Raw genomic sequence first — 128,687 nt, 5'->3', positions numbered from 1 at the left:
AAAAGCCAAGCTAAGATTGAATAATACCTTCTGCTGATACTCCTGCATACGTGCATCCCTTTCTATGGCTGGAATTATTTCACAAAATTTGGACTTGTACCGGGGATCTAATAGTGTGGCAACCCAGTAGTCATCATCACTTCTAATTTTGACAATCCGAGGGTCATGTTGTAGGTAGTGCAGCAAGAAGGCGCTCATGTGTCTTGCGCATTCATGCGGACCAAGTGCTTGCTGTGTTTGTGGCATAGAGGTGCTAACTAGAGATGAGCGAACCGGCCGTGGTTCGGCTCAAGTTCGGTTCGCCGAACGGAGGTCTCGTTCGAGTTCGGTTCGGCGAACCACTCAAACCGCATAGGAAACAATGGGAGGCAATCACAAACACATAAAAACACCTAGAAAACACCCTCAAAGGTGTCCAAAAGGTGACAAACAACTCACAACACAACACAAACACATGGGAAAGTGACAAGAACAAATTCTCATGCGAAAACAAAACAGCATTACAAGGAAAAGAGGATGAGACACACATATAGGCATGGCATGCCCTTCTAAAATCATGTAAAACACCGCAATTTTCCAAAAATTGGGCCACACACACACCCACCCCTTCAGTGGCAGCACTTGTGCCCCAGTTGTACACTTGACAGGTAGATTTGCATCAAGCACATTCTAAAATACGCCATCCTTAACCGTCCCCAGGATGACACCGGGGTAGGTAGCAAAGTCTTTACTGATCCCAGATCTGTTCATCTTGGCTCCTTTTAAAAAACACAGCAAGGGTTGCTCCAAGCGGAGTCTCCCTTTTTTCCAAAAATTGGGCCACACAGACACTCCATCAGTGGCAGCAGTTGTGCCCCAGTTGTACACTTCACAGCTAGATTTGCATCAAGCACATTCAAAATTACGCCATCCTTAACCATTCCCAGGATGACCCCGGGGTAGGTAGCTAAGTCTTTCCTGATCCCAGCTCTGTTCATCTTGGATCATTTTTAAATACAATGTAAGCAAGGGTTACTCCAAGCGGAGTCTCCCTTTTTTCCAAAAATTGGGCCACACACACACCCACCCCCTTAGTGACAGCACTTGTGCCCCAGTTGTTCACTTCACAGGTAGATTTGCATCAAGCACATTCCAAATCCACAAGCATTTACTCTCCCCAGGATGACTCAGGGGTAGTAAATTCCTTGTGGATCCATGACTTGTTCATTTTGATGAACGTTAGTCTGTCCACATTGTCACTGGACAGATGCGTGCGCTTATCTGTCAGCACACACCCAGCAGCACTGAAGACACGTTCAGAGACAACGCTGGCAGCTGGACACGACAAAATCTCCAGGGCGTAAATGGAGAGCTCTGGCCATTTTTCAAGATTTGAAGCCCAAAATGAGCAAGGCTTTATTTGCAAAGTCATGGCATCGATGTTCATTTGGAGATACTCCTGTATCATCCTCTCCAGCTGTTGACTATGTGTCAGACTTGTTGTCTCTGGTGCCCTTGCAAAGGATGGTCTAAAAAAAATTATGAAAAGATTCAATAAAATTGCTGTTACCAGCACCAGATACGGTGCTGCTGGTACGGGTATACTGTTGAAGATGACGAGACCGTCCCATGTTTGTCAAGTTACAACTGGGAGATTCACTCCCTGCACCAGGGTTGTTTGGTGGAAAAGCCGAGCTAAGATTGAGTAACAGCTTTTGCTGATACTCCTGCATACGTGCGTCCCTTTCTATGGCTGGAATTATGTCTCAAAATTTGGACTTGTACCGGGGATCTAATAGTGTGGCAAGCCAGTAGTCATCATCACTTCTAATTTTGACAATACGAGGGTCATGTTGGAGGTAGTGCAGCAAGAAGGCGCTCATGTGTCTTGCGCAGCCATGCGGACCAAGTCCGCGCTGTGTTTGTGGCATAGAGGTGCTAACCGTTCTTTCTTCCTCTGACATCTCCCCCCAACCTCTTTCAACTGAAATTTGACCAAGGTCTCCCTCATCCGCTGAGTCTTCCATGTCCATGGACAGTTCGTCCTCCATTTCTTCATGTTCTCCTGCACCTTCCTCAACATTTCGCCTGCTACCATGCGCCCTTGTTGATCCCTGTCCCCCATGGTCCCATGCCTGCCGCGTTGGTGATGATGAACGTCTGGACCTTGGTGATGTTGTTGTCTCTTGCGCATATGAATCCTCCTGTAGTTCCTCCCCTTCCTGTTGTCCCACCCCCTGACTCCGAATAGTGTTTAGCGTGTGCTCCAGCATGTAAATGACTGGAATTGTCATGCTGATAATGGCATTGTCAGCGCTAAACATATTCATCGCCATGTCGAACTGTGCAGAAGGGTGCATAGGTCCTTGATCTGAGACCACTCCATCAGGGTGATCTGCCCCACCTCTGCATCTCGTTGGCCCAGGCTATATGTCATGACGTATTGCACCAGGGCTCGACAGTGCTGCCACAGTCGCTGTAACATGTGGAGAGTCGAATTCCAGCGTGTTGCCACATCGCATTTCAGGCGATGAACCGGCAGGCCGAAAGACTTCTGAAGCGATGCAAGTCGCTCAGCAGCGATGGTTGAACGGCGGAAGTGAGCAGACAGTTTTCGTGCCCTGTTCAGAAGGCCATCTAGGCCGGGATAGTGTGTTAAAAATTGCTGGACAACAAGGTTCAACACGTGAGCCATACAAGGCACGTGTGTCACCTTGCCAAGGCGAAGGGCCGCACCCAGGTTTGCAGCATTGTCGCACACGGCCTTACCAGGCTGCAGGTTAAGTGGAGACAACCATTTACCAAACTCAGTCTCCAGAGCTGCCCACAACTCAGCCGCTGTGTGACTCTTATTTCCAAGATATTTCAAGCTAAAGACCGCCTGATGCCGTTGCGTTCTGCTGCCAGCATAGTAGTGAGGGGTGCGTGATTCCTTCTGCGCAGTTAGAACGCTGGTGGCCTGACCAGGCAGGCTTGGGGCGGAGGTGGAGGACCCAGACGAGGTGGAGGAGGCAGAAGCAGTGGTGGAATTTGGACAGACAGAGGATTGACACACAAGTCGTGGGGACGGCAAGACTTGTGCAGCAGACCCTTCACCATCTATCACCATAGTTACCCAGTGCCCAGTCAGCGACATGTAACGTCCCTGTCCATGCTTACTGGTCCAAGTATCGGTGGTGAAATGCACCCGTTCACACACAGAGTTTCTCAAGGAAGCGGTGATGTTGTGTGCGACATGCTGGTGTAGCGCAGGCACACCTTTCTTAGAGAAGTAGTGGCGACTGGGCATCTGGTACTGGGGCACAGCGACAGACATAAAGTCTCTAAAATCCTGTGTGTCCACCAGGCGGAAAGGCAGCATTTCGGTAGCCAAGAGCTTACAGAGGGATAAAGTCAACCTCTTAGCTTTGTCATGAGTCGCAGGAAATGGCCTTTTATTTGTCCACATCTGAGGGACAGAGATCTGGCTGCTGTGTGTAGATGGTGTTGAGTAGGGTGTCCCTGGAAAAATGCAGGTTTGTGAGGAAAGTGCAGGAGTAGACATGATGTTGCCTTCATCCAACGTTGGTGCTATCGATGTCTGAGAGAGCTGTACACACGCACTTGTTTCCCCTTCCAAACCAACTGACGACCTACCAAGCAAACTGCCTGTTGCGGTTACAGTGGTGGAAGTTGTGCGTGGAAAACCAGGTGTGACAGCTGTCCCCACAGTCCTAGAAGATGAAGAGCATGCGGATGCACTGGAAGGGGCAGGCAGTGAATGGTTCGCTCCGCTAGGCCGCATTGCAGCACGGTGAGCTTCCCACTGGGACATATGATATTATTCATGTGACGATTCATGGAAGATGTTGTCAAACTGCTGAGGTTTTGCCCTCTACTAACAGAATCACGACAAATTTTACATATCTGGATATATATTTACATACAGATTTGGGCGATCTTTTGCTATGTCAAGAAAGGACCAGGCTAGGCAAGGCTTAGAGGGCATGCGACCTGCTGATCCACCCCGACTAGTGCTCAGAGGCAGAGTGGTGGCTGAGGATGCAGTTGTAGACGTGCTACCAGTACTCCGACTCTGTCCAGGAAGGCGCAAGGTAACTTCGTCGTCAGTTGCATCCTCCTCCACCACCTCTGTTGACCTCCACGAGTGCCTGACTGTGGGTTGACAGTAGGTGGGATCTAGAACTTCCTCATCAATTGTTGTGTTTGCAGTCCCCTCACCCTCAGACCGAGCCTCTTCTTGCCCTGACCGAATATTTAAGTTGTCATCCCAATCTGGTATCTGCGTCTCATCGTCATCAGTATGTTCCTCATTGTCTATTACAACAGGTGTTTCAGTTTGTGAATAAGGGTCAACATTATGCTCAGAAACTTGTTCATCACGGCCTGAATCTGAGTCACAAAGGTTCTGGGCATCACTGCAGACCATTTCCTGGTCTGTACTCACTGTAGCTTGGGAGCAGACCTCTGATTCCCATAGTATATATCTAGCTATAGTGTGACTGAACAGCTCTGCAGACTCAGCCATCTCAGTTACACCATACTGTGCAGGGCGGATGGAGACTTCAGAGCTGGGAGAAAGCAAGTGTGATTGGGATGACAGCTCAGAGGACTGGTGTTTTTTGGATGCGGTAGTTGAGGTGCCGGAGAGGGCACTTGTTGGACCACTTGAGATCCATTCAAGCATTTTCTTTTTTTGGCCATCATCTACCTTTGTTCCAGTTGTTTGTGTCCGTGAAAAAGGGAGCACATCGGATTGTCCATGGTAAGTAGTAGACATCTTACTTTTGCTGGAAGATGGTCTATCTTCAGCAGATGTTAATAGCTTTGCCACCTTCCCCACGGACAAACCCTTTTTTTCCTTTTCCAACACGCCTCTTCCCCTTTCCACCAGCATCTGTCATTTTGCCACTCATTTTGATTGCGACAAGATTGTGCACTTAAAATGTGGTAGTAAAAATTGAGAGGTGATGTAGATTGCAGCGGTGGTCTAGCTTTATTAACAGCAGAATAAACAACAATAACTATCCCTGGCAATGCAACTACGGCCCTTAGACTGGCAGCATAGTTTGCTATTAGAATGGCTTAGTAACAATGAGTTTCAGTGTTCAATGCAGAGGTGCCCCAAATATCTTTGCACCAGTGGGACAATAATGAAGTCCAACAGCCACTTTTAGGATGCCACTAAGTTTCCTCAGTGTTTTCTAGTATAATAGCTTAGTAAAAATGAGTTTGAGTGTGCAATGCAGTGGTGCTGCATATAGCTTGGCACCAGTGGGGCATAAATGGAGTACAACAGCCACTTTTAGGATGCCACTAAGTTTCCTCAGTGTTTGCTAGTATAATGGCTTAGTAACAATGAGCTTGAGTGTGCAAAGGGCTGGAGGCTACAGTGGTAGGGTTGTGGGTCTGTGTAGAGGCCTACCTAGTAGTAGTAATGCAGTGACCTACCTTCTTGTAGGACTTCAAAGCTTTTGTTTTGTTATAAAGATGCAAAATTCTCGAAATCACAGACTTGGATAGTGTCACCCTTTTGGCCTTTATCTGAACAACCTGCTGCCAGAGGGTTTCAGTCATTTTGGAACAGCACACCATTTTTACAAAGTCAATGCAAACTGGAAAATTAGGCCGCCAGTTAAAAAGGTTTTTTTTTTTAGATAATTATGGAAATTAGCAGCAAAGCACCAGATTAACACCAATAACTTGCAGGTATCTGAAAGTGTTCTCTAATTTTTATCAGTCTTCCTTTTCATTTATCTCCTTTACATTTTAAGTATGTGCTATTGAATAAATTCAGTTTATGAAATAAGCTTAAATAACTGGTAGCTTCCTGATGTTCCTCAATGGTCTTAACATTTAAGAAATTATGTGTTGTTCTCTAATTTTGATTTCCAGTGTAATATATATATATTATATATATATATATATATATATATATATATATATATATATATATATATACACATACATACATATACATATACAGTGCCTACAAGTAGTACTCAACCCCGTGCAGATTTAGCAGGTTTCATAAGATGCAAATACGTTAGAGCCTGCAAACTTCAAATAAGAGCAGGATTTATTAACAGATGCATAAATCTTACAAACCAACAAGTTATGTTGCTCAGTTAAATTTTACTAAATTTTAAACATAAAAGTGTGGGTCAATTATTATTCAACCCCTAGGTTTAATATTTTGTGGAATAACCCTTGTTTGCAATTACAGCTAATAATCGTCTTTTATAAGACCTGATCAGACCGGCACAGGTCTCTGGAGTTATCTTGGCCCACTCCTCCATGCAGATCTTCTCCAAGTTATCTAGGTTCTTTGGGTGTCTCATGTGGACTTTAATCTTGAGCTCCTTCCACAAGTTTTCAATTGGGTTAAGGTCAGGAGACTTACTAGGCCACTGCAACACCTTGATTTTTTCCCTCTTGAACCAGGCCTTGGTTTTCTTGGCTGTGGGTCGTTGTCTTGTTGGAAGATGAAATGATGACCCATCTTAAGATCCTTGATGGAGGAGCGGAGGTTCTTGGCCAAAATCTCCAGGTATGCCGTGCTATCCATCTTCCCATGGATGCGGACCAGATGGCCAGGCCCCTTGGCTGAGAAACAGCCCCACAGCATGATGCTGCCACCACCATGCTTGACTGTAGGGATGGTATTCTTGGGGTCGTATGCAGTGCCATCCAGTCTCCAAATGTCACGTGTGTGGTTGGCACCAAAGATCTCGATCTTGATCTCATCAGACCAGAGAACCTTGAACCAGTCTGTCTCAGAGTCTTCCAAGTGATCATGAGCAAACTGTAGACGAGCCTTGACATGACGCTTTGAAAGTAAAGGTACCTTACGGGCTCGTCTGGAATGGAGACCATTGCGGTGGAGTACGTTACTTATGGTATTGACTGAAACCAATGTCCCCACTGCCATGAGATCTTCCCGGAGCTCCTTCCTTGTTGTCCTTGGGTTAGCCTTGACTCTTCGGACAAGCCTGGCCTCGGCACGGGTGGAAACTTTCAAAGGCTGTCCAGGACGTGGAAGGCTAACAGTAGTTCCATAAGCCTTCCACTTCCGGATGATGCTCCCAACAGTGGAGACAGGTAGGCCCAACTCCTTGGAAAGGGTTTTGTACCCCTTGCCAGCCTTGTGACCCTCCACGATCTTGTCTCTGATGGCCTTGGAATGCTCCTTTGTCTTTCCCATGTTGACCAAGTATGAGTGCTGTTCACAAGTTTGGGGAGGGTCTTAATTAGTCAAAAAAGGCTGGAAAAAGAGATAATTAATCCAAACATGTGAAGCTTATTGTTCTTTGTGCCTGAAATACTTCTTAATACTTTGGGGGAACTAAACAGAATTCTGGTGGTTTGAGGGGTTGAATAATAAATGACCCTCTTAATAAACTTTTCACCATTTAAAAAAAAATAACAAATAAAGAAATAACATTCTTTTTTGCTGCAGTGCATTTCACACTTCCAGGCTGATCTACAGTCCAAATGTCACAATGCCAAGTTAGTTCCGAATGTGTAAACCTGCTAAATCTGCAGGGGGTTGAATACTACTTGTAGGCACTGTGGAACCTCGCTTAATGAGTAACCCACTTAACAAGAATTTCGCTTAACAAGCAAAGCTTTCTGTAAATTTGTAACTCGATTTGTGAGAAAGCTTTGCTGTATGAGCAAAATCCTCACCGCACACACTTCCGGTTCCATACATCCACCACGCTCTAACCCGCTCTTGCAGTCCACACAAACACACACATGCATCCGTTCCACCGCCAACCTCCTGGGTCTTGTAGTTCGCCGGTGCATCGCGACGAGGAAGGAATCCTCATGGCGAACTACAAGACCTAGGAGGCCGGCGATGGAACGGAAGGTAAGGTGAGCATAATATGTGTACCTTCTGTTCCATCGCTGGCCTCCTGGGTCCTGTAGTTTGCCGCTCCAGGCTGTGTATTGGTAACCATCGGCGGCGAGGCAGGAACTTCCGCTGCCAGACGCTACTCAAAGGCAGCACGCTGACCAATCAGAGGCTCCTGCCTTTGATGTCAGTGCTCTGGGTGCGGAAGTTCCTCCCTCGTCGTCATGGTTACCCGATACACAGCCCGTGCTAGAGAACAGCAAGTCCCAGCAGGGCGGCGATGGAACGTAAGGTAAGGTGAGCATATAATATGTGCGTGTGTGTTTGTGCGTGTTTGTGTGTGTTTGTGCGTGTTTGTGTGAGTTTGTGTGTTTGTGCATGTGTGGAATGGCACAATAGGGGATCAGGATGGGACATTTAACAAGTTGTGGAACGAATTGTCTGCATTGCAATGATTTCCCATGTGAAATCTTGCTTTGCTGAACGAGTAACTTGGTTAACAAGCACACTTCCAGAACAAATAAATATATATATATATATATATATATATATATATATATATATATATATGCAGTGTTGTAATAAAGTGTTTGCCTCTTCCAGGTTTCTTATTCTTTTGCATGTTGGTCACACTTTAATGTTTCAGATTACCAAACAAATTTAATATTGGACAAAGATAACACAATTAAACACAAAATGCATTTTATAAATGAAGGTCTTTATTATTATTAAGGGAAACAAATCCAAACTTACAGGGTGCTGTTTGAAAAAGTGATTCCCCCCCTGCCCTTAAAACATAAGAGTTTATCACATCTATTAGAAGCTGATTTCAATTTCCCTAGCCACACCCAGTCTTCATTACTGCCACACCTGTTCTTAATCAAGAAATCACTTAAATAGGACATGCCTAACAAAGCAAAGTAGACTAAAAGGCCTTCAAAAGCTAGACATCATGATGAGATTCAAATTAATTCAGGAACAAATGAGAAATTGCCCTGGGGCAGTGGCAATTAGGGTAATATAAGGAGTTAATGACAGCTTACAGCTACTACAAAGCCCTAAATTAGTAATGGGAGGCGTCTATGAGACCCCCATTACTAATACTGTAAGTGAAAAGAAAAACACAGACAACAAAATAATTATTTTATTTAACATAAAATACAAAAAAAGCACCCTCTGTTGCCAATTTATTAACCCCAAATACTCAGTTCTGACGTAATGTACATGAGGTCCCATGATGATCTTGGCTCTGCTATATACTGAAGTCACAGCACAAGGGCACAGAACATGACCACATGCTGTGGCTTCAGACACAAATTGACTGAGCCAAAGCTGTGAATGGTGACATCACTTAGTTTATCTGCAGTCACAGCTTGAGGCTCCCACAGCACCTCATCTGTGACTGCAGGTAATCTGACCTCAGGTGAACTCATTGAACTCAGTGACCTCACCTCAGGCAAACTCATTCAGTTCTATGAGACCTGCATCTCCTGGTAGAAAACCATTTTTTTTTGCCAGGAGATACAGATTTTGGCAAATAAACACACAAAAACAGTTTTGATGCCGTTTCGTTTCAGCACAAAATTTGCATCTTCTCGCAGAAAACCAAACTGAAATGACGGCAAAATAGTTTTTGTGCATTTTTTTGCCAAGAGATACAGATGTGGTGTTGAAATTTATTCACCAAATCCTGTATCAAATCTGCATCTCCTAGCAAAAAACCCCACATCATTATAACATAAAACCGGATTGCGTTGTGATCCTTTTTTTTTGCCAGAAGATGCAAATTTGGTGCAGGAATATGGTGTAAAAATTTCAGCATCAAATCTGCATCTCTTGGCAAAAAAATGCACATGAACAGTTTTGACGCTGCTTCAGTGCGATTTTCTGCCAGGAGATGTAAATTTAGAGCAGAAATTTGGTCCAGACATTTCAGCACCAAATTTGCATCTCCTGGCAGAAATTTACATCAAAATGGTATCAAAACCGTTTTGTGTATTTTTTTTTGCCCCAAGATGCAGATTTTTTATGTGTTTTTTTCTACTAGAAAATATTGGGAACCTGGAACCAGGGGGGTTGGGTCCTGCACCCTGGGGGACAGGATGTAGTTCCCTGTAGCATCCTGTTATAGTCAGGGGCGCTATACATGTGCAATGTGGCGTTCCAGCGTCTTGTCATGTAACACACCAATCAGTGACTTGCTACTTGCAAGCGCTGCTGAAGCACTGCCAGACAAGTGACAGCTGGAACTGACTTATGAGAATGGACGCACACACGACGTACCTTCACAGGTAGCTCAGGCAAATTGGATTTGGTTTTCAGAAACCACTGAACCACTAAATTGAGCACATGGCCCAGGAATAGGTCATGTGCAAGCTTAACAAGCTTCAGAACCACCACTGGGTTACAGGCTTGTTATCATACACGACCATGGTTGGATGTTGGTTTGGATAGCAAGAGCCACAGATTTGTCTGGTCTATTAGACCTTTCAACAACTCTACTGCAGTATGTGGTTTATCATCTAAAGATAATGATTCAAGCAGAGCCTGTTCCTGCTTCAGTGAGGTAGTGCTGCAGTCGTGGTAGGACAGGGCCACCGTGGGTGACGGGGAATCACCCGGTAGGCCCCGGATACTTATTGGACTCCATGCTTCACATAGGGCCCCAGGCTGGTAATCGCAGGCTGGGCTAGAGCAGGGGGCCCCTGGCGGCTCCACCAGCGGCAGTGCTGAGGCCGCGGGGCTGCATGTTTCCATGTCGGCCAGGGCTGCACTGCACTTTCAAATTGTTCGTGTGCTGCCTTGGCAGTGTCACAGTTAACAAACGCGGCCGCGTCTGCTAACTGTGACATCACGCAGTGTGCTCTGCATTGCTGCTTCCTGCCAGAGAGGATCTGCAATGGAGCCTGCGGGACAGACTGGAGACAAGCCGGGGGAAGGTAACAGCACCCCAATGTGTGTGTATGCTTGTGTATACGCTGTTTGTATGACTTTTATTGTATAAAAGAGTATAATCTATGTGTGCTTGTGTATGAATGTCTGTTTGTACATTAGTGCATATGTTTGTCTGCAATCTTCTACATGTCTATGCATGTATGTGCCTGTGTGTCTATGTGTCTATGTATTTGTGCTTGTCTATGAGTGGGCCTGACTGCACTCTGTGTGCATATATGACATGTATGTGTCTGTGTATTAGTGCTTGTCTATGAGTGGCCCTAACTACGCTCTGTGTGCATGTACGACATGTATGTGCCTGTGTGTCTGTGTATTAGTGCTTGTTTATGAGTGGGTCTGACTGCGCTCTGTGTGCATGTATGACATGTATGTGCCTGTGTGTTAGTGCTTGTCTATGAGGGGGCCTTACTACGCTCTGTGTGCATGTACGACATGTATGTGCCTATGTGTCTGTGTATTAGTGCTTGTTCATGAGTGGGTCTGACTGCGCTCTGTGTGCATATATGACATGTATTTGCTTGTGTGTTTATGTATTAGTGCTTGTCTATGAGTGCGCTTGACTGCGCTCTGTGTGCATGTATGTGCCTGTGTGTCTATGTATTAGTGCTGGTCTATGAATGGGCCTGACTGCGTTCTGTGTGCATGTATGACATGTATGTGCCTGTGTGTCTATGTATTTGTGCTTGTCTATGAGTAGGCCTCACTGCACTCTGTGTGCATATATGGCATGTATGTGCCTGTCTGTCTATGTATTTGTGCTTGTCTATGAGTGGCCCTGACTATGCTCTGTGTGCATGTACAACAAAAAATAAAAACGTGATGAACAGCTGAAAATACCTAAACCATAATAAAAGGTGTGCTTCATGCTGGTAAGTGACCAAGTGGAGGAAAAGAAAAAAGCGCCTGCATATGTATATGTAAAGCACACCACTAATAAATGATAATGAAAAAAACGTTATTAAACACCACACATGCTACAAGTACACAAATAAAACCATTTAAAACCACAAGGTATGAAACCCCAAAAAGACCATCAGTCACCCAGCCACAAACAAACAATACAATAAGGTAAAGAGTTGCACACTAGTCACAATGTATGGGGGAAATAATGAAAAGCAGAACTGCTATGGGAATACTAGAATGCAAAAATATAATTAACTATCTGAAAGAATGAAAAAACTTGGAAATGGAATATGCATAACTGCAATGAATAATAGGAATACAAGAGATGTTTAGCCATTGTATTGATCAATGCAAAAGAGCCCCAAACCACGCCAAGGTAATCTCTATTTTTGGAGTCCCTAACTTATGTGTAACCTCACCTGCAGTTAAAAAAACTTGCTCTGTATGGGAAGCAAAGGACCAAGCTATATATGTGAAATGAAATACATGGCTATGGGTGGGGCAGGTTTCTCAGACAGAAAGTGCATACTAATTAAAGAATGGACGTCTGGAACTCCAATGGTTTGAACAAGGTGCAAAACTCAAAAACAGATAACTATACAATGAGGTAAAGAGCAGGGGCGTAACTAGTGCGGTCGCAGAGGTCGCGACTGTGACCGGGCTCGGCAGCTTAGGGGCCCACTCTGCAGATCAGCAAGCAGCTCCTTTCTGTGAGAGGAGCTGCGCTGATCTGGCGCAGACCACGTGGCCGCTGTATGACCCGGTGCCGCTGCTGCTGACACCGGGCCCCCCTGCCTGTTGTCAGCGGCATTGGGCCCCCCTCCCCAGTCATCACGCACAGCAACCCTAAAGAAGCGTGGAGCGGCCCGTGCAGCTCTATGCTTCTTCATTCTCCCTCTGTGCCTCTGTGGTGACGTCACTCCTGTGCGTCCGCTGTGCTCAGACTCAGAGCACAGAGTGCAGGGCGGGAGGACGCCGACCCCAGTTGCAGGGGAATGGAGGAGAGATGATGGAGCAGCGGGGGAACGATGACATGTGAGGACAGCAGCGGGGGAATGAGGAAAGAGGTAAAAACTTGTTTGTTTTTTTTTTAAAAAATCAGTGCATACCCGGGGGTCGGGGAAAGAAAGCATGGGGGGCTGCCAGCAGTATACATGGAGCATGGGGGGCTGCCAGCAGTATACATGGAACATGGGGGGCTGCCAGCAGTATACATGGAACATGGGGGGTTGCCGGCATTATACATGGAACATGAGGGGCTGCCAGCAGTATACATGGAGCATGGGGGGGCTGCCAGTAGTATATATGGAGCATGGGGGGGCTGCCAGCAGTATACATTGAGCATGGAGGGCTGCCAGCAGTATACATGCAGCATGGGGGGCTGCCAGCAGTATACATGCAGCATGGGGGGCTGCCAGCAGTATACATGGAGCATGGGGGGCTGCCAGTGTGACGCCCTGGACTAGCCAGGTAGTCACATACATACCAACATACACCCCCCCACCCTAGACAGTTACAACAGTCAATCAAAAACCCTTGTTGCCTCCCTCCAAGGTCTGATGTCCACACCAGGTGGGGCGGAGCCAGGCGGTTGGCCCCACCCACCGAGGAGTTCACAGGCCTGGAGGCGGGAAAAGTGTCAGATCAGTTTTGGTGGTGGAAGTGAGAGGAGTAAACACTTCAGGTGTCTGGGTAGGAGCCCAGGCACTGACAGCAAGGTTGGCAGACGGTGGTGGCCGTCTGCAGGAGTTGGTGGAACTCTGCGAAGTCGTAAGGACCGGGGTTGGGCGTTGGCCCGCCAGTACTGAACCGAGGAGCGGAGTGAAGCTAAGCACACAGGCAGGGCCATCGGACCCCGACCAGGCTTGGAGCCGCCGTCAATAGTCAAATCCGAGTGTGACAGGAACCCCAGGGGTTCCCCAACAACCAAGTCCCGACAGAAGGCAACAGTCCACACCGTGAGGATATACAGCCACCGCCACAGGCTAGAGATCCAAGGGCCAGCGCCTGCGGGCAAAACGGGCTCCTACGGCACCTATACGCCAGGGAGCGGACTACCGGTGGGCAACTACAGGAGTCAGAACATTCTAAAAGGTGCAGGGAAAGACAGCCACCATCAGCCGTCCGGGGAGAGCACAACAACAACACTGCAGCCGGCTGCGGGACCCATCCATCCGGCCCTTTTGGTTTACCAGAGACTCTGTCAGTGATTGTCTGAGTGAGTACACCAGTGCCGTCCGGCACCGCGCCGTGTAGTCCCTGCACCCCAGCCATCCAGCCTCCCCGTTACATCACCGGGCCCCGGGATCACCAACCACCTACCCACGGAGGGGACAACATCCTAGCTGCTCCCTACCATCTCTCCCAGGATCCCCGTTACCAGCAGCGGTGGTGCCATCATCACCACGTCCTGTGGGTGGCGTCACAAACAATCTCCCTAACCAAACCATCCCTTTTCACTCACGGGTGAGGAGTGCTGCTCGAGTCCCTGGGTCTGGCCCACCGCTCGAGCCACCGAGCAGCAGCAGCAGAAGCCCCGGACCCGAGCGTGGCGAGCGCGTCCCCCTCCGCCCGCGACACCAGCAGTATACATTGAGCATGGGGGGCTGCCAGCAGTATACATGGAACATGGGGGGCTGCCAGCAGTATACATGCAGCATGGGGGTCTGCCAGCAGTATACATGGAGCATGGGGGGGCTGTCAGCAGTATACATGGAGCATGGGGGGGCTGCCAGCAGTATACATGGAGCATGGGGAGGCTGCCAGCATTATACATGGAGCATGGGGGGCTGCCAGCATTATACATGGAGCATGGGGGGGGCTGCCAGCATTATGCATGGAGCATGGGGGGCTGCCAGCAGTATACATGGAGCATGGGGGGCTGCCAGCAGTATACATGGAGCATGGGGGGCTGCCAGCATTATACATGGAGCATGGGGGGCTGCCAGCATTATACATGGAGCAAGGGGGGCTGCCAACATTATACATGGAGCATGGGGGGCTGCCAGCAGTATACATGGAGCATGGGGGGGCTGCCAGCATTATACATGGAGCATGGGGGGCTGCCAGCATTATACATGGAGCATGGGGGGCTGCCAGCAGTATACATGGAGCATGGGGGGCTGCCAGCAGTATACATGGAGCATGGGGGGCTGGCAGCAGTATACATGGAACATGGGGGGCTGCCAGCAGTATACATGGAGCATGGGGGGGCTGCCAGCAGTATACATGGAGCATGGGGGGCTGCCAGCAGTATACATGGAGCATGGGGGGCTGACAGCAGTATACATGGAACATGGGGGGCTGCCAGCAGTATACATGGAGCATGGGGGGGCTGCCAGCAGTATACATGGAGCATGGGGGGCTGCCAGCAGTATACATGGAGCATGGGGGAGGGGCTGCCAGCAGTATACATGGAGCATGGAGGGCTGCCAGCAGTATACATGGAACATGGGGGTCTGCCAGCAGTATACATGGAACATGCGGGGCTGCCAGCAGTATACATGGAGCATGGGGGGGCTGCCAGCAGTATACATGGAGCATGGGGGGCTGCCAGCAGTATACATGGAGCATGGGGGAGGGGCTGCCAGCAGTATACATGGAGCATGGAGGGCTGCCAGCAGTATACATGGAGCATGGGGGGCTGCCAACAGTATACATGGAGCATGGGGGGCTGACAGTGTGACGCCCTGGGCAAGCCAGGGGTCACAGGTCATAACACCACCACACCCTACACCCCAGTTAGGAACACCAAAGCTACCAAAATCCTTGTTGCCTTCCTCCAGGGGCTGATGTTCACACCAAGGGGTGGGCCAGGCAGTTGGCTCCGCCCACCGAGGAGTTCACAGCCCTGGAGGCGGGAGAACCAGGCAGTGCAGTTTAGGGAAGTGAAGTAGAAGGAAGTGGTAGTGGAGCTTGAGAAAAGGAGTAAAAGTGACAGTAAGAGAGCCTGAAGTTGGTCCGGGTGTGTGCCCCGGACAGTGACAGCAAGGTCAGCAGACGGCGGTGATAGTCTGCAGGGGGACTGCTCGGAGGTTGCTGGAAGGACCGCGGACGGGTGGTGGCCCGGCGGTCTGGAGCAGTATACGAAGAACAGTCAGCACCAGGGCAGGGGCCTTTCGGATCCCGGCAAGGCTAGGAGTCGCCATAATTTGCCAAATCCGTCAGTGAAGTGGACGTCTGTCTCCTAACAACCAAGTCCCGATTGAAGGCAACAGTCCAACCGTAACGGAGAGACACCGCCACCGCCAGGGCACCAGTTTCTCAGAGCCAGCGCCTGCGGGCAAAGTAGGGCTCCTCCGGCCCATATCCAAGCCGGGGAGCGGGTTACCGGTGGGAACCCATCGCAATCATTATCAACTTAGGTGCAGGACAGAGGGACCGTCACCGTCACCTACTGGGGAAAGCAAGTGCAGCCATCCGTGGGAACCGTCTTTCCAGCCGTGTGTTTTACCGAGAACTGTGTCATCGTCTCAGGCTGAGTGAGTACCACAGTGCCGCAAGGCACAGCGCTGCCCCCGCGTCCCTGCGCCCACCAAGCCCTGCATCTCCCACCTCATCACTGGGCCCCGGGATCACCAACCCCTACCCACGGAGGGGCAACACAACAATTGGCTGCTCCATACCATCCCTCCCGGGATCCCCATACAGAGCAGCGGTGGTGTCAACAAATCACCACAACCCTGGGTGGCGTCACGGACAATAAACAATCCCCACACCCGAAAACCCCCTTTCACTCACGGGCGAGGAGCGCCGCTCGAGTCCCCGGGATCCGGCCCATCGCTCGAGCCACCGAGCAGCGGCAGCAGCAGGCCGCAGCAGCCGGACCCGAGCAGTGGGAGAGCGCGGCGTCCCCTCCTCCGCCCGCGACAACAGCAGTATACATGGAACATGGGGGGCTGCCAGCAGTATACATGGAGCATGGGGGGCTGCCAGCAGTATACATGGAGCATGGGGGGCTGCCAGCAGTATACATGGAGCATGGGGGAGGGGCTGCCAGCAGTATACATGGAGCATGGGGGAGGGGCTGCCAGCAGTATACATGGAGCATGGGGGGCTTCCAGCAGTATACATGGAGCATGGGGGGCTGCCAGCAGTATACATGGAGCATGGGGGGCTGCCAGCAGTATACATGGACCATGGGGGGCTGCCAGCAGTATACATGGAGCATGGGGACTGCCAGCAGTATACATGGAGCATGGGGGGCTGCCAACATTATACATGGAGCATGGGGGGCTGCCAGCAGTATACATGGAGCATGAGGGGGCTGCCAGTATTATACATGGAGCACGAGGGCTGGCTGCATTATACATGGAGCATAGGGGGGGTTGCTTGTATTTTACATGGAGTGTGGGGGCTTGCATTATACATGAATGCCTGGGGGGCGGGCTGCATTATACATGGAGCATGGGGGCTGGCTGCATTATACAAGGGGGGCTGGCTGCATCATACATGGAGGCCTAGGGTGAATTATAATATATAGAGGACTATGGGGCGCAGTATAATATATGGAGGACTATGGGGCGCAGTAAATATATGGAGTACTATGGGGTGAATTATAATACATGGAGAACTATGGGAAATGCATTATAAAACATGCAGGACTTTGGAGCTGCATTTTAATATATGAAGGGTTATGTGGGACCCTTTATACTATATGGAAGGCTATGTGGGGGCCATTAGAGTATTTGGGAAAACTATATACAAGGCGGGGGTCAAAGATACAAGCAGAGGATGGGAACATTTTGTGCTGAAGGAAAAGGGCTATTTCCCTCAGCACTCAGCTTTTCCATGCTGTGTTATACATTTCTCAGCACCCAGATTTCCCATGCTCTGATATGGGAAAGCTGGGTGCTGAGGGAAAGATGTATAGCAGAGCATGGGGAAGCTGAGTGCCGAGGACAAGATGGATATCAGAACATAGGGAAGCTAGGTGCTGAGGGAAAGAGTCAAGTGTAAGCGTCATTATCCTATACCCCAAGTGTCGGTGTACATAGAGGGGGGCCCAGGTCCGAACTTTGCACTGGGGCCCATCCAACTCGAGTTACGCCACTGGTAAAGAGTTATGTGGGCGTCACACGGTACGATCTATCGTGCAATCACATGGGCGATTGTACCCGCCCCCATCGTTTGTGCGTCACGGGCAAATCGCTGCCCGTGTCGCACAAAGTCGTTAAACCGCCGTCACACATACTTACCTGCTGAGCAACCTCGCTGTGGGCGGCGAACATCGTCTTCCTGAAGGGGGAGGGACGTTCGGCGTCACAGCGACGTCACACAGCCGCCAGCCAATAGAAGCGGAGGGGCGGAGATGAGCGGGACGTAAAAATCCCGCCCACCTAATTCCTTCCACATAGCGGGACGCAGGTAAGCTGTGTTCATCATTCCCGGGGTGTCACACAGAGCGATGTGTGCTGCCCTTGGTACAATGAACAACCTGTGCAAAGAAAATTAAACGATTTTTTAAAAATAAGCAACGTGTACACGTTCAGCGTCGCTCGGAGGTGTCACAAGAAACGACGTCCCAAACGATGCCGGATGTGCGTCATGAAAACCGTGACCCCGACGACATATCGCACAATAGATCGTCTCATGTGACGCCCGCATTACACACTAGTCACAATGTATGGGAAAATAATGAAAAGCAGAACTGCTATGGGAATACACATATAAAAAATACAATGAACTATCTGAAAAATTAAAAAATGAAAAAACCATTCCAACAGACCGTCACCCAGCCACAAAACAAACAATGTGAAAAACTGGAACCACAGAAGTCAATAATGCTGCACAATAAACAATGCAAATATAAAGGCATCAATAGTATGTAAGGCATGTACAATCAAATAATCATGACTACAAAATCAGGTCTGTTACACCCAAAATCCACATGACATGGAATATTAACTAACTGTCAGAGTTCTGGGATTTCCAGTTTTCTTCTGAAGGATCTTGCCCTTTGTTAACATGGAGTTTTCTGTTCTGTTGCCCTACTTCCTGTTCACCTGTTTAAAAGCCCGCCCCTAAGCTTAGTCTAGTTGCCTGAGTATACTGCTGCCTGAGTATACTGCTGCCTGAGTATACTGCTGCCTGAGTATACTGCTGCCTGAGTATACTGCTGCCTGAGTATACTGCTGCCTGAGTATACTGCTGCCTGAGTATACTGCTGCCTGAGTATACTGCTGCCTGAGTATACTGCTGCCTGAGTATACTGCTGCCTGAGTATACTGCTGCCTGAGTATACTGCTTCCTGAGTATACTGCTTCCTGTGTACTCCTGCCCGGCTGCTCTCAGCTCCTGATTGCTGTTTGGATCCTGTTGAAACACCCGACACCAGCTCTGGACTTCACCTGTCTCATCAAGCTGTGCTCGGACTCTGTCTGCCGTCTCTGGTCGGCACTTCTGCCCGGTCCCTTCCAGTTCATATCCACCCTAGGACTCACATCACGTACGGACATTTTTGGACTATACCTGTTGCCCCTTTGTGTCCCGGCTGCTGCGCATTTAGGCCTTCTGGTGTGATTGCCAGACAGCCCCTGTATAGGGGTTCGCTCCTGGTTGTCTCTCTGGGGGAGTCCGGTGCGCGGTCCCGGGAATTCCCCTTTGCCCCGAACCCGGCAGGTATTTAGTGTGTTTATGTTCTACTGTGTATATTCTGTTCTGTGTACATATTGTGGTTACATATCATAAAACGTCTTTGCACCAAGAACCCGTCTCTGGTTGTCATTGCCCTAACGCAATCGAAATCCTCAGTACAATAGTATTACATTATACTCAGGCCCCTAAGAGGATTTTACTGGGGCAATGACGGAGACACGAGTAGATCAGCTTTTCTCCATGATTAACTCCTTGCAGCAGGAGATGGAGGCGGTGCAAACTAAGCTTAGAGATGTGGAGGTACAGCTGGGCCATGATTACCAGGTACTGGGTCCGGCTATTCAGGATTTGCAAGCCAGAATGAAGGCTCAGGAAGCCACCCCCGCTACATCCGTATCAGCTCCCGGTATGCCTAGGTTACCTCCATTTCGTTTCAGTGGTGATCGAAGTCAGTTCCGTGGGTTTGTTAACCAGTGTATACTGTTTTTTGATGTACATGCTGATTATTACCGGTCTGACCGGTCAGAAGTGTTATGTATAATCATGTTGTTAACCTCACGAGCACTGGCTTGAGCTAATCCTATGATAGAGAATCGTGATATCCGTTTAAATAACCTGGATGACTTTTTAACAGCAATGGTGCAAATGTTTGATCCTAATCGCCGTGCTACCGCTGAATCGGCTCTGCTTTCCTTACGTCAGGGAAAGCGGTCTGTCGTCGAATACGCCACTGAGTTCAAAAGGTTAGTGGTAGACACCGACTGGGGAAATAATGCGCTGTTATCAGTGTTCAGAAAGGGTTTGTCCGGTACCATCAAGGACGAGTTAGCTCGTGCCGAATCTCCACTGGATTTTGAACTGTTTCTCCAACACTGTGCGTATCGATACTCGCTTGATGGAACACAGACAGGAAAAATGGGCAGCTGTAAACCGGGTAACCAACTTTTCATTTCCTTCTCGAGAACCCGCTCACAAGATGCCACGGGAGGCCGAGGATGTTCCTATGCAAGTGGACTCTCTACAAAGGCGAGAGACCAATGAACGTCGTGAACATCGGCTCCGTGAGCGTTTGTTTCTATTGTGGTCAATCGGACCATTTTCTGATTGACTGCCCAAATCGCCCGAATAAGGTACTGGCTGCAATGGCAGAGTGTGACAACACGGACGCAGAGTCCGATATCTCTGAGGCAAGTTTACACCTGGATGCGGTATTTCCCTCGACATTGATGTCAACTTCACCTAAGGACCCAGAAGGGAAATACACCCATTGCTCGCTTCCCATTCAGATACGGTGGGAGGGACAGTAAATTCCTACATCTGCTGTGATGGACTCTGGGGCAGGGGGAAATTTCATGGACTCTTCTTTTGCCAGGAAACACGGTATCCAGAGTCAACAAAGAGATCCTCACCGGTTACCATGGAGACGGTAGACTGTTCTCCATTAGTTTCTGGACCAGTTGATCGGGAGACAGTACCCCTTGAATGTGTGATGAAACCAGGTCAGCAGGAGACCCTTGTTTTCATGTTGATTTCTTCCCCCCTTTTTCCGATAATTTTAGGAATTCCTTGGCTGCGGTCTACAAATCCAGTCATCGATTGGGAGACTAAAGAAATATCCTTCCCACCCCAGAGTGGTCCGACCATTAGTCCAACTGTACCGGTTCCAGTAACACCGAATGCGGAGGGCACTGTACAGGTACCTGTTCTACCCCCGGTTTATAATGACTTAGCTGATATATGCGACAAAAAAAAAGCAGATCGGCTTCCCCGCATAGACCGTATGATTGTCCCATAGACTTAGGCGGGCTTTGCACACTACGACATCGCAGGCCGATGCTGCGATGCAGAGTGCGATAGTGCCCGCCCCCGTCGCAGCAGCGATATGTGGTGATAGCTGGCGTAGCGAAAATTATCGCTACGCCAGCTTCACACACACACTCACCTGCTGTGCGACGTCCCTGTGGCCGGCGACCCGCCTCCTTGTTAAGGGGGCGGGTCGTGCGGCGTCACTGCGACGTCACACGGCAGGCGGCCAATCGGAGCAGAGGGGCGGAGATTAGCAGGATGTAAACATCCCGCCCATCTCCTTCCTTCCGCATATCCTACGGAAGCCGCAGTGACGCCGGTAGATGTTCCTCACTCCTGCGGCTTCACACACAGCGATGTGTGCTGCCGCAGGAGCGAGGAACAACATCGGACCATCGCGTCGGCGTAATTATGAATTACGCCGACGCTGCACCGATGATACGATTACGACGCTTTTGCGCTCGTTAATCGTATCATCCTGGCTTTACACACTGCGATGTCGCATGCGATGCCGGATGTGCGTCACTTTCAATTTGACCCCACCGACAAAGCACCTGCGATGTCGCAGTGTGCAAAGCCCGCCTTACTCCCAGGGGCAGAGATCCCGTTTGGTCATGTCTACCCGTTGGCGGCACCTGAGTTACAAGCACTAAAAGATCACATCGATGAAAACCTAGCCAAGGGATTTATTCGACCTTCTACCTCACCAGCAGGGGCACCCATCTTTTTCATGAAAAAGAAAGAGGGGACTCTGAGACCTTGTATCGACTACCGGGAACTAAATAAGAACCATCCGGAACCGGTATCCGTTACTGCTGATTCCCGAACTATTGGAGAGAGTACAACAGGCCAAAATATTTACTAAATTGGATCTCCGTGGTGCATATAATCTACTCCGCATACGTCCTGGGGACGAGTGGAAAACAGCGTTCAGATGTCGGTATGAACATTATGAGTATCTAGTGATTCCTTTCAGACTTTGTAACGCCCCTGCGGCTTTCCAACACCTAGTCAACGATATTAGGGATATAATGGACCAGTTCATGGTGATTTACCTGGATGATATCTTGATCTTTTCTGATTCCCTACAGGAACACCAGGAGCACGTCAAGACAGTACTTACCCGTCTGAGGGATAACCACCTGTATATTAAACTGGAGAAGTGCGAATTCCATTGCTCAAAGATACAATTTTTAGGATATGTCATCTCTCCTCAGGGACTGAACATGGAGTCTGGCAAGATACGGGCAATTCTAGACTGGCCGGAACCGGGAAACATCAAGGAGGTACAACGCTTTGTCGGTTTTGCTAACTTTTACAGACGCTTTATCCGCAACTTTTCAGAGATCGTCCGTCCTATCACTCTGTTAACCAAAAAGGGGCAGAAGTTTGTGTGGTCCGCCCAGGCCCAGGAAGCTTTCAATCGTCTCAAGGTTTGTTTTACCTCAGCGCCAATACTAATACACCCGAATCCCGCACTCCTCCCTTTTATTGTGGAAGTCGATGCTCCCGATTATGCATTAGGGGCTATCCTTTCACAAAGGACTGGGGACAAGAATCTCTTGCACCCGTGTGCTTTCTTTTCTCGCCGGTTGTCCCCTGCAGAAAAGAACTATGACATTGTGGACAAGGAATTGTTTGCGATTATTTCTGCTTTTAAGGAATGGAGACACCACTTACAGGGAGCAGCGCAACAAGTGATAATTCTCACAGACCATCGTAACCTAGAATTCCTTAAATCTGCCAGGTGCCTGTCTCCACGGCAAGCCCGTTGGAGCCTGTTCCTTAACCTGTTTAATTTTATCGTTACATACCATCCAGGGTCACGTAATGGGAAAGCCGATGCCTTGTCCCGAATCCACGCCATGGACTCCGTGACTGGAACCCCGTCTCAGACCGTTTTATCAGATGCCAATTTTGTTGGCGTAATCCGGGACCAGGACTTGTGGAAGGACATCAAGCTGGCCTATGATTGTGACGTATTTCTTGCTGCCCCCCCCGAATGATGTGACTCTTGTCCTTCGGAATGGTGTGTTTGGTTGAGAGCGACGTATTTATGTCCCGGAGGCTGTAAGACTTCGGGTCCTCAAGTTGGTCCATGACTCCATGTTGGCATGTTATAGGGGAGTACAGAAGACGCAGGAATTTGAGTTGTTTTTTTTTTTTTTCTGGTGGCCTACCTGTTTAAAGGATGTGAAAGACTGTCCACTCATATGTGGTTTGTGCCCGATGCAAGGTCCCTCGTGTGGCTCCTACGGGACTCCTTCAACCGTTGCCCGTACCATCTCGCCCTTGGGGATCCATTTCAATGGATTTTATTGTGGAGTTGCCCGTCTCGGGCAGTAACAATACCATTTTGGTGGTAGTGGATCATTTGACAAAGGCTGCTCACTTTATTCCATGTACCGGTCTTCCCTCAGCCGCAGAGACAGTGGATTTGGTTATCCAGAATATATTTCGGTTGCATGGGGTACCGGATGAGATCATCTCTGACTGGGGCGTGCAGTTCACTTCTAAGTTCTGGAAAGGGTTTTGTTCGGCACTCCATATTGATGTCTGTTTGTCTTCTGCATACCATCCCCCAGACAAATTGGCAAACCGAACGGACTAATCAAACCCTGGAGCAGTACCTGCGATGTTATGTCAGCCATCTGCAGGACGATTGGTTGCAGCTGCTTCCTTTGGCGGAGTTCTCGTATAATAACACTCAGAGCAGCTCCACTAAGGTAACGCCCTTTTTCGCTAACTTGGGTAACCATCCGAATATTTTGCCTAGGTCACCGGTGGCGGTTTTGGTGCCAGCGGTGGAGGACAGATTGATGGAGCTACAACGGAATCTGGAGGTTTTAAAGGACTCTTTGGCTTCGGCTCGAGCGTTACAAGAAGTCGGCAGACACTCACCGGAAACAGACACCTATGTATAAGGTAGGGGACTTGGTGTGGTTATCCACCAAGAATCTGAAACTAGGTGTTCCTTCGCAGAAGCTGGGGCAGAAATTCATTGGTCCGTTCAAGATCACCGGGATAGTGACCTCTGTGGACTGTCGGCTGAGGTTGCCGCACAATTTAAAGGTACACCCGGTCTTTCATGTTTCTCTGCTGAAACCAGTTTCCCCTAATACGTTTCAAGGTCATATCGTGCCTCCTCCGCCGGTGATGGTTGATGGCCAGGAGCAGTTCATGGTTGAGGACATTATTGACTCCCGGCTCCATCGGCTTCAGTATCTGGTATGTTGGCAGGGGTACTCCCCCCGATGACGATTTCTGGGAACCTGTGGGTAACATCCGAGCGGAGGAGGAGGAGGAGGAGGACGACTGTCAGAGTTCCGGGATTTCCAGTTTTCTTCTGAAGGATCTTGCCCTATTTGTTGTTAACAAGGAGTTTTCTGTTCTGTTGCCCTACGTCCTGTTCATCTGTTCAAAAGCCCGCCCCTAAGCTTAGTCTAGTTGCCTGAGTATACTGCTTCCTGTGTACTCCTGCCCTGCTGCTCTCATCTCCTGATTGCTGTTTGGATCCTGTTGAAACACCCGACACCAGCTCTGGACTTCACCTGTCTCATCAAGCTGTGCTCGGACTCTGTCTGCCGTTTCTGGTCGGCACTACTGCCCGGTCCCTTCCGTTTCATATCCACCCTAGGACTCGCATCACATACGGACATTTTTGGACTATACCTGTTGCCCTTTTGTGTCCTGGCTGCTGCGCATTTAGGCCTTCTGGTGTGATTGCCAGACAGCCCCTGTATAGGGGTTCGCTCCTGGTGGTCTCCCTGGGGGAGTCCGGTGCGCGGTCCCGGGAATTCCCCTTTGCTCCGAACCCGGCAGGTATTTAGTGTGTTTATGTTCTACTGTGTATATTCTGTTCTGTGTACATATTGTGGTTACATATTATAAAACGTCTTTGCACCAAGAACCCGTCTCTGGTTGTCATTGCCCTAACGCAATCGAAATCCTCAGTACATACAATAGTATTACACTAACATAACCAAGGGTCAAATAGAAGATGAAATGCCCCCTGATACCTCAAGGTGTATATGAAGACCAGCAAAATGAGAAGGTCCAGAGATAACAATGACAGGGGGTTATATATCTGCTGGAGCTTTTTTCTTTCCCTCCACTGTATGCATGTATGTGCTTACGTGTGTGCATGCTTGTGCCTGTGTGTTTACGTATGTGTTCGTTCTTGGGCATGTGTTTGCCTGTCTGCATGTCTACATGTGTCTGTGTGCTTGCATGTGCCCAGCTATGTTCTTGTGCATATCTGTATGTGTGCGTCCCTCTCTCTAGTGGTTATGTATGTGTGCAAGTCTGTGTATCTCTGTGAATATGTGCATGTGTCTGTCTAGGTGCACCTGTCAGCATGTGTGTATGTTTTTCTGCGAGTGTGCATGTCTATGTGTACGTGTGCCTGGGACGGAGGAACAGAGGGGCTAAGATGGGGAACATAGGGGTCTAAGATGGGAGACAATATTAAATAAATAAAGGGGGCCAGTATAGGAGACATTTATTAAATGCACGGGGCCAGGAAGGGAGACATTTATTAAATAAAGGTTTGGGGCATAATTACTATATAGCGCCAGAACAAGAACATAAATCATTGGTTTATGGTGGCAAATGGTGAATATAATTACTGTAGGAAAAAATTAGGGGACATTATTACTACTGTAATATAATTTACTTTTGAGGATACTGTCTTCTGTGATGCCCTGGCCTATCAGGTCATCACAGGGTATTGTGCAATCTGCCTTTCTCTGCAATATCCACCTCCTCCTTGGTTACGGGTCCCCAACTTGTGGTGTTGCCAAAACCAGATAATCAAAATCCTAGGAACACTCTGCACCACACCCATCAGACACACCAGTGGACGGCCTGAGTGGAATAGGGTTGTCCACTTGGCGAGGGTAAGGGGAGGTGAGGAGTGTCAGGAGGAGGCCAGTGTAGTGTTGGAGGTAAAGGAGGTCAGGAGCTGGGCTCCTTGGAAGTAACTAGGTGGCAGACTGTGGTTTGGGCCTAGTAGGAGCTGGACCCCCGGTCGCAGGGGATCGTAACAAGGGGCACGGAACTGTCGGAGGGCAGCCGGCGGCCTTGTACCATCACCGGGCTGGGACCAAGGCACGACTGGGTACGTGGACCCTAGGTCAGGGAGTAGCTTCAGGCAACCTGACATTTCACACGACGAGAACGGAGCCTTCAAGATCTGCTCTCCAACCGCTCCAAAATCGGGGTACTAGCACAATGAGGGGGAAAGGACTTTCCACAAAAAGGTCCAGAAAATCCCAAGTGTGAACCCTGAGAGAGAGAGCTCCCACAGTTAGCCACACTGGGGAGTGGGACCCGATTAATTTTACGCTACCGGAGCCAACTGAGAAGTAGACAAAGTGCAAGGGAAGAGGTCACAGATCATCAGGCAACACTATCGGGGATGGAACCCAAACTAGCTCCCCTCAGCGGCAGCGGTGTCCAGAACTTTGGTTTACCAAGTTGTCGGTGTCAGCTTTATAGACTGACTGAGTACGCACTTGACCCTTTCACTCCCGACGGAACTTCCCCAACTCAATCACCAAGTTCCAGGGCATCCCCCTAACCGTGGAGGGTCGTAACACCTGGCTGCCCCATCATCACCCTGGGTACTCCCCAACGGCAGCGGTGGTACTCCACGTTACCACACACCACGGGTGGCATCACAAACTTTAAATATACAATCCCCTGTAAATACCCCCTTCATTTGAGTGTCCGCAAGACCCCCGGATCCGGACGCCCCTTGAGCCACCATGAATCCGGATCCAAGCAGCCCGGCTTCTCAAATTCCTGGCGTCAGGAACAGGATACGAGCAGGACCCACTTACCTGGGTGACGTGCGCCTTGAAGACTCAAACCGCGAGTCAAAATTCCAGTTTCCTGCCATCTTTTTGCGCCAAAACGCCATCTTCTCCGCGAAAGCGCGTGAAGAAGAAGCCCCACCTTTCGTCCTGAGTGTGAGTCCGGAACCGGAAGTTCCCAGAGGGGCACAGCATCGAGAAGACTGCTGAGTGAAAACCAAGGGGGCGTGACGACATGTAGCAGCAGCGGAAGAGAAGCAGGGACTCCAGGACTCTGCCATAACGTTCCTGGACAGCGCAGAGGCAAGATGGCGGCTGCGTGAGACTAGTCACCGGAGCGTGCTGTTCCTGGGACCGCAACCTGGATCAAGGAGGAGACAGAGCAGCTTTGCAGGAGGATGCGGACGCAGTTCCTGTTCATACTGGATCACTGGAGGGAAAAGATGAGGAGCCTGGCGGTACGAGCTGTGAAGGTCTAGGCTATGAATCGTTTGTCCAGTATGATATTATATTATAATAAGATTAATCTGTATTTTCTATGTTTTATGTATTGTTTTTTACATATACCTGAATGAAATGTTGCAAGGATTGTAAACGTAAACCAACTATGCTTAGGGCTAAGTAATGAGTTTGCAGTCTCATAAATTAGTAAAGTGACATTCTTCAATGTCTTCTTCCAGTCTTGGAAAACCGGTTAGACTCATGATTAAGCAATATTCTTGAATAGACTTTCCTCTCTTCCCAGACACACCTGAATGCCTTAAAGGAATGTTGTTTTACAGGACTGTCCAAAAAGCTGTATAAAATGTTATGCTTTTGAATACACTGGCAGAAGGCATCCACTTCTCCCAAATAGAGACACGTTTCTCTGTGTGGTCATTTTCCTGATTCATATACATCTGCGCAGTTCTGATTTGAAATTCACCTCCGTGACCCTGAGAGACCGGGAGGTCTCCCCCAACAGTTTGGCGCCCAACGTGGGGCCCCCATAAGGAGCACCCCGATACCTGGACACCCCGATACCTTGGACGTCACGGACCAGGACCTCCCTCCGCTCCAACAGGCCTGATCAACCAACAGCCCCGGTAAGTGTTACATACTGTGTATTCACTGCCGACAAGGTTGTTTTGGGAGAGGAGGGGGTGACAGGCCTTGTGTCCCCATCGGAGTTAAAGGTAACCGATAGTGACTCGGTGGTGACGCCCGCTGGGGGCCCAGTAGCTCGAATCCTACCCTGTGGTGTGGATTTCAATTGTCACAAGGGATCCGGAGGATGGATTGTAGGGAGTAAGACGGCAGCAGTTGGATATAGCTGGATAGACTGACCCGATCCGTAGTTTGAGGATACGGGGGGGATACCCGTGATCGAAGATAGGGATTAGGACAATAAATTGGTACAGCTGACCAAGTCCGGAGGGCGGGACATTCTTGTATGTGACATTTTTGTACGTCCTCCTCCTTTCACGGGACACCTTTTGTTTTTACTTAGCTGAGGGAGCTAGAGTAAGGGTGGAACGCCCCAGTGCCGGCCGGACTGTAGCGTGCACCATATAGTCTTGAATTAGTGTAATCCAACTGCCGTCAAGACAGCAACAATGCTTAGGTGGAGAAAAAGAAAGTTGAGAAGGTTTGCAGAATGTTATAGAACTAGTGACAGACAGAGAGGAAAAGAAAGTTGTGCGCCATGCCTCAGAGATTTCTAAGGTGTTAGGTTTGCCTAGGAGCGGATGGCTATAGCCGTCACATGGAATGCGGCGCTGAAGGGAAAGAAAGTGAAGTTGAAAGATAAAGGATTGTGGGAAGATGCACAGGTGTTTGGTAAAGTGTAGCGCAGATGTTGCAGTCAGAAGGATAGGTTGAAATAGAAGAAGAAGGTGCAGGAGACAGGGGTGTATGTTAACCCAGCTAATTCAAATATACATCATGCTGGGGGAAGTTGCCCAGCAAATGGTTTTACAAGGTGGTCAGACGATTCAGGAAGAATCAGAGGAATATGTTGGATAGCCTGGTGAGAATAGAGAGTTTACAAGTACAAAATTTGTTACTTTGAGTCCCTGAAGTGTCGACCCCTTATTGTACAAATAAGTGAAAATTTTGAACAATTGGTGTTGTAAAAGTGTGGCAGCATTATATCTTAAAATAGAATAGGGGCAAGTAAATACATATTTTTGCACCGTGTTAGCTAATCTAAAAATTCATAAAAGACTTACCCCAATAATGTTGGAAGGTATTATATCCATTTAGAAAAAATAGATCCAACAGAGACGTGTATTATGGAGAATTAGATTTCTTGAGATACAGACTGCCAGTATTTCATTAATATTTTGATTTTCCTTTCTTTCATGGATATTAGTGTACAGTATATACAAACTGTGTTATCTATTGTAAGGTCTCAAAATTCCCCAGCAATGTATATTGTTGCAGAGAACTTTGCTAGATTAGCACACTAAAAAAAAAAAAAAAGGTGTTTTGAAAAACAATGCATGGGGAAGGGTTTCTAGAAGTCTATATAGTGTCTATATAGAGAGAATTGGGTAGAAGGGGAAAGGGAAAAGAAAGACAGAATTTTGAGTTATGTATATAATAAAAATGTACCTTGTGAGCGACCAAAAATGGCGATGGTGTGGTATGGGCCTGTTCTAGCTGTCACTGGAAAAATCCAGATGAGAGTGAACTTTGTTGTGGATGTGGAGACTCTAGGCCGCAATACTATGATAAACCATGTGCTATTTTAGGTCAGATCTAAAAATGGTGGATGAAGCACATGGTGGTCGAGGCATGGTTATTACAAAAGAAGTGAGAGGGGGATGTGTGAAGAAGACCATGTAATGTGTAAATGTTTAAACAACAGATTGGGTGGACTACTACATACTCAGACAGAAAAAAAGGTGTTTTATCTATAATTAGACTAAGATCATGGTTAAATATATATAAAGAAATATTTGGGACTTGGGTCAGTCATAAAGAGAGTGTCAGGTTAGTAGGAAATTGGATTTAATGAGTATTTGCAATGTGAGCCTCAGGGATCAAAATGTTAACATCCATTGCTATATTGAAAATATTAAATTAAAGCTGTTAGTAAAAGTTTATAATACTGAAAGATTTAATATGAATGAATGAATGAATGAATGAATGAATGAATGAGTGGTTGTGCTGGAGATGGCAGGGGAAGACAAGCCCTGTTTGCTATTGGCTTCAGGGTGTGGACCCAAAATACAGGTATTTCCAGTCTGTGGGTCAAACAACTAAAGTTTCAACTTACAGGGGGGTAGTCCTATTGTTTGCTATAAAAAAAAAAGGAGACTTTTCTCTACTTTAGCAATGCATTGTAAATTATATTGGAAAAAGTAATTGACAATAGTGTTTTATTTTACTGATTCTATCTAAACAGAATAAATTAAATTGTGGACATGTTTAGATTTATTGGCAGATATTGGAGCATAGAGGTCAGGCTGTGTACAATTAGTTAATTATTATAATCTTTATTAATAATCTAATGTATTAATAATTTTAATAATTTGGTTTACGGTGGATGATTTATGGCATTCTGTGTTTGATATATAATGTATTGAATAATCTGTTTTCTTTTTATAGAAAGATTGTAATGCAGATTTCTGTGTTTCAAGCAAAGGTTGAAAAGTCATTGAAATCGTTTTCCATTATAAGGCTACACATAACATATTTATGGTGTTCCCGGTTAGGTATGATCTATACAATGTGACTTTTGTGCCTAAATGTAGAGCTCCGGTGACACACACTTTTTGAATCTAATTATGCTTTGGATAATGGATTCAAAAAGGGGGGAAAGACCTATTTTTAAGTTTTTAATTTGTTAATCAATTGAGTTTGTCTATTAGGTTTTCTTCTGTAATGGAGGATACAGCAGACAGACCTATATCTCATGATTGCTCTGCTGTAACAAGAATTGTCAGATTTTGAACATGTCTCAGATGAGCCCATTGCTAATGCAGATTTTAAGTTTTTTCGTAGATGGATCCAGATACCAAGATGCTGGTTGATTCTGCACTGGATATGCTGAGGTTACACAACATGAGGTAATAAAAATCGAACCACTCCTCTCCCATCGGAATAGGAGAACGAGATGAAGATTTGCGATTGCTGTGGTTTGTAGAGCGGAAAGGGGTAAGATAGTCAAATGTGGCTATAGGCAGCAGATCTTTTCTAGTGTGACGTGAAAACCCTATAAAGACCGTAGAGTGCATATGAGCCCAGGTGGAGGCTCTCGCACAGGTGCAGACAGCAAAGAAGCAGTGAATGGGCCTAGAGTTGAGAGTCCTTTACCAATGCAGACCAGTACCTTGGTGGCTCCTGTCACGTCCGTGACATTGGTCACTACTTGTGTTTTTAAATCCTTACAGGAACAAGCGATTCAGCAAGGAACGGAGTGTGAGACGCAGGGAGCCAGTGACTGAGGAAGGTCTGTGGATAAAGGGCGGTAAGCTTTCTCTGCCATGAGTGCTCTACTCAATAATGGCCCAGGTAACCCATGAACACATGTGACAAAGATCATTATAAGTGTGGTGGTGGACAAGATATGGGCGGCACCAGTGCTCAGTACCCAGGTGGCCAGACACACCAAGTCTTGTAAGACCTGTGCTTAATACAAAGTAGAGAAACTAAAAAGACCTCGTAGAAACACTCCCCTCATCCGCTCTACTGCTCCGGTGATTGCAGATTAGTCATATACATCTACCATGAGTAGGTTTATGTGAGTTTGTGCGTGTTGTGTAAATTTCTTTCCAGGTTTGGTCAGAATCATTCCAGTGCAGAAAGCGACGTTATTGCTGAAAAGCACATGATGGAGGTGGTATGAAAAAAATGGGTTTACAGAAGTAAAGAAAGTGTATATTTTTATAGAAAGGTGGAAACTTCTTTTCGTGATAAACAGGTCTATTTGTAAGATATTTTTTTGGTTTATCACAGGCATGTACAATTTTTTTATATGATTGACTAAATAGTGTGATAAACAGGTGTATTCTCCAATTCCAGATTTTAAATCAGTGTCAGGAGCACGTGGTCTTCAGTCAGGGGACTGATTGATCCTAAAAGGACAAGCGAGAATGAGCCATCCAGCCACAGACATGTCAATAAGCACGACGGCAGGGCAACATGGATTCACACGTCGCATTGCAGAAGGGTCGGCCCACCGAAGCTACACTGAGCGTTTTGCTTGTATTTATCCTTTTTAAAAGACCTGTACAGTGTCAGACCATCATTGCCAAAATACGTAGAAAAGAGGACTTAGAGAACCTTGAGACATGGGAAAGTCCAACTACAAAGGGTGAGGACTCGTCTAGGAGTCTTTAGTCTCAAACCGGTGAAGAAAACCCTTTCCCCTCTCCGCCCATGCCTCAACGTTCAGTCAGGCAGGTTTTCCCAACAGATCTCTTTCCCTCTCTTCCTAAGGGAACACAGTACCCTTAGTACTCGGAAATGGCAGAAATAAGTCTTTAGGGGGGACTGGCACCATAAGAATTGAGTAACCTGAAATACTTAATTCAGCCATTTCACAGACCCCTATATGTAGTTTAGTCGATGTAGCCCAATATACATATATATGAATGCTTTTGTTTTCTTCTAACACATATATAAATATATTCGTTGATTTGCCTTAATACAAAATGCCAGCTGTTAACCCTCTAATCCTGGGAAAAGTTTTGGGAGAGCCCATCCCACCAGGCTGATGTCTCCCCGGCCTAGTCTGCTGAGCACTGGCAGTGACACGCGAGTTAAGATCTTCGCCTCAGAAACCAATGGACCTAAAACAACTGAAGCAGAGAGCGGCTGCCATTCCACCCATTATCTCAGAAGGCTTCTCTGAGTCAACGCCTCAAACTGTTCACATGAAGCCTCATCAAGCTTTGGATCTTTATCAAGAGCAGATCACCAAGGTTCACGAGTCGGCCCTGGACAGGACTAGCACCAACCAAGTATCCTCCTTCTCATTTAACATCTGGAAAAGACCACAGACAACGTGTAGCAAATGTTGTTTTGTTATGTGCTAACCTCAAGATAAGATCTAGACTCAAACTTCCTTGGTCAGGATAATGTGCCCTAATGAAAGTGTTAATGCCGATCCTAATAAGCCCTGTAAATCATGGAGTTACCTTTGAGCAGATAAGAACAAGTAACCAAGGTAGAACCAGGCCCCGTAGAACTGTGTCAAACAATGACCTATTGGAAGACCCCCATGTATATATTGATGTAATTGGAGTCCCAAGGGGGGTCCCAGATGAGAATAAGGCCAGAGATGAAGTAGCAGCAGGATTTAAGTCCTTACTTCCCATTATTACTGTGAATAAGAATGTTGCATGGATCAATTATCTCTATTATAATCAACAGAGATTTGTTAATTACTTCAGGAACGCCTTAACTGGGTTAGCTACTCAGTTGGGTCAGACTACTCTGCTGGCCAACCAGAACCGGATGGCTCTGGATATGCTATTAGCAGAAAAAGGAGGTGTCTGTGCAATGATAGGAGAGGCCTGTTGTACTTATGTCCCAGATGAAACAGGCGCAAATGGTAAGGTTACCCAGGCCCTGAAACAATTAAATTCCCTAACTAAAGAATTGAAAGAAAATTCAGGGGTAACCAATCCTTGGGGTGACTGGTTTAGTTGGATGACCTCTATGAAAGGGATACTAATTCATATAGGGATTATAACCCTTCTAGTGTTGTTTTTTTGCTATAATTATTGTTTACTGTATTTTGCCTTGCTGTAAGAAGATTTGTAAAAAGGGGACAAACGAGGCTATAGCCATGGCAACCTTCTCTTCAGTATTACATACACCAGTAGCCCCCTCCAAATCTGACACAATGGTTACCATCAAAGCTCAACAACTCAAAGTCAAACTTAGCAGGTTGTTATAGAAGGGCACCATGGGGCCCGGATCCCCTCTGTGGGAACTGAGGTGAAGATGCTAGGAAAGAGCATGATAGCACGCACCTATATACCATATCTATAAGACACTGTAGTCTCTGGGTAGCCCTCACGGAGTAAGTAGACAGATAATCTTATTAAGGGGGGACTGTGAAGGTCTAGGCTATGAATCGTTTGTCCAGTATGATATTATATTATAATAAGATTAATCTGTATTTTCTATGTTTTATGTATTGCTTTTTACATATACCTGAATGAAATGTTGCAAGGATTGTAAACGTAAACCAACTATGCTTAGGGCTAAGTAATGAGTTTGCAGTCTCATAAATTAGTAAAGTGACATTCTTCAATGTCTTCTTCCAGTCTTGGAAAACCGGTTAGACTCATGATTAAGCAATATTCTTGAATAGACTTTCCTCTCTTCCCAGACACACCTGAATGCCTTAAAGGAATGTTGTTTTACAGGACTGTCCAAAAAGCTGTATAAAATGTTATGCTTTTGAATACACTGGCAGAAGGCATCCACTTCTCCCAAATAGAGACACGTTTCTCTGTGTGGTCATTTTCCTGATTCATATACATCTGCGCAGTTCTGATTTGAAATTCACCTCCGTGACCCTGAGAGACCGGGAGGTCTCCCCCAACAGAGCCAGTGAGATTGAAATCCCACGTAAAGACAGGGTAAGCGGTTACCCAGTCCCTGTTGACTACCCTAATCTGGCCAATGCGGCTGTGGGATCTGGACCTCCCCTGCTCCCGGTGAGCACCCCTCCGCCACTAACCCCGTCCTCGGCGAACACCGAGCTGCCTACTTCAACCCCGGCAGCGGAACCTTCAGCTCCCATTTACGAAGCTCCAGCTGCAGGAACCCCGGTTCCGTCCCTCGACCCAGTCACGACAGCGGTCACCCTGACACCGGCCAGACCAGACCCGGCCGCATCACCGGGCCTGTCCTTAGAGGTGGAGCACCCGGACTCTGCAACCCCAGGTGGAGCAGTCGGTTCTTCTATCTACAATGGCGGCGGTGGAGCCTGAAGAGCTGCCGGCTCCACTGCCGCACGGCGTCCCAACGGCTGTTGGGGCCGCAAGAGTGCACCTAAAGACAGAGCCAGCTAGGGAGCCGAGGCCGAACGCTGACGCTCCCTACTAGGAACGACAACGCCCACAGCTGAGACCGAAGATGACAAATCCAGATCAGAGGTAGCGGGAAATAGTTGCCCGTGCACAGAGGGAGAAAGAACACCTAAGGAAGGCCACCTTCCACGTCAGAGGGCCGTGGCGCAGGGGCCTTGTAAGGTGGTTCAACCCTGAGAAAGGATGGGATTTCCTCTGGGAAGCGGATCTCTCCGAGGAGGTGTTCGTTGCTTGGAGAGATATAGAGCAGCATCTCCCGAGAGACTACCGTAATCTGAAGCCGGGAGAGGTGGTTGGCTACACGCGGCATTTGAGTGAGCGGGGTTGGTATGCCCTCGATGTTAAGCGGCTCGCCATGGTTGACGAGCAGGTTGTGTCTGCCACCGCTGTTAATTACCAGCCTCCCAGTTAGAGGTACCAGTAATGTCTAATATAGTAACAGAATTGCTAGGTATCGGTGTTTCGTTTGTTGTTTTCCAAAGTTTGTTATTTTTCATGTGGAGATTGTTAGAAAATGAGTGTCTAATCAACAGGGTCTGAATGAAACGAGTAAAAGTTACCTGATTTGCAAGATTTTCATAGCGTATACACCCGGTACATGGACTTTGTTAGATATATAAAGTAAAAATGGGTCATGGTCACAGGACTGGTTGTGGACAACACGAACTTTTGTTGTTGTAAATAGTTGCACCTCCTGTGCCCACCAGAGTCGTCTACTACAACACCCGGGACCTTAACCTGGTCACGGACCCACAATAGGTTTGCAGGGGGTCAGGTTGTTTGGGTGGCGGGTTAATGGGATCCGGGACATTGGGACTGGACTGTTGCAGAAAGAGGCTGCAACGGAGCAGGTTGAGCCTCCATTACTGCAACTGGTAGCGTTCCATCGTTGGAATGATGAACTCTCAAAGTTTTCAGTAACGTTTAAGTGCCAGCCTCCCTAATGAGGGACGTATTGTGTAAGTAAAAATGTTTCTTTTCTATTTTCCATTTTACAGTTGAAAAAAAAATAATAAACCTCTGATGTCCTGTAGCTCGGGGACGAGCTACGTTTAACCAAGGGGGAATGTGACGCCCTGACCTATCAGGTCATCACAGGGTATTGTGCAATCTGCCCTTCTGTGCAATATCCACCTCCTCCTTGGTTACGGGTCCCCAACATGTGGTGTTGCTAAAACCAGATAATCAAAATCCTAGGAACACTCTGCCCCACACCCACCAAAGACACCAGTGGATGGCCTGAGTGTTATAGGGTCGCCCACTTTGGGGGTGGTAAGGGGAGGTCAGGAGTGTCAGGAGGAGGCCAGTGTAGTGTTGGAGGTGAAGGAGAAAGGAGGTCAGGAGCCGGGCTCCTTGGAAGTAACTAGGTGGCAGACGGTGGTCTGGGCCTAGTAGGAGCTGGACCCTGGTCGCAGGGGATCATGACAAGGGGCATGGAACTGTCGAGGAGGACAGCCGGCAGCCTTTTACCATCACTGGGCTGGGACCAGGGCACGATGGGGTACGTGGACCCTAGTTCAGGGAGTAGCTTCAGGCAACCTGACATTTCACACGACGAGAACGGAGCCTTCAAGATCCGCTCTCCAACCGCTCCAAAATCGGGGTACTAGCACAATGAGGGGGAAAGGACTTTCCACAAAAAGGTCCAGAAAATCCCAAGCGTGAACCCTGAGAGAAAGCTCCCACAGTTAGCCACACTGGGGAGCGGGACCCAATTAATTTTACGCTACCGGGGCCAACTAAGAAGTAGACAAAGTGCCAGGGAAGAGGTCACAGATCATCAGGCAACACCATTGGGGACGGGACCCAAACTAGCTCCCCTCAGAGGCAGCAGTGTCCAGAACTTTGGTTTACCAAGTTGTCGGTGTAAGCTTTATGGACTGAGTGAGTATGTGATGCCCCAGGGGTGCTGATCCTGTTCAGTGACGCCACAGGGCTTGTTCAATATGGTGAACAGGTAATGTCAGTTTTTATATATGTTGTAACGCCACTCACGGCTTGCGGTCAGGGATGTGAATGACCGCCGCTGCAGGTTTTACGAGCGTCTGGGGCTGATGGGGTCTGCAGCCAGATGATGTAGCCTCCCATGAGTGAGGCAGGCTCCAGGGGCTCAGGTGAGCAGCATAGCGGGTCCCGGAATAACACAGGCTGAGTCCAAAAGTCTTTTAACTGGTTTTTACTCACTTTGTATGTTGCGATGAGCTGACCCGGGGGTTTGTAGTGATGAACCATGTAGGACCAGGACTCCTTCGGGCCAGTCTAAGGGTAACCTGTTAGCTCGCCTTCCTAGCACTCTGTGTTCGGATAACCCCCTGATGTGGAGTACCATGGGGGTCTATCCTGGGAGTCGCTGCTGCCTTTTCTCCCCTGTGTTTGGCCCGTTTGCTGGCAGCGTGCACCAAGTGAGATGGCTCCAGGCTCTGTCCCCTTATGGGTCCCTGCGTTGCTGCTGAGGCTTGGACTCTGAGGTTGGTGAGGTACGTGTAGTTCCCCTGACCAGCAGGTTTAGCAGGTCGTTAAACTGGAGTCTGCTCTAGGGACCTGTACCCCGTACATGCCTAGTCACCAGGAACACCGTACTGTTTCACCAGGTGACCGTTCTCCCCCGCTAACGGTTACTACCCCGTGCAGGGTCTGACTAGTGGCAGCGCGCCTATCCGCCTCATGACCGCCGCTCACCACCACCAGACTGGCTCTCTTCCTGACAACCTCTGCACTCTAGCCCCTAGCCCCTCCGCTACATCCCTTGACAAAATTTGAAGGCCAGGCCCCTCCGGAGACTGCCCAAGGTTCCCATCTACTGGAGTGGGAGAACTGGTTGCTATGTGTCTGTGCGTACACACCTCATTCTGGCCCTTAGTATTACCTGGAAGTACTGTCCCAGCATGGGTGCAGTACTCAGTGGCGCCTGACCGGGAGGGTCGCAACACCTGGCTGCCCCGTCATCACCCCGTGTACTCCCCAACGGTACCGGTGGTACTCCACCTTACCACACACCACGGGTGGTGTCACGAACTTTAAATATACAATACCCTGTAAATACCCCCTTCATTTGAGTGGCAGCATGACCCCTGGGTCTGGACACCCCTCGAGCCACCGCGGATCCGGATCCGAGCAGCCCGGGTGCTGACCTGGGGGTGGCACATTTCCATGGGGGAAAAAAAGTCTGACATATTTCAGAATTTGGGGAAAAAGTGTAAAATGTGCTCTGGGAGTGATCAGCTATAGGTGACTGTTATTTTCTGCAGAGTTGTGTCGGTGATGGTGGTCAGCGCCAGATGAAGAGAAAAATGAAGATGTATAACTTCAGCTAGAGACGTCACTGGTAAGTCAGTGTATTGCATGTACACACACTCACACACACACACGCTATACACTATTGTGAGGACCAGGGAGGACTGGTAGGCCCAGGAGGTGGATCCACTGGACCAAGCACCCCACCTGGAGGGCAGGGTACACGGTAGCTGGAGCACTAGCGTGGCAGGAACGGGAAGAACCAGGTCACCAGGGTCATGGAGTCCCATAGGACAGTACAAGAACAGGTGCAGGTATCAGGAAGCAAAGACAGGACCAGGTCACTAGGGTTACAGCGTACTTTAAGGCAGTAATACAGGAAACAGGAACTAAAGGACCTGAGCACCTAGCTCACAAGACAAAGCAAAGAAACACAAGCGATGATCAGGCCCCGCCCACATGGAAAGGCCAGTCTTATATACCCAGCACAGCCTCATGTCATTTCCTGTTGCAGAAGTGCTGGGCATATAAGACCAGGTGAGTGGGCGTGGCCCGGTCCTATATCGGCATCAGTCAGAGTAAGACTCCTGAGACCTGGAACAGGACTCAGGGGAGTAAGAGCGGGAGCGGCAGGCGTGACCGGTGGACGCATGGACTGGACCAGTGAGCAAGGAGCGGTGGTGCGATGGCGAGACTGGATCAGTGAGCACGGAGCGGTGCAATGCAGGTGAGACTGGATCAGTCAGCACGGAGCGGTGCAATGCAGGTGCGACCGGATAAGTGGGTACGGAGCGGTGCCTGGATGGTAAAACCGGCTCAGTAGGTAAGGAGTGCTGCTGGGACACCGGGAGCGTGACAACTATATACAGGGCACCTGTGTATAATGTCACTGGTGATCACTGTATTACATGTACACTGACAATATGTGCAGAGCTCCTGTATATAATGGTACTGATGATAATATTAGTGTTATTAGTATTGTGGTTTTTATTTATGATCATTATTGTAGTATTATTCAGCCACTATGTGGTCTGGTCATGGGGTGTTGGTATTTGATCCTTGTATGTGGTTGTTTTCAGTCACTATGTCTTGTTGATATGTGGTTCAGTCACAGTATGGTGGTATTTCTCTCTTGTATGTGATATTATTTGGTCACTATTATTATTAATATTATTATATGTGGTCTGGTCACGATGTGGCGGTATTTCTCCCTTGTATGTGGTTGTATTTGGTCACTATGTGGTTGTAATATGTTGTCTGTCACGGTGTGACAATATTTTTCCCTGTATGTAGTATTATTCGGCCATTATGTGATCTGGTCATAGTGTTGCGGTATTTCTCCCTTGTAAGTGGTAATATTCGGTTACTACATGGTCTAATTATTTTTTTCAGGATTAAAAGCAATGAGAAAAACAACATCAAAAAAGCTAAGTGTGAACATAGGCTAAAGGGAAATTAGTTTTTTTTTCTCTTTTTTTATTCTGCCTTATATACAAGTAAATACAGGAAAGATTGTTTCTCAACATTTTTTCCGGTAAAATGCAATTTACATTTGGTTTTGGAGCTTTTATTGTCACTCCGTAAAAGTGGCGTAATACTCTGACATAAACGAGCTGTGAGTCAGAAATCCATCTAGGCATCTTCCTTATGCTTTTCCTATTCAGTTTCAGCACTTTTCCATCCATTGCATCATTTTTACAGCCCCACCAGACTTGCTTGCAAGATCCACCCAAAAATATTCGAGTTTCCCATTGACTTGCTTTCGCTTTGTTATGTGGTATGAATACAATTCAAACCTGAATATTTTACTATTCGCTCATCCCTATTAAATACATCCCCAAAATGGAGTGTAGCATTACTTTTCAGATTAACCCTTTCACATTTGAAGGATCATTTACATGAGCAGAAATTTGCTAATGAGTGTTTGATGGAAAACTTATTCACCAATTAATGAGCTGCATAAGAATACCCTCAATTACCTTTTCATTTGACGAGTGATTGTATAATTTACGCTGGCATTAAAATTATTGTTCCTTGTAGACATTTTTACTGCTGAAAAATATATTCTATGGGTACAGAACAATTGTTCTGTACAAATAGAATTCTGTTTATCTTGTCTAAACAGGCCATTAAACTACCTCCGATTGGCTTGTATGTAGCTGACCAGCAGTAGTTTAACGTCCATAATCTACTAGTTTAAATGGGCCCGTACTTTCTTGTTTCCCAGGGTAGAAATTAGGTTAAAGCTGTAATAATCAGGGCATAGTTAACAGCATAAAAAAAAAATCAAATCAATCTGACTCAACATTGTGCAAAACTATTTTTGAAAACGTATAAAAATTGTGCTAAAAATATGATGAAAAGCTGACAGTAAAGCAGAATATGGACAAGATGGCTATAGCATGGACAAGGACTGGATGGAAACACATGAACACAGCCCTCCTGAAAGAAGTGAATATGTATATCCAGCAGATGGTGCCAGAACACTATGGAAATATGCAGGAATATAAAAGCTTATCAAAAAATGCCTGATGAAATGGTTCCTCCAAAGAAAAAAGTGAAATATTTGAAGGTATTTGACGGTAAAACAGTAAATGACCCAAGTAGCTAATTATTATATATACACTATATGTAATAGCTGGGCATGCATTCTATTATATGAAACAAGTGGACAAGAAAACAAGACTCATATTTTTTTCATATATTGTTCAAATTACAACATTTATTACTTGTACTACAAATCTTCAAGAGATAGTATTATACTGTTTGTCCCATGAATCTTACATGCTTAACAAGTCATTGCTGCAGTCGGTAATTAACTTCAGTGGTCACGTGTCAACATGTGGTGTCATTGCTGTAGTTGGGTAAACAGAGACAGTCAGGGACCAGGGAAGTGTTAGGGGTACTTAACACGCTGCGACATCGCTAGCGATTGCTAGCGATGTCGAGCGCGATAGCACCCGCCCCCGTCGTTCTTGTGATATATGATGATTGCTGCCGTAGCGAATATTGTCTCTACGGCAGCATCACATGTACATACCTTGTCAGCGATGTCGCTGTGACTGCCGAACAATCCCTCCTTCAAGGAGGAAGTGCGTTCGGCGACATATCAACGTCACTGCGGCGTCACTAAGCGGCCTGCCAATAGAAGCGGAGGGACGAAGATGAGCGGGACGTAACATCTCGCCCACCTCCTTCCTTCCGCATTGCCGGTGGACGCAGGTAAGCAGATGTTCATCGCTCCCGCGGTGTCACACATAGCGATGTGTGCTGCCGCAGGAACGACGAACATCGTATCAGTGGCAGCAGCGATATTAAGGAAATGAACAACGTGTCAACGATCACCATTTTGGAATGATTTTGCGATCGTTGATCGTTGCTCATTAGTGTTACACGCTGCGATGTCGCTACCGGCGCCGGATGTGCGTCACTAACGACGTGACCCCGACGATATATTGGTAGCGATGTCGCAGCGTGTAAAGTACCCCTTAGAGCAGTAGTGGCTGGAGATTGGTAAGCATTAGGGCTCATGCGCACGTTGCGTCCTGGCCAGTGCAGAAATAAATGCACCCTCTGGCAGACGTGACGCTGCGTGTTGACAAAAAGAATGCATCCAAAACGCATGTATTTTGGATGCATTTTACATGCCTTTTGGATGCATTTTTGTCAGTGCAGTCCCCCAGCTCTGCTACATGCCTGCTGACAGCAGACACAGACAAAGCCGGGCAATGAGAATGAACTCAGATGAACTTCACCCGACTTCATTGTCATCCCACGGCTCTGTCTCTGTGTGCTGTCATGAACTCAGATGAACCTCCGAGGTCAGTGTCAGGACACAGTAGTCCGCAGCAGTGACGTCAGAGCTTCACCCGATTTCACTGACATCGCGCGTCTCTCTCTCTCTGTCGCAGCCTGATTTGCGGTCACACGTGAAGGACTCACCTGTGATCGCAAATCCCCTGAGTGGCTGCAGTGAGCCACTCAATCAGCTGTGCTTTCACTCAGGTTACTCGCGGCCACAGCTGCAGTCATCCACCTGAGAGCGGTGGCCGCGAGTAACCTCAGTGACAGTACAGCTGATCACGCGACTCACTTCAGTTGCTGCATGGAGCTCACAGGAGCGGTCGTGTTCTACTGCTGCTCCTGTCAGCTTCGGATGCAGCAGAGCTGAAAGCATCGTGGAACCTAGCGTGCATTACGTCGGACCTGGAGGTGTTTTTGAGGGGTTAATAAAGTGGTGAAAGAGGGTGTTTTTTTGTCTTTCAATACAAGTAAAGGATTTTTTAGATGTGTGTGTTTATTTTCTTTAACTTACAGGTTAATCATGGAAGGTATCTCGGGGAGACGCCTGCCATGATTAACCTAGGATGTAGTGGCAGCTATGGGCTGCTGCCATTAACTCCTTATTACCCCGTTTGCCACTGCACCAGGGCAATTCGGGTTGAGCCGGGTAGAGTTTCGGGACTGTCGCATCTAATGGATGCGGCAATTCCGGGCGGCTGCTGGCTGATATTGTTAGGCTGGGGAGCTCCCCATAGCATGGAGCTCCACATCCTGAGAATACCAGCCTTCAGCCATGTGGCTTTACCCTGGCTGGTATCCAAATTGGGGGGGACCGCACGTCGTTTTTTTTTTAATTACTTATTTATTTTTTTCACTGCTCGATATAGACACGCCCACCAGCGGCTGTGATTGGTTGCAGTGAGACAGCTGTCACTCAGCGTGGGGGCGTGTCTGACTGCACCCAATCATAGGTGCTGGTGGGTGGGGGAAGCAGGGAATACGAGATGGATTAATGAGTGGCCGGCATTTCAAAAGAGGAGAAACCGCCACAGTGTGAACGCCGTGCAGCGCAGCGCCGGTGATCGTGGATCGGTGAGTATGAGAGAGGGGGTGGAGGGGAGAGACTGACATGGACAGAGAGAGAGAGACCGAAAGACCTGCGTTTATTATGTTAAAAAAAATGCGGATCGCAACAAAAATGCAGTGCAAATGCACTGCTTAGCATTTTGGTAGCGTTTTTCTACAACTCATTGATTTCAATGGGTGTAGAACGCTGCCAAAACTCTCAAAAGAAGTGACATGCTGCTTTTGTAAACGCAGAGATTTTGTCAAATTTTTGATAATCAAAACGCTGTGTTTCAAGAAGCAACATGCGCATGGATTTTGCATGATTCTCATAGACTTTGCTGGGGAACCAGAATGCATGCACTTTCACAATGTGACGCTGCTGCTCAAAACGCTGCAGAAACACAAAAAAATAAGCAACATGCGCATGAGCCCTTACTCCTTGGGTTATTTTTTTACCATTTTCAACTTTTTGGAAAAGATTTTATGAGGCTGAAAACCCCATTCAAATTAAATTCAATACAAGTCATAACAATTATTCCAGATATTCTTGTTTGATAAACTACATAGAGAACATTTAAGGCCTTATTCTGTTGTTCAGTTTATGTATGTGTTCAATCTGTGTTTTAATAGATATAGTATGTACCACCATGAGTCTGGTCACCTGTCTGTCTTTTTTGTGGACTGAGTGTCTGTAAAGTAAAAAAGAGAGTTGTCCAGTTTTGATCCAAGTCACAGATCAAACTCACTCATTGAAATCAATAGGTTTGTAAAAAAAACTCATGGCACAGATCTACCATCTTTGTGTCATCTGAGTGTTGTCCGTGTTCTTAGGGGTCATAGGAGAAGTGAGAAGTTCAATATGTGTTTTAGTAGATATAACTTTTACTAACCCCATGGGTCTGGTCACCTGTCAGTGTTTTTTTGAGGGTCGAGTGTCTACAAAGAAAAACTGAAAAGTCCATTTTGATCCAATTCCAGGATCAAACTCACCCACTAAAATTAATAGGTTAATAAAAAAACGGACAGGACATGAATGCCATCCGTGTGTCACCTGAGTGCTGTCTGTTTTCTTATGGTCCATAGGTAAAAGAAGTTCAATATGTGTTTTTGTAGATATAACTTGTAATACCTCCATGGGTCTGATCATTTGTCTATGTATTTTTGAGGACTGAGTAGCCACAAAGAAAAACTGAAACATCAATTTTTGATCCAATTCAAGGATCAAACTCAATTACTAAAATCAATAAGTGCATAAAAAATGGACAGCACACAAATCTTTCCATCCTTGTGTCATCTGGGTACTGTCTGTTTTCTTATGGGTAATAGATAGAATAAGTTTGAAGACAAAAAGGATGACACTCTGATGATAAAAACAGACACAGAGTCCAAACACCGACAATAGAACTTGGTCCGTTTTTTATGTATAAGAAGTGGGTAACACAGCAAAGTACAGCTCAAATGAACAGTTCCTTCTTTATTTCTTGAGAATTACAAGTACACGGGACATCAAAATCTTCACAAGGAAGCTGCTATAATTGGCATAGGCATCAACGCGTTTCTGGTGTATTTCCAGTCTTAATCATGATTAAGGGTGGAAATACACCAGAAACGCGTTGATGCATATGCCATTATAGTGGTTTCCTTGTTGAAATTTTGATGTCCCGTGTACTTGAAATTCTGAAGAAATAAAGAAGTGTTCATTTGAGCTGGACTTTCTTGTGTTACTTGTTCCATTGTCGGGCCATGGCGGGGCATTTGTTCGGGCTCTGAACAGAGAGTGAATGCAGAGATGGTGAGCTGGATTTGTTGCTACTTTTATATAAGAAGTGAGGCCTTAGTTAATAATCACTGCAGATTTTCTGTTGCAGCTCAATAAAAATCTATGTGTGTTACATGCTTAGTTATCACAAATTTGCATGTGGATTTGTCAAACTTTCAACCTATGCTCTGCAAATCCAGAAAATTTCAGCATAAATTGTCATACATGAGATTTAAAATTCCGCACTGCAGGTCAATTTCCACTGCAGATTTTTCTGCATTGTCTGGATAATATCAGTGGCTATACCACACAAAGGATTTTCTGCCTTTAAATCCATATGGAGTATCAATGCCCCCTCGTGCACATACTGTATCTTTATTGTCCCTGTATTGACCATTAAAGCAAAGAAGAGGAGCTGTTCTGATCCAGCCATCTTAAAAAAAATGATTTGAATTAATGTAAAGTACATTTTTGGATGTCTTCCTTGATTAGGATTCAGTGGGAAAAGCTAAATGATAATGAAAAATTACAGACATGGAAATTATTTTTAAGACAATAGTCCCATCAGTGTCTAATGGCTCTGTCTTTGATGGTAACAATAACGCTGCGAGCTGTACTACTTTAATCTGAAGGAATGGCCTTAGAGATTCTGGAATCGGCCTCTAATTTAATCAAATTAGGAAAACTCCTTATAGAGTGATGTTTCCCGCTGTCCATGTTTGTAGAAACACTTACCACCTGGCAGTAGGACATGTCAGAGTCTGTTCTCTTTCCTTTTCTTCTACTGTGCTTATCGCAACTGTTGCTGTTCCATAGAATCTAGTCTGTCTGGGAAACTTTTACACATATTTGTATGAAATGTTATCTTCATGAGATTTTCATGCATATTCTAGATTTACAGGGACCTTTTGTATCTTCATTGCACCAGTATGCCTGTGGGATTTATTTAATTTTAATCAAGTTTAGTTACGGTACTTTTATTTTATATTGATAGTTTTATCTTATCATGCAAGGATCAACATTCCTGAGAACATTATGGTGGGCCATATAATAAACAGAGCTATGGTATAAACCATGGGAAGGGGCACAGCAGCATTGCAAGGTCTCTTGTCCACTTGCGTACCGCTTCCAATGCAAGAGCATTGGGAAGCGATATACTAATGACCCTCTGCGGTGGGTGTCAACTAAGAGTCATGCAGCTGATGTGATCTTGCGATCACATAACAGGTGCGGAGAAGAGGGAGGGAGCACTTTCTCCCCATATCATCCGCTGTCTGTCTCTGCGTATATCACGCTGCAGTATCATAACATGTGAGTGCAGTGCAATGTTTCACACGCTTCCATAGCCTTGTATGGGAGTGCATGAGCCGAGACTCGTTGCAAAACGCAGCATGCTGCAATTGCACCAAGAGCGCGATTCGTGCCGTAGAAAATTAAGCAAATGGACACTGCCCCATAGATTAACACTGGTGTGAGTACAATCTGGTGTTTTATCGGATTGCACTCACACATGAAAATCGCAAGTTGAAAAGAACCCTAACGCTCAGAGATTTTTTGTGGTGATGAAAAATGACGAGTTTTCTAGTGGATACTGCTTCAGGAATCACTCCTTCTTTGTGGTTTTAAAAAGTTTTTGCAGGTTTTTTTTTGCAGCCATTTGATTGGATAGTGTCTAGTTTGATGTGGATTTCATCAGGAATCATTTTAAAGAAGTGAGATGAACTTTTTTTTTCCCACTAGGCGTTTTTCAAGACCTGAAGTGGAAAAATACTCTCAAAAGACTGAACATATGAACAGCGAAGTGGTTATAGAATAGAAATTAATACAAAGATTCTTTCAAGTGCTTTTCAGCAATCCCTCAAGCATTTTTTTTGGGCCTTCCTGCATCAAAACCATCCTAAAAAATTCTATATGCACACATACCCGAAAGCATGCGGAAGGGGAGAAGCAGCAGCGTGGCCACACAGAAGATGACTTTCAATCGTTTCACACTGTTACCATCAGTGGCCACTTAATCAGCTTTACATTGGTTCTGGAAGCTGAATAATGTACTCTGTTGTAGTATTGAAAACTAACCCTGAAGACTGACATTATAAGGATTCATTACCAGACAGATTTGTCACGGATCCTTTATGAAAGGAAAATATGAAGCAACTACGAACAATGCTGCTATAGTGGAGTGACTGATCATAGCTGTGCCTTACATCAATGCGACAGCACAAAGAGCAGGTACACAACACCTAAAGAAAATGACTTACATGTAATATTCATCATCATTTAACATCATTTTGCTTGATAAATTTTGGAGCCAATATGAGGCTCTGTAGGAAAAATGTACAGCATCCGAGTCACAAAGCTTACATCATGTGTTAAAATGGTATAAAGTGTAAAAATTAAATATAAAAAAAATGAGTGTGCCTAAATGGCGTCTAGGTTTATCATATGCTCCAGACATATTCAACTGAAATGTCTGGAGGTGATTCCCATTGTAAAAAAAATGTATTGTTATTTACTCATGATCTATTATCCACTTCCTTTCTTCCTCGTTCCCTCATGCTTGTATCATTTAAACAAAAATATATAATTTTTTATGGGATTTTTTATTTGGAAAGTGTTGTTGACTATGATTGATTTTCGTGTTGGAAAAAAAAGGTAATGCCAACTTATTTTAGCCATACTTACGCCATCGCATTCCCCATGAGATGCTGCTTAATGGACAGATCTCCTTAAAGAACTACAAATTAATGCTGGTATATATGATATGGCACAAATAACTACATGGCTTTTCATTTGCATAAGACTCATGAAAATAAAACATACAAAATAATCACAACGTGTGAACATAGCCTTAGGGTTCTATTTTGAGTACCAATTTACAGGATAAAATTCAAGCTGTTTCTCATGAGATCTAAGGTCTATTCTTTAAGAAGGTGCTCTATGTGAGCCATGTATTTAAAACCAAACACACATTGTATTCTGTCAGAGACGCTTTTTCCACAAAGGACAATACGTGATATATAATAGTTAAAATACAGGATAGGATCTACTTCTATTTCTGCCAAAACATGGTCAGATCTCAAATAGACAGGAATATTGGTCATTTGAAGATATGTGCTGAAAATCTATATATTCTCCTAGGCTAAAGCGGGCTTTACACGCTGCGACATCGCTAATGCGGAGTCGTTGGGGTCACGGAATTTGTGACGCACATCCGGCCGCATTAGCGATGCCGTTGCGTGTGACACCGATAAGCGATTTTGCATCGTTGCAAAAACGTGCAAAATCGCTAATCGGCGACACGGGGGTCCATTCTCAAATCTCTTTACTGCAGCAGTAACGAGGTTGTTCCTCGTTCCTGCGGCAGCACACATCGCTCCGTGTGACGCCGCAGGAACGAGGAAGCTCCCCTTACCTGCCTCCCGGCCGCTATGAGGAAGGAAGGAGGTGGGCGGGATGTTACGTCCCGCTCAGCTCCGCCCCTCCGCTGTTATTGGGCTGCGGTTCAGTGACGTCGCTGTGACGCCGCACGGACCGCCCCCTTAGAAAGGAGGCGGTTCGCCCGTCACAGCGACGTCGCCGGACAGGTATGTATGTGTGACGGCTGTTGTGCGACACGGGCAGCGATTTGCCCGTGTCGCGCAACAGATGGGGGCGGGTACCCACACTAGCGATATCGGGACCGATATCGCAGTGTGTAAAGTAGCCTTAAGGCCACATTAGCACATCTGTGTGACACGACACGTCCATGAGCTGTATGATTTCTTTCTCAGACAGCTCGTGGACTTATTTCATGGACTTATACACACATCCGTGAAAAACATGAATCCCAATGTGACATCCATGAGCCTCAGAGTATGGTGTATTGTCATCTGTTTTGGGGCTCAGACTACCAGTTTGCTTCCATTTTGCATTCATGTCTTACAGATCTGTTGCTAAGAACTTGTAACCTCCCAGGGATCTTTTTATTGACTATAGTTTTTTTCACTAAAAGAACATCTATGAGAGAAAAATGGATGCAACATGGACACCACATGGAGACAATATGGATAACATGAGAAAAAACACTCCATTTCTAACGGATGGTAACATTCTAATGGATATAAGGCTGATTTCACACATCAGGTCTTTTTGTGTCACAAGCAAAAGTGGACTAATTGTCATCAATGTGTTTTTACCATTCATATGTCGTCTAATTTTCTTGTATTCAAAAAAACTGATGGAGATTTGTCAAGGTTCTCCTAGGGACCAGTCAGTGACTGCACACGTTCACCAAAATCATACATGTAAATGAGGCCTTCCTCTTAAATTTTTCCATTCTTTTATCATATTTATTATAGTTTTGTTCAAGATTATTGGATCTGATTTCTCGAACATGAAAAAAACAGACCAATTTTCACCAGAGTTTAAGGCTATGTGCACACTTTGCGTCGCGGTAGTTGCAGTTCAAAAAGCATCCTCTGGCAGAAAGGACAATGCTTTTGGCTTTAAAAATGCATGTAAAACGCAAAGAAAGTAGCCTATGCGCACCTTGCGGTTTTCATGAGTTTTTAGTGCTTTTCTGGTGCTTTTAGAAACACTGCAGTTTTGTGTTAAATTGAATGGATTGGAAACGCAGCCAAAATGGCAAAAACAATTGACATGTTGCTTCTTTAAACGCTGAGTTTTTGCCCAAATTTATGCAAATTAAATGCAGCGTTTTGAACAGCAAAGTGCGCACAAGAAAGCTCAATGTCCCATTGACTTTGCTTGAAAAGCATAACGCAAGCATTTTGGCATGAAAACGCTGCAGTTGAAAAAGCAGTGGAAAAGCAGGTAAAGCCCAAATGGCAAAAACAATTGACATGCTGCTTCTTTGAAAGCATGGTTTTTGCCACAAAATATGCAAATTAAACACTGCATTTGGAAACGCAAAGTGCAGACTAGAAATCCCAATTTTCCATAGACTTTGCTGGAAAATCAAAAAGCATGCATTTTGGCATGAAAACGCTGCAGTTGAAAACAGACCTAAAAAGCAGCTAAAACGCAGGAGGCAACGGAAAGTGCGGACACAGCCTAAGGCTGTGTCCGTGACTCGCCCACCCCAGGACCTTAGGTGACTCGGCGTCGGGCCGGACTAGTCCAGGGTAGTCAGCGGTGGCGGGGCCTGACTCCGTGACCCTGGTGGAGTCAGTTAATGTGGTGGTATTGGGGAGATGATGATAATGTTTCTATGAATACTCGTGACGCCACCTGTAGTAATTTGCGGCTATGGCGCCGCAGCTGCTGGGAGGGACTTCTGGGGCTGGTATTATGGCAGCTGAGGTGTTTCTTGCTCTCCACAGGTAGAGCGGATACTCCGGGGCAACCTTTGGGTGCTTGGTAAAGTCTATGGTGTTTATTGCCGAGGTGCAGGATGAACCAGACGACACAGGGCTTGCAGTTAAGATGGTTTTACTCACTGTTCAGTCTCAGTACTGCAGTTGATCGGTTACCCACGGAATGCCAGGATCCGCTGTCAGGGCCACCGCCGATCCCGGATAGGTCAAGGGTCAGTCCCGGTGTACCCCTTTTGTGTGTGTCCTTTTCTGACTTGCTTCCTAGCCTTCGACTGTTTTAGCTGGTCTCGGGCCTCCACCACAGGGCCTGCACAAAGGGGGTTAACCGCAGTCGTATCTTGCTCCCTTCACCGGGGGTCTGTGGCGGGACGTGGCCCTTGGCGCTTGCAACGATCTCCCAGGCCTTCGGTTTTACTTTTGAGGAATTGTCTTTCTTCCCTTTGTCTAGGGACCGTCCCTGAATGCAGCCAGATCCCTCCACCCGATGTTGTCAGTGGAACAAGTCACGGCACAATTGCCCTTCCATGGCCTGGAATCCCTTCTTCCTTTCTGTCGGTGTCACCTGGCCTAGCAGGACCCCAGGATCTCCACCCGGAACCTCCTTCTGTCTCTGCCTTCTCTATCTGCTGTCCTTTCCTGACAGCCCACCTCCTCACTCCTCTACTCCTTCTGACAGACTGCCTTGACTTGAACTTCCTAGTTCCTTTTTCTACTCACTCTTTCTGACTCCTCCCACACAGCCACTGACTAGGCCCCACCCACACCATTGGGACCAGTGATGGGACTTACGTCCCCATGACTAAATCTATGATGGTTGCTGCCACTATCCCTGACCCGGTGTATGCCTACCAATTGGTGTGTGCAAGTTTTGATTGTGCACCGGGAGTTGACCCCATTCTTACCCGGGATGGGATACCACACCTCTGGCTGAGGTGCAATATCTCTGTGGCGATGGAAGCCTCAGGGGCGCCACATCCGCACTTTCCGTTTCCACCTGCATTTCAGCTGCTTTTTAGGTCCGTTTTCAACTGCAGCATTTTCATGCCAAAAGGCATGCTTTTTGATTTTCCAGCAAAGTCAATGGTAAATGGGGATTTCTAGTCTGCACTTAGCGTTTCCAAACGCAGCGTTTAATTTGCATATTTTGTGGCAAAAACCATACTTTCAAAGAAGCAGCATGTGTAATTTGCCGCACCGCCTTGTGAGAAGCCGGGCCTACTACCTCAGAGGATGTTCAGGTCACGGTGTCTCCGATGGCTCCAGCAAATTCCTAGGTTAGGTGGCAAATTATAAAGAGAAAAATAACAGAGATAGGAGACTGAGTTGTGGTGATATCTGCCAGGAATAAGGCCGCTGAAGGAAGACAGACACCAAGGATTATGTAAAAACGTAAATGAGGAACTTTACTTAAATCTTGTAGCCAACCTTTAGTCAATCAAAGTTGTTTTTCCATTTCCAATAGACAGTAATTTCATAGCAATAAAGAGATCTCTTAAACAGTGGACTAGTTCAAGCGTTTTTCCTATCCCGGCCTTGGGAAGATGGATGTCACTATCAATTGGATTAACTGCGTTTTTCAGTACTCTGTTGTTGCAGAAACGGGGCGCTCTGAATAGGGTGATAATTACACTCCCCGCATATCTCAATGGAGGTCTTTTTTTTTTCTCCTGCATCACAGCAACTCAACCGCATCTAACAGGTTTTTCTTTTAAACTGCCTCCTCAAGGTCCGCCCCCAACAGCCACTTCCTTGCTTTCAAATCAATTGCAATACTAAAGCAAGGCAGTAGAGGGCAGCGCAACGCTAAATAATTTACCTCCTCACAAGGTGGGGAATAGGTGTCACAAATGTAATCACATAGATAATACAGAACACACATTAGTAGTGGCTTTTCTGGTCACTACATATGTCAATTGTTTTTGCCATTTGGGCTGCGTTTTGCTAACATTGAAGTCAATGAGAAGTAGCAAAAAGCAAGAAATATCAAAATTCCATCGTTTTACCTGCTTTATAGCTGCAGAAACAATGCGTTTTGGAAATCCAAAACGCAAGCTTTTCTGACATTACAATAATAGAATAATATGTCCCTTTACACATACACATAGTCCTACAATTAAAATAATGAAAAATATAAAGTTAATGCTATTTTACCGCTAAATAGTATAAAACCGCTATAATTATAAGAAATATAACTATTTTCTTTATCATTTCAATATTTATATATGTGTTCCTTTTTTTCCCCTTTTTTCATTGTGTTTGACTATTTAAACTTTATTTAGCAGTGTCTTTATGTTCAAAACGCATCTTTCAAAACACAATGGAAAAGCATGTAAAAAGCGCAAAAAACGTGGCTAAAACGCGGTAAATACGCATGCGTTTTTAGCGCTATTTTGTGGTCAAAAGCAACTTTGGCAAAATCAATTACTGCCAGAGGATGCGTTTTGAACTGCAAGTAGGGCGACGCAAAGTGCGGACACAGCGTTAGATCTGCGATTGCTCAGTTTTTACCGTCAGTGCACCATCAGTTTTTTTGATATGCAAAAAAAACCCCTAAAGCTTTTCCTATCAAACAAACTTAAAATATCGACAGCACTAGAATGGCTTCTGTATGCTGCCTGTCTTTTCACTGACCCATATACAGTACTTCAATAGGTGAGTCTGATCAATGCCTGGCTAATCAAATGCCATCATCAAGACCTCTTTCACACGTCCATATAAAACATGTATGTGAAAAAACAGTGTCAGTGTCATCAGCACTTTCCATTAGTGTGTCATCAGTGTGCTATCCATGTTTTTCTAGTATGGATAAAGAATGATTGATTGAAATGACAAAGCTTCTCCTAACTTCTGCAATGGTAAGCACGGATGGCACACAGATGGCACAAGGATGCCATCCGTGTGCTGTACATTTTTTTCACGGACCCATAGACTTGTATTTGTATTTGTCATCCGTGCTGCAGGAAAAATATGGACATGTCTCCGTGTGGTTTACATGTACAAATGACCTATGAAAAAACTTGCACATGTCAAGATCACTGTAGGTTATCATGGACACGGGTGGTTTCCATGACTAAAATAGATGGCACGTGTATTGGAAACACATGCATGTGAAGGGGGCCTAAGAGGCAGTTCTCATGGCTTCCATCCAGCAGCCACAGATTACTGACATGTCCACTGGATCGGAGCTTACAGATTGATTTGCACCAACTCCACTGGTCACCTGTGTAAAATTTGTTGCTGTAGCCGTCCCATTTATCTGAATATTGCTGGGGATACAAGGTGAAATTGATAGTGACACAGATCGAGCTACCAAAGAGCGTTATATCCCACTGCTACCGTGCAGCATAATGCAGACGAATGGGGAAGAACTGTACCCAGGGTAATGCATTGGTGGAAAGCAAGAAGTAAAAAAGTCAGACCCATTCATATTTTTTGCTTTTTCTAGGCATCCTAGCTATCACAATTCTACCCCATTCACCTGCACTTTGCTGCAATGTAGTAGCAGTTCATAGTGATCTTTGGCTGCGTGGCCTGTGTTGTGGCCAAAGTCACTTTGCATCTCCAGCCTATGACTAGCAGAAATTCATGTAACCACAGCAGAAAGAATCCATTTCACATGAATAGAAGAGATAACAGACATTTCTGTAAGAAATCTGCCAGCTGTCACAAAATGCTGACGCTCTACAGGTTCTTTGTGTCTATGGACCAGGCATGGTTTTAGGGGCAATTTTTGTAACTCCTAAAACATTTTTTCTGTAAATTTTCATGTACTTTAGAAAAGTATATAGCAAAAAATGTCAGAAAAAAAAGACATAAAGCATGCTTGAAAAAAATGAATAATAAGCACTACAAAAAAAGGCCAAAAATGATCAAAAAACACCACGTTCCCTTTGTCGTTGGAGTACTACTTGGAATAAACACTTTAGCATTGGAGTAAGATGTGCCAAATTCATGTATAAGCATGTTCTTCTTAATGTATCTGGCACCTCGTTTAGCTGCCATGCGCCACCCCAAGATACATGTGCCAGTTAAAAAATAAAAGTGTTGAAATTTTTGCAACATTTTGAAGCTGTTTTATGTCAGAATATTGGCATATACTGCTTTCTGAATGGCCATATACAGTATGTGAGACTACCCCATAATTTAACACAAAGGGGGTTTTTGGGGTTTGTTTTAATTGCCACAGTGTTTGATGTGGTATTTTGAGCCAAAACAAGAAGTAGATCTGGCAAGAAGGAAAATATCAAGCATGTTCTTCATTTTTCCTATTCCTTTTGAATGTATTTCTGACTTTACCTAAGAAGAGCTGTATTAAAAAGATAATAGCATTTTTCAAAAAGAATTGTGTGTAAAACCATTTTCACAGCCAAAATCTGCTCTCTTGACAGTAAAAAAGCTGTTTACAAAAATCAGGTTTTGCTGCATTTTTGCTGCGTTTTCGGTGTGTGTGTGTGTGTGTGTGTGTGTGTGCAGGGGTGGGATTCAGCCATTTTTTTATTCACTTGTCTTAGTGTCTTTAAGACACTGACACGAATGAATCTCCGTATCTTTGTACGCGCCGCACTTCCGGGTTCAGTGAAGCCTGTCTGCTCCCTGACCTGGCGTGCAGCAAAGATGGGTGCTATATGGGGAGAGGAGGAGAGGAGGTGCATAGAGGGGAACTATATGGGGAGAAGAGGTTGCATAGATGGGAACTATATGGGGAAAGAAGCCATATGGGACAGGATCTGTAGGGGAAAAGGAGCACATGGGATGGGATCTGCACGGGACAGAGGCCATAATGGGATGAGATCTGCTGGGGGAAAGAGGCCATAATGGGATGGGATCTGCATGGGAAAGAGGCCATAATGGGATGGGATCTGCAGGGAAAGAGGCCATAATGGGATGGGATCTGCAGGGGAAAGAGGCCATAATGGGATGGGATCTGCAGGGGAAAGAGGCCATAATGGGATGAGATCTGCTGGGGGAAAGAGGCCATAATGGGATGGGATCTGCATGGGAAAGAGGCCATAATGGGATGGGATCTGCAGGGAAAGAGGCCATAATGGGATGGGATCTGCAGGGGAAAGAGGCCATAATGGGATGGGATCTGCAGGGGAAAGAGGCCATAATGGGATGGGATCTGCAGGGAAAGAGGCCATAATGGGATGGGATCTGCAGGGGAAAGAGGCCATAATGGGATGGGATCTGCAGGGGAAAGAGGCCATAATGGGATGAGATCTGCAGGGGAAAGAAGCCATAATTGTATGGGATCTGCAGGGGAAAGAAGCCATAATTGGATGGGATCTGCAGGGGATAGAGGCCATAATGGGATCTGCAGGGGAAAGAGGCTATAATGGGATGGGATCTGCTTGGGAAAGAGGCCATATTGGGATGGGATCTGCAGGGGAAAGAGGCCATAATGGGATGGGATCTGCTGGGGGAAAGAGGCCATAATGGGATGGGATCTGCATGGGAAAGAGGCCATAATGGGATGGGATCTGCAGGGAAAGAGGCCATAATGGGATGGGATCTGCAGGGGAAAGAGGCCATAATGGGATGGGATCTGCAGGGGAAAGAGGCCATAATGGGATGAGATCTGCAGCGGAAAGAAGCCATAATTGGATGGGATCTGCAGGGGAAAGAGGCCATAATGGGATCTGCAGGGGAAAGAGGCTATAATGGGATGGGATCTGCTTGGGAAAGAGGCCATATTGGGATGGGATCTGCAGGGGAAAGAGGCCATAATGGGATGGGATCTGCAGGGGAAAGAGGCCATAATGGGATGGGATCTGCAGGGGAAAGAGGCCATAATGGGATGGGATTTGCAGGGGAAAGAGGCCATAATGGGATAGGACCTGCAGGGGAAAAAGGCCATAATGGGATGGGATCTGTAGGGGGAAAAGAGTCACATGGGATGGGATTTGCAGGGGAAAGAGACCACATGAGATGGGATCTATAGGGGGAAAGGAGCCACATGGGATGAGAGCTGTTGGTTCCAATATTAGCAGGGCTCCTTTAGTAATAATTTTTAAAAATTGTAGAAAAAACGTTTAATACAATATGACTGACAGTGACTGGAACAACTGGTACTGGACAGGAGAGTGATGGTATATGAGGGTAAGAAGGGGAAAGAGATTTTACTTGAAATTACTTGTATTTTTTGGTTGAGGAAAATGCGTGAAAATGGGTGTGGCTAACAAAATGGGTGTGGTTACATAATGGTTGTGGTTTTCAAATGGGAGGGGTTTACAGAGAACCTGATGTTAAAAATTTCAATATCCCAACCCTGTGTGTGTGTGTGTGTGTGTATATATATATATATATATATATATATATATATATATATAATGTATCATTTGTCTATAGTACATGTTCAAATAAAGATAATGTGATTCATCAAAAATGCATCAAAAATGCTACAAAAACACAGTATTTTGCATTAGTTCCGCACTTTCTCATTGTTTTCTCTGGTGAAAAAATGGTGCAACAATGCTGCAATAATGATGAAAGAACTGACACACTTATTCTTTCAAAAATGCTGCAGTTTTCCATTTCAGTCAGGGAAAAAAAACAATCATGCATGAGATTTCCTTTTTCCTGAGGAAGGAGATGGAGATGTCTCTGAAACGCGTAGAACTGTAAAAATAAAAGAAAATCTTTTAATCTACAGCAGTTGTGGTTTTTAGCACGGTATTAAACCCGTTCCCTTTTTACCTATATATTATCATGAGATTTCTGAAAGCTCAGAACTTTTGCTGGTACTGTAAAAAGCAACTTTTAATTTGCATAAAAAACCCAGACCTGCTGTTAAAACACAAGATGTGAACATTGCCTTAATGTGAAATGTTGTTTTAGCAGCAATCACTGTTTTTAACCGGAAATGCATACTCATTGTAAGTACCTTCTAGCAAAGCTTTTGGACTTATTTCTATTGATTTTTATTCCTGGCTGAGTAAATAAAATATAATATGTCAATTTCTGCTATCGTCCATCCATCTGCAGGCGCATAACTTGAGGCTCCTGGACCCAAGGGTACTACTAAAGGTGGAAAAATATTTTTTCAAAAACTATGGTGGAAAAATTTACACCAAATCATGTGGATTTTGTGGCAAAATTGCATTGCAATGGGTGAAATCTGCAGCATGTCCATTTCTACTATGATTTTCTCTGCAACAAATGGGTTAGAATTTAAAAAAATCTCATCTACTATTTTGGTATTGTTGTGATAAGCTGGAGCACTATCCTAATCACAATATTGCCTATACATGTTATCTGATCATTCCATCTTAAAGGGAACCTATCAGTATTCTTTTGCCTGTGGTTGTACTGGTATGGTTGTATAAGTGCTGGTATGGTTGTATAGGCGCATGTTCCCCAATAAAATTCACGCCTTTTTTGCCAATAAAATTCATGCCTTTTTGTAGAGATATGATGTGTCAGACATGAAATATGCGATTTCAAGTGCACTGACATGCCCCTAATGCATTGACACACCCCTAGTTTTCTGACACACCCCTAGTTCGCTGACACACATCTAGTTCACTGACATGCCCCTAGTTTGCTGACACAAACCTAGTTTGAAGACATGCCCCTAGTGCACTGCTGACATGTCCCTAGTGGACTGATCCACCCTTAGTGGACTTACACTCCCTTAATTTGCTGATATACCCCAAATTCTGACACACACCTAGTGCAAAGACATGCCCTTAATTTGCTGATATCTCCAATTCTCTGACACACCCTTAGTGTACTGACACGCCCCTAGTTTGCTGAGATGGCCCTAGTGCACTTACACGCCCCTGGTTTGCTGACACCCCCCTAATGTACTGACACATCCCTAGCTCACTGACATACCCCTAATGTACTGACATGACCCATGGTGCACCTCCAGCCTGATTTGCATATGTCTTCACTAGTTTCTCATGACAGTCACATCAGATCTTTACAACTGTCAGCTAAATATGATGGCCTATATAAGGGCAGCATTTTACAGCTACAGTTCAGTACTCCAATTTGCCAAAATGGCCCAAAAAGTGTACCATTTGGCTAATAGAAGCAAATAAATAATACAGTGTATTCATAGTTATGAGTACACTGTTCATGCCATTTTGCCTAATAGGAGTATGGACCTATAGTGGTAATATAGGGATATTCCATAATATGGGTATGAAAAATAATAGAACAGGATTACATGGGTAGAATGACATTCTTGGTGTGTGTAATGTTGGGTTCAATTGCATGCCAAATCTCACGCAAGCAAATAATCCTCACAATTTGCCGCCATAGTCCGTCAGTTTTGACAAACATACAAATATATTTGTATGTGTACTCAACTGCATCCTGGCGCTTTGCAAAGCATTTCAACATGTAATATGGCCGGTATTCATGTCATTACATTCAGAGAGAACCTGGCAAGTGTGACCTCTTCACTTGTGTACATTAGAGGACGGCAATATCTGTGTGTTTCACTTGGGCAGGCTGTTCCCAGCTCTTAGGCTCAGTTGAGCATCAGTGCCTTTCTGGATTTGATGCATTGAAAACACAATGAGGGGAGGAGATGAGCTGGAGAGTAGAGAAGCAAATGATGCCAACATAAAACAGGGATCAATCCTTGAAAGACAGACACTGATCAAAAACTCCTCCACATCACATTGTACAGTCGCAAAATGAACTCTTCATGTGGAAAGTAATGACCAATATCCTGTGTTATCCTGAGATTTAATGGTTTAAGACCTTATTCATGAGAAGACACTTGGCCTTCATCCACAGGCTATCCATAGAAGGTGAACCCGAAGTCCTCTCCTGTCAAATGATTTATGTTTTCCTTTCCATATCTCTATATGTGTATGAAAACCTCAAAGTTCTTCAGATGCTCGGTGCAAAGAGAACACAATAATATATTACCAAACAAAGATCTCCTGCCTCAACCCGATTTATTCAATTATGTTTGAGGAACATTACATGTAACATTATTTCATTTATTTATGCCAAGGTAAACATGAAGGTAATTTCTTGAACAAGGGATGAACAGAAGAATATGGACCTGCGGGGAGAAAGCCATGGCTTCTGAATCATAATAAGGCGAGAAAAATAAAATCCACTTTCTTTGATTTTTGATCTTTCAATGTATCCTCCCATTTCCAGACATAACAAAAAAAGGGCCATTAATGTTTTTAAACACGGGTCTGAACTAGAAAACACAGTAGCAGATTAGTATTATTTGCACAAAAGCAAATTACTTTAAATTTGCTGTTATTTTTTCCCTTTGTTCCAGGTACATAAAAGCATGTTTTTTCTTCGCTAACATACGCCTGTCTAGGCAGAGTGAAGTACATGACAATTGAGTAAAATCCATTATCAAATAGATATAATAGCCTTTTCAGCATGTCTTTACTTGGGGAAATGTTCTCCTGTTTGAACAATGAAGTTAAAAGTCATCACGGAGAAGTGTATTAAACTTGTATATAAGGTATGGAGCATACATTCCCTTACAGAAATTACATATCCTAAAAAATATAATATCTGTTTATACATGGAAATGTAAGAAACCCTTTCTAAGCATGAATTTATTATGAAACTATATTTAAAATATTGAATTAACAAAATATTGAAATTAAAATGCAAGTATTGATGGTAATTAAGATATTATCAATTAGTAAACTACTTTAAAAAATAAGATAATAATAAAAATAAAATAATATATGTGTGTGTGTGTGTGTGTGTGTGTGTGTACATGTATGCATATATACGTTATATACATATGCATATAACTACTTTAAAAAAGTAATAAGAATAAAAAAATAAATAATATATATATATATATATATATATATGCATGTGTATGCATATATATATCTACATATATACAGTATGTGGATATACAGTATATATTATATATATACAGCTCTGGCAAAAATTAAGAGACCACTGCACACTTTTATAAAAATCAGCTTCTCTACATATCTGACAGCTATTCCATTCCAGTGTCAGTTGAATTCCAACCAGTGGGCAGACCGCAGAGACCAAAAGTGACTCTCCACTGACCGGGATGAATGTCATCTATTTCAAATGTCACTCAGCAACCGCAGAATGACATCAAGTGACCTACAAAAGGAATGGCAAATGGCAGCTGGGGTAAAGTGCACGGCAAGAACAGTTCGCAACAGGCTCCTTGAGGCAGGGCTCAAGTCATGTAAAGCTAGAAAAAAGCCTTTCATCAATGAGAAGCAAAGGAGAGCCAGGCTGAAATTTGCCAAAGACTATAAGGATTGGACCATAGAGGACTGGAGTAAGGTAATCTTCTCTGATGAGTATAATTTTCAGCTTTGCCCAACAGGTTAGTTGTCTAACGGTTAGGTGAATACCTGAAGAGGCGTACAAGCCACAGTGTCTTGCACCCACTGTGGAGGATTGGTGATGATCTGGGGATACTTCACCAAGGCTGGAATTGGGCAGATTAAACTTTGCGAAGGACGTTTGAATTAAGATGCATACAAGGTTATCCTGGAAAAACAGTTGCTTCCTTCTGCTCAGGCAATGTTCCCCAACTCTGAGGACTGTTTTTTCCAGCAGGACAATGGGCCATGCCACACAGCTAGGTCAATTAATGTGTGAATGAAGGACCACCACATCAAAACCCTGTCATGGCCAGCCAAATCTACAAACCTGAACCCCATTAAACTTCTAGAATGTAATAAAGAGGAAGATGGATAGTCACAAGGCATCTAACAAAGAAAAACTGCTTAAATGTTTGCACCAGGAGTGGCATAAGGTCACCCAAAAGCAGTGTGAAAGACTGGTGGAAACAAATGCCAAGACGCATGAAAGCTGTGATTAAAAATCATGGATATTCCACAAAATATTGATTTCTGAACTCTTCCTGAGTTAAAACATTAGTATTGTTTCTAAATGGTTATGAACTTGTTTGCATTATTTGAGATCTGAAAGCGATGCATTGTTTTTTTGACTATTTCTCATTTTCAGAAAATAAATACAAAATTTATTGTTTGGAAATTCGGAGACATTGTCAGTAGTTTATAGAATAAAAGAACAATTTACATTTTACTCAAAAATATACCTGTAAAGAGAAAACTCAGAAAAACTGACAATTTTGCAGTGGTCTCTTAGTTTTTGCCAGATATATATATATATATATATATATATATATATATATATATATATATATTAGCTGGTGCCCGGGATAGTAACTGTCTCTCTGTCTCTCTCCCAGTCTCTGTCTGTGTGTCGCTGTCTGTCTGTTTCTCTGTCTGTCTCTTTCCTTGTGTGTCTGTGTCTATGTCTCTGTCTGACTATTTCTATCTCTGTCTGTATTTGTATCAGTCTATCTGTCTCCATCTCTGTGTCTGTCTGTCTCTCTCTATCTCCGTGTCTGTCTGTCTCTTTCCCCATCTGTCTTTTTTTCCGTCTGTCTTGGTCTGTCTCTTTCCAGGTCTGTCTCTTTGCCCGTCTGTCTCTTTCCCGGTATGTCTCTTTCCCCGTCTGTCTCATTCACCGTCTGTCTCTTTCCAGGACTGTCTCTTTCCAGGACTGTCTCTTTCCAGGACTGTCTCTTTCCAGGGCTGTCTCTTTGCCCGTCTGTCTCTTTCCAGGTCTGTCTCGTACCCGTCTGTTTCTTTCCCCATCTGTCTCTTTCCCGGTCTGTCTCTTTCTCCGTCTGTCTCTTTGCCCGTCTGTCTCTTTCCAGGGCTGTCTGTTTCCAGGTCTGTCTGTTTCCAGGTCTGTCTCATGCCTGTCTGTCTCTTTGCCCGTTTGTCTCTTTTCAGGTATGTCTCTTTGCCCGGCTGTCTCTTTGCCCGGCTGTCTCTTTGCCCGGCTGTCTCTTTGCCCGGCTGTCTCTTTGCCCGTCTGTTTCTTTGCCCGTCTGTCTGTTTCCAGGGCTGTCTCTTTCCTCATCTGTCTGTCTGTCCCTTTCCCCATCTGTCTGTCTGTGTCTCTGTCTGTCTGTCTTTTTCTGTCTCTCTATCCATCTCTCCACCGACTTCATATAACCTCACGGATAAGCTTCAACTAACAGTTTATTTTGTTCCTATAGCAACCATTGACAGTTGCTATTAATAACCTACAGCTCCCACCTCCATTCAGTTTAATGGCGGCAGGATTTTAGAGACTAACTGTAAAGCACGGGGTTAAATTTTTCTGTCAAAACATAGACTACGACGTTCCCTGGGTCATATGGGACGTCTGTGCAAAATTTCGTGATTGTAAATGCTACGGTGCGGATCTTTAGCGGACATACACACACACATACATACATACACTGAGATTTATATAATATATATATATATATATATATATATATATGTATATATATATATATATATATATTTATATATATTTTTATATACATGTAGTAGTGACCCCTAAGTTGGAAAGGTGGCTGCAACAGATACCAGGAGCAACATTTGAGCTCTCTGTCCAGAAAAGCGCAGTGCTGGGAACAACTAAGAACCCTCAAACTCCCAGGCCTCTGGCAGAGGACCCGTGAATGAGGAAGGACAAATGACCACCCACGGGGGTGAGAAGGTAGTTTGTTTTTTTATATGTATATATATATATATATAGCTATATATATATATATATATACACACATACATATAGACACACATTTATGTATACGTATATACAATATTTTTTTTAGCTGTTTATGTTTACCAATTATTTAATATTTTAATTATCACTCATAAATGCATTTTAGTTTCCATATTTTACATATACACATATAGGAATACATTTGACATATTACTGAAGATTTGATTGGAACTATAAGCGCAAAACTCAACAGCAAAATACACTGAACTGAATGGACCCTTCATGCTTCATGGCACTTCTTAAAGCCGAAAAGCCATTTCCTAGCTTAGCATACAAGAATTACAGATAGCATATAATGTGTTGCACAGCTGAAGAAAGTGTTCAGACAAGCACAAGGAAATTCTTACTTCAAGTAGATAGGATGCAAGTGTTAAATGTTAAAACTTCTCTACTGGTAGAAAGGTGCCTGAAAAATGTCCAGACATTAAATTTACAACTAAAATAAAAGAAATCACAGATAAATCTACATACTTGTCTTTTTTTGCCATGATGTGTATCTTCCTTCATTGGCTAATAGATACATTAGCATCTGAGGTTATTACTCTACTTTCCCAGACTACTGGAAGGTAAATCAGCCTATTGCCATGGAAGAGTTAAAGAAAGCAGAGCAAAAGCAAATTATTCCCCATTGTCACCTTCGTAAAGCAGCAAATTGAAAAACTAAGACATTTCTAGATAGAATTTATAACAATGTGATGGTAGAGGAGAGGACATTTCAAAGACTAAGCTTTATTTAGAAGAGATCATTTTTGTCTCCAGTAAGGTTATAAGATATATGATGCTGTATATTCCTTCTTTTGTATATTGTATTATTTAATTACTGATTTGAGTTTTAGACGTTTTAGTCATCTGTGATACTGTGATATACACATGATAATCTAATAAAACAGAAACACAAAAAGTGTATGCACTTTAGAGACTGAAATTAAGATAACCACCACTGAAAAAACCCAAAACATAACCAAAAAAACATACCCACCACTCAAAAAAACCATAACAAAAAAATATACCCACTACCAAGAAAACTATAACAAAAAAACATACCAACCAAAAAAAGTCGTACTCACGAACCAAAACATAGCACACTCACTAAGCAAAAAACAAACCTACTCACTAACCCCCCAAAAACAGACCAACCAAAAAAAACATAACAACCAAAAAACCATACCCATCAATAGAAAGAAAGAAAGAGGTATTTCTACAAAAAGTTGGTGTTGCACAAATGTTTTGCCCGAAATGATGCAATGATGCCTTGTAACAATGAGCCAAAAATCATTAGAAAGTTTCCCTCACATGACCCAAATACTATAACAACTGAATGACTTATTATATAACTGTTTGTTGGATTATTTCATAGTAGTCTTTTCTAATGTAATTTACTATTAGGTGTTGGACACACATGTTTAGGGCTTGCCAAATTAATTGGTTATACTTTAGTGGGTGAATTTGGTTAAAAATACATCTTGTTATATTTGCTAAAACTGTAAACATATTCTAAGGAATCTGCACATTTTGTCTTTTAGATGCTGGTGTGTCTCTCAAATTTTTCAAGCAGAAGACTCTTAAATGTTGACAGTGTTTTCCTGAAGCATCTTTTTTTGCCGAAATCATGGTCATTTTTTTCTACGGCTTACTTGTATTATATGATATAGTGAGAGGCTTCCAAGCAGAAGCCACATAAAGCATGGTCAGGTCACTTCTTTTAATTGCTTCACGTTTTTGGAAACCTTAAGTGGTTAAAAGAAGCTCCAAATACTGGACATATGAACAGCAAGTCATTTTTACATTGCAGTGCATATATGTATTCTTTTTAAAGCTTATCAAGCGCTTTTTCACTAAGCGCTTAATAAAGCGCATACAGGGTGTAGCCACCTTAAGAACGCATCGTTGCACACATAAACTTTTTTCATTTGGCTTAATATATCTAATCACCATCAAGACTGCATTGCTTATGGTTTTGCAGTGAAAGAAGTCCAGTACTTTAAAAAGATATATATAGCCATGTAGATGTAAAGCCTACTTTACACGCTGCAATTTAGCATACGATATTGTATGCGATTTGCAACACCCCCATCGTATGTGTGGCACGTTCAATTTGTTGAACGTGCCGCACAAACAATTAACCCCCGTCACACGTACTTACCCGTCCATACGACCTCGATGTGGGCGGCGAACGTCCACTTCCTGGAGTGGGAGGGACGTTCGGCGTCACATCGACGTCACGCGGCAGCCGGCCAATAGAAGCGGAGGGGCAGAGATGAGCGGGACATAAAGATCCCGCCCACCTCTTTCCTTCTGCATTGCCGGCTGGAGCCGCGGGAGGCAGGTAAGATCTGTTCATCGTTCCCGGGGTGTCACACACTGTGATGTGTGCTGCCTCGGGAACATTGAACAAACCGACGTGCAATTCGTCAGGGCAATTCGTCAGGATTCAACGACGTGCGTGCGATGAACGTTTTAACGTTCAATCGCAATTGCACGTACCTGTCACACACTACAATGTACCTTACGATGCCGGATGTGCGTCACTTACGGCGTGACCCCGCTGACACATCGTAAGATATATTGTAGCGTGTAAAGCGGGCTTAAGAAACATAACTATATACCTCTCTAGAATCTCCGTGTGTATGTGTGTAAAATTAAATTTTGAGCATTATATATAAATATACAGTATATATATATACAGCTCAAAAAAATAAAGGGAACTCTAAAATACCATTTTGTTGTTTAAGTGTTCCCTTTATTTTTTTGAGCTGTGTATATATATATATATATATATATATATATATATATAATGTGTTAAAGGGGTTGTCTGGAACTTACATTTTGAGACCAATCTGTGGCTCATTAATATCAAATTGATGGGGCCCTGGTAACCAACACCACCACTGATTAGCTGCTATCTGTTTTGACATTTCTGGATGTATGTAATGTATGTGGCAGAACTGAACGGGCCCCATACATTGTGAAGTGTCCGCTGCTGGTATGGCATTTTATGTTCTATTGTCGCACTTGAGTAGTCTCCAACGTGTCACACTATGTGGGCCGATTCATTGCGCAACAGAGTGGAGTTGCACAAAAAAAATGTGTGACCTTTGATGTTTTCACGCCAGTTTGTCGGGATGAGGCATGGCTACACTTGCCTGTCAAAATGAGCAAAAGTGACGGCGTTTTTTCCTCTGGTAATGCCTTTCATGTCCCTGACTGAAGTAGCATTTTGGGCGATGTGCAGTGGAAGCTAATGCCATCAATGCCATCGCATTCATCACAGAGACAGCGCACGGGGGAAGGGGGTCACAGTTGCCCGGACACCATACAACTTAATGAGCTGAGGACACTATCGGGCAAACAGCGTTCACTGTGTCCTAGACAGAGAGGGCAACCCTGTTTGTCCAGCACATACAGGGCAGGGCACAGATAGCAGCGAACAGGGAGGGGGGCGGGGGCTCATCGCACTGTACCTGCCCATCAGGGCGGCAACATGCAGTGGCTGATTTACATGTCAACAATGTCCTGCCCCTGTTGACATGAAATGACCGGAAGTAGCAAAATCACAGTAGGAGCGGTCACATGACCACTCTGAGCCTGGGGACAGGGGCTGACAGCAGGGCAGGTAAGTGGTCACTATCTGCTTACCTGCCCCAATGTAGCCCAATAGTGAAATAATAAAAAAAAAGCAAAATAAGCTGGATAACCCCTTTAAATGTGGTCTCTTTGGACATATTGCAAGGAATTGTCATTGCATAGAGAATAGGCATTTACATAAACAGAATAGCCATAATAGTATTAATATCTCATAAGATATGAGTAAGGATCCTCTGCGATCTGCTCTGTTTTTAATATGTGTCCTATGGCATTTTACCCAAGATTTTGAAATAAAGATTGTTTCTTTTCTTTTTTTTTGTGGGATTGCTGGATTTTTTCTCCTTATTTGCATAAAACAATGTAAGTATTATATTCTAACTGCACCAGGAGAAATCCTAGGAGCATATTGTACCTTTAATCCCATTTTAGGTCATCAAGACACTCCTGTGATACTCCAGAAGATCCTTCATTGGTTCGACACTGTACTGAAAACATCTGTCAGATTTCAGCCATGAGTAGGAGACTGAGAAAACTTATAGAGTCGGATAATCATGCCACCATCCAGCTAAAACATGACACAACCAAATATTGCGTTCATTTGGATATAGCCGCAAAGCTACCTCATTCTGTAACTTATTCATTACATCCTGCTATTGTCCTCCTGGTCCTGACCATATTGGACTGTCTCTGATTTACAGAAAGAACTGGCTGCAGAACTGCACGGAGGTCAGGCTGAGTCATGAACTCAGTAAGAGACAGGGTCTTAAGTACATAAAACAAATCTAGTCGTTTACCCCAGATCCAATATATATTGTACACAAATATATGAAAATATTGTGTTTGTTGTACGTTTACATTGCCCCTATTTAAATTTATATGTGTGCATATAGACACTTCTGGTGTAAGTGCAGATCTGCCTATGCATGGACATACTCAAGTTATGAGATTCTCAGTCCACTGTGAGAGTGTTCCTGCATATGGGTCAGTGATCTGCATGCGCTCTATGGATCAGTAAAATATATGCTATTTCAGCGTGTCTCTGTATGTACTCAAACCAAAGGTAGTTTTGCAATAAAGTTATAATGTGTGTCATGTTGTGTGAATGGAGAAAAAGAATAAGGTTCCCAAGGAATAGGTCCCTCATTTCATAAGGTGTTTTCCATTTCAACCCTAGCAATTGGTAATGTTCGTAAGGGATGGATTGAAGATGGATTGGAGTTCACTAGAGCTTCACAGGTTACTACTGGAATTGTATTCCACTCCTCCATGACAATATAATGGAGCATTGATAAGATATAATAAAATATATACAAAAATGTGAGGGGTGAACTCACTTTCATGATATACTGTATGCAGTGGCGGAATGATCGCGGTCACAGGGGTTTGCGATCACAAACGGGCTCGGGTTCAGGAGGCCCGAGGACCTCAGCCAGTGGCGTGCCACCAATGGCGGCAGGCCACGCAAGCGCTATGGGGCTCTCGGCCGAGGATCACACATTCATTTGTATCAGCATCGCAGATGCCAATTCATTTGAAAGCAATGATGAGAAAGGGAGCTCTCTCTCTCATCATTCTCTGTGTCTGCGGTGCTGTGACGTGTCAGCACAGCGGAGCGCGATGACGTCACTAATGTGCGACGCCGTGCTGAGATGTGCAAAGCGGCAGAACAGTAGATACACTGAGAAGATTGATGCAGTAAAGAAACGAGGATAAGTGAGTATTTATGTATTTACATACGGTGGCTAGAGGACTATGACGGTGCGTTAAACGATATGGGGCTGCATACTACTATATGGAGGAATATAAGGGCTGCATACTACTATATGGGCATTGCATACTACTATATGGGAACTGCATAATGCTATATGGTGGAATATTAGGGCTGTATACTACTATATGGTGCCTGTATAATACTAGATGGTGAAATATAGGAATTCATCTATTCATGCCTATGCGTGCTGGATTTTTTCTCTCCTGGATCTACTAACCTGGGTGTCGCTGTGTGAGCATCATGATCAACTCCTGACTGAGAAACTGTGATGAGATGGCTTTTTCTTAGCTCTATCTTTACAATAATGTTATTTATAACACAAATATAATGTACAGCAAAAAAAAAATGGATGGAGCTATATACCAGGATGGTGGACAAAGACACAAGTTTCGGGTTGGGAAAGCTGGTTGCTGAGGTAATGAGGCTTTTTCCCTCAACACCCAGCTTTTCCATGCGCTCTATATATCTTTCCCTCAGCACCCAGTTTTCCCATGCTCTACTGTACATCTTTAACTCACCACCCAGTTTCCCCATGCTCTGATATCCCTCAGCATTCAGCTTTCTTATATTCTGATACCCATCTTGGTCTCAGCAATCAGGTTTCCCATGCTCTGCTATACATCTTTCTCTCAGCACTCAACTTTCCCATGTTTTGCTATACATATTTCCATCAGCACCCAGCTTTCCCATGCTCTGATATCAAGGGCAAGCTGGGTGCTGAGGGAAAAAAGTATAGCATAGCATTGGAAAGCTGGGTACTGAGGACAAGATAGATATCAGAATATGGACAGCTGGGTGCTGAGGCAAAGTGTGATATCGGAGTATGCGAAAGCTGGGAAAGAGCCAAGTGTCAGCGGAATTATCCTGTACCCCAAGGGGAAGGGGCTGGGGGGGTCCAGGTTCAAATTTTGCACTGGGTCCATCGAACTCTAGTTATACCACTGACTGTATGTATATATACGTATGAGTATGTGTGTGTATAAATGCAGTCATGTAACTTACCATTAGGCTAGGTGTGCACGCTGCATCTTTGTAGTGACCACAAAGATGCATGTTTTTGGTTCCAAATAAACACACCCTTGGCATGCATTCTTTGCCGCGCTTTTTACAGCGTTTTTTGTCCAGTGCGTTTTTAAGTCAAATCTATTGACTGGAAGGACTCAAAAATGATGGCAAAAATGCAGAAAGAATTGACATGCTGCATCTTTGTGGTTATCACAGAAATGGATCCAAAAAAAAGCTGCAACGTGCGAAACAGAAAAACTGAAATCTCATAGACTTTGCTGGGTAAGGAAATGCATGCAGTTTTAGGAGCAAAACTGCACTCAAAAACCATGCAAAAAAACGGCAAAAAATGCAGCGTGCGCACAAGGCCTTAATGTGGGAAAGAAGTCCAATGTTTGTTATTAACTTTCAGAAAACAAGTCCCCATTGTCCCAATGTTTGACATTAGTAAACAATTCCCTCTAGTCCCCATGTTTGGGATTAATTTCCTCATTGTCTCAACATTTGTGTTGTGTAGTAAACAACACAAACCCCATTATTAATGGTATCCATATTTCACAATATATATTCCTGGTAAAAGTGGTCAGCACAATATTGCCACCAGTTGGGAAAAAATGGCACTGCAGCAGTTGACGATCACTACCTTTTAAATAACTTTTTTTGTCATTCTAGACATTTTTCACCACTTTTCTAGCACACTTGTAAATGTACAATTATAGGTTCTCACCGGCTCAATGTGTCTCATTATATTATAGTTTATACCATTTAAACCTATTCCTTTTATTTGATCTATGACATGTTTCTATGTGCTATGAGGATGTATACAGAAAGCAATACAATTCCAATGTATTTCTTCCATTACTGTTTAGTATACACTGTATGGTGAATAAGGCTATGTTCACACATCAGTTTTTTGGCATCAGGCGCAATCCAGCGTGTGCCTGATGCAACGGATCCGTCACAGATTGTGTAAAAACGGATGCGACAGATCCATCAAAAACGGATCCGGTTTGTGTTTTTTTTTCCTTTTTCATGCCAAGAGAGAGAGAGAGAGAGATACCATCATCACTGCACACACCGATACTACTACCCCCATCATCACCGCACACACCCCGGAACTACTGCACCCATCATTACTGCACACACCCCGGCACTACCGCACCCATCATCACTGCACACACAGCAGCCCTACCGCCCCCATCATCCCCGCACAGATCCCGGCACTACCGCCCCCATCATCATGGCACACACACGGGCACTACCTCTCCCATTAGCACTGCACCTACACCAGCACTACTGCACCGATCATCACCGCACATACACCGGCACTACTGAACCCATCATCATCGCACATACACCGGCACTACTGCCCCCATCATCACCGCACACACCCCGGCACTACCGCTCCAATCATCACCGCATACACTCAGGCACTACCGCCCCTATCACCGCACACACACAAGCACTACAACCCCTATCATCACCGCACACACACCGGCATTACCTGAGTGACGTCCTCGCTGATAGCGCGACTCACTTCAGTTGCTGCATGGAGCTCACAGGAGTGGCGGTGTATTACTGCCGCTCCTGTCAGCTTCCGATGTAGTAGAGCTGAAAGCGTCGTGTGACCTCAAGTGGATTACGTTGGACCTGGAGGGGTATTTGAGAATTAATAAAGTGGTGAAAGAGTGTGTTTTTTTATCTTTAATTCCAAATAAAGTATTTTTTCGGGTGTATGTGTTTATTTACTTTCACTTATAGGTTAATCATTGTGGGTGTCTCATAGATACCTGCCATGATTAACTTAGGACTTAGTGACAGCTATGGGCTGCTGCCATTAACTCCTTATTACCTCGATTGCCATCGCACCACGGCAATTCGGGATGAGCCGGGTAGAGTCCCAGGACTGTCGCATCTAATGGATGCGACAATTCTGGGCAGCTGTTGGCTGATATTTTTAGGCTGGGGGCGCCCCATAACGTGGAGCTCCCCATCCTGAGAATACCAGCCATCAGCTGTGTGGCTTTACCTTGGCTATATCAAAATTGGGGGGGACCGCGCGCTGCTTTTTTTTTAATCATTTATTTATTTATTTTACTGCACGATATAGACCCGCCTACCGGCGGCTGTGATTGGTTGCAGGGAGACAACTGTCACTCAGCGTGGGGGCGTGTCTGAATGCAACCAATCATAGGTGCCGGTGGGCGAGGGAAGCAGTGAATACGTGATGGAATAATGAGTAGCCGGCATTTTCAAAAGAGGAGAAGCCGCCAGAGCAGTGTAACAGCTGTGTAGCACCACGCCCGTGATCGGTGAGTATAAAGGAGGGAGAGACTGACCGACAGAGAGAAAGACCGACGGACCGACACAAAGAGAGAGAGACACTATTTAAACACAGTCTGGGCATGCCCAGAAACAAAAAACTGATACGGCGGCCGTAATCCGTTTTTTTTTCCGTTTTACGCCGGATCCGGCGTCCATAGGCTTCCATAATAAAACACGCCGTACGGCGCCGGACTCAAAAACGTCCACCTCTGCGTTCCATCCGGCCGCCGGACAAGCAAATTTTGCCGCATCCGGCGAAAGCCGTATGGAACGCAAGGCCAACCGGCGCAATCCGGCGCTAATAGAAGTCTATGGGGGAAAAACGCATCTGGCGTCAATAGACGCTGGATGCGTTTTTTCATGTTTCTGCCGGATTGCGCTTGATGGCCAAAAACTGATGTGTGTACGCTGCCTAAGTACATTAAAGCGCTGTTCCCATCCAATAAGTGATGGTATACAGCTAGGATAGCAATTGAAAGGAAATTTCTCCTATCCTTTTTGCCTCCCAAATTGCCCATATGATTTCCGGCAACAAAATGATGCTTTGGATGAAACGTACAATTATTTTTATTTGCGAAAAAATAGCTTTTATTACCCTCATTCACAAATTGACTCTGACTACTCCAGTAAGGCATTGTTTTTATGAAACTGGTTTCACAGTCACTAATCACTCCCTAGAAGGCGTAATTGACATATTTTGCGTGTTAAAGGGATTTCATTCCTACTGGGATAGACACACTTGCCTTGGCCTCATTTGCACACATTTTACCTGATCGGGGATACATGAAATCCCATGAATGTGCTAGAATGTCAGTTAAGCTTACGAGGGTGTGATTGGCGACAGTTTTATGAAAACAATGCCCCGTTGGACTAGTCACATATAATTTGCATTTGTTAGTCAGTGCAATAAATGTCTTTTTTTGCACAAATATAAATATCTTTAGCTACAACAAAGGAATGATTTACTGCTATATTATAGCTGAAAATCATCATGGTTTCAGTTTAGGAGAACTAAGGGACTTAACAGGTTCCCTTTAATGATTGCAGGGGGTCCAACTTCACAAACCCCACTGATCCTGAGAATGAAGGTGTCACAGCACAGATTCAGTGCTGCATCCCATTCACAGTTTATGGCTGGAAACACATCTATGCGAGTAAAATCGCTCTGAGTTAGCTGAAAAAAACTCGGCTGATTTTAGTTCACGTTAGGTCAGTGTGCAATGCAAGTGCGTTCCTTTTTTTAATTATTTCAAGGATAACAGAGCGTGTGTAATGCGTGTTTTTACTATGTCATCTGCCATTCAGCTCTGCTACATGGCCGCTGACAGCAGACACAGACAGCCATGTAGCAGAGCTGAATGGCAGATGACAGCAGACACAGACAGAGCCGCATGATCAGAATGAACTCGGGTGACCCTCACCCGACTTGATTGTCATACCGCGGCTCTATCTTAGTGTTGCGTCCTGATTAGCGGTCACCCCTGAAGGACTCACCGTTGACCGCTAATCTCCTGAGTGACTGAATTGAGCAGCGCGATTAGTGCTGCTGTCACTCAGGTTACCCGCGGCCAGCTGTATTCTCCCCCGTGACCGCAAGTCACCTGTGACTTTATCGCTGTCACTCGGGTGACTTGCTGTCACAGTTGGAGGATCCAGCGGTGGCCGCGAGTAACCTCAGTGACATCATCAGCTGATCGCGATACTCACCTCAGTTGCTGTGTAGAGGTGAAAGTAGCGGCGGTATTCTTCTGCAGCTCCTGTCACCTTCATGTAGCAGAGCTGGAAGCGACGCGGGACCTCCGTAGATTACGTCGGACATGGATGGGTTTTTTGGGTACTTCATAAAGTGGTGAACGAGGGTCTTTGTTATTGTTTATTACTTCAAATAAAGGATTTTTTTACTGTGTATGTTTATTAACTTTAATTTACAGGTTAATCATTGGTGGTTCTCATAGACGCCTGCAATGATTAATCTAGGATTTAGTGGCAGCTATGGGCTGTCATTAACTCCTTATTACCCCGATTGCCAACGCACCAGGGCAAATCGGGAAGAGCCGGGTACAGTCCCAGAACAGTCGCATCTAATAGATGCGGCCATTCTGGGCGGCTGCTGGCTGATATTATTAGGCCCGGGGACTCCCCATAACGTGGAGCTCCCCATCCTGAGAATACCAGCCTTCAGCCGTATGGCTTTATCTGGGTGGTATTAAAATTGGAGGGGACCGCACGCCGTTTTTTTTAATTATTTATTTATTTATTTTACTGCACAGCAAAGACACACCCACCGGCTGCTGTGATTGGTTGCAGTGATACAGCTGTCACTCAGCGTGGGGGCATGTCTGACTGCAACCAATCATAGGCGCCGGTGGGTGGGGAAAGAAGGGAATACGACATTGAATAATGAGCGGACTGCTTTTTCAAAACCGGAGCAGTGTGAACGCCGTGCAGCGCCGCGCCGGTGATCGAGGATCGGTGAGTATGAGAGAGGGGTGCAGAGGGATAGACCGACATGGACAGAGAGTGAGGGACAGAGATAGTGACCGACCGACAGACCGACCGACAGACCAATCGACAGAGAGAGAATAGAGACCGAGAGGGAGAAACCGACTGACAGAGAATAGAGATTGACAGACATTGTGACACATCACTCGCTTCCAGTGTTTTAGGAAACATGCGAGAAATGTATTTAGAAAATCGGATGTCACTTGGATGGTGTGAGTGCCATCCCGTGACATCCGATTTTTTACACGCTCCCATAGACTTCCATTGGAGAGACTCGCCGAGAAACTCGCAAAAAAGCAGCATGCTGCGATTTTTTTCTCAGCCCGATTTGGACTGAGAACCAAATCGCAAATGCGAGCTGAATCATTCACTAACATGTGTCCGATTCCAATGCGAGATTTTCTCGCATTGCTCTACTGCAAGAAACTCGCAAGTGAGAAGCTGGCCTAAATTCTGCATGTGTTTCTAGGTACCTGCTGGAGTGAAATACTATTCAAGTTCATAGAATTGTGTCCTTGTATAGCAAGAGATGCAGTGCTAAATCTGCAATTCAGTAACCCTTCATTCCTGGGATCTGTTTACTCCCAGCAACCACTGAGCCATGTTAGCAATATGCTATCACTTACTAAAATGGGAATACCCCTTTTAGTTAAAAAAGGACACATATTGTAACAAATATTGTGTGAAATGTTACACTGATGTTGTGATAATGATTTCATTTTTGTGTAATATTTCATTTTTTTCCTGATCCAAATTTTCTGCATAAACTCTAGATTAAAAACATAATATAACATAGCTGCCACAAGTTGGAGCATTAGAGCTTATTGCATACTGATACATTAAAACTCAAACTATTTTATGGTCATATTTAGTGATTAGCTGACCTGTGGATGTTCGGGTCAGCCGGATTTGGCTGTAATTTTAAAAAAAAGCCAGAGGAAGCTGAGTAGTAAGAGGAGGCAATAGAGACAAAGAAATGTTCAGAAATCCTTGGTGGTGGTAGCATATGCACCAAAACACTTTCTGCCTCAGGCACAGCTGACACTACATTAACCCTGTTTTTTTTCTTGTCTAGAGGCTGCCCTTTACATGCTTGTAATGTTGCATGTTTACTGATTTTTTGTTACAGCTCAGTTTTTAGTTGTTTTTTGTCTGCTCTCTTGCTATTTGCAAGTTGGGGGCACAGCCCTCCTTATACTGAAGCTGAACAATTAATTTGCTTCCCACTGTGCTGTGTATTTTGTCTGGGACCCAGCTGACCACTTGTTACCATTCTCATTTGAGTTTTGATATGACACTAGTCAGGTATATAAAATGTTTTTAACTTTTAGTTGGTTAGGGACTGTCCCAGATGGGTACACCTTGACGAGGTGGGATGACTTCTTACCTTTTTGCAAAAATGTATGCACTAAGTACCCTGTTATTAAGCACTTGCATTTTATTTATTGATATTCAGGGTATTTTTCATACAATTTTTCTCTTTGTTTTTTTTTATTAACCAATATAGAGCCTGTTTTAAGAGTTGACCCTCAGAGTCAAGATTGGGAGAGTACCCAACAGAGCAACAATTCTCAAAAAGGCCCCCAGAGGGCTTGTATTCCTATTTCACCCACACAGTCAAGAATGTTAGTTTTCCGACAGAGGAACAATTCTCAAAAATACCCCGCAGTGTCACACAGTGTCTGGCTTAAAACTGGACTAGTGTCAGGACTACTTCTGATGCTGTTCACAAAGCAGAGTCAGATACTTCACACAATGCTGCTTTTCAGTTGCACAGACAGTTTCAGGCATCAATCAGCTATGCTCTTGATAGTAATCTGACTTGCAGGAGCTAATTTCTGCTAGCCTGTGAATTACTGCTTGAGTCACATGTTGCAGGAGACCTATTACAGTTGCCTCCGCCCTTTCTAAGATGGTGGAGCATGGTCTCCCATGCCGATCATAGCTTTTGCGATCCCAGTCCTTTTACTTTGATATCCTGTTGCTGGTGAACGTCTGTGTGCTGTTTGGTGTGTTGTGGAAATACTCTTGCTGTCCAATTATTTTCTCCTGGAAGAAAAGGAGTAAAAAATAAAAACAGAAAATGTGAAAGTGTCCGGGGATGAAGGGGTTAATATGAAAGCTGGGCTCTCATATTAAACATTGTTATTACATTGTTATTATATATACCGGTCCCGCGACATGTCCTGCAGACCTGCTATCTCCCAGCTGCTTCTGCTTCCGGGTCCGATCATTCCAGAGGTATTCACTACACTGCTTTTCGGGGTCCGATCATTCCGAGGTATTCACTCGGCAGTCTTCGGCTTTTTTCATTCATGTTCCCATTCCCGATGATGTCAGGGTTCACCTGATTCCATGGCCTAGCCATGGAATTGATTAAACTTTGACTGTCACGGTCAGTATCAGCCTGCTTCTCACTCTGTAAAGAGTCTGGAGAGAGCGATGAAGCAGAGCTGAGATTGTTCTCCCTGTGGACTACGTCGGACTAAGGATTTTTTTTATAATAAAGATGGAGTCTCTAAATGTTTTTTTTGTTTTATTTTTAATAAAAAAAAATTCTATGTGTTGTTTTATTTTTTTTTTACTGCTTACTACAAATTCATGGTGGGCATGTCTAATTTGGTGTGACACCATGAATTTTGGGCTTAGTACCAGCTGAGAATACAAAGCTGGTATTAATCCCTTTATTACCCAGCATGCCACCCCCATCCGTTGGATGAGCTGGGTAAAGTGCCTTGAAATGGCACTAAGAAACAATGTGCCATTTCCAAGGGCGGCTGCTGGCTGCGGTTTTTAGCGTGGGGGGCCCAGAATGCTTGGGCCTTACCATGCTGAGAATCCCAGCCCCCAGCTGCCTGGTTTTACCTGATTAGAGATCAAAATATGGCGGGAACCCACATTTTTTTTTTTTATTATTTTTTTTAAATAATTAAAAAAACATTAATGGGCTTCCCTGTATTTTGATCACCAGCCCAGGTAAAGCTAGGTAGCTGTGGGTGGCAGCCCGTAGCCATCTACTTTATCTGCTGAGAATAAAAAATACCATGGAGCGCTACGTCATTTTTTAAAATGATTTATTTTTACATCACTAATATTCTCGTATATATACAGTGCTTTGCGAAAGTATTCGGCCCCTTTGAATTTTTCAACCTTTCCCCACATTTCAGGCTTCAAACATAAAGATAAAAAATGTAAATTTTATGGTGAAGAATCAACAACAAGTGGGATACAATTGTGAAGTTGAACAAAATGTATTGCTTATTTTAAACTTTTATAAAAAATAAATAACTGAAAATTGGGGCATGCAATATTATTCAGCCCCTTTAAGTTAATACTTTGTACCGCCACCTTTTGCTGCGATTACAGCTGCAAGTCGCTTGGGGTATGTCTCTATCAGTTTTGCACATCGAGAGACTGAAATTCTTGCCCATTCTTCCTTTGCAAACAGCTCGAGCTGAGTGAGGTTGGATGGAGAGCGTTCGTGAACAGCAGTTCTTTCCACAGATTCTCGATTGTATTCAGGTCTGAACTTTGACTTGGCCATTCTAACACCTGGATACGTTTATTTGTGAACCATTCCATTGTAGATTTTGCTTTATGTTTGGGATCATTGTCTTGTTGAAAGACAATTCTCCGTCCCAGTCTCAGGTCTTTTGCAGACTCCAACAGGTTTTCTTCAAGAATGGTCCTGTATTTGGCTCCATCTATCTTCCCATCAATTTTAACCATCTTCCCTGTCCCTGTGGAAGAAAACCAGGCCCAAACCATGATGCTGCTGCCACCACCATGTTTGACTGTGGGGATGGTGTGTTCAGGGTGATAAGCTGTGTTGCTTTTACGCCAAACATATTGTTTGGCATTGTGTCCAAAAAGTTCGATTTTGGTTTCATCTGACCAGAGCACCTTCTTCCACATGTGTGGTGTGTCTCCCAGGTGGCTTGTGGCAAACTTTAAATGAAACTTTTTATGGATACTTTTGAGAAATGGCTTTCTTCTTGCCACTCTTCCATAAAGGCCAGATTTGTGTAGTGTACGACTGATTGTTGTCCTATGGACAAACTCTCCCACCTCAGTTGTAGATCTCTGCAGTTCATCCAGAGTGATCATGGGCCTCTTGGCTGCATCTCTGATCAGTGTTCTCCTTGTTTGAAATTACATTTTTGAGGGACGGCCAGGTCTTGGTAGATTTGAAGTGGTATGATGCTCCTTCCATTTCAATGTGATTGCCTGCACAGTGCTCCTTGGGATGCTTAAAGTTGTGGAAATCCTTCTGTAACCAAATCCGGCTTTAAACTTCTCCACAACAGTATCATGGACCTGCCTGTTGTTTTCCTTGGCCTTCATGATGCTCTCTGTGCTTTAAACAGATTACTGAGACTATCACAGAGCTGGTGCATTTATATGGAGACTTGATTACACACAGGTGGATTATATTTATCATCATCAGTCATTTAGGACAACATTGGATCTTTCAGAGATGCTCAATGAACTTCTGGAGTGAGTTTGCTGAACTAAAAGTCAAGGGGCCGAATAATATTGCACGCCCAAATTTTCAGTTTATTATTTTTCACAAAAGTTTAAAATAAGCAATACATTTTGTTCAACTTCACATTTGTGTGCCACTTGTTGATACTTCACCATAAAATTTTAATTTTTTTATCTTTATGTTTGAAGCCTGAAATGTGGGAAAAGTTTGAAAAATTCAAGGGGGCCGAATACTTTTGCAAGGCACTGTATGTATATATATATATATATATATATATATATATATATATATATATATATACAGTACAGACCAAAAGTCTCTACATGGCTGGTTCCCACCGTGAAGCATGGAGGAGGAGGTGTGATGGTGTGGGGGTGCTTTGCTGGTGACACTGTTGTGGATTTATTCAAAATTGAAGGCATACAGAACCAGTATGCCTACCACAGCATCTTGCAGCGGCGTGCTATTCCATCCGGTTTGCATTTAGTTGGACCATCATTTATTTTTCAACAGGACAATGACCCCAAGCACACTTCCAGGCTGTGTAAGGGCTATTTGACTAAGAAGGAGAGTGATGGGGTGCTACGCCAGATGACCTGGTCTCCACAGTCACCAGACCTGAACCCAATCGAGATGGCTTGAGGTGAGCTGGACCGCAGAGTGAAGGCAAACGGGCCAAAAAGTGCGAAGCATCTCTGGGAGCTCCTTCAAGACTGTTGGAAAACCATTTCCGGTGACTACCTCTTGAAGCTCATCAAGAGAATGCCAAGAGTGTGCAAAGCAGTAATTAGTAAAAGGTGGCTACTTTGAAGATCCTAGAATGTAAGACATATTATCAGTTGTTTCACCCTTTTTTAAGTATTTCATTTTACATATTTTAATTCATAGTTTTGATGCCTTCAATGTGAATCTACAATTTTCAGAGTCCTGAAAATAAAGAAAACTCTGAATGAGAAGGTGTGTCCAAACGTTTCGTCTGTACTGTGTATATATATATATATATAAAATCTCATGCCACCGCCTCCAAGACTTCCCCCGAGCTTCCCCTGTCTTCTGTAATTCGCTGTCTCACCACATCAGATTATCTGCTACACTTGCAAGCTTCAAACGGAACTTGAACTGTGGAACTCATCTGTTCAGGAATGCCTATAATCTTCAATGACCCCACTGCTTTACCACCACCACAGCTACTGCCCCACCACTGTGCGGAGTTGCCGCCACCTCACCACCGTGTGGAGCTGCTGTTGCCTCACCACCATGCAAAGCCGCCGTCCGACCAACAACCCACCTACAGTCTCCTCCCCAAAATCCGATAGAATGTAAGCTCTCAAGGGCAGGGTCCTCTTCCCTCTGTACTAATCTGTCTATTGTAACTTGGATATGTATTCTGTATGTAACCCCTTCTCATGTAAATAAATATTATATAATTAAATATATTATAATAATAATAATGAACACACATTTGGATATAACACTTGCCGGAGGGCAGGCCAGCATCTGCAAGGCATAAAGGGCAAGTTGGGCCAAGTGCCCAATTTCAAGACCCAGAAGTTAAAAGGGGCAAACCCATTAGATTGCACCTCAAAATACTGTCCCCTCCTCTACAAGCTTTATGGCTGTGTGCAGTTCCTGCCACATACGAATGTATAAGCTGATTTCAGGTTACTCCAACAGGTAATCAGTCACAGACGTCCATTCTCTGTGCCGGTATCTGTGATTGCCTGACATCACAGTACTGTAAAAACATATAAATCATTAAAAAAAATGACATAGCGCTCCGCAGTATTTTTGGTTCTCAGCGCAGATAAAGTGGATGGCTACGGGCTGCCACCCCCATCTGCCTGGCTTTACCTTGGCTGACAATCAAAATTCAAAGAAGCCCAATATTTGTTTTAATTATTTAAATAAGTATTAAAAAAAATTGCGTGGGCTCCCTCCATATTTTGATAGCCAGCCAGGTAAAACCAGGTAGCGGGAGGCTGGAATCCTCAGCGCAGGGTGGCCCAAGCTGTCTGGGCCTCCCCTGCTGTTAATTGCAGCCCCCAGCCTCCCCAGAAAACAGCGCATTCATAAAAGCGCTGTTTTCTGGCGCTTTACCCGGCTCGACCAGTGGCCCTGATGGCGGCGGCATGCTGGGTAATAATGGGGTTAGGGCTAACTTTATATTATCAACTGGTACTAAGCCCGAAATTCATGGTGTCATGCCAAATTAGACATGGCCATCATGAATTTCTAGTAAACAGTAAAACAAAACACAACACATAAAACATTTTTTTTATTAGAAATAAAACAAAAAAAACATTTAGAGACTCCATCTTTATTATAAAAAAATCCTTAGTTTGACGTAGTCCACAGGGAGAGCAATGTCAGCTCTGCTTCATCGCGCTGTACAGACAAGCATCTATAGAGAGCGAGAAGCAGGCTGAGGGTACGGTTCCACTTGCGTTTTGCATGGGCCAGAGCAATCAGATAAAACATCAGACTGCTCTCACTCTAGTGCAATACTATGGGTCAGTGTCCATCTGCAATTGATTTCTCATGCCATAGCGGCATGCGGAATGAATCGCAGTATGCTACGTTTGGCAGCGAGTCTTAGCTCACACACCCCCATACAAGTCTTTGGGAGTGTGTGAAACATCGCACTGCATTCGCATGTAATCTGAGTGCAGTGCGATATACGCAGAGATAGGCAGCGGAGGAGATGGGGAGAAAGTGCTCCCTCCCTCTTCTCCGCACCTGTGATGCGATCGCAAGATCGCATCACAGTCACATGACCTCCGGCTGACACTCGCAGTAGAGGATCATTAGCATATCGCCTCCGATGCTCATGCATCGGACGCTGTGCGCAAGTGGAACTGTGCCCTGACAGTGATAGACATAGTTCAATCGAGTCCATGGCTTAGCCATGGACTCGGGTGAACTCTGACGTCACTGCGAACACAGCCGAAAAAAAGCCGAAGACTGCTGAGTGACAAGCAGTGCAGTGAATACTAGTGGAAGTTAATGATCGGACCCGGAAGCAAAAGCGACAAGGATATAGCGGGTTTGTAGGACGCTTCATAGGACCGGTAAGTATAAACATCATGTTTTTTTAATAATGTGCCTTTTTTTTTACAGTCTCTGGACCCGAACTGGACCCAAACTGTAACACGGGTTTCCCAGGAAAGCTTGTCTTCGGTACCTTGTGCATAAACACTATGTGTTTGGTACGGGTCCAGAATAGAGTGGATCGAATCCGCCAAAATCCGGGATCGGGTATCCCTGCCGGATTGAAAATAAAATCCAGATCCGCTCCAGATTTTGTTGCCCACATAAGTCTATGGGGACCAAAATCCGAAGATTAAAAACATTTGTGGAAGGGATAGGGGGTGAGAGCACGCGCGGTATACTCACCCGAGGCTATGTCATGGCAGAAAACTCCTTCCAGGTCACACTTTTCCCTTCCGGAGCTAACAATTCAATATTTATTGTTTTGCCCACCCACCGGCGCGTGTAATTGGTTGCAGTTAGATGCGGCCCCACTCTGAGTGTCAGCGTGTCAGCTGACTTCAACCATTCACAGGCGGCAGGAGAGCCAGTGGGCGGGAAAAGCCTTGCAAATGTCTGCGGGTCAGTATGGTGAACGTGCATATCTTTCAGAAACACATACATGTTCCTGTCAGAAATGTGCGGCTGTGCCGATGATGCGCTGTCAGACTCGTACAAGTCTGACATGACATCAGCCGGCACAGCCTGCCGCTCTCTGAACATGAGCATGCACGTACATAGAAACACATGCACGCTCCTGTCAGAATGTGCGGCTGTGTCGGTGATGCGCTATCAGACTCGTACAAGTCTGGCATGACATCAGCCAGCACAACCTGCTGCTCTCTGAACATGAGCGTGTATGTACACAGAAACACATGCATGCTCCTGTCAGAAGTGTGCGTGGCTGTGTTGGTGAGGCGGCTTTTTTTTTTATTATTTATTATTATTTAAATAAATAGTTAATAAAAACCCGACGTGCGGTATTCCTAATTTTCTTCCCCAACCATGATTATGCCTTCTGGGGGCTGGTATTCTCAGCCCGCAGCCGCCCAGTATTGCCACATCTATTAGATGTGACAATCTCTGTGCTTTACCTCATCTTCTCGATTGCCCTGGAGCGGTGGCAATCGGGGTAATAAGGGCTTAATAGCAGCGCACAGCTGCTACTAAACCCTAGGTCAGTGATGGCACAGGCGTCTATGAGATACCTGCATCACACAAACCTGTAAATGAATGTAAATAAACACAGAGAAAAATCCTTTATTTGGAATAAAGTACAAAACACACACCCTCCTTCACCTCTTTATTAACCCCCAACACCCTGTAGGTCTGGCGTAATCCACACGAGGTCCCACGCCGCTTCAGCTCTGCTACATAGCCAGCAGCCATAGAGCACAACCGCAGGCTGTGCAGACAATGACAGCCGCGATGACTGCACGGCAGGCAGAAACTGTCACAGGCTGGGGGCGCATGTGCCTGCAACGAATCTTAGACAAGAGGATGGCCGGTGGGCAGGGAAAACATGGAAGCTTTGTGTATACGATGCAGAGTATAGGAAGTGAATGCGCGACCCGGAAGCAGTGTGCCGCGGTGACACCGAGTCTCGGTAAATATGAAACGCTGTTTTATTTCTGTTGTTTATTTTTCAATTACTTTCCCCAATGGCAGATCCGGATCGTGCACCCAGAATTCTGGATCCGGATCCAGCATACGGAAATCTTTGAAACCGCGTGGATCCGGACTTTTAGAGTTCGGATCCGCTCAGCCCTAGTCCCAAACTTTACAGTTCGGGTTCATCCAGCCCTAGTTAATATGCATCTTTTTTCTCAAATGAAAAAAAGGTTTTGTACTTTGTTAGCCGGTTGAAAAAAAGATCTCAATAGGAGAAACAAAATAATAATCTTGCATTTATACTTTTTAATCACTAGGAAACATAAAACAATTGATGTTACAAAACAAGCTTTTCGAGACTACGAAGGAATTTTTATCAGGCATGAAAGCTTGGCTTTGTAACATCACTTATTTTTTTCGTTAACCATTAAATGTATCATATATACAAGATTATTTTCTCTTCCCACTGAGAGCAATCAATCTTTTTTCGCAACACATTTTTTGTGACTCTGTTGACGTTTTGCAACAAAACTGTTGATTTTTCTGTGATTACAACCCAATATCTTAGCAATTTTAAATGTGCAGAATCCGCCTGTAAGACCTGTAACAATTTTTTACTTGTCTGTTAGATTTCTTTTTTGGACCATTTTGCCATAAGCTGTTTGATAACTGTGCACTAGTGATGGGCAGACTTGCAGATAATCAGGATTGGCGGGTTCAACCAGGTTAAAAAAAACAACCCGGTTCAGGCCTTGAATTGATTCCGGATATCTGGCCGAACACTGTTCCCCATATAAGTATATGAGGACCCAAATCAAGCAAGCGCTTTATGCTTACCAGTCTCCATACGGCTGTAACCCTGCTTCCAGGCGTCTCACTCTACTTCTGGGGCCGCACATTATTTTCATGCATATGCACTGCTTCCTCTGCACACCGATAGTCCCGGTGTCTCTGATTGGTTGAGGTCAAACAGTGCCCCCAGACTGTGTGATAGCATGTTTGACTGCAACCAATCAGAAGCACTGTATGAGTCTAGATTGATGTAAAAATAAATAAATAAAAAAATTTGATGCAGGGTCCCCCTGTATTGTGATACCCAGCACAGATAAAGCATATGGCTACAGGCTGCAGCATCCAGCCATGGGCTTATCTTGGCCATGTATCAAAATAAGTGGAACCGCATACGTCTTTTTTTATTAAATTATTTAAAGAAATAATTTTAAAAAACAGCGTGCTGTTCCCCCAATTTTGATGCCCAGCTATGATAAAGCCGACAACTGGTATTCTCGGGCTGGGGAGGTCATTGGGGCCCGCAGCCTAAAAATAGCAGCCTGCAACCGCCCAGTATTGTCACATCTATTAAAAGTGACAATCCCAGAACTTTACTCAGCTCATTCCGATTGCCCTGCTATGGTGGCAATTGGGGTAAAAAGGGGTTAATAACAACTCACAGCTGCCAATAAAGCCCTAGATTAGTAATGGAAGGCGTCTATGAAACCCCCCATTACTAATCTGTAAAGCAAGCAAGTGAAAAGCAATAATATTACAAACACCGAAAAAAACCTTTATTTGAAATAAAATACAAAATCCTCCACCCTCTTTATTAACCCCCAAGACACTCAGGTCCGATGTAATCCCCACGAGGTCCCATGACGATTTCAGCTCTGCTGCATTGTAAGTGACAGCACATGGGCATAGAACATGACTACCCACTATGAGCTTTAGACAGAGAATGCTAAGCCACAGTAATGAGCTGTGACGTCACTTAGATTATTTGCTGTCACAGCTGAAGGTTTTCACGGTCCTTAACCAGGGAAAGTAAATAATCTGAGAGATGTCACCACTCAGCGCTGCAGCTCATTCCCTGGCTGAAGCTCCCAGTGGGCGATCATGTTCTATGCCCACTTGCTGTCACTTCAGATGTAGCAGAGCTGGAATCGTGGTGGAACCTCATGTGGATTATGTCAGACCTGGGTGTTTTGGGGATAATAAAGGGGTAAAAGAGAGGGGTTTTTATATTTTATTTCAAATAAAGGAATTTTTTTGTCTTTGTGTTTATTTTCATTTAGAGATTAGTAAAGGGGGCTTATAGACTCCTACCATTACTAATCTAGGGCTTAGTGGCAGCTGTAAGCTGTTGTTAACTTCTTATTATTACCCCAATTGCCACCATACCAGGGCAATCGGGATGAGTCATGAAAAGTTCTGGGGTTGTCACATCTAATATATACGACAATCATCAGCAGCTGCAGGCTATTTTTAGGCTGTGGTGGCCTAATAGCCATGGGCCTCCCCAGCCTGAGAATACTAGCTCTCAGCTGTCGGCTTTATCATGGCTTGGTATTAAAATTGGGGGAGATGCCGTTTTTTAAAAATTTTTATAGAAATAGTTAACATAAAAAAAAGCTGCATGCTGCTCCTCTTAATTTGATCCACAACCAAGATAAGCGTATGGCTGCCGCCTGTAGCCGTATGCTTCATCTGTGCTTGGCATCATAATACGGGGAGACCCTGCACCAAATGTTTTTATTTATTTAAATAATTTTGTATCCCACCTCCTTGTACCTATTCCATTTTCCAGTTTTAAATCGATTTTTCATGTATATTTTTATTTGATTGTTAATAATAAAAATAAATATTTTTCACATTTTTGATTTTTGTCTTCTCTAATTCCTCTTGGTACTCATATTCTTCTGGTCCTTCTTGTGTTTACTTGTTTTTTGAAGTTTGTACCCATCTGAGGAACATCAAGTGATGTATCCTCAGTCTTTAGTATATCATAATGGCCATATTTTCATTGTGGATAATACAGGGAGACCCTACACCAGTTTATTTATTTATTTATCAATCTAGACACACACACAGTGCCTTTGCATGTTTTCAGTCAGACACACTTTGAGACAGACTGGAGGTGCTGTCTGACTGTAACCAGAGACAAGGGGACTGCTGGTGGGCAGGTGAAGCAGTGCATATGCATGAAAATAATGAGCAGCCTGGAAGTAAAGTTACAGCCACGTGGAGATCGGTAAGTATAAAGGACTTGCTTTATTCTTATTTTCTTTCTTTTTATCTTTGATTCTCCAGGTCTGGGGTCGGCGCTCAGATTCTTTTGAACCCACGTGTATCCGGAGTTTTACAGTGTGGGTCTGCCCATCACTACTCTGCACTCCTTGATAAAGAGAACTGAAATTTGTAAGCCATACTGTACCTTCATTCATTACTCACATACACATCACCTGATCTGCTCCATCCAAAAAGAATTCAAGTTTATACATCTTGGAGTATCTGCAGAAAAATGATGAAATGGTCAAAATATTCCCTTGCATAATAATTATTCACTCAGTGTAGAATTTATATTTGCTTAATATGTTAGCAAAAGGTGCTTTGTGATGTGTTTCATTTTAAAGATACCCCTTCTGAAAATAAAAAAAAAAATTGGGGCTTCATATGAAGATGTTCAAAGGTTGGCAACTACCAATGGAAGCCATTATTGTGCCCATAACGACAGATCTTATGTCTATGGTATAGTATTTCTATGTATATTGGAATTCTTTTCATGAATCAAGAAACTAAAGGTGAAATGTTCAATAAATACATCCCAAACTAAGGTGGAATTTAAAGAGTTATTCCCATCTCCAAGATCCTATCCCAATATATAGTAGGAATAATAATAATAATAATAACAATAATAATAATAATAGCAGATAACATCAATTAGAAATTTAGTATTGTTCTCCTGATATAGCCATGTATCTTACCTCAGGTGCAGGGCATTGCAGCTTTTGTATCCATGGTTATTACCACTCATATAGTAACAGTTAGTTATTTGTATTCATAACCATGGATACCTAAGCTGCAATGCCGTGCACATGAGTTAAGTGACATAGCTAATCAGGAGAACTATACTACATTTCTAATTGGAGATATTTGCTATTATTATTATAATACTTACTACATATTGGGATAGGATCTTGGAGATGGGAATACCCCTTTAAGGACTCACTATTTAAATTATTATTATTAAATATTAAAATTAGTTGAGGTTTCCTAGTATATCTTTATAACAAGAACAAAATGAATCCTACTATTCATCGCTATTATTTGAACAATGTTTCTTTGTATATTTTTTCCATTAAGTGGTTTAGGAATATCAGCGACTAAAAGTAGTTTGTTTACAAATTGCCCAAGAAATGATTGTATGAAACACGCATCACAGTTCAGCCCTATAATATGATTACGAGAATGTGCCCGCTGCTTTATTATGTATCAATAACATGAACAAAGGCATTTTTATAATTGATCTTTAATCACTCAAGTAATAGGATTTTCATTGTCGACTGATACATCAAAAGAAACTTAATCTTAGACTGACCACAATTCCCCCAACAATAGACTACATTTATAGGCACTAAGGACTTTAGACCTCAGGAATAATATAATCCCTAGATGTAAAACCAAGAGGTCAGGTAGTTACTTAGAGCACCGTAACGACCCTAAAATGAAGTGTCAAATCCAATTAAATATTTCCTGCTGGCGGTAATGCTTAAACAGTCTTTAGTATTTGCTGCTTCATAGGCTACTAAAATATGCAAACATATAGTCACGTCCGAAGGGAAATGTGTACTTTTTTTTCCTTGCTAATCTCATAATTGTGCGAGGCTAGCACTTTAAAGCTGAATAGTAGAATTGGAAACATGGTACAAAATATTAGAATTCAAATGAACCAATAAATATATATTAATATATATCAGCAGGACTCTCGAGTATTCCATTAAAGTCGAAAACTAGAAAGGATTTAGATTAATTTGGTAAGAAGGCAGGTCAGAGCGTTTACAACAGTGGTATAGAAATGTATAGAGATGCAAAATTTTTTCGAGAGAGCTGAATTTGTACAAAATGCTGACTCTGACTGTCACAGCCGTGCTTTGGCTAAATCCAGTGGAAAGATAGGAGGTTTTTCTAATTTGCTTTCCCTCTATTTTAATAATAGCTGTGCATAAGTAATTTATGAAAGGCCAACCAGGCAGTGGGCAACAGAAAATTAAACTCATTTTTATCTGAAAGCAGGTGGATTTCTATATATCATTAACATGCATAGAATTTCCACAATGTTATTTCTCATACTGATGGAATGTAACCAAATAATATGAGTTTTTTGCTTATGCACGAGTGAAATTTTTAGATAAAAGTGCCAGCCCCAATGGCAATTTTCTGCAAAACGAAAACTAATTCTCTGAATCTTCTTATTACGGGAAGACTCATTTGGCTTGCATTGGAGACTGACATAAGTGACTTTAGGATTTTACTAACAGATTAGATGAGATGGGAAGCCTCCTGTAATATCATTAGAGAATGGAGCAGCCCAAGTAGAAGCTGAGCCGTTTATTAAGGCAGCCAGGCCAGGGTCTTCATTTTAAAGGATCTTAATCTCAAGTTGTTGCTTTTTTTCTATCCTCCCCCATTTAAGACTTTTTAAAAATACACTTAAAATATATTTTTTAGATTTTGGAAAAAGAATAATACGCAAGTTGACAGTAAGACACTTACTGTAAATGTATCCAATATGCTACTTAGGTGTCAAATGCTAAATAGTGAAAACAACAGCTAGAATTATCAGTGATGGCATTTATTTCTGAGTATTTATGTACGACTGTATTATGTTTTCATGCATCTTTTTAAGCTGCATGCCCAGATGTTGTAATATGTGCACATTTTAGCATTTGTAGCAATGGAACAATACCTAAAAATCGTGTGGTTCTGCTGAACCAGATTTAGTTGACCGAAAGATCTTATGGAATTGAAGCCCTGTTCAGTAGGTCAGGAAGTCTGCATATTACAACTATAATATAAACTCTAAAATTTGCCCTTATAACATCTAATCAAAAGTGCCATTAGAGTCACTATATTGAGCTACATTCATGGATTAGATTTTTAAACAGACCAAGACCATGGTGCATAGTAGTCTGCAAAGTCACAGAGGAACCTAAAGGAAGCTCTAAGCAACTAAAGGCCTCTCTCACATAAGCTAACATTAGGCTGGGGCCACACGAGCATAGGGCATCCAATGCGAGTGCATCGGATGTGATATGCTAATGACCCTCGGCTCCTGCTGTGTTGCCAGTGTGAGCCGAGTGTCATGCCACTGGGATCCAATCCTGCGATCGGATCACAGCTGCAAAAGAGAGGATGGGTGCTGCAGAGGAGAGGGAGGGATTAATATCCCTATATCATCCATTGCCAGGAGTCAACCAAGTGCAGTGCGATGTTTCACTCACACCCATAGACTTGTATGGGTGACAGTGAATATGGATTGGATTCCACCTGCAGCATGCTACAACTATTTTCTCGGTTTGTTTAGGGCTGAGAAAATAATTGCAGAAGGGAACAGCCCCATAGAGTAACATGGGTCTGAGTTGAATGCGATTTTTTATCGCATTCCACTTGGGTCGTTTTACTCACCATGTGTCCTAGCCCTTAATGTGCATTGAGTCCACTATCAAGAGGGCACTAAGCAACAATGACAGGATTGCAAAGAGAAAGCCACTCCTCTTTAAAAATCACATTGCTGCATATCTGAAGTTGCTAAACATCACGTTACCAAATCAGTGGGCATGTGGAACGATTTTTGTGGAGGGAAGAGACCAAAATAGAGCCTTTTGGTTTACATGAGAAGCATAGAAAAATGTTGCGTTACAGCATAAAATCTTTATACCATCTTGGAAACATGGTGATGGTATCATGGATTGGGCCTGTATTTTTGTTTATGTGCCTGAAAGGCTTTCCATCATTGATGGAACAATTAATTTTTAATTTTATCATCAAATTCTAAAGAAAAATGTCACCTATCCATGAGCTGAATCTCAAGAGAATGCGGGTCACAGCAACCCAAAGTAAACAAGTCATTCTACAAAACAATGGTTAAAGAAAAATAAAGCTACATTTTTTGGAATGGCTAAGTCAAAGTTTTGACCAATACTATAGAAATATTGTGGAAGGACCTGAATCAAATAGTTCATGTAAGAAGACCCACCAATAGAAAAGTGTTAAAGGTATTTTGTAGGGAATAATGGGCTAAAATTCTAAAATTCCTCCAAGCCAATGTGCAGAACTAATCAACAATTACCAGAAACATTTAGATACCATTATTGCTGCACTTGTCGGTCACACCAGACACTGAAAGCAAAGGTTCACATACTTTTGTTACTCACAGGCATGTGATATTAGATAATTTTCCTCAACACAAAATGAGAAAGTCTAATATTTTTGACTCATTTGTTTACTTTTATTCTCTTTATCTACTTTTACAACTTATTTGAAAACCTGATGTATTTTTAAGTCAAATTTATGTAGAAAATTGAAAAATTCTCATCTGGCCACAAACATTTAAACATCACTGTAATGCCTGAAGTGGCATTTAGACATGCATTTTCAAAAATATAGTTTATACAGGCATTGTGTATATTGGAGGGGTCCTTATGTGTACATGTATATAGACATATACAGTATATCACACCCTTCATATTTTTGTAAATATTTTATCTTTCCATGGCAAAACACTGTTAGGGCATGTGGGCAAATTGCGTAATTTCATGCATTTATGCTGCGTTTAGCACTGCAGCGTAAATGCATGCGCCCTGCGTCCCCAGCACAATCTATATAGATTGTGCATAATACTTGTGCATGGTGCTTTTTTGAAAGCAGCGATTTGGATGCTAAAATTGACCCAAATCTGTGCGTTCAAAAATGCAGTATGTCAACTCATTTGTGCGCTTTGGATGCAGCTCCCACTCTGTCTACGGGAGAGCCAGCATCTCGAGCACATGAAATCGGCATTCATTCTGCTGAAACACTGCATCCATTACGCAGTGTTTCTGCCGCGATTTTAAGTACACATGTGCTGTCAAATCGCTGCAGAAATTTCAGCATGTATGTGTAAACAAGCCCTTATGCAGGAGTGGAAGAGGATTCCAGCGGCTCCTGTGAAGCTCTAGTGAACTCCATGCCCAAGAGTTATAGCAGCATTTGGTGTTTAAAAATAATGGTGGTCATACAAAATATTGACACTTGGGCACAATTTGTCCATTTTTATATATACAGTATATATATATATATATATATATATATATATATATATATATATATATATACACAGTATAATATGCCTTCATATAGGCACCCTCTGATGTTCCCCCACTAATGAGACATGCCCCGGACAAGTATGTCCAGTCCAGGCATATCAAAGCAGAGGAACAATTGTCCACCTTCGTATAACTGACCATCTGTTGGCATGGTTAATTACCATGTCAGGAGATTACAACAGGCTACTAAAACAAGACATCTTTAATGTCCTGGAGGTGGATTCCGGGACCATGCACCGGACTTCCCCAGAGGGACAACAAAGAGCTAACCCCTATACAGGGACTGTCTGGTCACCCCACCAGAGGGCCTAAATGCACGGCAGCCGGAACACAGGGAGTACGGGGTACAGGTCCTTCAGATATCGGCACGGGAGATGACTAATAATCCAACGGGAACCGAAGGCAGGACAGATGACAGGAATCGGGTACAGGTGCCGAGTAGTCACAGTCGATGGGGTCCGGATCCAGTGGGACGTGCAGGCTGGAGCATCCAGGTGAAGTCCGGTGACTGGTTCAGGCTGATGGGAGATGGCGGGATCCTCAGCAAACAGTCATCGGGACACTTCCTGGGTAATCGGCACTCTGGGACCAGGTCAGGACGGCACATGGGGTCTGCGGAAGAGACAGGGTTAATCTGGGTACAAGGCACAGAGGGACCTGAACACCTAGCTATGGGAACACGTTGAACAGGCACCGCCCACAGGGAAAAGGAAGTCTTATATACCCTGTACCTGTAATTAGGCATATCCTGTTCCCGGGACGCTGGCCCTTTAAGAAGAGATGAGTGAGCGCGCGCGCCCTAATGCGCATGCGCGAGGCCCGAATGCCGGAGACCAGAGCAGGAAGTGGCGGGGAAGGTGAACGAGATGCAGGGGAGCCAGAGGGAGTTTCCGGGGTCGTAGGGGAACGCCGGGACTGGTTGACGGAAGGCACAGAGGACGTACAGGAGGAGGAGTGAGAGGGACCGCCGTGGGCAGGAGAACCGGAGACTGGGGCAGTGAGTGACAGGTGGCGACGGGACCCGGGGAGCGTGACAGTACCCCCTCCCTCATGCCCCCCTCCCCGCATTCGGGACAAGAAGTCGCGCAGCAAAGGAGTGCCAACGTTCTCCCGGGGTTCCCAGGACTGGTCTTCGGGACCGTAGCCCTCCCAATCAACAAGGAAGAACTGTTTACGCCGCACTGGCCACTATGTCTCTTACTGCATACACATCGTCGTCAGCAATAGGAGGAGTACCGGTATCAGAGGAGAAGGGACCAAGGACGACTGGCTTGAGCAAGGAGACGTGGAAAGAGTTCGGGATCCGCATCGTGGCTGGGAGCAGCAGTTTGTATGAGTCCTCGTTGATCCGTTCGAAAGGACCGATGTACCGCGGGCCCAACTTGTAAGAAGGAATCTTCAACCGGATGTATTTGGAGGAAAGCCATACCAAATCCCCAGGAGAGAAGCGAGGAGGGTCAAGGCATCTCTTGTCCGCATGTTTTTTCATCTGGGCGGAAGCACGTTCAAAGGAGGTTTTAACAGTACTCCATATATTGGAGAAGTCTTTGGACAGGGCATCTGCAGCAGGAACATCAGAAGTTGAGGATACCAGTAATGGAATGGAAGGCTGGAGACCGTAGACAACATAGAAGGAAGAACTGGAGGCGGATTCACTGATGTGATGATTATGGGAGAACTCAGCCCAAGGAAGTAGCGTGGACCAGTCGTCATGATGGACGTTGACGTAGTGTTGAAGGAAGGAAGTCAGGACCTGACTTGACACATTCCACTTGGCCATTAGATTGGGGATGGTAGGCCGAGGAAGAGTCCAGAGACACTCCCAGATGTTTACAGAGCGCCCTCCAGAAGCGCGAGGTGAACTGAGTTTCCCTGTCGGACACTATATGCAAGGGAAAGCCGTGCAGCCAGAAGATATGCTGAATGAAAGCATCGGCGAGTTCCTGGGCAGAGGGTAGGCCGACCATGGGGACGAAATGAGCCATCTTAGAGAATCGGTCCACCACGACCCAAATGACCGTATATCCAGAAGATAACGGCAAATCCGTGATAAAATCCATGGCAATGTGTTGCCATGGAGCGGAGGGAATCGGCAGAGGCAGGAGACGGCCATAGGGCAGGTGTTTGGGTGTCTTGTTCCGGGCACAGGATGGACAAGCGGAGACAAAAGAGATGACATCCTTATGGAGAGATGGCCACCAATAGTGACGGACAATAGTGCTGCACATTTTCTTCTGACCGGTATGTCCGGCCACTTTCGAAGAATGCCCCCATTTGAAGGACTTTTAGTTTGTCGTTCTCCGTGACGAAAGTCTTCCCAGGGGGTATCTGTGCCAGAGTGATGGGAGCCACCAGGATGACCTTACTGGGACAAATGATGGACTGGTTCGTCTCTTACTCTTGCTCTACCGGAACTAAGGACCGGAATAAGGCATCAGCCCGCACGTTCTTGTCCGCGGGCCGGAAATGTAGTTGGAAGTCAAACCGGGCAAAGAAAAGGGACCAACGGGCTTGTCGCGGGTTAAGTCTTCATACGGATCGCAGGTACTCCAGGTTTTTATGGTCGGTGTAGATAATAACTGGGTATACCGCACCCTCCAACAGGTACCGCCATTCCTCCAGAGCCAACTTGACAGCTAGGAGCTCCCGATCGCCAATGGTGTAGTTGTGTTCCGGTGCCGAGAAGATTTTGGAGAAGAAGCCGCAGGTGACCATCTTCCCGGTGGATGACTTCTGCTTGAGCACGGCCCCGGCTTCTGAGGAGGAGGTGTCCACCTCCAAGGTGAATTGTCGGTTCAACTCCGGTCTGTGGAGAACGGGAGAGGAGGCAAACGCCCGTTTTAGGGAACAGAAAGCGGCTTCGGCCTCAGGTGACCAGCCTTTCGGGTTGGCCCCCTTCTTGGTCAAGGCGGAGAGAGGCGCCGTCAGAGCAGAGAAGTGGGGAATGAACTGGCGATAATAATTGGCGAAGCCTAGGAAGCATTGGATGGCTTTCAGTCCGGAGGGAGGAGGCCACTTGAGGATAGAAGACACCTTCTCGGGATCCATCTGCAGGCCCGTGTCGGTAATCATGTAGCCAAGAAAGGGAAGGGACGACCGTTCAAACACACACTTTTCGTACTTGGCGTACAGACGGTTCTCCCTAAGCCTTTGCAGAACGAGTCGTACGTTTTTTCTGTGGGACGGCAAGTCCGGGGAATAGACCAGGATATCGTCCAGATATACAACGACACAGACGTAGAGAAGATCCCTGAAAACATTGTACACCAGTTCCTGGAAGACAGCCGGGGCATTACAGAGACCGAAGGGCATCACACAGTATTCGTAGTGCCCATCACGGCTGTTGAATGCCGTCTTCCATTCGTCTCCCGGGCGAATATGGACCAGGTTGTAAGCTCCGCGAAGGTCTAGCTTGGTGAAGATACGGGCCCCCCTGAGACGGTCGAATAGCTCCAGGATCAGAGGTAGAGGATATTTATTCTTTACAGTGATCTGGTTCAAGCCCCGGTAGTCGATGCAAGGGTGTAAGTCACCTTCTTTCTTCTTGATGAAGAAAAACCCTGCTCCCACAGGAGACGAGGATCTCCTGATGAACCCCCTTGCCAGGTTGTCTGCAATGTAGTCCGACATGGCCTGAGTCTCGGCAGGGGACAAGGGATAGATCCGTCCGCGAGGAGGGGTAGTGCCTGGCAGCAAGTCAATGGCACAGTCGTAGGGTCGATGTGGCAGTAACACCTCTGCCTCCTTCTTGTCGAAATCATCCACAAATGACCAAAATGCGGAAGGCAGTCCCGGTAGGGACTCCGGTGCTGGAGACTGATGGACGGGCCATACAGCCTGCAGACAGTTCTCGTGACAAGACGGGCCCCAATGGGCAATTTCTCCAGAACGCCAACTAACTACGGGTTCATGAACTCATAACCGGGGTAGGCCCAGCAGGAGTGAGTGAGCCAGTTTCGGGAGGACATATAGAGAAATCTTTTCAGTATGCAGAGCGCCAATAAGGAGTTCCACGGGTTTGTTAATAAACAACACGGGTTCGGATAGGGGTTTCCCATCCACGGAAGCGATCACAAGGGGTTTTGAAAGCGGAATGACAGGTACCCGGTATTTGTCCACCATAGCCTGTTGGATGAAATTGCCCGCTGCCCCTGAATCAAGGTATGCCTCTGCCGTGAACCGGGTCTCCTCCGCCATCACTTGGACGGTAAGCGTAACCGGGTCTGAGAGGGTTCCGATACCTAGGGTGGCCTCTCCTACCAACCCTAGACTTTGGAGTTTCCCGGCTTCTCGGGGCAGGAACGAAGCAGGTGTGTACCGCTTCCACAGTAGAAGCACAGACCCTTGGCGAGCCTCTCTGCTCGGCGTTGCTCAGCTTGTCCTAGACGATCTATTTGCATAGGTTCAGGAGTAGAGTTGCAGGGTGGCACTGACTAAGGTGCGGTGGACCTCTGCGACGTGGAGGCGTGACGTGTCGGTCGTCTCTCTTGGGATACTTCCTTGGACCGTTCCTGGAAATGGAGATCAATCCGGGTTGCTAGAGAGACCAGACCATCCAAGGTAGGAGGAACATCATGACCGGACAACTCGTCCTTGATGCGACCGGAGAGGCCCTCCCAGAAGGCTGCTGTCAATGCCTCGTTGTTCCATCCTAACTCAGAGGCAAGCATACAGAACCGGATGGCATACTGGCCAACTGTTAGGGTTCCTTGCCGTAGCCGGAGGAGTGAAGAGGCGGCCGTGGTGGTGCATCCCAGTTCATCAAAGGTGTTACAGAACGCCTCAAGGAATCCCCAGATGTCGTAGTCACCGGATCTTCCTTCTCCCATAAGGGATTTATCCAGGCCAATGCTTCATCCTCCAGATGGGACATCAGAAAGGCCACCTTTGCTTGAAGAGAGGCAAAGAGGTGTGGAAGCAACTTGAAATGCAGTGAGCATTGATTTAAGAAACCTCTACAGGTCTTGGGATCCCCGGCGTACTGAGGCGGAGAAGCTAGGCGGAGTCTCGAGGTTGAAGAGGAAGCCACTATGGAAGCCGCTGCCGTTTTCTGATCCAACAGGGATGTGGCTGTTGCTTGGAGATTATTCAGGCGGGTGTCCACTGACGACATAAAGGCCAACATGCGAGATTGGGTCTCGAGTTGTCGTACCAGTTCTTGTTGTAATCCGGCCAGCTAGGATGCTTGTGCTCCGGCGGAATCCATGGCCTGTTCAAACTGTAACGTCCTGGAGGTGGATTCACGGGACCGTGCACCGGACTCCCCCAGAGGGGCAACCAAGAGCTAACCCCTATACAGGGACTGTCTGGTCACCCCACCAGAGGGCTTAAATGCACGGCAGCGGGAACACAGGGAGTATGGGGTACAGGTCCTTCAGATATCGGCACGGGAGATGACTAATAGTTCAACGGGAACTGGAGGCAACACAGATGACGGGAACCGGGTACAGGTGCCGAGTAGTCACAGTCGACAGGGTCCGGATCTAGCGGGACGTGCAGGCTGGAGCATCCAGGTGAAGTCCAGGTGACGGGTTCAGGCTGACGGGAGATGGCGGGATCCTCAGCAAACAGTCACCGGGACACTTCCTGGGTAATCGGCACTCTGGGACCAGGTCAGGACGGCAGACAGGCTCTGCGGAAGAGACAAGGTTAATCTGGGTACAAGGCACAGAGGGACCTGAACACCTAGCTATGGGAACACGTTGAACAGGCACCGCCCACAGGGAAAAGGAAGTCTTTTATATCCTGTACCTATAATTAGCCATATCCTGTTCCCGGGACGCTGGCCCTTTAAGAAGAGGTGAGTGAGCGCGCGCATACCCTAATGCGCATGTGCGAGGCTTGAGTCCGGAGACCAGAGCAGGAAGCGGCGGGGAAGGTGACGGAGATGCAGGGGAGCCAGAGGGAGTGTCCGAGGTCGCAGGGGAACGCCGGGACTGGCTGACGGAAGGCACAGAGGACGTACAGGAGGAGGAGTGAGAGGGACTGCCGCGGGCAGGAGAACCGGAGACCGGGGCGGTGAGTGACAGGTGGCGACGGGATCCGGGGAGCGTGACAATATCTTTTGTTATGGCAGCAGCTGCCACCTGTGGAAGTCCAGACGTTCGCAGCAATGTAATCATATCACTGCGAATACGCGGCACTTCAAAGCGCTGTGCCGCTAGGCAGGAGTTTGAGCATGTAGGCACGTGCCAGGGCAGTGATTTCATATGACCACGCTGACACTCGTGTACTGCAAGTGCTCCTACAGGGGGCAGGAAGGAACTCCACTGGATTTAAATATCCAGCGGTGGTAGCGCTCAGTCTCTCTGTCTTCTTCCTCCACTCTCAAGCAGCCCCTCTGCCCCTTCTCTTCATCACTCAGACCACCAACAAGCAGCCCAGGATCATCTCCTGACACCAAGCATACTTGGCTAAGTATCAACCCCCTACTGCATTATACCCCTTCATTAAACCCCTTAATCCTTAACCCTTGTTGCTACACTACTATTAACCCCTTAATCTCCATATAAGGATAGTTAGTGTTATGTGGGCAGTCATTGTGTGTGTTTATTTTAGTTAACATGGGTGGAAAATATTATTACGTAATTGGAGGTTTTATTGCATGCTATTGAGTGATATTACAATATTCTAACTACTGTATTTTTGTAATTAGTAGTATAATAAACTGTAGACTTTTTGGCGTGCATAATAAATGTTCTTTATTATACGGTTTTGTTTCTGTTAGTCACCATTCTTATACACATATACTATAGTACATACATAGCAAAAGCAACAGGAAACGTTAAGGTGTAATTTTATATTAGTTTGTAATTTGTATATTAGTTATTAATAATCAAAGCTGACATCATATTCAGAGCTACCATTAAACACACTGGCATTTTTTATGCAAAGTCTTTTACTGTGCTCCCAACTCCATCAAGCGCATTTTGCAAAATAGCATCACTGGATCAAAAACAAAAAATGCCATAAGCTAATGATGTAACACTTGGAACAGTAAAGTATAGGGCAAACGGCAATTTGTTTGTCTTTAAACAGTAACTATTATTTGTAAAAAAATGTTAGTATACTACAGTATGTTGTAGTATTCATGATCAATGGGGATCTGGGTCTTAGGACACTCTCAAATCATTAAAAACATACCTCCTAAGCACACAGCACATGCACCGAGCAGTCCATGAACGAGTTGTGACGTTAAGGGAACTGTTTTGTTTGGTCGGTGGGGGTCCAAGTCTTAAGACCCCCACCAATCAGTAATACTCTGCAGTCCCTGTAACATATTGAAACATTTTGTTAATGATAGTGACCCTTTAATAACATCTGTCTTTTTTGTTTGTCTTCATATTACTTATAAAAATGATCTTTCAGGTGATAAAAACATAAGGTCCCTTTTCGATCCTCAGGCTAAGCTGAAGACACTGGTTACTGCTTTTCAATGCCTGCTATCTTCATTCACAATGTGCGGCTATACATTTTCCCAGCTATGGTAGAATTGCATCATTACATTACCTGTGATAAAACTGTCTCCTTTTGATTTCAATAAGTGATAATTTTTAGGCTGGGTTAACATAGTGTTTGGCTCTAAGTTCAGTGGTTCCGTTGAGGCTTAATTCCTTGCTAAATAATCTGTGTGGATACTTAAGCATTGTCTAGTGACAGAGCTTTCCAGGGTCACACTCAAAAAAAAATATATAAATGTTGATTTCCCCAAATTTTATTAAGGCTTTGGTGATTCCTGGAGTATTGGCCATCTTTTCCAGAAGTCCAGGATGTCTCGACATTCTTGGGTGTATCTGAATGTTCAGGGAGAGTTTGCAATTATGACTTTAACACTTTTTCATATTTTTAAAGCAGCAATCTAGAATTTCTTTTGTTTATATAATATAGCATATTCTATTATTAAAGAAACTGGTGAGGCTTATATCTTTGTTGTTGTTTTTATCTGTTGTAATTGATGTGCCTATTTCTCAGTTATCTGCCATTTTGATATCAAAATGATTCTACTAATGAGGACTCTGATTACTGTGATGCCTTTACAGGGCCGGATTAAGGTTGGTGGGGGCCCCTGGGCAGAAAATCTGGTGGGGGCCCCATAAACGTTAACATTTTTAGCCATAACAGTAGAGCACGAACTGTAGCATTTAGATATAAATCCAATAAACATGTATCTTAAGGCCCCGTCACACTAAGCAACATCGCTAGCAACATCGCTGCTAACGAACAACTTTTGTGACGTTGCTAGCGATGTTGCTGTGTGTGACATCCAGCAACAACCTGGCCCCTGCTGTGAGGTCGTTGGTTGTTGCTGAATGTCCTGGGCCATTTTTTAGTTGTTGCTGTCCCGCTGTGAAGCACAGATCGCTGTGTGTGACAGCGAGACAGCAACAACTAAATGTGCAGGCAGCAGGAGCCGGCTTCTGCGGAGGCTGGTAACCAATGTAAACATCGGGTAACCAAGAAGCCCTGTCCTTGGTTACCCGATATTTACCTTTGATACCAGCTTCCGCTGCTCTCACTATCAGTGCCGGCTCCTGCTCTGTGCACATGTAGCTGCAGCACACATCGGGTTAATTAACCAGATGTGTGCTGTAACTAGGAGGGCAAGGAGCCAGCGCTAAGCATTGTGCGCTGCTCCCTGCTCTGTGCACATGTAGCTGCAGCACACATCGGGTTAATTAACCCGATGTGTGCTGTAACTAGGAGAGCAAGGAGCCAGCGCTAAGCATTGTGCACTGCTCCCTGCTCTGTGCACATTTAGCTGCAGCACACATCGGGTAATTAACCCGATGTGTGCTGTAACTAGGAGAGCAGGGAGCCAGCGCTCAGTGTGCGCTGCTTCCTGCTCTCTGCACGTGTAGCTGCGTGCGCTGGTAACCAAGGTAAATATCGGGTTGGTTACCCGATATTTACCTTAGTTACCAAGCGCAGCATCTTCCACGCGGCGCTGGGGGCTTGTCACTGGTTGCTGGTGAGCTCACCAGCAACTTGTGTAGCGACGCTCCAGCGATCCCTGCCAGGTCAGGTTGCTGGTGGGATCGCTGGAGCGTCGCAGTGTGACATCTCACCAGCAACCTCCTAGCAACTTACCAGCGATCCCCATCGTTGTTGGGATCGCTGGTAAGTTGCTTAGTGTGACTGGACCTTTACCCTGATCTGCCATATTCAGATTTACAGGACTACAATACAGATACAGTCCAGGATCACTCACAGTCGTCACTTATACAAAGAAAGTAGAGTAAAGGGGGCTTTACACGCTGCGACATCGCTAATGCGGAGTCGTTGGGGTCACGGAATTCGTGACGCACATTCGGCCGCATTAGCGATGCCGTTTCATGTGACACCGATAAGCGATTTTGCATCGTTGCAATAACGTGCAAAATCGCTAATCGGCGACATGGGGGTCCATTCTCTAATATCGTTGCTGCAGTAGTAACGAAGTTGTTCCTCGTTCCTGTGGCAGCACACATCGCTCCGTGTGACACCGCAGGAACGAGGAAGCTCCCCTTACCTGCCTCCCGGCCGCTATGCAGAAGGAAGGAGGTGGGCGGGATGTTACATCCCGCTCATCTCCACCCCTCCGCTGCTATTGGGCGGCGGTTAAGTGACGCTTCAGTGGCGTCGCTGTGACGCCGCATGGACCGCCCCCTTAGAAAGGAGGCGGTTCGCCGGTCACAGCGACGTCGCCGGACAGGTAAGTATGTGTGACGGCTCTGGGCGATGTTGTGCGGCACGGGCAGCGATTTGCCCGTGTCGCGCAACAGATGGGGGCGGGTACGCACGCTAGCGATATCGGGACCGATATCGCAGCGTGTAAAGCGGCCTTTACTCACATATTTTTAATTGATCCCAATGTTAAGGCAGCCAGGGACGGCTCCAGGTTTTTGTGTTCCCCGGTTGAGTCTCAGTGGGCTCCATCCACACACAGACACGCACATACACATACAGGCATACGTACATATACATATTTGAAGACAAATTCACAAAAATACATTTAAACAGACAAATATATGCACAGTCATATACACTGACATACATGCAGACACAGACGCATTACAGGTGTTAATATGGAGAAGTCACAAGCAGCCTCACTCACCTCTCCCGCTTGTTTCCAGCTCCTCCAGGACATATGGCTGTGTTGCATGATGGCCATCAATAACAGACATGACTGCACACCATGCACACTGACACAGCACTGATGTATATACATCACAGGAGGGGCTGGGGCCTACAATAAATACATTACAGGAGGGGCAGGGGGCATAGACATTACTGGGGGGGGCGTAGACGTTACTGGAGTGGCAAACCGCTCTGGTGGCGTACACATTACTGGGATGGGTGGCTTAGCGCTCTGGGGGACCCATATAGTTCTGGGGTGCCGCATAGACTGCTCTGATTCATATATACACACACAGCTCTGCTTCAAACACACAGCTCTGCTTCACACACACAGCTCTGCTTCACACCACACATCTTTCTTCAGCTCTGCTTCACACACACACACAGCTCTGCTTCACACACACACACAGCTCTGCTTCACACCACAAATCTTTCTTCAGCTCTGCTTCACACATAGCTCTGCTTCACACCACACATCTTTCTTCAGCTCTGCTTCACACACAGCTCTGCTTCACACCACACATCTTTCTTCAGCTCTGCTTCACACACACACACACACACACACACAGCTCTGCTTCACACCACACATCTTTCTTCAGCTCTGCTTCTCTCACACACACAGCTCTGCTTCACACCACACATCTTTCTTCAGCTCTGCTTCTCTCACACACACACAGCTCTGCTTCACACACAGACACACACACAGCTCTGCTTCACACCACACATTTCTTCAGCTCTGCTTCACACACACACAGCTCTCTTTCACACACACTCACACACAGCTCTACTTCACACACAGACACACACACAGCTCTGCTTCACACCACACATATTTCTTCAGCTCTGCTTCACACACAGCTCTGCTTCACACACACAGCTCTCTTTCACACACACACACAGCTCTGCTTCACACACAGACACACACACAGCTCTGCTTCACACCACACATTTCTTCAGCTCTGCTTCACACACACACACAGCTCTCTTTCACACTCACACACACAGCTCTGCTTCACACACAGACACACACACAGCTCTGCTTCACACCACACATTTCTTCAGCTCTGCTTCACACACAGCTCTGCTTCACACACACACAGCTCTCTTTCACACACACACTCACACACACAGACACACACACACACACACACAGCTCTGCTTCACACCACACATATTTCTTCAGCTCTGCTTCACACACAGCTCTGCTTCACACACACACAGCTCTCTTTCACACACACACTCACACACACAGCTCTGCTTCACACACAGCTCTGCTTCACACCACACATCTTTCTTCAGCTCTGCTTCACACACACACACAGCTCTGCTTCACACCACACATCTTTCTTCAGCTCTGCTTCACACACACACACACACACACAGCTCTGCTTCACACCACACATCTTTCTTCAGCTCTGCTTCTCTCACACACACAGCTCTGCTTCACACCACACATCTTTCTTCAGCTCTGCTTCTCTCACACACACACAGCTCTGCTTCACACACAGACACACACACAGCTCTGCTTCACACCACACATTTCTTCAGCTCTGCTTCACACACACACAGCTCTCTTTCACACACACTCACACACAGCTCTACTTCACACACAGACACACACACAGCTCTGCTTCACACCACACATATTTCTTCAGCTCTGCTTCACACACAGCTCTGCTTCACACACACAGCTCTCTTTCACACACACACACAGCTCTGCTTCACACACAGACACACACACAGCTCTGCTTCACACCACACATTTCTTCAGCTCTGCTTCACACACACACACAGCTCTCTTTCACACTCACACACACAGCTCTGCTTCACACACAGACACACACACAGCTCTGCTTCACACCACACATTTCTTCAGCTCTGCTTCACACACAGCTCTGCTTCACACACACACAGCTCTCTTTCACACACACACTCACACACACAGACACACACACACACACACACACACACAGCTCTGCTTCACACCACACATATTTCTTCAGCTCTGCTTCACACACAGCTCTGCTTCACACACACACAGCTCTCTTTCACACACACACTCACACACACAGCTCTGCTTCACACACAGCTCTGCTTCACACCACACATCTTTCTTCAGCTCTGCTTCACACACACACACACAGCTCTGCTTCACACCACACATCTTTCTTCAGCTCTGCTTCACACACACACACACACACACACACAGCTCTGCTTCACACCACACATCTTTCTTCAGCTCTGCTTCTCTCACACACACACAGCTCTGCTTCACACACAGACACACACACAGCTCTGCTTCACACCACACATTTCTTCAGCTCTGCTTCACACACACACAGCTCTCTTTCACACACACTCACACACAGCTCTGCTTCACACACAGACACACACACAGCTCTGCTTCACACCACACATATTTCTTCAGCTCTGCTTCACACACAGCTCTGCTTCACACACACAGCTCTCTTTCACACACACACACAGCTCTGCTTCACACACAGACACACACACAGCTCTGCTTCACACCACACATTTCTTCAGCTCTGCTTCACACACACACACAGCTCTCTTTCACACTCACACACACAGCTCTGCTTCACACACAGACACACACACAGCTCTGCTTCACACCACACATTTCTTCAGCTCTGCTTCACACACAGCTCTGCTTCACACACACACAGCTCTCTTTCACACACACACTCACACACACAGACACACACACACACACAGCTCTGCTTCACACCACACATATTTCTTCAGCTCTGCTTCACACACAGCTCTGCTTCACACACACACAGCTCTCTTTCACACACACACTCACACACACAGCTCTGCTTCACACACAGCTCTGCTTCACACCACACATCTTTCTTCAGCTCTGCTTCACACACACACACACAGCTCTGCTTCACACCACACATCTTTCTTCAGCTCTGCTTCACACACACACACACACACACACAGCTCTGCTTCACACCACACATCTTTCTTCAGCTCTGCTTCTCTCACACACACACAGCTCTGCTTCACACCACACATCTTTCTTCAGCTCTGCTTCTCTCACACACACACAGCTCTGCTTCACACACAGACACACACACAGCTCTGCTTCACACCACACATTTCTTCAGCTCTGCTTCACACACACACAGCTCTGCTTCACACCACACATATTTCTTCAGCTCTGCTTCACACACAGCTCTGCTTCACACACACAGCTCTCTTTCACACACACACACAGCTCTGCTTCACACACAGACACACACACAGCTCTGCTTCACACCACACATTTCTTCAGCTCTGCTTCACACACACACACAGCTCTCTTTCACACTCACACACACAGCTCTGCTTCACACACAGACACACACACAGCTCTGCTTCACACCACACATTTCTTCAGCTCTGCTTCACACACAGCTCTGCTTCACACACACACAGCTCTCTTTCACACACACACTCACACACACAGACACACACACACACACAGCTCTGCTTCACACCACACATATTTCTTCAGCTCTGCTTCACACACAGCTCTGCTTCACACACACACAGCTCTCTTTCACACACACACTCACACACACAGCTCTGCTTCACACACAGCTCTGCTTCACACCACACATCTTTCTTCAGCTCTGCTTCACACACACACACACAGCTCTGCTTCACACCACACATCTTTCTTCAGCTCTGCTTCACACACACACACACACACACACAGCTCTGCTTCACACCACACATCTTTCTTCAGCTCTGCTTCTCTCACACACACACAGCTCTGCTTCACACCACACATCTTTCTTCAGCTCTGCTTCTCTCACACACACACAGCTCTGCTTCACACACAGACACACACACAGCTCTGCTTCACACCACACATTTCTTCAGCTCTGCTTCACACACACACAGCTCTCTTTCACACACACTCACACACAGCTCTGCTTCACACACAGACACACACACAGCTCTGCTTCACACCACACATATTTCTTCAGCTCTGCTTCACACACAGCTCTGTTTCACACACACAGCTCTCTTTCACACACACACACACAGCTCTGCTTCACACACAGACACACACACAGCTCTGCTTCACACCACACATTTCTTCAGCTCTGCTTCACACACACACACAGCTCTCTTTCACACTCACACACACAGCTCTGCTTCACACACAGACACACACACAGCTCTGCTTCACACCACACATTTCTTCAGCTCTGCTTCACACACAGCTCTGCTTCACACACACACAGCTCTCTTTCACACACACACTCACACACACAGCTCTGCTTCACACACAGACACACACACACACACAGCTCTGCTTCACACCACACATATTTCTTCAGCTCTGCTTCACACACACACAGCTCTCTTTCACACACACACTCACACACACAGCTCTGCTTCACACACACAGCTCTGCATCACACCACACAGCTCTGCATCACACCACACAGCTCTGCATCACACCACACATCTTTCTTCAGCTCTGTCCCTACCTGCTCTGATGCCATCCTCCTGCTGCTCCGGTATAGGCCGCCATCGTCCTGCTGCTGTTCCGGTGCCGCGGCCATTCTCCTGCTCCGGTTAGTCTCCTCTCCTGGCCGCGGCGTGGGTCTTCTCCGCGGCCGGCCGCGCGCGTGGGTCCTCTCCTCCGCGGCCGGCCGCGCGCGTGGGTCCTCTCCTCCGCGGCCGGCCAGCCAGCCGGCCGCCCGCGTGGGTCCTCTCCTCCGCGGCCGGCCAGCCAGCCGGCCGCCCGCGTGGGTCCTCTCCGCGGCGGCGTCCTGCTGTGACGTCCGCGGCGTCCTGCTGTGACGTCCGCAGCATTGGACGCCGCAGCAGAGCAGGGAGCAGGCACACCTCTGACCCCGGAAGTACAAACGATGGTACTTCCGAGGTCAATCAGCGTCCTGTGCCCGCAGCTTGTTTTTGCGTCTTAGAGACGCAGATACAAATAAATGTAGGTGCCCCCCCCCCCCCCGAAAACACAGCTGATTTAGACTGTCTTAACGGAGGGGGAGCGGGTGTGAAGAAAAGAAAAAAAAAATTGCTGACGGGTGGCAAGTATGGCCCTGGTGGTGGGGGCCCCCTTGGAAGCTCTTTTGGTGGGGGCCCCGGGGCTGAAGCCCCGCCTGCCCCGCCTATAATCCGGCCCTGTGCCTTTATATTGTAAAGGGGATGAATTCTCATCACATTGCACTTGTTCTTCTCTGGGCAAAAGTGATTGTCTCAGTGTATCTTAGGCTATGCATCCTGAACATGGCGGGTCCTGACCTGCGGGGCTGCGAGTCTACTCCGCAGGAACACGCAACTGTTTGTGCCCACGTTCCAGGCTTGGGCAGTTGCGGTCTCTCTCTTCTGCTCTTTTTGCTGAGAACGCTTGCGACTCCACAGCAAAGAATTGACATATTTGGTGCTCAGAAAGCCATATCGCAGGTCAGTTTACATTGCGGGCAGTACACGCACAGTGAGCATGGGATTTCTAGAAATCCCATCTACTGTGCTTGTACTGTACATCGCAGCATTTTGGACATAGCTGTAACATGCTGCATCCAAAATGTTGTGAACACTAATCGTGGACACACACCCTTAATGTGATGCAGCTTAAGCCTTTTCCCTGAAGTCCTGCTTGTGACAGATTTCTCACTGTCAGCTCTTGCAAGCTAGAGCCAGGAAGGCTGAAGCTTCATCTCATAAAATACAAAGAAATGTGTGAATTCATTATAAACAGAAAGTATGGTATAAATTAGCGGAGTTATATAATTGCAAACACAGAATTATTATATGGACTCACTGCTCTCTTATATAAGGTAGAAATGATGTATTCAGCTGCAAGGAAGACATACAGAGGAAAAAGGAGGTTGGAACTTGGTGGGGAGATGCGGTGTCTGATAGCAATCAGGGGGGAAATGATAACTGATGATGTTATCCTGTAGTTTACAGAATGCTATAGACATCTCATGTCTACACAGAGGAGTATTCACTGGACTGGTGGTAAGAACAATGATCACACAACTGCCAATAATCAAGTTAAAATTGCATGAAAGAATTGAGCTGGGATAAAACAAATTGCACAACTAAAATATTGCTGGTGAATTACCATTATACAGTCATGGCCGAAAGTGTTGGCACCCTTGAAATTATTCCAGAAAATTAAGTATTTTTCCTAGAAAATTGGAATTAGACATTCTGTTATACACAAGTTTAATTCATTTGTGTGTATTGGAACAACACAAAAAAACTGAGAAAAAAAGTCAAATTGGACATAATTTCGTACAAAACTCCTAAATTGAGCTGGATAAAATTATTGGCACTTTCAGCTTAATATTTGGTTGCACTCCCTTTCCAATAAAGGCTGCTTTACATGTGTCAATTTCTCGTGCGATCGCATTTGCAATCACACCCGCCCCCATAGTTTGTGAGGCGCGGGCAATTTCTTGCCCAGGTCGCACAATGCTTTTACTCCCCGTTACATGTACTTACCTTCCAAATGACCTCGCTGTGGGCGGCGAACATCCACTTCCTGAAGGGGGAGGGACGTTCGGTGTCACAGCGACGTCACACAGCGGCCGGCCAATAGAAGCGGAGGGGCGGAAATGAGTGCGACGTAACATCCCGCCCACCTCCTTCCTTCAGCATTGCTGGCGGGACGCAGGTAAGCTGCAGTTCATCATTCCCGGGGTGTCACACAGAGTGATGTGTGCTACCTCGGGAACAATGAACAACCGGACGTTCGATTTTTTGAAAATGATCGACGTGTCAACGATGAACGAGAAGGTGAGTATTCTGCTCATTCACAGTCGCACGTAGCTGTCACACGCTACGATATGCCGGATATGCGTCACTTACGACGTGACCCCGCCGACATCTCGTTAGATATATCGTAGCGTGTAAGGCCCGCTTAAGTAACTGCAATCAATCGCTTCCTATAACCATGAACAAGCTTCTTACACATCTCACCTGTAATTTTGGACCACTACTCTTTTGCTAATTGCTCCAGGTCTTCATATTTGAATGGTGCCTTCTCCCAAGAGCAATTTTAAGATCTCTACACAGGTGTTCCATGGGATTTAGATCCAGACTCATTGCTACCACTTCAGAACCCTCTAGCACTTTTTTCCATCCATTTCTTGGTACTTCTTGAAATATGTTTGGAGTCATTGTGCTGCTGGAAGATCCATAACCTAGGATGCAAACCCTTTATGACACTGAGCACTACATTGTGACCAAAATCCTTGGTAATCTTCAGATTTCATGCATGATGCCTTGCACACATCTTTGAACCTCCACCATATTTGACTTTTGGTATTGTGTTTTTTTTTTTCTTTGTAGGCCTCATTCTGTATTTGGCAAACAGTAGAATGATGTTGTTTACCAAAAAGCTCTATATTGGTCTCATCTGTCCATAAGATGCTTTTGTTTCTCAAATCTTCAGAATCTTCTCTTTCTATTCTCTATGCTTAGTGTTAAGCGGGCTTTACACGCTACGATATATCTAACGAGATGTCGGCGGGGTCACGTCGTAAGTGACGCACATCCGGCATCGTTAGTGATATCGTAGCGTGTGACAGCTATGAACGAGCAGAAATACTCACCTTCTCGTTCATCGCTGACACGTCGCTCATTTTCTAAAAATCGCATGTCCTGTTGTTCATCGTACCCGGGGCAGCACACATCGCTCCGTGTGACACCCCGGGAGTGATGAACTGCAGCTTACCTGTGGCCACCGGGAATGCTGAAGGAAGAAGGTGGGCAGGATGATTACGTCCCTGCTCATCTCCGCCCCTCCGCTTCTATTGGCCGGCCGCTGTGTGACGTCGCTGTGACGCCAAACGTCCCTCCCCCTTCAGGAAGTGGATGTTCACCGCCCACAGCGAGGTCGTTTGGAAGGTAAGTACGTGTGACGGGGGGTTACAGCATTGTGCGACATGGGCAAGAAATTGCCCGTGCCGCACAAATGATGGGGGCAGGTGCGATCGCAAATGCGATCGCGCGATTAATTGTATCGTGTAAAGCAGGCTTTACTTGACACAGGTGAGTTTGAACAATCATCACATGGTCGAAACAAAGTTGTTTACCCACAATTTTGGAAAGGTGCCAACAATTTTGTCTGGCTCTTTGGGGGTTTTGTGTGAAATTAAGTCCAATTTGCCTTTTTTGCTTTTTTTTATCTTCCAATAAAAATAAAGGAAAGAAATATCTTTATAACAAAACATGTGTAACTGCAATAATTTTTGTAGGAGAAATACTTAATTTACTGGAACAATATCAATGGTACCAACACTTTTGGATATGACTATGTGCAAAACATTGTTACAGTGCTACTTCTTAAGTAATTCAGTAATAAGATGTCTAGGCATAATTTATTACCAATTTTAAAGGGGTTGTCCACTTTGACCCAGAATTGTGTATAAAAAAAATTGAAAAAGTAAAGTAAAAAAAAAGTATTCATACTTACTCTACTGATCCACTGACGTTCCAAATCCGATGTTTCATGGATATTCCCTTGTCTCTAGGTCCAGGGCCCACAACACTGGAGATGATTGCTCACCTAACTCCCTGATTGCAGGAGTAGCCTGCCTCAACCAATGATTGGCAGCAGCCTGCAAACATCCTTATTTTTGGGATGTCATTACTGCACCAAAGAGTAAAGACAGATAAGGAATCAGGCAGTGTTGGAAAGGGAGCAGTAAAGGATCAATGAGATGAATATTGCTTGATTAATGTTTTTTTTATCAAATTCTGAGCTATTAAAACAAAAAAGTGAAATGATAATCCTTTAAAGCCCCCATTACATTTATAACAGGAGTTAATGAGAATAGCTTTCTTTGAATATGTAGTGTATTGTAATAACTTTACTAAACTGACCAGTTATCGTACATGTTATTATGTATGTACAATCCATTAACTCAGTAATTAACATTTTATTTAATTGTCATCTCATTTAATTGTAATCTCATTTACAAAATGCAATTATCGTAACGTCTGCCTATGATTGTTCCCATATAAATAATTGCTTTGTATAAATGGACCTTAATTTGCCTTTAGTTGTATCAGACAAATATGGCTACATAAATATCTGATATATCTAAAGTTATTTTACATGTGTAGTGCATGTGTATTTGATTAGTGTATAGATTTCACGCAGTTTCCTAATTTATTCCATATGTATTTATCGTCACCTTGGATCTTAAAAAGTTATTATAAAATCTCAATATAAAAATCTGGTTTATTAAAACTGTATATATCCAATGTCAATTGACCTTGGCTTAATTTGATACAGTTTACCTAGTTTCCAAGCAGATAGACTAAATTGAGTGTTAGCATCTGGCAAACCAGTCTCATCCATGAACAGTAGAAGGTGCTACAATAAAGGAAAGAAGGGAAAGAAAATCCATCTGCAAACTTCTTCAAATCAGTTCTTCATTTTCAGGATAGTTGTTCCAGGCAAACCATAAATAGCATGGAATTCATTATAATGGGTTTGGCACAAATATAAAATATACTCTAAGCTGAGCTTTAAGTAGATTATAAACATTTAATATAGAGTGTTATCATAATATTCAGAGCATCCAAATTGCAGACTTCTGTCAGCCACTTTCAGGCCTGTTTCTGAAGATCATCGTTAATTCTGCTGATTTATGGTAATGCTGCGGTTCTATCACGTGGACCATCAGACGCCACTAACAAGCTTAGCATAAGCTAGCACTGAAATGGGTTGAGGTTTAAATTTCTGCAACAATTATAAAGCGGAGGAAGAGAAATCCCACTTCAGCAAAATAATAAAGTGCCTCACTATACAAGTCCACATTAAATTCGGCAGCTGTGTTCTTAACCCTGCATTTCCCAATGAGTACCAGATGCAACAAACTGGCAAACAAAAGGTAAAACCGGTGTATAAAAAATTATTATGGAAATACGTCACCATGTATCATTCATTTAAATAATACGGAACTGACTAAAACCTGGAAATAAAACTAGTATTAAAGAAAAAAGCAAGCCAAATTAGTCTCATTCCCAGATTCAGCAAATTTCACCTTAGTTAATGAAATTAAAAATATATTTGACAACAGCTTCATTTAAAGATAAAAAAAAGTTTTGGCTAAAACAGTAACAAAATAACTAAGCATTAGTGATGAGCGAAGACTAAATTGCTCGAGTGCTCGGTAGTTGAATCTAGCAGGTCGGATGCTCGGATGGGCTTGTTTCAAGTAACAAGTATAGTATAAGTCAATGGGAAACAAGCATTTTTCTGAAAGATCCCTCCAGGAGGCCTGGGGGGCAGAAAAATAGTTGAAATGAATGGAAACTGCTGAAATTAAATGGGAAAAGCATGGGGAAGACACCTGAAAGATTCTCTTATTCACAAATCACTGCTGGGAACAATGTTGTCAGAGTTCTAAGCTATGTGCACACATTACATTTTTAGATGTATTTAAATGTGCAGATTTGTCATAAAGGTTGAAGGAAATCCTGATGCCAGCAACAGCAGTGAGAATCCTGAAGCGTCAAGCTCAAGTTGCTTATTTGTGACTTGCAGATTTGGTGCAGAAAATACTCCACTTTTACAAATTGATAATAAAACATACAAAACAGAAGATAAAATGGATTTTAAAGGAAAAAATGTAGGAAATATTCTTTTCTGTATAATGACTTGTACAAAAGGCAAAATTAAAAAGAGAAAAATAAAAAACGCCCCCCCACCTCTTAATACTTTGGCCATCTCTCAGCATATTTCCTTATGACTACAGTAGATGACATAGCAGCAGAGGAAATAAAATAACACCCACCAGTAAATTTAATTTTCACATTTGACTGTTATCTGGGCATGTGGTGTGTGTGAGATGGTAATAAAGGAGAGCCTCATACACATTCAGTTAAAATTGTTAGGTAGTGGGATTCCTAGACTCAAAGGCTACGCACTAAATGTAAGGGCAATGCAATACATTCTGCAAGAAATGTAGAGGAGGGCCTCAGAAAGCGTTTTTCTTCTCATTTTAAATGAGTGGGATGCTTAGACTAAGAAAGCCTATACACTAAGCGCAATGGCTGCCAAAAATTTGGAGGGACTGCAATATACCATGGAAGATATGTAGAGGAGGGCGACAAAACATTTTTTTCACATTTTGAAGTAGTAGGACACCTAGGCTGGGAAAGCCGATACACTAAGTGCAAGGGCTGCCAAAAATTAGAAGGAAGCACTGCAATACACCCTGGAAGACACATAGAGGCTTCAGTGTTGTGAACATATTTGGACTGGGTTCCGGTTTGGGGCTCCCTCTTGTGGCCAGTGCTGGTAGTAGAGTTAGTCTGCTTAAGAGAAGCCAGCCAGCTGATGATGATTGGAAGGCTACTCAGACTGGGCCTATATAACTGAATAGTGTTCTCTCGGTCTGGGCCGGTGATCAATGTTGTCTCCTGTGGACTGTGGACATTCTGGAGCCTGCCCTATCTTCTGTTTCCACCTGAACTCCTTGCAGATAAGCTTTGTCTTTGTACCATTTGCTGTTTTGTTTCCACTTTCTTGTCGTTTTTATTTTGTGGTATTAAGGCTTGTTTCCTGGTTTCAGTTTGTGTGGCGTTCTGGGTGGAGTTAGATTATTCCCTGCTGGGAATGTCTGTGTACCCAGCTTCATATTCTGCAATGTATTTTTGTTTTGTCATGCTTGATATTAATTTCAGTCCTTCCTCTATATTAGTGTTTTGCTTTAATCCCAGTAATACCAGAGTACTGATATAGTGGGGGAGAGATCGTGTGGTCTCAGTTTTTTCATATCAGGTGTGTTGGTTTTTTCTTAGGGTTTTGCGCGGCTGCAGACAGTGCTCTTTTCCGTCCTTTCCTGTATAGATAGTTTTGGCCTCATCTTTGCTGAATCTCTTCTCTACCTGTGTACTGTATTTCATCTTGTCTCACCGGCTTTACATGTTTGGGGGCTACCTATAATCTTTGGGGAACTGCTCCGATGCAAATTAGCTTTCCTTGTTTTTCTCTCTTTAGGAACAAATAGCTCTTCTGCTGTGTCAAGGCGACCAGGTCATCGTAGGCACATCCCACGGCTACTTCTAGTTGTGTTGTCAGTTAGAGATCTGCAGTCAGCTGAGTTTCCAACCACTCTGGTGATTCTCTGGGTTTCCAAGTTTGTACCCCTTTGATCCTCCTCGATCACTGAATCATAACACCTCAGAAAGCTTTTTCTTCCCATTTTAAAGGAGTGGGACTCCTAGACTGGGAAAGCCTATACACAAATTGAAAGAACTGCCAAAAATTAGAAGGGACCACAATAAACCTTGCAAGACACTTAGAGGAAGGCCTCAGAAAACATTCTTTCCCATTTTGAAGGAGTGGGACTCCTATACTGGGAAATCCTATGCACTAAGTGCAAGGGCTGCCAAAAATAAGGGGGAAAGGATGGTGTTGTAAAGACAGGGTTAAATGCTGTGTTACCTTGATAAAAGACAATCCAGGAATATAGATGGGGATTTATTGTCTACGCATTTTAGAGAAAATAACATGCCTTCACTTACTGAAGAAGGAAAAATGTTTTCTGAAGCCTTACTCTAAATGTCTAGCAAGGTTTATTATGGTCCCTCCTTCTAATTTGTGGCAGCAATTTCAATTTGTGCATAAGCGTAGCGAAATAAATCACCATCTATGTTCCTGGATTGTCTTTTATCACAGTAGAACAGTATTTAAACCTGTCTTTACAACACCATGTTTTACGTCCACATAGGGCTGCAGCAAACCATGTATTCTTTGTGATTACAATTGGTTGTGACTTTTACAACCTTTCAAGGTGAGCCTTCCTAGTGTCTTCAACCCCATATACCTCCTGATAAGGCCCTAATTTGCCATGTCTTTCCAGCCTTTACTCGAAAATAAGAAGGAGGGACTGCAATACATCCTGCAAGCCATGTAGAGGGGTGACCTCAGAAAACATTTTTTTTTTCCATTTTGAAGGTGTGGGATTACTAGACTTGGAAAGCCTATGCCCTAAATGCAAGGGCTGCCACAAATTAGGAGAGACTGCAATGCCCGCTGGAAGACACATAGAGAAGGCCACAGAAAACATTTTTTCCCATTTTTAAGGAGTGGGACACCTAGACTGGGAATGCCCATGCACAAAGTGCAAGGGCTGCCAAAAATAGAAGGAGAGACTGCAATACAGTAAGTGCAAGGGCTGAAAAACATTTTCCCCTGGGGGTATACATCTATATATTTAAGAGAATTGTAGAGGTAGTTCTCATACACATCCTAAAATAATTATGAAGAAGGGCATCATACACCTACTGGACAAATTAGAAGTGCGGGCCTTATGATGACCCTGTTGATATGGTGGATGAGGAAGAGGAAAAGAAAAAGAAGAAACCATGAATCATATACCCTTTTTTGGGTTGGAAGAGGTGCATGAGAATACAACAGAAAAAAAGGAACATTTGAATTGGCTAAGGTTATGCTGCTGTCATCCAATGGGTTGAGAAGTCTGGGCCAATCCAGGCTGGGTTCATATTGATAAGAGTCAGCCTGTCAGCATTTTCAGTTGAGAAGTGGATGCTCCTATCAGCTATTATGTCCCTGGGGCACTAAAAACCCACTCTGACAAAACACTAGCGACTGGGCAGGCCATCACCTACAAGCCGTAGAGGGACAGTTCATGCCATGTACAGCTTGGATAATAGTTGTACGGTACAGAGAAATCACGGTGGACGCTGGTATGATCAGTTAGGAACTCCTTCACCATCTTCCAAAACTTTTCTCTTCTTATCAGACCACTTTGTGCATCAGGGCCTGGGTGCTGGGAGGGTCTAATAGAACTGTCTCAGACCTTTAATGGTGTTTTGCTGACTTTGGCAGACCTGGTGTGTGTCTCCCTTGTCTCTTCTCCTTGGTTGCCCAAGTAGCTATGACCTCTGCTGCCAGGGAATTTTTGTACTAATTGTTTGACGAGTGCCTGCTGGTATTGCAACATTTTACTAGCCCTCACAGCTGCAGGAAGGAGAGATAGAAAGTTTTCCTTGTAATGTGGGCCGAGAAGGGTGAGATAACAGGATTTGCATGAGCCAGTGTAACTGCCAGAAGCTGGGTAGATGTTTTCCGGCTTCATTAGGTGCACTGCGCATGACCAGAAGTTCAGAAGATGGCTCACATACAAGTTGGCATGATTACTCCGTGCAATGCATCTCGCATGAAACGAGAGTCACTGCTGTGTAAGGTATCTGGTGTACTGAGCTGTCTGTAGTTTATTGACAGCGCAGCCTTCCATTCTGTTTTTGGGAGTGCTGGTTGCTCAGCTGTTCCATCTTCCCTGTGATTAACTCTGCTACTTAACTAAGCAACCTCTCCAAGAACCCTGCCAGTCATTCATTCTATGTGAGTAGTGGTGTTGGCCTGCATACCTGTGTCTATTCTGACCATTGTTTGCTGACTCTGGACTGTTGTTTGACTCCCCTCTTCTTGCTCCCTGTACTTGACATAACCTCCTGCTATTTCAACCTTGGACCATTGCCTGACCATGTCTCATTTGATTCCCTTTATTCAGTACGTACCTTCCTTGAAAAGATAACCCAGGATCTTGACCTGACCACGTTTCAGTTGACTCTTTTATTCTACCTGCCTTCCTGGAAACCAGAATTCGGACTGTTACCTGATTACGCTACTGTATACTCCTGGAATCCACTGCGAGACCACCTGGTACCTGACTTCGGCTTAACTGACTACTCTTACATCTGAATTACCTGTATGTAGTGACAAGCATCACACACGGCTTCTGAACTTTCGGTCATGTACAACGCTCCTAATGAAGCCAGGAAGTGTACATCTGACTTCAAAGGTGCACTGATGCGGCTGAAATGAGCCATGCACATGCACAAGATTTCCAGGAGCTGGCGGTGACGGCGGCTTGTGGAAATTATGCTATTATGGCAACAGGGGTGTGATAACATTGATAGAGAGCTGACTGATCTGGGGAACTAACATCACTGCAATTAGTCAAAGCCCTAATTAGCATAGGGAAAACGAGATTTACAAGTCAAAGCGCTTTGCTTAGTTTCCCTGTTATTTACCCTGGCTACGTGTGCAGGGAGCCAGCGCTAAGTGGTGTATGCTGGTAACCAGGGTAAATATTGGGTACCTAAGCAAAGCGCTTTGCTTGGTTACCCGATATTTACCCTGGTTACCAGCATACACCACTTAGCGCTGGCTCCCTGCACATGTAGCCAGGGTACACATCAGGTTACTAAGCAAAGCGCTTTGCTTAGTTACTCGATATTTAACCTGGCTACGTGTGCAGGGAGCCAGCGCTAAGCGGTGTACGCTGGTAACCAGGGTAAATATCAGGTAACTAAGCAAAGCGCTTTGCATGGTTACCCGATATTTACCCTAGTTACCAGCGTACGCTGCTTACACAGAGTCGATGCTTGTTGGTCTTCTGCGATGTGTGCTGCACAGTGGGAGACCAACGAGCAAAAAATGAACCAGAACAGTGTGTAACGATCAGCGATTTCACAGCAGGGGCCAGGTCGCTGCTTAGTGTCACAGACAGCGAGATCGCTGATGAGGTCACTGGTACGTCACAAAACCTGTGACTCAGCAGTGATATCGCTATGTGAGAAGTACCTCTTACAGCATGCTATCTTTAGATTACATAACACAAACACCTGCTGATAGAGTCCATTAAGTTCTTCAAATATCTTTCTGTGCATTAAAAGGGAAGATTCTTTTAAAAAGTTATAAACTGGGTTTTTTTGGGTTTGTGACATAATTAGTATATGTAAATCTTCACCCACTTGAGGGTAATAGCCAGTTACTATATAGTTTAAGAATGCAGTAACTAAAGAGGTTGGCCAGGGCTTATGTATTAATGACCTATCCTTAGAATATCAGTTCAGTGGGGACAATCACACATCAACCCTATCCGCTATTTTCAGATCCTGCTGTAGTCAGATGCACACAGAGTTAGAACAATACAGCTCCACACAATGGGTATTGGTTATTCTCAGTTACTCCAGCTAAAATTCTATATTGTGTATAATTGGCTGTGGTTGGAGTTTTAAAGAGCAAATTTTTGTGGGTGCTGGGGAAAGGTCATCATTATACAGTATATCAGTATATCTTGAACAACCCTCTTAAACTGAATTAATCATCAAGTTGTGTTACCTCATCTGAGAGCAGCATAATATAGGATCAGAGACCCTGGTTCAAGTGATGTGTAACCTACTGGGCTGTTTACCATAGTTTTTATGAAATCACTGTTTTATCACCAGTAGATTATCCCTAGAGAACTACTTGGCCTGTTGCCAGATAGTCCTTCCCCACCAGTGATTGGCAGCTATATGCCTAAGCACAGTGTACACAGAAAGGTGCCAATCCGTGTTGTGGGTGGAGTTATACAGAGCTCAGCATTCAGAGAAATTTTTAATCAAAACTGCTGTACCCAGTTAAATAAATTACGCAACATTGGAATCAGGGTTTCTGCCCTTATATTATACTGCTCTCAAGTGAGGTAACAACAATCTGTTGACGATCCCCTTTAATTTTAATTCTATGGATTTTCTTGTTTTTCTTTTTTAATTGTCTCTTCGGTGAGGAAGGATACGAACTCTAGTGCCACCTATTGGAAGCAGCAATCCTAAAAGTCAAAAGTGGCTCCTTAGCAAGCCTTTTCATATGACCTAGGATTTATGCCAGATCAGAACCTCAATTTGCAGACACAGTGTTTTGGGATGATTGTTCCTCATCACTGCAAAGTATGAGGTCTGATCTGGCTTTATGAAAAGCTAAAGTGGGGTCTAAAGGGAGAACATTTCTCCTTGCGGAGACTGACAAACCAATCTGGCTGTCAGTGGTGAGGAGTCTTATAGCTGCAATGCTCCTCTGGGAAATATTCAAATTATCACTTCAGGGAGGAAGGAGACGAACTCTAGTGCCGCCTATTGGAAGTAGCAATCCTAAAAGTCAAAAGTGGCTCTTTAACAAGCCTTTTCATATGACATAGGATTTATGCCAGATCAGAACCACTTTTGACTTTTAGGATTGCTATATCCAATAGGTGACACTAGAGTTTGTCTCATTCCTCCCTGAAGAGACAATTTGAATATATCCCAGAGGAGCATTACAGCTATAAGACTCATCACCATTGACAGCCAGACTGGTTTGTCAGTCTCCGCAAGGAGAAACGTTCTCCCCTAGACCCCACTTTAGCTTCTCATAACGCCAGAACAGACCTCATACTTTGCACTGAGGAGGGACAATCATCCCAAAACACCGTGTCTGCAAACTGAGGTTCTAATCTGGCATAAATCCTATCTCATATGAAAAGCCTTGTTAAAGAGCCACTTTTGACTTTTAGGATTGCTACCTCCAATAGGTGGCACTAGAGTTTGTCTCCTTCCTCCCTGAAGAGACAATATCAATATTACCCAGAAGAGCATTGCAGCTATAAGTCCCCTCAACACTGACAGCCAGTTTGGTTTGTCAGTCTCCGCAAGGAGAAAAGTTCTCCCTTTAGACCCTTGTTGTTTTTGTTAATTCTTTTGTTCTTTGTTCCCTAAATAACAGTGTATCAAACCATAAAAGTTTCCAGAGTGAAAGGACATTGTCATTTGATGGCGTTTTCTATAACAGGAGGCTTTATTGGAAGCACGTCGATAATTCTGCCTTGCAGTGTAACAGATAGGAATACGGAGAGTCAGTCCAGTAACTCTGGAGAAGTATGGGGTGAGCACCACATGTGCTAAATCCCTCACTCCACATAACACCGCTTCCTCTCCAATATGTCATTCTCACACCTCCAAACTCCGCACCAAACAAACATAAAAATCTGCTACTGTTCTCGCCATGCACTCCATTTTCTTCCAATCTGAGAGCCATTTGTGAGTATAATTGAAAATTAGCAGTGCAGCTGTTTGAAGAGAGTAATTTATCATGGCACATTGTTCACTCCTGACACTTTAGCCCTGGCTCTAACAAGGCAGTGGTTGCTGGGGGTTGAGCTACAGAAAGTGATTCGGCTGCAATACTGCGTTTCCCCTGCTTTGTTGCTAATTGTAGCCTCTTTTTCTCCATTGAATTGGGAGTTGAGTAAAAGAGCTTGTTTGCTCTGTACAGCCAGGCTGCCAGGACTGCTCGGGCTATTATCACAAGATACTCTTGATCTTTTGAAAAGCAGGAAATAGAATTTTTCTCCAACAGGGAAAGTAATTTGCGATGCGTCCATTAGTTCTTCATTAAAGCAAGATTAAATTGCATGGCAAATCACATCTGTGTTTGGATGATTAAAGGGTGGCATTTTAGAGGCCAAAACTAATTACTAGTCAAAATGAATGGGAGTGAAAAAAACAGTCATGTTTTTACATTAGATAGTGTGGTTTGTAATTAGATTCAAGCTAATTCCACTATTTCTTCTCTTTTAATGAGATGAGCCTGTCCTCATCTTTTTCTAGGCCACGCTAACAGCCAAAAATGTATAATTTTGATAATGCTGAGAGTTTACTTTATTGAAATTTCCATGCTACCTGCCACAAGTGACTGGTCTATCTAGAGGTACTCCTTGTTGAGGAGCTGCCAATGCACTATGCCAATGGCAAGTACCAAAGGGAGGACCCATTACACATCCTAATTGGGTCATTGCAGCTGATTACGAACAATATTATTTTCAGATATTAATAGGAGCACTCACCAAATAGCTTGCGATAAAATAGTCGGATGGGGAACAAAAATCCATCTAAATACAAGATAATTCCCAGTGATTTCTAATGAGGAACAGAAAGAATCTAAAACAACTAGAAGAGAGTAAATTATTAGACCTTTTGTAATGTAGCATTTACTATATAAAACAAAATGATTACTTTGGCAGTGTATATGGATATTGGTGCAATGAAATATGGCAAACTACTCGTATATTCCTTCAAATAAGAGTTTTCCCACCAAAGTACCATAGCATCTCATACTGTGTTTTTCCAATAATAAAACACTGTTTTATACTTACGGCGCTAGGGCCTATTTTCAAGTAGGTCTTATTTTTGGGGAATGGGGAACCACAGTTGGGGGTAAGCCTCCCCCCCTCCCAAAAAAAGCAAACCCCTCTTCCCAGGTGAATTATTTTTCCCAGAGCCCGGATGTTTGCATGGCTCCCAGGTTCTCCTGCAAACTGTGGTGGGCACTCCCAGCAGATATGCTCAACGTGATCCTCTCCGGCTTCTGGCCGACATACTCACATACATCAGATTGCACACACACACTTATACACACACACACATGCACATCAGATCGCACACAGACATTCACCACATCCAGTGATACAGATTACTTCCAGCCTGGAGGTGAAGATGGGATGTAGTGCAGTGGAGCACAAGGACCTGCAGTGGAATACATGGAGAACTTGGCGGTAGAATGCATCCATGCATTTCACTGCAGGTCCTCTATGCATTCCACCACACTACGTCCCACAATTCTCTGCCGCCCAGAAGCAAACGGTAACGCCTGATGTGGTGAGTGTGTATGTGCGATCTGATGTGTGTGAAATCTGATGTGTGTGGGTGTGCGATCTGATTCCGCGTGCGATCAGATGTGTGTCGGTGTGTGATCTGATGTGTGTAGGTGGGCAATCTGATGTGTGTGGGTGTGTGATCTGATGTGTGTGGGTGTGTGTTCTGATGTGGGAGTGCAAACTGATGTGTGTGGGTGTGTGTTCCACAGAAGGTCCTCCTGTTCAGCATCTGGTGAGTATGATTGCGGGGTCTTCTGTCTTTTTTCTTTTGGAGGTGTCTGCTGTCTAAAATGAAGTATCCTGCAGTATTGTTAAACTTTTTTATCTGGATGGACACTTCATTATTGAACCATGACTAGGGCATATTTTCGGGGTAGGGCTTATATTTAAGCCTTATGCCAAAAATACTGAAAACTCCTGCTAGGGCTTATTTTGGGGGAGGTCTTATTTTTGCAAAACAGGGTAGTAGGCAGCAGAAGGACTTGTTAATTTTAGGGGCAGCAAACTGATTTCAGCCTACCCAAAGATTTATGGTGTTGGAACAGACAAAGTAAAGCGGGCTTTACACGCTACGACATCGCTAATGCGGAGTCGTTGGGGTCACGGAATTCGTGACGCACATCCGGCTGCATTAGCGATGCCGTTGCGTGTGACATCGATTAGCGATTTTGCATCGTTGCAAAACAGTGAAAAATCGCTAATCGGCGACACGGGGGTCCATTCCCAATTATCGTTACTTCAGCAGTAACGAGGTTGTTCCTCGTTCCTGCGGCAGCACACATCGCTGCGTGTGACGCCGCAGGAGCGAGGAAGCTCTGCCTCCCGGCCGCTATGCGGAAGGAAGGAGGTGGGCGGGATGTTACGTCCCGCTCATCTCCGCCCCTCCGCTGCGATTGGGCGGCGGTTCAGTGACGTTTCAGTGACGTCGCTGTGACGCCGCATGGACCGCCCCCTTAGAAAGGAGGCGGTTCGCCCGTCACAGCGACGTCGCCGGACAGGTAAGTATGTGTGACGGCTCTGGGCGATGTTGTGCGGCACGGGCAGCGATATGCCCGTGTCGCGCAACAGATGGGGGCGGGTACCCACACTAGCGATATCGGGACCGATATCGCAGTGTGTAAAGTAGCCTTAAGGCAAAAAAAATCTCAGGCAGAATATGCATTTCTGAAAAGTTATTTTGAGGTAGAAATCTTAATAGAGGTTCTTTAGGAATGGAAGTGTTTAGCAATCCCTATAACCCCTATCGCAATAAGGTTGGCAAGCACTGTCTTAAAAACTATCCCCTTACACAAGCTCGTTTGTACATGGATATCCTTTCCTTGTATATTGAAAGATGTTATGAAATGTGCCCACTTGTTGCTATTTATGTTTCGACTGACCCTAGCTAGTATTTTCATTGCAGCAGGCATCCTTATGCATTGCAAGTGACAGGCTATCATAATGCAATGTGAAAAAACAGGTGCAAAAGCAGGGTTGTACTGTGTTGTAGGCAGAGTGGACAGCTGTATAGCCATCTGCTTCCATGCAGCCAGGAGTTGAGCTGGGTGAAGCAAGAACACGTATAGGCACAAAAAAGTATATATATATATATATAACACTTTGTAACTCTTCAACATGATCTTTTCACTGTAGCACATATGCAGGGGTGCACCATGAGACGACCTGAGCCTTTGGTCTCAGGCAGCGCCACCTGCTGGGAGAGAAGGAGGGTAGCAGCAAGGGTCTGTCCGGTGTATTAGACTGCTTTCACATCTGCTTTTTTTTTACTGCAGCATGCCGCCATGAATGGATTTTTTGCCGCAAAGCCGGATCCTTTACAAATGCATTGTCATTTCAATGCATTTGCAATAAAATCGCGGCAATATGCGGTCACTTGCAGTTGTGTGCGGCACACACTGGATCTGGTAAAATGCGGTATGTTATCTTTTTCAAAAACGCTACTTGTAGCGTTTTTGACCTCTGACAAAATACTGCATCTCACCGGATCCTTCATATTTCGGCAGTACCTGCAATGCAGTTCAATGAGCGCCAGATCCTGCTCTACCGGAAGTCACCGCTTTTGATAGGCAGGATCCTGTTGTCTGTACTGAGCATGTCCAGAAAGTAGTCCCTCTCCTGTGCTTTCTGATATAGCGGAGCTGCATCAGTTGAAGAAAGAAGACAGAAGAAAGAAGACCAGGATTGCGGAGGGGTGAGAGGGAGTGATAAAGATGGAGTCCCTAAGTGTATCTGTGTATCTATTTCTAATAAAATATTTTTTCTCTGTGTGATGTCTTTTTTTTAACCCTTTATTGGAGATTCTTAATGGCCGGGTCAAACTTGGCCTGACATTAAGAATCTCTGGCTTTATATCAGCTGGTAAAACAAAACTGGTATTAACCCCTTATTACCCAGCATACCAGGGCTGCTGGAAGAGTTGGATAAAGTGCCAGAAGATGGCACCTTTATGAAAGCACCATTTTCTGGGGAGACTGCGGACTCCAATTTTCAGCGGGGGGGGCCCAGAAAGCTTGGGCCACCCTGGGCTGCGGATTCCAATCCCCAGCTGCCTAGTTGTACTTGGCTAGACACATAAATTGGGCGAAGCCCATGTCAATTTTTTTTAATTATTTCATGAGATTCATGAAATAATAAAAAAAATGGCTTCCCTATATTTTTTGTTCCCAGCTTGGTACAAATAGGCAGCTGGGGGTTGGGGGCAGCCTGTAGATGCCTGCTGTACCTGGCTAGAATACAAAAATATGGCAAAGGCCACGTCACTTTTTTTTTTTTAGTTTTTGGGCAAAAAACTTAAAAAAAAGGGTTTCCCTGGATTTTCCATTACCAGTGAAGGTAACACCAAGCAGTGGGGGTTAGCAGCCAGTAGCTGCATGAGTTACCCTTAGCAATAGGTATACCGAGCTAGAGGAGGGAGAGGGAGAGGAGGGAGAGAGGGGAGGGAGATATAGGGGAGGGATAGAGAGAGGGAGGGGGAGAGAGAGAAAGAGAGGAGGGAGAAAGAGAGAAGGAACAAGAGAGAGAAATAAACAGGAGGGAAAGAGGCGGGGGAGAGAGAAAGAAAGAAGAGGAAAAGAGAGGAGGGGGAGAGAGAGAAAGAGAGGAGGGGGGGAGAGAAATGGAGGAAGAGGAGAGAGAGAGAGAGAGGAAGGGGAAAGAGAGAGAGAGAGAAAAGAGGGAGAGAGGAGGTGGAGAGAGGGAGAAAGAGGAAGGAGGAGGAGAGAGGGTGACAGAGAGGAAGACGAGAGAGAGGAAGGGGAGAGAGAGAAAGAGGAGGGGGGAGAAATAGCGGAGGAGGGGGAGGGAAAGAGAAAAGGAGGGGGAGAGAAAGAGAGGAGGAGGGGGAGAAAAAGAGAAGAGGAGGGAGAGAAAAAGAAAGGAGTAGGGAGAGAAAAAGAGAAGAGGAGGGGGAGAAAAAGAGAAGAGGAGGGGGTGAGAAATAGAAGAGGAGGGGGGAGAGATACAGAGAAGAGGAGGGGGATAGAAAGAGAGAAGAGGAAGGAGAGAGAAAGAGAGAAGAGGAGGGGGAGAGAAAGAGAGAAGAGGAGGGGGAAAGAAAGAGAGAAGAGGAGGGGGAGAGAAAGAGAGAAGAGGAGGGGGGGAGAAAAAGAGAAGAGGAGGGGGAGATATGCCAATGCACCAGAGCTGCGGGAGAGCTAGAGATATTTTATTTTCCCCTGCTTATACAGCAAGTGTAAAGACTGATGTTTCAAATATATTCCTATTTAAATGTTTGTGTATTATATAGTGTGTCAAGTTAGGCTAGTAAAGAGTAAATCTGATTTATTTCTACTGATTTTAAGAATTTACTAAGGGGGGGTGCTGTTTTGAAGTTCACCTCAGGTAGCAGAGCGGCTAAGTTCACCCCTGCACATATGGGACAATTCATCAAAGCTTTTACTCCAGAAAATTGGTCACAATTTTTTGTGCACTGTGGCGTTGTACAACAATGGTTTTCACGCCAGTTTGAACCAGAAGCTCCGAGATGGGCACAGATAGAGAAGAGCCAGGGTAGGACAAGGAATGATCCCACCCACCTGTCCATTCATCAAAAGTGTTAATTTTCAGTTACTGACTGGAGTAACATTTCTGGTGCTGCATACAAAGGCTCATGCCATTCAGAAGATGCGCCAAATTCATTAAGTAGTTTGCGCTTCTTAATGAATCAGCACTTTGATCAATTGGTCCATAGTCTTAGGCGGGCTTTGCACACTACGACATCGCAGGTGCGATGTCGGTGGGGTCAAATTGAAAGTGACGCACTTCCGGCATCGCATGCGACATCGTAGTGTGTAAAGCCTAGATGATACGATTAACGAGCGCAAAATCGTCGTAATCGTATCATCGGTGCAGTGTCGGCGTAATCCATAATTACGCTGACGCGACGGTCCGATGTTGTTCCTTGCTCCTGCGGCAGCACACATCGCTGTGTGTGAAGTCGCAGGAGCGAGGAACATCTCTTACCGGCGTCACCGCAGCTTCCATAGGATATGCGGAAGGAAGGAGGTGGGCGGGATGTTTACATCCTGCTCATCTCCGCCCCTCCACCGCTATTGGCCGCCTGCCGTGTGACGTCGCTATGGAAGGAGGCGGGTCGCCGGCCAGAGCGACGGTCGCAGGGCAGGTGAGTGCATGTGAAGCTGGCGTAGCGATAATGTTCGCTACGCCAGCTATCACACAATATCGTACCTGCGACGGGGGCGGGGACTATCGCGTGCGACATCGCAGCATCGGCTTGCGATGTCGCAACGTGCAAAGCCGCCCTTAGTTGTTCACCTAGTGCCTGTTATAACTTTATATTTTCCTGTGATGATCCTATAAGGGCTCATTCAGATGAGCTTATAATTGCAGTCATGTGCTCTACGATTAGAAGACTGACCGTTCATAGACAGCGCACCAGTGCACATGGCCAATTTACCATGCGGATCAATGGTGTATTTAAAAAAAGTTGCACCCCTTTGGTCTGTTTTACCTGCCAGAGTAAAGGCTGCTTTACACGCAGCAACATCGCTAGTGATGTCGCTAGCGATCGCATCCTCCCCCGTTGTTTGTGTGTCATGGGCAAATCGTTGCCCGTGTCGAACAATATCGCCGATATGCGTCACACATACTTACCTTCCTAACGATGTCACTGTGGCCGCCGAACAACCTCTTTTTTAAGGGGGCGGTTCGTTCAGCGTCACAGCGTCGTCACTCAGCGGGCCACCAATAGAAGTGGAGGGGCTGAGAGCAGCTGCATGAACTTCACTCCCACTTCGTTGCCGGAGGACGCAGGAACGCTGTTGTTTGTCGTTTCCGTGGTGTCACACATAGCGATGTATGCTGCCTCAGGAACAACAAACAATCTGTGTCCTGAACGAGCAACGATATTTTGAAAATGAACGACGTGTCAACAATCAACGATTTGGTGAGTATTTCTGATCGTGAGCGGTCGCTCGTGTCACACGCAACGACGTCGTTAACGAGGCCGAATGTGCGCCACGAATTCCGTGACCACGGCGATATCTCGTTAGCGATGTCGCTGCGTGTAACGGGGCCTTAATGCATTCAATGTAAAGGCCACACCTGTAACTGTACACAATGTGTACTAACACACACCGCTGCACACAGAGCTAGCCATAACAGGAATTTACAGCCACAACTGGCCCGATTGTCAATGCGCCATCTGAACACAGCCTAACAGTAAAAGTTCATCACTAGTGATGAGCGAGTATGCTTGTTACTACTCGGTACTCGCACGAGTATCACTGTACTCGGGCTACTCGGCGGGTACCGAGTAATTTTGCAATACTCGTGCTTTACTCGTGGTCTTCATCCCTGCATGTTGGCGCTCTTTTGAGAGCCAGCCCTCATGCAGGGATTGGCTGGCAGACCACTGCAATGCCACAGCCCTGTTAGTTGTGGAATTGCAGTGATTGGCCGGCCCGCACAGCGTGACCGAGCCTTTATACCGGCGGGCGCGCTGTGCTCTGTACACAGCCATCTCATATTCCCTGCTTTCCACGCCCACAGGCGCCTATGATTGGTTGCAGTGAGACACGCCCCCACGCTGAGTGACAGGTGTCACACTGCACCCAATCACAGCAGGCGGTGGGCGGGTCTATACTGTGCAGTAAAATAAATAAATAAATAATTAAAAAAAAACGGCGTGCGGTCCCCCCAATTTTAATACCAGCCAGATAAAGCCATACAGCTGAAGGCTGGTATTCTCAGGATGGGGAGCTCCACGTTATGGGGAGCCCCCCACCCTAACAATATCAGTCAGCAGCTGCCCAGAATTGCCGCATACATTATATGCGACAGTTCTGGGGCTGTACCCGGCTCTTCCCGATTTACCCTAGTGCGTTGGCAAATCGGGGTAATAAGGAGTTAATGGCAGCCCATAGCTGCCACTAAATCCTAGACTAATCATGTCAGGCGTCTCCCCGAGATTCCTTCCATGATTAATCTGTAAATTACAGTTACAAAACACACACACCCGAAAAATCCTTTATTAGAAATAAAAAACACTAACAAAGTCCCTCATTACCAATTTATTAACCCCGACAAACCCTCCATGTCCGGCGTACTCCACGGACTCCGGCGTCGCGTCCAGCTCTGCTGCATGGAAGTGACAGGAGCTGCAGAAGACACCGCCGCTCCGGTCACCTCCACGCAGCTAATGAAGGGAATAGCGCGATCAGCTGCTGTCAGTCAGGTAACTCCCGGCCACCGCTGGATCCAGCGGTGGCCGCAATTAACCTCAGTGACAGCGCAGCTGATCGCTATACTCACCTCAGTTGCTGCATGGAGCTGACCGGAGCGGCGGTGAGTAGCGCGATCAGCTGAGCTGTCACTGAGGTTACCCGCGGCCACCGCTGCATCCACCGCTGGATCCAGGTAACCTCAGTGACAGCTCAGCTGATCGCTATACTCATCTCATTAGCTGCGTGGAAGTGACCGGAGCGGCGGTGTATTCTGCAGCTCCTGTCACTTCCATGCAGCAGAGCTGGACGTGACGCTGGAGGACTGTGGAGTACGCTGGACATGGAGGGTTTGTCGGGGTTAATAAATTGGTAATGAGGGACTTTGTTTGTGTTTTTTATTTCTAATAAAGGATTTTTCGGGTGTGTGTGTTTTTTTAACTGTAATTTACAGATTAATCATGGAAGGAATCTCGGGGAGACACCTGACATGATTAATCTAGGATTTAGTGGCAGCTATGGGCTGCCATTAACTCCTTATTACCCCGATTTGCCAACGCACCAGGGTAAATCGGGAAGAGCCGGGTACAGCCCCAGAACTGTCGCATATAATGTATGCGGCAATTCTGGGCAGCTGCTGACTGATATTGTTAGGGTGGGGGGCTCCCCATAACGTGGAGCTCCCCATCCTGAGAATACCAGTCTTCAGCCGTATGGCTTTATCTGGCTGGTATTAAAATTGGGGGGACCGCACGCCGTTTTTTTTAATTATTTAATTATTTATTTCACTGCACAGTATACACACACACACCGGCTGCTGTGATTGGGTGCAGTGAGACAGCTGTCACTCAGTGTGGGAGCGTGTCTCACTGCAACCAATCATAGGCGCCGAAAAGCAGGAAAGCAGAGAATACGAGATTGATTAATGAGCGGCCGGCTTTTTCAAAAGAGGAAAAGCCACCGGAGTTTGAACAGCCGTGCAGCGCCGCGCCGGTGATCGGGGAACGGTAAGTAAGAGAGAGGGGGGGGGAACTGACCGACAGACTGTGAGAGGGGGACAGACAAGACAGAGCGAGACCGACCGACGGGAGATAGAATGAAAAAAAAAATGACCGACATCGTTAGTAAAAAGCACAAAACGTGCGTTTTGGACATCGGAGTGCCACACAAGGTTTTCACGTAAAATCTTTCATGTATTAATCTCAAAAAGTAACATACACCAGCTCTATCTCACTATTGGGTA

General features: G+C 45.2%; 1 long non-coding RNA gene across 3 annotated transcripts; it reads left to right on the top strand.

Moving 5' to 3' along the window:
• Nucleotides 1–10,708: 10,708 nt before the first annotated feature.
• Nucleotides 10,709–64,438, top strand: LOC142295444 (uncharacterized). Of its 3 annotated transcripts, XR_012751461.1 has the most exons (7): nt 10,712–10,776; nt 38,198–38,274; nt 46,534–47,022; nt 59,083–59,171; nt 59,365–59,559; nt 62,462–62,633; nt 64,223–64,438. It is a non-coding gene; the product is annotated as an uncharacterized LOC142295444 (long non-coding RNA). The 3 variants fall into 3 exon arrangements; XR_012751460.1 differs by lacking the exon at nt 38,198–38,274 and having other exon boundaries at nt 10,709–10,776; XR_012751459.1 differs by lacking the exon at nt 46,534–47,022.
• The last annotated feature ends 64,249 nt before the right edge of the window (nt 64,439–128,687 follow it).

The sequence above is a fragment of the Anomaloglossus baeobatrachus genome, chromosome 3 (assembly GCF_048569485.1).
Source record: "Anomaloglossus baeobatrachus isolate aAnoBae1 chromosome 3, aAnoBae1.hap1, whole genome shotgun sequence".
Taxonomy (NCBI): Eukaryota; Metazoa; Chordata; class Amphibia; order Anura; family Aromobatidae; genus Anomaloglossus; species Anomaloglossus baeobatrachus.
The sequence above is the reverse complement of the archived record's forward strand: the minus strand, read 5'-3'. Positions and strand labels throughout refer to the sequence as shown.